This window comes from Glandiceps talaboti, chromosome 5 (assembly GCF_964340395.1).
Source record: "Glandiceps talaboti chromosome 5, keGlaTala1.1, whole genome shotgun sequence".
In the NCBI taxonomy this organism is placed as follows: Eukaryota; Metazoa; Hemichordata; class Enteropneusta; family Spengelidae; genus Glandiceps; species Glandiceps talaboti.
Genome location: NC_135553.1, coordinates 913,440 through 1,041,749, shown reverse-complemented (window position 1 = coordinate 1,041,749; position 128,310 = coordinate 913,440). Strand labels below are relative to the sequence as shown.

Sequence of the window (128,310 nt, the reverse complement as noted above, 5' to 3'; positions counted from 1 at the left end):
AGTACAGTACAGTACAGTACAGTACAGTACAGTATAGTTACTTTGGAATGATGAATTAGAAACGTTTCATTCGTTTCTAACTTACCGTTCCACAGTATTAACTATACTATTTTTACTATCCCAGAATTCAACTGAACTGATTTAAAACATCGCCTTAGTCCCATATACTAAAGTGAAGGCGAAGGTAAAACTGCCAGCTTTAGAAAACTATTCCCGAGGCTAATGCTTACCCATGTAATGTAGTAAACTCAACTATAACGTCTATTTACCAAACTTTACACTTTTGTATTGACATAATCAATACATCGGTGCAGTGCAGGGCGTTGTCCTCTGACCTCTACTATTAGTCACCATTTCCTGATTTGACCAGTGTGGTCACCAAAATGACTTGGTACCATCTTCTGAAATATCAATATTAGTTTATTCCAAACCGAATTCATACAAAGCACTCAGATCTATCGCCTTTTAGAGATAACATTCTAGGGAAGTCTTAGATAAATTACGTACGGTTATTTTTTACACCCCAGCATTCTAACACCAATCAGATAAAATTCTTGAATCGGCAAGCACAGGTACATTTTTGTCAAACAAGATATGTTTAATATTTGACTTATGTTTGTTACCATGGTAATATCGATATGTTAACCAGAGTTCGAGTGAGGAAAACTGGCATGTAGTCACTCCCCGGAAATTAGTGTCTGCCTTTTTGAGTACGGTTGTTATAGTAACAAGACACGATTTATAAAATATCAAAGTTTTGTGGTTTCTTTTGACCTTCAGATTGCAATTACTAAAGATGATTATATAGACAAACGAGTTTACATATCATCTTTAAGAAAACTGTCTTATAACTAAAACCTCAGTTTGGTACTTTGAAGCGACAAAGACCAAACACGTGCTCCAAGACATGATTAATGATAGTCAATAACGTGATCAGATGTAAAAATCACTATGTTCTCATGTTCCTCACTTCCATTGGGTCAAAAGTTTCATTTTAGTCTCATGTTGTGGTAGTGTTGTGGATGTATTCTTTCATTTTAATGATGTCCACTGACGGGTATCAGCTTAGAAGTACTGCACGGTTTATGGACACATTTGAATTGTTAAGTCCATGGTTCAAGCTTAGAAGTACTGCTCGGTTTATGGACACATTTGAATTGTTAAGTCCATGATTCAAGCTTAGAAGTACTGCTCGGTTTATGGACACATTTGAATTGTTAAGTCCATGGTTCAAGCTTAGAAGTACTGCACGGTTTATGGACACATTTGAATTGTTAAGTCCATGATTCAAGCTTAGAAGTACTGCACGGTTTATGGACACATTTGAATTGTTAAGTCCATGATTCAAGCTTAGAAGTACTGCACGGTTTATGGACACATTTGAATTGTTAAGTCCATGATTCAAGCTTAGAAGTACTGCACGGTTTATGGACACATTTGAATTGTTAAGTCCATGATTCAAGCTTAGAAGTACTGCACGGTTTATGGACACATTTGAATTGTTAAGTCCATGGTTCAAGCTTAGAAGTACTGCAAGGTTTATGAACACATTTGAATTGTTAAGTCCATGATTCAAGCTTAGAAGTACTGCACGGTTTATGGACACATTTGAATTGTTAAGTCCATGGTTCAAGCTTAGAAGTACTGCTCGGTTTATGGACACATTTGAATTGTTAAGTCCATGGTTCAAGCTTAGAAGTACTGCACGGTTTATGGACACATTTGAATTGTTAAGTCCATGACTCAAGCTTAGAAGTACTGCACGGTTTATGGACACATTTGAATTGTTAAGTCCATGATTCAAGCTTAGAAGTACTGCTCGGTTTATGGACACATTTGAATTGTTAAGTCCATGGTTCAAGCTTAGAAGTACTGCACGGTTTATGGACACATTTGAATTGTTAAGTCCATGACTCAAGCTTAGAAGTACTGCACGGTTTATGGACACATTTGAATTGTTAAGTCCATGACTCAAGCTTAGAAGTACTGCTCGGTTTATGGACACATTTGAATTGTTAAGTCCATGGTTCAAGCTTAGAAGTACTGCTCGGTTTATGGACACATTTGAATTGTTAAGTCCATGATTCAAGCTTAGAAGTACTGCACGGTTTATGGACACATTTGAATTGTTAAGTCCATGATTCAAGCTTAGAAGTACTGCACGGTTTATGGACACATTTGAATTGTTAAGTCCATGGTTCAAGCTTAGAAGTACTGCTCGGTTTATGGACACATTTGAATTGTTAAGTCCATGGTTCAAGCTTAGAAGTACTGCACGGTTTATGGACACATTTGAATTGTTAAGTCCATGATTCAAGCTTAGAAGTACTGCACGGTTTATGGACACATTTGAATTGTTAAGTCCATGATTCAAGCTAAGAAGTACTGCACGGTTTATGGACACATTTGAATTGTTAAGTCCATGATTCAAGCTTAGAAGTACTGCACGGTTTATGGACACATTTGAATTGTTAAGTCCATGACTCAAGCTTAGAAGTACTGCACGGTTTATGGACACATTTGAATTGTTAAGTCCATGACTCAAGCTTAGAAGTACTGCAAGGTTTATGAACACATTTGAATTGTTAAGTCCATGATTCAAGCTTAGAAGTACTGCACGGTTTATGGACACATTTGAATTGTTAAGTCCATGACTCAAGCTTAGAAGTACTGCACGGTTTATGGACACATTTGAATTGTTAAGTCCATGACTCAAGCTTAGAAGTACTGCTCGGTTTATGGACACATTTGAATTGTTAAGTCCATGATTCAAGCTTAGAAGTACTGCTCGGTTTATGGACACATTTGAATTGTTAAGTCCATGGTTCAAGCTTAGAAGTACTGCACGGTTTATGGACACATTTGAATTGTTAAGTCCATGGTTCAAGCTTAGAAGTACTGCACGGTTTATGGACACATTTGAATTGTTAAGTCCATGATTCAAGCTTAGAAGTACTGCACGGTTTATGGACACATTTGAATTGTTAAGTCCATGGTTCAAGCTTAGAAGTACTGCACGGTTTATGGACACATTTGAATTGTTAAGTCCATGATTCAAGCTTAGAAGTACTGCACGGTTTATGGACACATTTGAATTGTTAAGTCCATGGTTCAAGCTTAGAAGTACTGCTCGGTTTATGGACACATTTGAATTGTTAAGTCCATGGTTCAAGCTTAGAAGTACTGCACGGTTTATGGACACATTTGAATTGTTAAGTCCATGATTCAAGCTTAGAAGTACTGCACGGTTTATGGACACATTTGAATTGTTAAGTCCATGGTTCAAGCTTAGAAGTACTGCACGGTTTATGGACACATTTGAATTGTTAAGTCCATGATTCAAGCTTAGAAGTACTGCACGGTTTATGGACACATTTGAATTGTTAAGTCCATGGTTCAAGCTTAGAAGTACTGCTCGGTTTATGGACACATTTGAATTGTTAAGTCCATGGTTCAAGCTTAGAAGTACTGCACGGTTTATGGACACATTTGAATTGTTAAGTCCATGGTTCAAGCTTAGAAGTACTGCACGGTTTATGGACACATTTGAATTGTTAAGTCCATGATTCAAGCTTAGAAGTACTGCACGGTTTATGGACACATTTGAATTGTTAAGTCCATGGTTCAAGCTTAGAAGTACTGCTCGGTTTATGGACACATTTGAATTGTTAAGTCCATGGTTCAAGCTTAGAAGTACTGCTCGGTTTATGGACACATTTGAATTGTTAAGTCCATGGTTCAAGCTTAGAAGTACTGCTCGGTTTATGGACACATTTGAATTGTTAAGTCCATGGTTCAAGCTTAGAAGTACTGCACGGTTTATGGACACATTTGAATTGTTAAGTCCATGATTCAAGCTTTGGAATTTTGGAACATTCATACATCTCTGTCCTACTTGCAAAGAAGTTCTCCTCCCCGTGACAGCGACATTGTTCTTCCCATGACAGTGAGTGACAGTGGAGTATTATGTGAATGTAACTACAATCATTTCGTGCAAGAATATATGAATTGCTTCTTAGATCATAAGTACAGTGAGCTCTACCAATACCATCGCCTCTCTTCTTTTTTCATTTATTTCACCTTAAATTGGATGATTTCCATTACCTACACTCAGTATTATTTTTATCACTGTCAGTGGTATTTTGTGGATTCAATGGTTGTGTTCTTCTCTGCACGGAGAGTCCGTAATAACATAGTCTAGTGCTATCGAATTTCAAGACCTCGCTACCACTGGTAGATCAAGCCACTAGTGGGACGCCCTCTACAGTTTAGAACTGGTAGCAGTGAAAGTAATATTGGGATATTAAACCGATCGATGTACTATATGTAGCGAGACACAATGCAAAGAATTGGTAGCCTTAATTGCTTTGTGACAACGATTGCACTGACATTCACACATTCAGAGTCCACGTAGAAACTAGTCGCAGCGATACTAGAAATTGACTAGAAATGATCGACTATCGTTTGTTTCATTTGCAAGTTTATTTTTCACACGAAGATAACAACAAGCTCTACACACAGCAAACACGGGAGGTACAATAGTAAGGTAAGAGCTTTCGATTCGACACACATTGTGACGTTTGTAGAGTTCTTTTCGTGTGTGGTGATTGGAAAATTGCATATATTGTATCATGCCTGTCTTGGTTTTACTCCAAAATTTGAGACCCAAGAATAAACTTTGTATGTGTGTTTAACCTTTTAGGAGATTATTGTGGCTTCGATAGTATCCAAATAAAAACCCTCACGCTTGGCATATTGACGTTGCACTGTACCAACTGAATACCACCACTATTATGCTTTGTTCGTATTTTTAATCGTATTTTTACCCACACACTACAAACTCACTTGTACATGAATTAGTTTCTGCTTGTGGGACCGAGGGATTTACTAGTGTGCTAGTTCCCCCACAAAAGATAGCAATTTAAAAATGATGACCGGAGTAATTCTAGACGACAAAGGACACTCCTCGCCAGCAGCGATATTTTTGGTATTGAGATGGTGTACAATGTAAGTAATCAAGTGTACAATGAACATAGGTTTTTACCCAGTGGCCACTGCGATAACTGGTATCTTTTATAATGCAGATTTGTAACAACCGAGTGACCTCGCTTAGCTGGTGGTAATCAATGTGGACTGTAAGAAACTACGAGGCTGTTACTCCATGTTTGCGAATGACCTGATTTTGACACTCCAAACATGGATTATAAATGGTGGATTCGTTTGCTTTATCTGCCCCTGTTGCTGTGTGAATTAGTCAAGAGTTGGAACGAGAAGAATTTTTTAGCTGTTCCACCGTCAGAGTGGAATATGAAAGACTATCCCAACCCACAGGACTCGACAAGTATTTGCAACCATCCCAATAGAGAGTCGTGGATATGTGATCCAAATGGAATACTTACGAACGAAGAAGGTAAAGTTAACGTATTCTAAGTATGACTGCATTTCTATTGAAATTCCAGACATGTCTGACGCTGGGTCGTGTAACAATGTTTGTGTGCTTACACTGGGACAGTGTTGTGCCCAGGGCCAGTGGGTCTGTTTTTGTTCGCAATGACTTCTTTTCCTCGGACTGAGATTTCCTTTAAGTTTGTTAAACAGACCGTAAAACTCTTGCTTCACATTTTGAAATTTTAGTCGTGTTATTACTCTTCAAAACATAGGCGAGATAAGAGTATGTCTTTTCACAATTCCCACCTGAAATGTTAGGTTTCTGTAGTCTTTACATTGGGGCAAAGAGTGCAGTTAGCCAGTTTAAACTATTTTATGACTAAACTTAAAATAACCACACAGACGCGTTGGAAGTTTGAGTGTTGCTTATCAGACAGCATTATGACGAAGATTGGCATAACGGAGTAGGAATGCTAAGACACCAAACATTCATACATCTATGATGGCCTCTAGGGTCAGGTCGCTTTTCCAATTCGCACTTTGAAACTCGCCTCTGGGTCGATGTATTAATTCGAACACTAGCGTGGCGATGTTGTATAGAGCTGTTTGCTTAAACACTCGAGACTTCAAGACCAACTCGTCTATTTTAACAAAGTCATTTGAGGCAACAAATAATGGGGTGGCGATGGTAACGGGTCCGATAGCTTTTCTCCGTCATAGTAAAACATTGACTAGTTGTGCTCGTCAAGTGTGTGTATAGACTGCAATCATTGAAATTAACAGTGTACCGATGCATAGGTCAATCTCGTAAGTCAAATAGAATCCAGTAACAGCACAAACTTTAAATAAATACCAAGGTCTGATCACAGAAAACTGAGGCATATGTGTCAGTGTGAAAGCCCGGTAGCGTACATGACTGATAAACCATGGTCGTATCACTGATATGAACACAATAACATCACATGAAAACACAGTATAGCACCATACCAGATGAAATAAACACAGTGTAGCACAATTCCACATAAAAACCGGTAAAGAACAACGCCACATGAAACAAACACAGTAATGCACAATGCAAATATGCCACCACCAGCGCACTGTATAGTTTGTTTCCGTCATCGGATAAACTTGACCCTAGTACAGTTAGGAAATATTTGTACACGGAGTAGAATAAGGGGTGTTTTATTACTCTTTATAGATTGTGAATGTCAAGTTAAACTATTTATTATAGTAGGAGTGAGACATCTGGGTTGCAATGTTCATTGATCCTCACAAATTAGTGAAAATTAATTGGATCGCAATAATCCTATCAGAATTGGTAATTAATTTATCTGGAACGGTTTCATGTCATGAAATATTTGAGGAATTTTACAATTATTTTCATGTCACCTTGGTATATTCCCAGTAGAATGTCGTTAGTTTTCTGTCTATAATAATCAGCTTCTTCTCCTTAGCGTGGCATTATAAATCTGACATTGTTTCTGTACAGATGGAAATTGTTGTTTGTGACTTTCGTTTCTGAAATGCCTAATTAATGGACAACAAAAGTGTTAATTTGTTTGTTTTTAGTATTAACACTGGATGATCTGTTGTTTGTTTTTAGTATTAACACTGGATGATCTACTGGAAGACATGAGACAAACAACTAAATGTACGTGTGATAGATGTACCAATGGTCGTGGTGAAAAACAAGGTTACGTCATATCTGTGGCGTTGCTAAATCGAATGAGTACAGAAAATTACAACAATCCGTAAGTTCCTTGAATAACTGTAATCACGTTAATTTGTTTCAGCTGGAATAACATTACATTTTAATTACAGTAATTGGATTTCACTCTTTTACTGAAATTTTAAGTGGCTATCTTGTGTTTGGTTAAGAAATCGAACTTGAAATTCGGACGGGAATAGAAACGCTGTACAAATTAACACGACACTGTGTGTATACACGATTGAAAGAAAGAGTGAGTGAGTGAGTGAGTGAGTGAGTGAGTGAGTATGGTGTATGTGTGTGTGCAAAGGAGAGAGAGTCTTTGTGTATGTATGTATGTGGTGTGTGTGTATAAACATTATACCTCTGAACAATCAATGAAATGCAAGTATACATAGCTTAATGTTCATAAGGCAGATAAGCCAGCTACTTCTATTTTAACGATATATTCAAATACAAGCTTTAAGGATAACGAGTCGTCAAATGTACGCAATATGACATATGTACATAAGCACTATGTATAATGAATATATGCATAAATCTACAATACATTCTCAATAACATATTGATTTTTAAAAGAAGCTTTTGAAAAATATGATAACAAAGTAAACATGAAATGTTAATCAATAATCATTGTTTATTTAATATAATGGTAAAATAAAGAGGAACAATTGGAACATGAAATCGACAACATGAAATCGACAAAATGAAATCGCCAACATGTACATATTCATGAGTTATACATCATACATCTCAGTGACAAGTAGATCATGTACAAAGAATGAAACAAAACGATGGCATTTCGAGTGGCTTTTTACCCGGGGCAAATACTGAAATCCGAAATTCTTGAATTGGTCGAAACAAAGCAACTATAATAATAGTTGTTAGTGTTACTTTGTAAAACCAATAAATAAAAGGAAATTGAATTTAAATTGACTTGATTTTTAAAATCAATTTTTTAACATACCCGAATTTAGTTTATTGTTTGTTTTCAGTGATTTTTTGTCGCCATACGATGTTATTTTCATGTTGGTACAATTGATGGTTGCAATAAGTACTATTGTGTCGTTGAAGTGTGTACGTATGTAGACCCCGTATGTAGACACCGTACGCCTACATAAGGCATAATAACAGTATGAGTAATAGTTCTACGTACAAGCAAGGTTACCTTTCACTGTGTGAAAAAGAGCGCAGTAAAACACTTTTCTTGTGTACTACATTTTAAATACAGGATTTACGGGACTGCTATTTGCATTTTCAATCGTAGGTGTCCCCGAGTTACTGTAATTATGTGATTTCAATCACCCAGTGTGTCGGAAAACCATTGAACTTTCCAACAGTAAAAGACAATGTTTAAAGATAGAGCTCGATGGAGTGAAAAGAGTGATTGATTGCATTGGTTGAAGTACTGAGACCAGGTCACAAAATGTCAGAGATTGATCACATTGTGATGGTACGGCCACCTTTTACGATCTTGACAAGTGTGCACAATGTAAGTCGAATAATCAAGGGCGATGTTTCAACAGACAAAATTGCTCGTCTGCAAAATCAGGACACACAGAAAGTGGTCGTGTCTGTTTTTGACAGGACATTGTGTCTCCAAATAGGTTGCTGTCAGACGTTTGGGTCAACACTCGAGTCAAGTCCATGTAAAGATCTAGAGATGATTTGAGGAGATATATGTACTCGCTTCTAAACGGACACTTTGGGATAAACAAGGCTACTGCTTTATGAGGATTGCACTTTACAAAAAACGGTAGTGTCACTGCGTTGTAAAAAATGTAGACGTTGACCGACAAACAAGAGACATTGTTGCTGCATGTTATATGGGACACGGTTTGAATTCGGGAGTTATCGTAAAATAGAATTACTGGTGTACAAATAATGTAAGTAATGAAGTCGATTGGCGTGCGTTTGTGCCAAAATCACCGCATCAAATAACTCTAACCAGGAATAAAATGTAATGTTTCCATAGAAACAGTAATAAATAAAATGTTTATTCTTCGCTGGACACGTGCACATATTTTTTTTTAAAGACAGAGAAAGGGAAAAATAGAAGAAGTAAAACAGTACCCACCGACAGTAGCCCAATTGAACGCCAATTGAGAGAAATAGTAGAGTACTTATAGGATAAACACAATGCACGTAGCTGTCATACACAGTCCCAGTGAGTCACTGGAGTTAACTCAAGTGTCTGCTAGACATAGCCGTTTCCATAGAAACGGTCCACTCTGTTCGGAATGATCATACTGTAAGATTGTATTTTTTAAGTTAGCATTTTCTGAACAATGACTTTTAGATGCCAGTTAAACTCTCCAAATAAAGACTGATTATGGCGAGTTCACATCTGACAGTTATGAAATTTTGTGACAGCGTTCATGAATAAGAGGTATGGCTGCTATTGCAAAGTTACAGTATTAAAATGTATACTGTACAAACATATACTGATATTGCACTGAATGTGAATTATAACCATAATATAATGGTTATTACCGTGAGTGTACAAAAGTATACCTGAAATCCAATGATAAGTCTACATGTATGTTATGACAGAATAGACATTAAGACAAATAGCCCCCTTTAAATGCCTATAGCACTGACGCCCGATGTTAAGTATTACATTTGTGACACAAATAGACAACAACAAACCCAAACCGTACAGCGACCATAGCACTTAATAGCGTAAAGGACTGTCCTGCCGTAAAGGGCTGTCCTGTCATAAATGTATCATATTTATAGAGATTGCCATCTGTTATTACAATTAAATGCAGCCATATCTAAGTTTAGATATTCGTGTAGCTAGTTATAGTGACTGGTAAAATAACAATGAAATCACCGGATCGCGTTCTTACTGGTTGGGTTACTTTATCGATTCTCATATGTCTGCCCACGGCGACTATTTCATTAATTTCGGATTTAAACCGAAAACAAACGGTACATTAGATTCACTGGTTTCATGTTTTGCAAGCCTTTCTTTTACCGGATTCCTTTATTTTAGTCACGTGAATGACTTTTCTAACCACGGTCGATTTATTGACGCATGGTAATGATGGTGGCCGTTCATGTAATGAAATAGTGAGTCTCGTTATGCTATGATAAATGTATTAACGTGTAATAGTGAAGTAGGGAAGACCAGGTCAGAACATATACACTGACATGCATTCATACGTTAAAGAAAAACACGTACGTGAACATTAGGAATTATTTGTCATCGGCCACCTAAACCACCAACTAAGAACTATTGAATCTTTACAAAAAGAACACAAAAGAGGGTTATCTAATGTCTAATTGTTAGTGGGCAGTTATATGTGCACCCAAGCGTCGAACGCAAAGAGGCTTAGCCCTAATTGGCGACGAGAAGTACTATCCAAAACAATCTGTAGTCTCGATGACTTTGTAAAAACTACCTCCGAAGTAGGGGAGGGCACTGACTCTATGGACTTAGATCCATCATAAAAGTTTGTACTGCCTGGTTTATTACTATGCTAGGTATGCCGATTACCCGTTGTCATCAAAATGTGACGGAATGTGTCGAGGCCAAATGTAATACTACAGTAATGTAAGGTAATATGTAGGGTATAATACATTGCCAAAGACTTTAGTCACACACTCGAGACGTAAACAGTAAGTACAATATATCTAAAAAGATTACATCCTTCCCTTGGGCAAAGAAAAGGTATTACGAGACACTCGCACATTTCGAATTAACTAATTTTACGGCTCAAGTCTAAAATATAGAGGTGACCAGTCTTAACTTCGTGACTAATGGGATACCTGCCTTTTTTGGTTGTCTACCGTAATGTTTTATTCAGAAACATCCACTATTTCCTGATGTGAAAATTAGGAACTTGATACAAAAGGGAATGTTTTGGTCGTGAAAATCGTAAACTTATAACAATTTTTGAAGCGGACAGTTTTGTTATACGCGGTGCTGATTCAGACCCGCTATTATACTGTTCCACGTCGAGTTTAATACAACACTTCATATTGAAATTGGTATATTTAATTTTAAAAATTGTATATTTAATTAAACACAAGTATACCGACAGGAAAACAGTGTCCATTTACTTTGTCACGTTCAGATATGTGACGTGAACTTTGACCCAGACTTAGGTAGGTTTCTGGGATTTTAGACGTTTATGATATTATGTGGTAATGTTTGACACGTCGTATGGATCATTCTAAAACACATGTCAGCACTTATTCATATTAAGGGTAAATGTCACAACACGTCATATTATGAAGAGACCTTATGGCGTCCACTTTTTACTCAGTGATATTTCAATACGAGATTACAAAATAGCTTAAATTGCACGAATTCTTAACTTAACAAATTGGTGTAAAATACTGTGTTAATGTATGAATTAAATAGCGTAATTTATATCAGACATTTTATCCCCTGAACACTGTGACAATGAATAAATGAAAAAATAGGAAAACCTTGTTATTTAATGAGTTTTTACCTTAATGTAATTATTGTCTTAATTTTAGACTAAAAAACCAAATTATTTCGTTTACATTATTTAGGCGGGAACGTGCTATTATGTGCAGACGACGATATTAGTAGTATGTAGGTTCGATTGAACCCTGCTGGTATCAGTCTGGATGTAAATTCTAAATTTCAAAATTTTGATTTATGTTCAAGGATACTAAACGAATTGTCATGCCCAAGGACACTAATAAGTTGTCATAGCAACGATATGATATACCCTTGTGTCACATGATGTGATGATTAAGGTCAAAAGAAGTTCATAAAGTTTGGTACAGGTCAGACACTGAATACAAACACTGTCAGATACCAGTATTAACCTTTGAATGGTTAGAATGGCAGAAATCCCACTGAGGTGCGAAACTAGTCTTGTTATGGTTCAAACCTTTCATACATACATATACTGAAGATGAAATTACAGGAAGTATATGTATACTGTATCATAGTAGTATATTAGACCAATAAACTATGCATTGAATATAAAGTGATAGACTGGGTTAGAACATTGCAGACCATTTAAATTGGACCATAAATCATTTTCATAATTGTCACACGTTTGGTTTTGGGAAAAGGTGAGCCATATTTTACCCAATACCGTGACGTAGACAAAACAATCCCATAATATTCACATAGCACCAATCTACTCGCATACACTATCCCATAATATTTATATAGCATCAATCTACTTGCATACACTATCGCAATAAATATTTAAATTGAGAAAATTTGTAATCTCCATAATTTAAATTGACCCATCAATTAGTGTGATATGACTGACAGGTAGATGGAATTTTGGCTTATTTTAGAGTAATGTTTTGAAATAGTGTCGTGCATTTATAGATTATTATAATGATAAGTTTAATGTACTTTCCAGTAACAGCAATCGAGGTTCAAATGTCGAAAACGTGCTAATGGTCCAAACTTGCTGTTGTCATGATCATAAATAATGTACCATGTGCGCAGGCGTTACTTTAGTCACAGCCAACTAATTATCAGATACAATGTATTTTTTGTAAGTAATTGGCAATTTTTGTAAGTATCTTGTCTGTGCTGTAGTGCATGACCTGTACAAATGAAGATAAACTATCCTATCTTAATACATATATACATTTTTCACATTGTGAAGCAACCATATTGGCAGCAAACTGAAATTGAATCTAAAAAGGTAAAAATTACCTAATATAAGCTTACGGGATTGTGTTGTGTATAATTTGAAATGGTATAAACATGTCATTTGTGAACTTCAAAAACATAGCGTGAACATATTTAGGAGCACACAGAGTTTGCAAATATTACGTTAAAACATGTAATTTTCTAGTAGATTACAATACTGCCCTTTCATACATAGACTTACTATTGTGATAACGACTCATAAGTTACAGCTAATATAGTTAGACTGCACCAAAATGCTGGAATAAATAAACTTACTGTGTTTGGTGGAGAGGTGCGACGTATATCTACATTATTAATGGCTTTTTAATTTACTCAGAACAGTTGCATGCACCAGACAAAGAGGGGAACTTACGTTCCGTTATTACATAAAATAGCACGTCATTATTTCAGCTAGAGTTACGAGATCGACGACCTTAACCCTCGACTCTCTCGGGTCCACATATCTGTACCACGGGTAGTAATGCGACAGATGTGTCTGTTTCGTTCCTGCGATATCCCGGCACGATATACAAGTCCGACAGTAACCTCAAGTTAATGGATTTATCCTTGTAACTATATAAGACAACCCATTAAGGAGAATGTGTAAGAATAACAAATTGAGAATGGAATTGACCTTTATGGTTCTAATTGAGTGAGGTAATGAGATAGTGATTCCAACTATGGGCAGATTTGCTTTTTTTCGTATTTTATGTTTATGAGCATGTTGCTTCACAACCGTATATATCATATGCTTACACTAGTCATGCTAGAGGTATCAAATTACAGGAAAGCGTTTTCACAACAATATCTAGAGGCTATAGTATGACTTCTTATTTTCACTATACCTGGTATTAAATCACGATCTACACTTTACTTGACTTTTAGACACTTAAAGTCGAATAGCTGACGACTGTTTTCTGCTTCATCATGCATCAATTGTAATGCCGATAAGGTACTATGACTTGAAATAAAACACATATGTAAACAAAAACAACGATAACACATTCAGAGCTAGTGTGGTTAACAGGTGTATAGACCGATTACTTACTATGGCGGCGTCTTTGAGACTGACTTGTACGTACAATAAGAAACCAATGATGGCTGTCATGATCAAGTCCATCAGATGTTTTGTATTCACTCCGAAAAATAATGAAAAAGGGACAGTAAATATAACAAAAGAAACACAGAAAAAGAAATCGCTTGATTAGATGAAACATACAAACGTATTAAATGGTGACACGTTCTCCACTTAATAGTATCACTCTTCATTTTAGGTACAGGTTATCATATTAGTATACTGTATATTGTCTATGCTTCATGATTATCATAATTTACAGTAAACTTATATTGATAAATTCATTATATAAATCTAGCACGATTTGAGGAGGATCAATGTTGTTGTTGTTGTTGTTGTTGTTGTTGTTGGTGGTGGTGGTGATGGTGTGGTGGTGGTGGCTGCGGCGCAGGCGGCTGCTGTGACGATGACGACGACCACGATTATGACAAACACATCTCTGAATAAGAATGGTTCAAGGTCATTGCATTCCCAATTACCTGTACATTGAACTTTAAAAGTATCAATTTATTGTGTAATATGCAGAAAAAAAGCTAAGCTTAAATTTGAAATAGGGCATAAAATACAATAAATTAAAACTTTGTTTGTAAATTATTGCATGATTTTGTCAGTAATTAAACCTCTGGTCAACTTATATTTGGATTTTTTTGAAGGGAACAGATTTTCATTATTTATTTGGAAAATCAAAGAATGCAACTGTATATTCACACACACACACACACACACGCACACACACACACACACACACACACACACACACACACACACACACATCGTCACTATTTATGATGCTGTGTTTTGATTGGTTTGCAGAGAATCTCCAGAAAAATACGAAATTTTAAAAGAAGCCAGTCTTTGGTCAAAATATTTGAGAAGAAGGGCATGGCAGCTTGGAGCTTGTGGCAACGATGCTGTTCTCTTGCTATCTGCGAAAGACAAAGTGGTAGGTTTCTTACATGTAACTCTTCTTGTATATACATTTATAGCCAAACGTGTCATCAGATGTTTACACTTGATTTATTCATACCAGTTAAAACCTATGAATTTGAATATAAAAATACCGGAAACATTACTATTGTGCATACAAGCGTCAATCCATCCACATTGTAACTGCGCAGATACAAATACTGTCTGAACCATTGTCTGTGTGAACTACCTGTGAGGGCGCTATTGCAAGAACTTGTATCAACAACAGCGACGTCGTTGCGTATACGATGGCTTACATGTCAGTAGCTGCAACTGAGACATTTCCCCCCTCAAATATCCAAATATACATTTAGTAAAAAATTGCCAATTACTTACAAAAATACATGGTATCACTTGATAAAGGAGAACAGTGTGGAGTAGTCTATGAGTGTGGCTTTGAGGACTGGGGGTTGAAATATGTAGGAGAACTATTTGTTTGCGATTGAAACAGTTTATTATCGCGAGAACTACGCGTCGGATCCAAAACGGAAAACGGTTTTGTTATTATCAAAGCCAAAAAAGGCCTAACGTTTCATCTGTGGATGCACTATAATTTTACCGATCCCTTGTATTACATAGTTTCGTTCACACTGTAAGAATCACTGTTACTCGCCATCGTCTCAATCATCAATATATCACTCAAGGATAATATATTTACTTTCTATTTCATACGTACCTACCTCTACACATATACATTGAGGTTTTCGATTTATGTATGTTTTATAAGGTGACTAAAAAATCTGCATAAAAAAACTAATCAGATTGTAATAATTTCTTTTGCAGATTTACATCAGCACTGGCGAAGAAATCTGTGAAATTTTGAGTGACAAAAAAGCAAAAGTGGAATTATGGAATTCAAGAGGATACTTGTCTGATCGAGATTATTTTCTTGCTTTGAAGCATATTATAAACAATTGGAATGAAATATTACAAAGTGGTCCTCAAACTTCATATACCTTTTTGACCCTTGGGCTAACATATGACGAAGCTGTGGACCTTGGGTTGATGTTGATCGGACCTCTGTCTATTTTGGATTTTATCGCGTTGGCGTTTTTCATTCAAATCCTTTGTAACGTTTACGTACGAGGTTGTAAATCACATGACGTGTGCTACAAGCTGGACTACAAAAATAGGAGACTGCTAGAAGGATTTAAACTTTTTCTGTTCCAGCCGTTGGGGGCGCTGGTATTACTAGCCCTTGTTGCGGCGATAAATTTTGTGGCAATCGTTGGAACGTTGTGGTTGCTCAGAAAACAGAATGCGGTATGTGGCATTAGCAGTGGGTCGGGCATTGTATGGACATGATCAAGCACAAATGATCAGGGAATACAAGTATTTTATCAAAAACTATGAATACCTCTGCTTGAGTACGCCTTCAGGCTGGGCTTCAGGCCCAACATGATGTCTGGTGACTGTACTGCTAACTCGGGATTAAGTCCAGGTTTCTGTGTTGCCTCAAACGCTAAGAGAAATATTCAACACTAACGACAATCGTTTTATATCAAAACATCCGCTAATTGAAAGGAAAACTCCATATTTCTCTCATTTGCAAACAAGAGTGCATCGTGACTTGGATGTCATTGTTTCTGGGTTAATAAACTGACATGTACTATAATGACTTCTTTCGATTCAAACAAGGAGGGTATGACATTGCATTCAATAATAAAGCATTATGGCACCTCTGTGTTGTGCCACCTATACTGCCTTCACGAGAAATATGACGACAACGGTAGTCGTTCTTTCTGACTGGGACTATATTTTTCGTACTTCTCTGTTTTTACAGTATCCCAACTTTTATAGTATGCGGGATCGATATATGTGTATGGAGGGGTGATCCAATGTGAGCTTACACACACACATTCTTTGATAACTGCTACCTTTCCACGGCCGCTACTTACTGTGACGTTATAGTATTCGCAGATGACTCGCAATGTCTTCACTGGACTCGATACATACTGCAAATCGATACATATGCTATGTAGCCTACGCCAATTTGCCTCGCTTGGTGAAAGTGTAAATTTATACTTATGTCTGTAAATATTTTTGATAAATATCTAGTGACTTTTTAACCTTCTTGTAAGTTATATTTTTAGCCATTTTAATAAAGAAATTACAACATAAAAGTGATATATGATTGTCTATTGGTATGCTTGAGATAAGTTTTTGTGATTTATTCGTTACTGTCCAAGACGAATGCCGAGATGAAAATGTGCTGTGGTGCTACTGTAACAATAGCATTGACCTACAATTAATTATTGAATACATTTACAGTGTCTTTTTTTATTCGTTGTATTCCTAAGTGGCCCATAATCATGACTTCTTTAATCAGTTTCATAAGTTAACAAAACAAATCACCAATATTTATAATCAACCCATGAGTTGATACATATTTCCTTGTCCATGGTCACAAAAGATCGAGGGGACGTAACGGGTGATTAGGGGGTGTGACTCAGTGATTTGTAAAAGAGGTTCAAAAGTAAGTGTAAAGGCATACACGGGTTAATGGAGAATTACTTACAAAGTAGCCGGTAAGATGTTGAGAAGTGCAGAAAGTAAATTTAGGTGTTGTTGGCTGTTGCTAGTGTCTCCATTCCTGTTAGTATGTCTATTCATAAAAAAGAATACATGCAAATTCTATTGTTATCGCCGTGGTGATAAGTGAGATAATGAACTTGTTTGGTTGATTATGCGTCAAACACTCGGGGCTACGCCCCCTCGTGTTATAACGCATAATCAATCAAACTCGTTCATTATCTATCACGTAAAGAAAGCTGAACAAACAATATGACAAAGTAAATAACTAAACAAACAATATGACAAGAAACACTAAAACAATGACAAGTAAAGAAACACCGAACAATGTGAGTAAAGAAATAACAAACAAACAATATGATACAAAAAGAAATACCAAACAAACAGTATGACAAGTAAAGAAACAGCTATTTATCAATGTGGGGGGTCATTGATTATTAAGATATAAACAGTTAATATAACATAGGTAATCACAAGATCCAAGAGGTGTAGTGGTTAAAAATCTGGATTTCAAGGCTGAAGCCTAAATGGGTGCAGGTTCAATTCCCAGGGAAGGTATTAATGTTAAAATCTGGTTCAATTCCCAGAGAAGGTATTAATGTTAAAATCAAGCTTAGATACATAGTGTGGTATAATATATTCAGACACTCCCTGAGTAGAGTAGAGTAGAGTAGAGTAGAGTTTGATGTGTCTAGTTTCTGCTGCATTACTTCCATTCTTGAGTTCATATCCACCAGGGCCTAGACAAGATCAAATGAAACAAAGGGTACAAATGTGGAGATATCATGTATATTGATAAGGATCTGCATGTCTTCAATGGTAAAATACTTACAGTTAGACTGGATTATATTGCAATTTAATACAGCCCATTACAAGTCACCGTTCACTGATACAACCACTCAGACACCAATAAGAAACTGCATATTCTAAACTAAGATACCAAGATTGCAAATTCTTTTTACATTTTGTCTAAATGAAATACACCATTTAAATGTACTGCAACAAGACACAGATAGACACACAGACAATAATAATAAATACTAAAAGATAATAATTTGTGTATCACACAGGCTGTACTGTATACTTGTGTGATATTATAATTAGTTCACTTGAAGTTGACATACAATTAGTTTACTTGAAGTTGACATACAATTAGTTTACTTGAAGTTGACATACAATTAGTTTACTTGAAGTTGACATGCAATTAGTTTACTTGAAGTTGACATACAATTAGTTTACTTGAAGTTGACATGCAATTAGTTTACTTGAAGTTGACATACAATTAGTTCACTTGAAGTTGACATACAATTAGTTCAGAAGTTGATATACAATTAGTTTACTTGAAGTTGACATGCAGTTAGTTCACTTGAAGTTGACATGCAATTAGTTTACTTGAAGTTGACATACAATTAGTTCACTTGAAGTTGACATACAATTAGTTTACTTGAAGTTGACATGCAATTAGTTCACTTGAAGTTGACATGCAATTAGTTTACTTGAAGTTGACATGCAATTAGTTTACTTGAAGTTGACATGCAATTAGTTTACTTGAAGTTGACATACAATTAGTTTACTTGAAGTTGACATACAATTAGTTCACTTGAAGTTGACATGCAATTAGTTTACTTGAAGTTGACATGCAATTAGTTCACTTGAAGTTGACATGCAATTAGTTTACTTGAAGTTGACATACAATTAGTTTACTTGAAGTTGACATACAATTAGTTCACTTGAAGTTGACATACAATTAGTTCACTTGAAGTTGACATACAATTAGTTCACTTGAAGTTGACATGCAATTAGTTCACTTGAAGTTGACATGCAATTAGTTCACTTGAAGTTGACATATAATTAGTTCACTTGAAGTTGACATACAATTAGTTCACTTGAAGTTGACATATAATTAGTTCACTTGAAGTTGACATACAATTAGTTCACTTGAAGTTGACATGCAATTAGTTTACTTGAAGTTGACATGCAATTAGTTCACTTGAAGTTGACATATAATTAGTTCACTTGAAGTTGACATGCAATTAGTTCACTTGAAGTTGACATACAATTAGTTCACTTGAAGTTGACATACAATTAGTTCACTTATGGATGTCGGAGAATCGTGATTTTATCTCAATTTAGTATGTTATGATAATTAATACTTTTCATTGTTGCTGACTTCACCCTTGTTGACTTCACCCCTGTCATATAATTGATCAACTTACAAACATGATTTTTAAGTAGATTGCTGACTTCACCTTTGTTATATAATTGATCAACTAACAAACAAGATTTATAAGTACATTGCAGAAACTGTTATTAACATTATTCTGGGACTCAAATATTTCTACATACCTCAAGTCCAGTACTGAATCTCTACCAATAACTGTTTCATTCAATTTAGTTTGTAATTCCTCTATTGCATGTCTGAAATGCCTTCTCTGTTGTTCACAGATTTCAGTACTCTAAATACATACCAAACATAAAAACTGTCAACAAATGAAAAAAAAATATTAGTAAAGTAAAAAGAAAAAAGAAAGACAAATGGTAATGTGAAAAAAATGTTAAATAAAATAAACTGAAGCAAAGGTGTACATCTATTGTGTGAGTGGCTATTTGATCAAAAATGGAACAGAAAAAACACATAATATTCTTCCCTTACTCCATCTAGTACAAAAACAAAAACATAACACCACTATTTCAAGTTGGCAAGTATCTGAATGACTGTCAGGCACAAATCTTTCTCCATGGTCTTTATTAGCTCACAGTCGATATCATTATGAACCATGATACTGTCCATATTATTATTTGACTAAATTCAATAGAGAATTGTAAGCTACACCATTACCTGTTCTTTCATATCACTTTTCATAGAATCAAGATCATTGTGCACTTTAGATGTAAGATTCAAATTGACAGAACTACTGGCTTTCATCTGTTTACCAATGGCGTTATCACCACCACCTAGTGAAAAACAAGAAAGACTACACATGTAAATAAGATTTACACTCTGATTCAAAATATAATATATAAATTCAAATGTGTCAGGATTACAATTCTAAAGTTTCAGTCTTTTTGAATTGTTTTCATTCATGCAACAACAACAACAACAACAACAACAACACATGCTGCTTATAAATTATTCTTTACTTTGATACTGTTTTTGAAATACTACAACATATCTCTCAGTGAAACAAGTACTACATTGATAATAAGTTATAATTATATTAAATATAATACCATGATTAGCATAACAGTTATATGGCATTTTCATACTAAGCTTCCACCACCTGGCACACTGCCAAGAAATGACAACTGAAACTGCCTGGGGCTGTATTTCACTGACCCTATCTGTTACCGTGAAACCCTTACACCCTCCCATTACATGGTGATTTTATTATCATGCCTGTGTAACTTTTATGTTATGGTTTATGGCTGATACTCCTCGACATGGCTGCTTGCCAAATTCCAGAAATGTCGTAAACCTAGCATGTCAAAATAATGATACTTGATAAATTTCAATGTGTGTAAAAATATAAAGCTAAAGTCGGTGCTCAGATATTAATGTCGTATCAATATATCTGTCTGTAATTGTAGGAATGAGTTCTGTTACTTATTATGCTTAAAGTGATGATCATTCGGTGATCACTTTAGCTAGCAAAACACTTGCCCCTTACTGAAGACTTGAAATATCATTCAACTATTTTACAGCACATACATTTCTAGTTGTCGAATCTGCTCTCCATAGTCAACACTTGTTGAGATTTTCTTCGCTTTAGACGACGACCTCGACTCGTTACCCTTCATTGATGTCCCTGTGTTCAACGCAGCCGACGAACTTGTCGCCATTTTGTGACTGACCTCGGGTCACCGATTGACAACAACCATGGGAAAAAAACTTTAGAAAAGTCATATAATAGGCACGATCCTGACACACAAACTGAGGTGTAGAGTAGAGTAGAGTAGAGTAGAGTAGAGTAGAGTAGAGTAGAGTAGAGTAGAGTAGAGTAGAGTAGAGTAGAGTAGAGTAGAGTAGAGTAGAGTAGAGTAGAGTAGAGTAGAGTAGAGTAGAGTAGAGTAGAGTAGAGTAGAGTAGAGTAGAGTAGAGTAGAGTAGAGTAGAGTAGAGTAGAGTAGAGTAGAGTAGAGTAGAGTAGAGTAGAGTAGAGTAGAGTAGAGTAGAGTAGAGTAGAGTAGAGTAGAGTAGAGTAGAGTAGAGTAGAGTAGAGTAGAGTAGAGTAGAGTAGAGTAGAGTAGAGTAGAGTAGAGTAGAGTAGAGTAGAGTAGAGTAGAGTAGAGTAGAGTAGAGTAGAGTAGAGTAGAGTAGAGTAGAGTAGAGTAGAGTAGAGTAGAGTAGAGTAGAGTAGAGTAGAGTAGAGTAGAGTAGAGTAGAGTAGAGTAGAGTAGAGTAGAGTAGAGTAGAGTAGAGTAGAGTAGAGTAGAGTAGAGTAGAGTAGAGTAGAGTAGAGTAGAGTAGAGTAGAGTAGAGTAGAGTAGAGTAGAGTAGAGTAGAGTAGAGTAGAGTAGAGTAGAGTAGAGTAGAGTAGAGTAGAGTAGAGTAGAGTAGAGTAGAGTAGAGTAGAGTAGAGTAGAGTAGAGTAGAGTAGAGTAGAGTAGAGTAGAGTAGAGTAGAGTAGAGTAGAGTAGAGTAGAGTAGAGTAGAGTAGAGTAGAGTAGAGTAGAGTAGAGTAGAGTAGAGTAGAGTAGAGTAGAGTAGAGTAGAGTAGAGTAGAGTAGAGTAGAGTAGAGTAGAGTAGAGTAGAGTAGAGTAGAGTAGAGTAGAGTAGAGTAGAGTAGAGTAGAGTAGAGTAGAGTAGAGTAGAGTAGAGTAGAGTAGAGTAGAGTAGAGTAGAGTAGAGTAGAGTAGAGTAGAGTAGAGTAGAGTAGAGTAGAGTAGAGTAGAGTAGAGTAGAGTAGAGTAGAGTAGAGTAGAGTAGAGTAGAGTAGAGTAGAGTAGAGTAGAGTAGAGTAGAGTAGAGTAGAGTAGAGTAGAGTAGAGTAGAGTAGAGTAGAGTAGAGTAGAGTAGAGTAGAGTAGAGTAGAGTAGAGTAGAGTAGAGTAGAGTAGAGTAGAGTAGAGTAGAGTAGAGTAGAGTAGAGTAGAGTAGAGTAGAGTAGAGTAGAGTAGAGTAGAGTAGAGTAGAGTAGAGTAGAGTAGAGTAGAGTAGAGTAGAGTAGAGTAGAGTAGAGTAGAGTAGAGTAGAGTAGAGTAGAGTAGAGTAGAGTAGAGTAGAGTAGAGTAGAGTAGAGTAGAGTAGAGTAGAGTAGAGTAGAGTAGAGTAGAGTAGAGTAGAGTAGAGTAGAGTAGAGTAGAGTAGAGTAGAGTAGAGTAGAGTAGAGTAGAGTAGAGTAGAGTAGAGTAGAGTAGAGTAGAGTAGAGTAGAGTAGAGTAGAGTAGAGTAGAGTAGAGTAGAGTAGAGTAGAGTAGAGTAGAGTAGAGTAGAGTAGAGTAGAGTAGAGTAGAGTAGAGTAGAGTAGAGTAGAGTAGAGTAGAGTAGAGTAGAGTAGAGTAGAGTAGAGTAGAGTAGAGTAGAGTAGAGTAGAGTAGAGTAGAGTAGAGTAGAGTAGAGTAGAGTAGAGTAGAGTAGAGTAGAGTAGAGTAGAGTAGAGTAGAGTAGAGTAGAGTAGAGTAGAGTAGAGTAGAGTAGAGTAGAGTAGAGTAGAGTAGAGTAGAGTAGAGTAGAGTAGAGTAGAGTAGAGTAGAGTAGAGTAGAGTAGAGTAGAGTAGAGTAGAGTAGAGTAGAGTAGAGTAGAGTAGAGTAGAGTAGAGTAGAGTAGAGTAGAGTAGAGTAGAGTAGAGTAGAGTAGAGTAGAGATTTTTCACCCATAACAATATCGACACTGACAATTCCAGACTGTGTTGTGACGTCAGTTTCCTCTTCTGTGTTAATTCCAAAACAAGGATAGAGTTAGTAAGAAAGTTGCTTTAAAGGTAAGATTAAGACTCTGTCAAGGTCATACATTCATCTTTTACTTGCCAAGGTGAAAGTAAGTGTTTATGCCTGAGAAACTGTTAACAAAGGTATAAATATAACACCCACGTAAAAGCTAGTAGAAGTCAGCCCGATTTAGCAACAACTCGGACGTCAAACTACGTAAACAGCAGTTTTGTCGTGATTTCAAGAAAACGTCTGAATTGTTCACTAACAATTGAATTACGTACGTTCACCTGTTCATCGTATCCCTTGCACCTGTCGCTAGTCACGTCACTTCTAAACTAAAAGGTAATGATGCGACACGAACGTGTATACACACGCCATTTGGTACAATGATTTAACAGACTCTAACATAGCCTGCAGACAAAAGAAGGGAAGTTTTGACAAGGCAAGGTATTGACTATACACACCCCTCAGTATTCATCAACGTGTTATCTAGCATTCTTTCCAGTCTGGGATTTAAGTGAAGCTGTTCACAAGTCTTGCGTCGCATAATATAAGCAACTGTTTGTTTGTTTCCTTTTTTAGCTGAACAGTGACTTCGTGTACTTAATATCTCATCATTATGTTCTCATTTGAGAGGTATAAATTTATGATATATACTGCTTGGATATGGATTATTGTGTTTGTTCATTTGACTGCCACCAAATCTATTAACCCTGGAGCATCAACGTCGTTACCAAACCCTGTTCTTATTTCGGAATGTAACAATGACAACCAAAGCCAATCCTGTGTTTGTATAGAGAAAGTTGGTACTATGTGCCATTTACCAGGTGTAAATGAACTGTCAATCCTTCAAGGTAATAGTTTATTTATTGTTTAGATAATGAATTAACTCATTTTCACTTACTTTTTTTACAATTATTAAGTGTTTTTGAAGTGTTGAAGCTGATACGAACGCGTACTTCAGTATGCGTCTGTTTGTGATGTTGGATTATTCTATTGGTTGTGAAATAGTATGAAGTTGAGAATTCGACTTAGATAAACTTTCAATACGAAATACAACATTTTATGAATGGAAATAGATTAAGCATTCACTAAGGCAGCAGAAATGTTATATATAGACACATATATGAACTATGAGTATGTCTTTGTTTACTTAGTGTAGTCATTGCAATATTTAATGTGGTCTTCATACACGAACTCTCAAACGCCATCTTATTTCTTATCCATAATACAGTGTCAAAATATATAAAAATCAGAAATGTTTTGAAGTGACGTAGACATAGTCGATCCAGAAGTACATTTTAGTAGTGATCACGTGACTTTTACATGAGAGTATAACGTTCAAACATTTGATGTCATTAAAATGTCAATAAAAGTGCAAATACAAATCATAGACATTGGTGGCATTATCGATTATATCGATTATTAATGTACTGTGGTTTCACTTTGAAATTTATTACATCATTCATTTTTTGTTCCTAATGACGTCAGCGTAGATTCATGTCAATATTATGGGATATTTACTACTTTTGAGTGGCCGTTAAACTACCATAACGTAACAAAACATATAGAAATGTATTCCTGTCTTACTCTAAAATAATCCAAATCGGTCGTGTTTGTACAAACGAAGTGATGTATTCCAAGCAAGTTCGGATATCAACAATTTCTGTTTACATTTGACCGTTCTAGTGCACATTATGCTAGCATTTCGTAAGGGAACATGTTCAGTTGTAACTCAAAACATGTTACATTTCTCTACCTAAACAGTTGCTGTAATCGAAGCTTCTTCGGATGATAGCAGTGATCACATTTTTACTTCGTCATGTTCATGTAATTCAGCCTCGCCCAAGAACTGTAAAGGGTTCTCCGTGAACTTGGTATTGGTTAGCAAGCTTTCTTGGAACGAGACAGAAATGTGAGTACACACTGACATGAAGCTATTACAGTATTTGAGATGGCGTTCAATCTGTCTTTCCCTAATAATAAGAAACAAGTTTCTTGTTTAGGAAGCGATATATAGGAAAACTCTGGCAAACCGGAGCTGATATTTCTGCCACGACACTTCGAAATATCAAGACGATGCCGTAAAAGACGCTGTTGTTTATACGACAATGTATTGGAAGCGTTCGTTACATATTTGGTAATGTTTGACACTTTCTTTGAATGGTGTTGTCTTCGTTGATCGATATCCTTATTTCATGCCATTTATTATCTCGTTACAAAATAATGTTAGAACCGTACCAGAATTCTGGGTTATAGACAATAGACTTTAGAGATGAAATAGGTAAAATAGAACTAGTGTGTATAGATATTGCTGTAGGCATTCCTTTGTCTTTACGAACTATCAGTGCGTCACGCTGAAGAATTGAATCGTTCTGCCAATACTTGAAACTTTCGGAGAGTGTTCGCTTGCAAATAATCAAAAATACAGTGTCTATATATTTGTAAGGATAGGTGTCGATGTTTTTAAAAAAAAAATCTAACACGTTGTGAGGACGAGTAGCGTGAATAGCTCGTAAAGTTGACATGTTTGGTGACGTCAATAATGGAGACAGGTTGAGATGTGCCTAGAGGCAACACTAACTATAAGACGTCAGATTGGGACAACGAGACGTCACTGGTTTACGATGGTCGTGAAATGGGTGCCCTTCATAAAATTTAAATACGTCACAAATTTCACAAATTGACTCAATGAATTTCGACAATGTTTTTAGTTTGTCGTAATAGACGAGGTCACGAGGTCACGAGGATACAGGGTTATACAAATATAAACCACAATAAACCGGTGTTTATGAATACATTTAGAAAGTATTGAAACACGTGATTGACTCCTTCTACATAAGCACTAAGTTGTCAGGTCAGAGGCCTTTTGTGTTCATTTCTTTTGAGAAGTCATTACACCTTAAATGTGTTTGTTAGGTTATTTCAACAAAACTTGTCGATTGAAAGATCATGGATCAACAGGTTGTCGACCTACTCCCCAACGCACTCCCATATTCATATATAATGACTGGCAGAAACCATGTGATCATGTTGCTAACGGCAACAATGAAACATTGTATAGAAACAACTGGACTATTTATGATTTCTCTGAAACTTGTATTTCATTAGACAGTTTTTAGACTTTTTTACTGACTTTGATAACAATGTATTGTCTGTCAAGTCAACACTCTGATCCAGTTGTTGATTAACAAGTCCACCATGAAATTCATTTCTTTCGTTTTCTCCTTTCTTGCATCTAGATTATTCAATTGGGATGCCATCAAACTTTCCTTGATAAGTGCCAAAACATCACTGGCTGAGCAAGCACCAAGTTCTAATTATACATTGGTTTTCATTTTGATAGACGAGCAAAGGGTAAGTTGTTTCCAGTATATTAAGTTGAATGATGCTACGTCAGACTAACTTCCAATTTGAAATTTAAATTGGAAAAAGCCTATCCTAGACTGGTAATTTTTCATGTGACCATATTCTTTTTAGGGATATCAAATACATTACACAATATAAGAACTAAGCAGTCTCATTTGAATTTCGGTTTCAATTTCAATGATACAGTCGACAGGACTAGTAAAGAGACAGACAACAAATTATTGTTTCTTATAGGAGTACTTTTCACAATGGATTTTATGAAACATGTATTACCTCAGTACAATGTAAGGTACACAAAAATGTTCGTCTTCATCACAGTAATCCTAATAGAAGAGTAGAATGCAAAGTATAAACGGACTAAAAATGAAAAACAAAATTTGACAGCTGTATTCTTTTTTTTTTAAATCTCGACAAGAGGCTAGCGCCCCCAGCGTCGACTGATTCTTCTGCTTTTATTTTTATTTTCACGACATGATGTGAACTACACAAACACCGGTAATCTTGAATTGTCATTCTTTCTTTTTTTCCGGTTTAGGTTTATATTTCAACTAAACCTAGAATTTGCAGCTCATTAGAAGATGACCATTTGATCAATATTTATTCGAAAAATAGAACGGATTTCAAACCAGCAGAACAATATCCTGGACTTGAAAATTTAATTCAGACAGTTAATGAAACGTTAACCGAGAACGATATAGAAGTAGTAGCAGACTTCATGTACTGGGTGATTACAGCTCTGGTCTTAATCTTTGTTTTATGCTGGGTAACTTACGCTCAGATGGCATTCTGGTGTATCTATCACAGATATTCCAGTAAAGGTATAGAAGTTCCTTCCAACCAATGTTGGACAGCAACCTATGCATGTGTATCAACTGTGATCGGCTGTATGGTATTCTTCACTGTTGCCTACCTCTTGTTGATATCACCACTAACTGAAAGCGAAAGCTGCCCAAGAAAAGGAATCGTAACTCATTCCGAATTTGCTTGAAGTGTATGGCGGATAGTCACTGAATGAGTAGACTAACCAATGGACTACTAATTCAAAAATGTCCAGGACATGGTATGGCACGATACGGCGTCATTTTGATGGAAAGATTAAAAGGAGAAACATTTGATATATTAAACTTTAAAAAGAAGTGGTATACGACAAGGATGACTCTGATATGTATAAACATAGACATAGTAATCGGCGACAAAGAAAAACTTATTTCAATGTGAAATAATTGGGATTCACCTGTGCTGTTGTGTTAACGTGAAGTGGTTATGAAAAGTCCTAGACCGACATCTGATGGATATTTTCTTTGGAGTCATATCGCAATAATATATACTAGTATATATATATATAGTTTTGGTAGTTCTGGAACTCTTTCTTGGTTGTAACTCGGAGTTTCACGCATAGTGCGATCATCAGACAAACTATTGCGCTCTGCCTCTGTGGTATAGAGAACTGACTTAGCAGATTGATACTCACCGAGTTATATATATATATATATATATATATAAATATATATATATATATATATATATATATATATAAAAATATATATATATTTATTTATTTATATATATAGTTTATATATATATATATATATATATATATATATATATATATATTATATATACTTTTTTTTCTAGTTGTCTTTCTACAGCAAAATGCAACAGTTCACCCTTCTTCATGAACTGCTAAAATGTTGATCAGAACGTGAACTTCCATACACTTCATTACTTTCTAAATCACTATTAACATTGTAATTTACTTTGGAATCAAGTAGCTCCAGTTTTATTCAGTTAGTTAGTTAATCGAAACTTTAATACTCAGTGCCATGCCGCCCTCATCGGCCTTCTTCGGGACATTACTGTAGGCGATTTGTATGACGGAAATCCCTGCCAGGGAACAACGCACATGTCTGATTGTATTTCTTGTTTGTCAAATCTAACTTTTACAAAATTGGTTTGAAAGTGACTGAGAGTAGGCGGTGTGGGGAGGGGGTTAAAAATGTTAAGCATTTTTTTAAAAACATCAGACCAAGCATACAGCATAGAAACTAATAATTAGTAATTAAGGAAAAGTATATGAAATAAAGTGATCTGTAGTTTTTGTTACATGCATTTTGTCGTATAAGTCGTATATCTTTCTTGTGTGTTTTAATACCAAGGAATGACTTACCACTCACTCTCATTTAGCCTGTCGATCAATCAACAAAATTATCAACCAACAAACCGCCAGTGAAACTGCCATTCAACAAATAAATAACTCTACCAATCACTTCATTAGTCAGCCAGTCAGACAGTTAGTCAGTCAGTCAGTCAGTCAGTCAGTCAGTCAGTCAGTCAGTCAGTCAGTCAGTCAGTCAGTCAAACTATTGATGGACCATTGATCAAATATCTATGTCCAAAACGGAGTCTTATCCAAAACGGAGACACATGAAATAGCACTGTTGCTTTCGTATCTCCAGCTGCTTTGATGTGTTTGACAGTAGGTCTTCAAACCAGATTGAATAACGTCACTGGTAATGTTGTGTTTTTCTTGATAAACATCAGTCTGCCTTCATTCCCATTGATGACTCAATGTCTGCCTCCAGGTATTTTAATTACTACTCACACACTTGTTTTATCAATGTAGCCTTGGATACGTGGAGTACATCACTTAAGCCGGTTTGTTTGATATTTCGATCAGATTCCGCCGAGGTGAACACAAAAGTAATAATAGTAGTAGTAGTAGTAGTAGTAGTAGTAGTAGTAGTAGTAGTAGTAGTAGTAGTAGTAGTAGTAGCAGCAGTAGCAGTAGCAGTAGCAGTAGCATCAACAGCAGCAACAGTAGTAATAGTGTAATAGTGTGGCAGAAGTAGAGTCACTACATATCGTATCGTCCTTAGGAGAAATAGGCTTATGCATAGTATATACAACACAACAAAATATCATGCAACGAAAATGTAAACAACACAACACAAAATGAAAGAATAGTCGAAAAAAATAACTATGATGTCACCATATTTTTTAAAGCTTTTCTGATCTTTGCTCCACTTCAATAGCGCCCTATTATCATCAGTAAACAACACTGGTTGCAGTCGAAAGCTCTCAGCTTATCAAATGTATGTTGTGTATTGGATAACATTTTAGTATTCTTGTTTCACTTATCTTTATCATATCACTAATAATTTCGCTTCTATCGTTCGTTATTCTGTCTGTCTGTCTGCCTGTCTGTCTGTCTGTCTGTCTGTCTGTCTGTCTGTCTGTCTGTCTGTCTGTCTGTCTGTCTGTCTGTCTGTCTTTGTTGTTGTTGTTGTTGTTGTTGTTGTTGTTGTTGCGGCGGCGGCGGCGGCGGCGGCGGCGGCGGTGGTGGTGGTGGTGGTGGTGGTGGTGGTGGTGGTAGTCATAGTCGACAGCTACATTGCACCTTAGTTTCGTTAAAACAACAACGTCGTATTAATGAATGAATAACGAAAAACCTGGATGTACATGCTAAATAACCCGTCATATCAAAACTGTTCCCCTGACTATACGTCACCCACCGGTCACCACAGACAAGAGCTGCACAGTTTTAAAACCTAACTGCCGGCCTAACTCGACGGTGAAAACATAAAATTTAATAGATGACGCGCAATGTATCGATTTCAACAAAAAGGACAACCAATTAAAGTAACGTGTCAAAATCTTGTATTTTCATGACACGTGATCGACAATTGTTATTTTTCATGATTTGGCAATGAGTTTTTTTCATTCCTGGGATTCGCGATGAGTTACGAATTACGCTCGTCTTGTTTGATTCTACCGGCTGTGACCGTACATTGTGGAGAAGTAACGGGGCAAACAAACAAATACTTATACACGGTCAAACAAACAAACAAACAAACAAGCAAGCGAACAAACAAACAAACAAATAAGCAATTGTAAAAAGTTTTATCAAATTCAATTAGTTCTAGTCTCTTGCAAGACATTGTAAGACGGACAACGACATACATGTAAAAAGTATAGGTTGACTAAGTATATCTTGACAAGTAGATCTTGGTACCGTATGAGAAAAACAAGTCTTCATACAAGACATACTACCCAAATGGTTTGTTGTGTGCAGATTGAATTCAGTTTTGGTATTATACAGGACTGGAACACGGTCACATATTATCAAATAGCAATTTACTACTTGAATATATCAACTGATACCAGTGCTTTGTATTGCTAAATTCAATCTCTTTCGAAATCAACACATGGATAGTATATTATGTACCAATTTGCTTATCTTAGAGAAACCATCATGATCAGACAACACGCAGAGACTGAATTGTGTAATCTCAACTTTTGTAGTTTTTATTCTCGTTAGCCAAGTCTTGATATCCTCGTGTAATAAACTGATATTTATAATGACACTATCATACGTCTTTGCATTGAACCAAACGTTGTCATGGATATATCTGTACACAAATGGACATTGTTAAATATCATTGCAAAGTTTCTGAAAATAATATTACAAATACTTAATCGGATTTTATTGTTCCCAAGGTAACACTTATTTCAGACATCAAAGTATTCTGAAACGGAAATGGGTGTAAAGGATCTTACTTGATAGCAATTATGTAGGACTTGCATTGGATTTGAATAACAGTCAATTCCCAACGTTATTGTTCTCAAAAGGTCGATATAAAGTTTTAAAAAACAACTTGTAAATATATATGTATGGTATATGTGAAATAACAACAACACACCACTCGCACGCGGTTGTCATCAGAAACGTCAATTTCAATAATGAACACAGTCAGAGGAACTTCCCAAAGAATCTGTTGAATCTATACCTTGTTGCGGTGTTGACTCAACGGAAGACGGAATTACTGCAGAAAGTTCAATAGCGTTCCTCAATGCATCTTCGTACGACGGTGGGGGCGCCATATCTTGAACGTCTGTCTCATCAGCTACATATGCATTGTTGATAGAACCAACGACATTTCCATCGACACTGAAAAACACAATGTTTATATTTCGTTTTGAAAAGGAGACATATGCCAGCAAATTTTCATTAACGCAAAAATACTGGCTGGTCAAATTTATGCTGTACGTGTAATAGAAAAAGCATTCAGAAAGATGTTCAGTTCTGGAAAACAATCATTGAAGTGCTAAAAGGAAATGATGAGACATCGACGTACAAAGAGATGAAGTATGAAGTAGGATATTCACGGTCCAAATATATTTAGAAACATTTCCCCTTTTGGACTTTGTTCATTTGAAAGGATTTATCACTGTAACGTTTGCTTTTCTAAATATAACTTTATTTTGATAGTCACCGTGTCTGGAAAGACGTAATATTCAAAGTGTAAGGGAAGTAAGATGAATTGTCGAGGGTGATAGGGTAGAGTGGGGAGATGAATTGCCGAGGGCGATAGGGTAGATTGAGGAGATGAATTGCCGAGAAAAGTAGGATGGGGGATTTATTGTTGATGGCGATGGAATGGGGACATGACTTGTCGCGGGCGATGGGGGTGGGGGCATGACTTGTCGAGGGCGATGGGGTGGGGACATGAATTGCCGAGGGCGATAGAGGTGGAGTGAGGAGATGATTTAACTAGGGCACGGGGAGTGCCGAGGGCGATGGAGATTGGCTGGGGAGATGAATTATCCAGGGCGATAGGGATGGGGTGGGGAGTAAGTTATCGAGATGGATGGGGAGATGCATTGTCGATGGGGTTGGGAAGATGAGTTAACAAGGGGAGGATGAATTATCGAGGGCGATAGGGGTAGGGTGGGGAGTAAGTTATCGAGATGGATGGGGAGATGCATTGTCGACGAGAGATGAATTAACAAGTGGGTGGGGTGGGGAGATGAATTATCGAAAGGGGTGGGGGATGGCGTTGGAATAGGATGGATAATTGTATTAAGCTTCTGTACTCAAATTACTGCAGACTTACAGTATTAATGTATTTGTATAGTGCAACCTATAGATGGTATGATATATTGTATTCCTTTTAAAACTCACCAGTCAGCATAGTCCGGTGGATCGTCACCCTCAACATGAGTGTGACACGACTCAGTATCCCAATCTGACCTGTTGTCGTAATATGTTCTTCGGTTTGTATTTCTTCTAAGGAAATCTAATCCAATGTCATTGGTAGATGCATTTCTTCTCATGTTATACGTTTTAGGCATAACACAGGGAAGAACAACACAGGCCACAAATATTAACATATAGGTACTTGATAGTATAGCAACGACAACAAGCATAGCTTGATCCAACCATAGTATAAATATAGAGTACCAGACGAAAGGGCTGGCCACGGCGATTATAACTAGTATTATACGAGGTATAAGACCAACAGGCACAGTTAATCTTTTTGCTTGTTCGGATTCGTTATTTCTCGAGGCTCGATTAGGTGCTGGTGCTGTGTTAACGCTATCAATAGGAAAATCTATCGGTAGTATTGGTAGATCGATTTGCGCATGTGCAGCTGCCCTATACACAGGGCGTACGAACTGGATATGATCACCGGTGTATCTGCCTCGTCTGTCAGTGGCATTTCCACGACTTGTTCTTTGATCAGTTGGCGCCATAATGTATCAGCAATGTATTAGGACTCTGTAATGGATGTATACAATTTCAGTGTTTTTGTTTAATAAATTCTATCAATCAAAAACTTAGTAGTATTCAAGTAAAATGAAAGATTAGCTATTTCACCTTCATAATCATTGAATATAGATCAAATATACAGTTTTGTCAAAGTTAACTTATTTCACCTTTATACTCATATCAAAGAAAATATATCAAATATACAGTTTTGTCAAAGTTAACTTTGTTTTAAGTTAATACGTGCATTTTAATTGCATATATAATTCATAAACACACTATCTTCACTTCCTTCAATCATATTTACGTACCTGGCATGACTTGGACTTTGCACCCAAAAGACGTCGGCAATTGTAAGTTGAAGCAAAATGTTTGGAAGAAAACAATAACTTGTTGACTGACGATCGCTGGATACTTTACCTAAGTTTGCTAAGTCACGATGCGATTTAACAGAATGGTTAGTGTTTTAGAATCCTGATAAACCACTCCATTTGCTAGACGTCATTGTAATGTGGCGATGGTGTAAGTATGTCCAATCAATTTATCTAGTAATGTATTAAAACGATCCAGATAGAAGACGAGGGTCAGCTGTTACGTAGATACAGACAGATAACAATACAAATTGACTTTATCCAATCTCATACTCTATACTGATACCACATAGCGCCCGACAAAGAACATACACTGTGTTACCATGGCGGTCCGACAAAGAACATGTTATCATGGGTGGAATATTCACTGTCATAAAATACCAGACTGTTTGAGAGCCGAGCTGACAACAATCAACTATAAAATATAAATTTTTCATCTGATGTAGACCTAAAAGACATCATTGTTTTGGTGTTATTTATTACATGTACATGTAATACTTATCGGTCTAATGATTAAAAAAGGGGGTTTACATTAAATACATATCACCTACGGTATGTCTGTACTAAACTATGCTGTTGATTCTGACATACACAGGAAAGCTTTGGAACCCCCCCCAAAAAAAAAAAAATAAAAAAAAAAAAATAAAGAATAAAAAATAAATAAATAAATAAATAAATAAATAACAGCCCTTAACAAATGTCTTCGTTTCTTGAAAAGTCACTAAATTAAATGAATAAATATACCAATGATATGATTTTTTACGGCAATCAACAATTTCACTTCACATTAACGATTTAATCCTTAAAACATACAAAGTTTTCCTTCACTTTCCTTTCAATGTCACGGGTCAAGGATTAGCGGCAATGGAATGGTCCTTGGTATCAAAGTAAACGTTGAATAGAGACCAAAATAAGATTACTTTGTAGACTTTGTTCAAAAGTTGTTAACTCAATTTTAAGTACAATGAAAAACGTTACCTTCGCTTCCTTTAAGAGTCGAGGCTAATTAACTTGAAGGAAACTGAACCGATGAGTAATCTATTTCAACATCGAGGACAATACCACCAGGTACCAGGGTTATTCAAACAAAACTATATATACGGTTTGTATTTCAAGTTATTTAGTGACAAATTAAAGTATTCGTTTTCAGTAACTTTTTGGCAGCTAAGTGCTCGATTTTATTTGATACTGGAATTATTGATATGGTCACAATTCATGAATTATTGTTCATGTTTTCGTCGAAATTTACGACCGTTACAAAAATGACAACTTCATAAAATACGGTGTTTCAGATGTTATGGATGGAGTAGAGTTGCAAACTTTTCCCGGACCGTATAAGAAAAGAACGAACTTTCAAGTAACTAAATCATACTTATTTTGCTGTACTTACATTTATATATAATGCACACGAAAACAAAACTTATTAGTACTGATGAAAGCAAAGCACTGGCCAAAAGTATGAAGAACAAACATATTCGTCTGTATACTCCAGATGGCGCTACTCACTATTCGCGGGTTTGCGCACCAGGACCTTTTATTAACCGAACAAACTTGACAAACTTTAATATAAAAAAATGTGCTCTAGAGGGCGCCATTGTATCCGCCATCCGTAGTACCAGCAGATTTATGCAGAATGTCACAATTTGGATGTAAACACTTGAGTTTCATTTAAAGTCTTGTCCTTTCTGTCCATATTTATATACCATGATACCTCTATAAAACGTACTTCCGACGTATTCTATAGCAATTTATCTTTGACAGTTAGTTTATCAGGGCTACCATAATACTACATGTATAAACCTAGCTATAAATCATTACGGCATTGTTATCAAAGAGCAATTGAAATGTACACTCGGTGCAATACCATTGTAATATTTGATGACAAAATGAGGAATATGTTTTCAACTGGAGCTCTGTCAAGATGTCGTATCAATTTAACGACATAGTCAAACCATCTGCCGACTGTTATGATAGTCATGTATAATATCTGGAAAGATCAAATATAATGAAGTGGCAAACCTGTTTGAGAACGCTCCAGTAAACACGGATATCATTGAATTCACCACACACAGTACTGTACCAGATCGTTCATAAATCTATATGGTTGATGACGTAGTCGAAATAGGAGAAGGCGCATATGGAGTACGCAAGAGCAACTTGACCTGCTGTACATTATGGTATTTATTGCAGTTGTACTCGTTCAAAGCCTTCGAAGACTTGAAGTTTTGTGGGTCAGTGTACAATGGGGAGGCTGGCAGCAAAGCTGATGAGAGTGTACACCTGTGTATTGACCATCACAGTTTTTACTATGTTTTGGTATCAAAAACAATTGGATGGGTATATCGGGTCACCTTCCATCGATCATCAGGAAAAAGAACCATTAATACACCGTCGTGTCCATACAGATGATGTCGGAGATAGTCCGGTTGAAAAGAGAAATGAAGTCGTCAGTAATGTTGACGGAGTTCCGATTGTTGAAGATGGCATCTATTGGTCGAAAGAAATTGAAAATGTATTGCCGATAGGTATGTCTGAGTCAGTTGTTCTTCCTGTCAATCAAGCGAAAAGTAAATGAATTAATTTGAATGAGCCATTCCAGCAACCTAGTATTAGTATGTAAATATGGACAGTAACCTTACTAATTTCAAACCAAGCATTTCGTCATAACTTGTTTGTCGATATTTCAAAATTAAAGTTGATAAGTTTGTGTGCGAGAAATTAACAGAAAATTTACGTATAATTTTGTTTGGGAAAGTACTCGCTGCTAAGGCCTAAAAAAATGTTTGGTTCCGGTTACTCGACCCCACCTATTTTTTTTCACTTTCGAGAAAAAAAAATAAAATCGCGAAAATTGTGAAGTCTAGCCAGAAATAGTGGATGTGGAAACTGACATTAACTTTTAAAAAAAACACAATATAAAACTGTTCTTCCAATCTATCTGTAATGTCCTTACATCTGATGTAAGTACATGGGATTGAAATCCTGGCCTTTAAGTCTCCACTGATAAGATAACACTAATGTGAGAACCTGGGATTGAAACCCTGGCCTTTAAGTCTCCACTGATAAGATAACACTAATGTGAGAACCTGGGATTGAAACCCTGGCCTTTAAGTCTCCACTGATAAGATAACACAAATGTGAGAACCTGGGATTGAAACCCTGGCCTTTAAGTCTCCACTGATAAGATAACACTAATGTGAGAACCTGGTATTGAAATACTGGCCTTAAGTCTCCACTGATAAGATAACACAAATGTGAGAACCTGGGATTAAAACCCTGGCCTTTAAGTCTCCACTGATAAGATAACACTAATGTGAGAACCTGGGATTAAAACCCTGGCCTTTAAAATGCTATACAAATCATCATAACAAGTTAAGGTTTAAAGTTATATGAAAATGTCAACGTTGCCGTGCACCTATCAACTCTCTACCCACAAAATTTGTTGTCAATTAACCAACATACTAGTAGCTACTTATCTAAGTTTTGAAGTATATAGTTAAATATAATTGGTTTCGTGTACATATATGTTTTTACCCTATCGTAAATGTTTACTTTGTAGCGTCCTTGTCTTTGTAGGCTTGACTGATACAGAAGTAAACAAGAAATTGTCCTCAATAAGGAATTCTACCGTTCTTGGTATTTCTGGGTCAGTACGTTGCGGTGGTATGCTGTCTCAGCAGAATGGATTGATTTACCTATCAGATGGCACAATGATGTGTGTTCGATACAAGAGTTCTTGTTGGACCTATGGTAAATTAGACATATAAACCTTCTTTGACGAATAACGTTGAATTTAAGCTTAATCTTTTTTATTTTTTGTTTTATTTTTTTATTTTTTTATTTTTTTAAACTTTTTTTTAAAACTTTTTTTTTTTATTTCCAATACATTTTAATTTTTAAATTTGAAAGAGAAAGCGGGTAGGAAATTTTAATTCAGTGAAGGGTCAATCGTGACAAACTAACATAGAAAGGGAACAAAGAAAACTAGAGTGCATTCCTTTAAAACCATCGAACCATGGACTTTCATATAGGAAGTATTGCAATTATAAACTCTATTTATTATCAACTAGGATTTTCAAATCAAGAATGTAACGAAAAGAGATTCGATGAAAAAAATCACTACACATGAAACTGGTTTATTTTTTGTTCTGGAAAATTACGTGTTGATATATACAATTGAATGACAGATAACTGCATCAATAGCTAGCGACCAGCTTTGTATAAATACACAAAATATGTGTTTTTCCAGACGATCTGTATAAATTCGTATTTACACCCCTGACTGACTTTGTCAAACCAGACGGGTAAGCTTACACTATTCAAATTCAATGGAAATCAACAGGGTTTCTACGTAGATAGACATTGATAGATGTATGGTGTGTATGTATTACATTTCCAAGCATACCTGCTATAATGCTAAAATACATACATGACTGACATCTGGCAATGTTGGTAAACACAGACGTGTTTCACGAAAAACAACAACGTGCAAAACTCTGTACATAATAGCAGGGTTGCGGGTATGTCATGACACCGTAGGGCAACTTTGTTTGTATGACCATCTTGCCATTGTTTTATGGCGGCCTTGCACGTTACTGTAAGATATGCATCAAGTCATTCAACCCTGGTCACAATTCTCCTGCTGAAGTATTTTCTGATATAGATTGGCATAACACTTCGTATCTTTACATACTAATTTCTGTACTTCCCTCAGTTTTTTCCGTTTATCGATTTTTGATGGTTTTTTTTATTTACAGATACCGTGCACCTGTTAATTGTTTTCTTTCCCTGTGTCATGTTAATTAATATTTGGTTCAGTACAATAGTTACATACGTAATAATTTTGCCATTCTGTATGTTATTTTTTTTTTAATTGTAGGCGATGTTGAAACCACGTTAAAGTAATTTATTTTACAAGAAAGGTTTTAGTAGTAAAAAGACTGGTTTTAGGAACATTATTTGTCTATTGCCAATTTTTGTGTCAAACTCTCAAGTTTTAAATCTAGTGACAAGGTACGACAGTAAATAATGTTGATTCATGTATAAGCTGTTGAACGGACGTTGGTATCTCGAGGGGGAATTATCCGCACAGCAAAGGCACAGCTATCACCCACTTGTGTAATCTACCACATCGAACAACAATTAATATTACAGTTTTAGTTTGTATGTGTATTTAATAAGCCGAAAACTCGATGTCCACTGTGGTATGCGGATAGAAAATGACGATCAGGCGATCAGGTACTAAATCAGAAGAATTCTGAGATCTCCCACGCTATTTATTATCGAGGGTTGTAGTATTTTTGGTTAAATTTATGATGTGATATCTATTTACATTGACAGGTGAGGTATTATCTTTCTACGTGAGTCGCCTACTTGGTTTAGACAATGTACCATTGGTAGTATTAAGTCAACTAGATGAAACTCAGCCAAGTTGGCAGAACCCAGATATACAGAACGCTATTAAACGTAAAGGCTGGGAAAAAGATGGATTGGTTTCTCTAATGGAATGGATAGACGAGGCTCATGAAGAGTAAGTTGTCATTAATTTGTTCCATCTACATGTAAATCAAACAAGTTACAAACTTCATACAGTGAATCCTCCTCCTCCTCCTCCTCCTCCTCTTCCTCCTCCTCCTCCTCCTCCTCCTCATCATCATCATCATCATCATCATCATCATCATCATCATCATCATCATCATCATCATCATCATCATCATCATCATCATCATCATCATCGTCATCGTCGTCGTCATCGTTGTCGTCGTGTTTCGCCGCCACCACTGCCACTGTGACCAGCACAACCACCACTTCATCACCATATCACCGTGCCACCATACCACCACCACCACATAACCACCACATCACTACCTTTCTTCTCAACACTTTACTAAATTGAATTACTTATTTCATCTACAGCGTCCCTATACCAACATTCTTATTCAACGATCAAAAATTTCTTCAGCCTTCGGATCCATTTGTACGAAACAAATCAAAGGCAGATATGAATATATTAATGCAATACACGGATATGATAATATTTGATCATTTGATTGGCCATTATGACAGGTATGTAATGTACATGTATTCAAGGCATGACAGGTATGTAATGTACATGTATTCAAGGCATGACAGGTATGTAATGTACATGTATTCAAGGCATGACAGGTATGTAATGTACATGTATTCAAGGCATGACAGATAAGTAATGTACATGTATTCAAGGCATGGCAGGTATGTAATGTACATGTATTCAAGGCATGACAGGTATGTAATGTACATGTATTCAAGGCATGACAGGTATGTAATGTACATATATTCAAGGCATGACAGGTATGTAATGTACATGTATTCAAGGCATGACAGATAAGTAATGTACATGTATTCAAGGCATGGCAGGTATGTAATGTACATGTATTCAAGGCATGACAGATAAGTAATGTACATGTATTCAAGGCATGACAGGTATGTAATGTACATGTATTCAAGGCATGACAGATAAGTAATGTACATGTATTCAAGGCATGGCAGGTATGTAATGTACATGTATTCAAGGCATGACAGGTATGTAATGTACATATATTCAAGGCATGACAGGTATGTAATGTACATGTATTCAAGGCATGACAGATAAGTAATGTACATGTATTCAAGGCATGGCAGGTATGCAATGTACATGTATTCAAGTCATGACAGGTATGCAATGTACATGTATTCAAGGCATGACAGGTATGTAATGTACATGTATTCAAGGCATGACAGGTATGTAATGTACATGTATTCAAGTCATGACAGGTATGTAATGTACATGTATTCAAGGCATGACAGGTATGTAATGTACATGTATTCAAGGCATGACAGGTATGTAATGTACATGTATTCAAGGCATGCCTTAAATCGACTATTCATTGACTTATATATCGCTGGTACATGGTAATCTATAGGATGAGATTTGAACACGTGGTGAACCATTGTATACAGCTGTGATCAATATTATCTTGATTTTAAAAGACTTTTTATGTTTTGCTTTTAAATTTGCACTACATATGCAATAATGACTTTTTTCTCTTACAATTATATTGTTGGTGTATATTGCGTAATTTTGTTCTTTTTTAGGCTTGTAAATTTGTATAGTTGATTCCTCTGAGCAAATTCTCAGAAATAAACTATTTTATTTTCGTAATTACTGAATCTGTTTTCTGTTCAAAGTTTCAAACTCCACCTATTCAAGAAGCACTGGCCACCTTCGCCGCCTTGGCCGTCTTCTGATAAAACTAACGTAATACTAGTAAAACAAAGTTCAAGAGCATAGGTTGGGTGTAGGCCTAGGCTAGGCGTGAACCGATATAGGTTGTACATTTGGAATAGATTTCGTCGTCAAAATTCAAAAGAAAAGATGAACAAATATGCAATTTTTCGAAAATAAACGTTTTATGTTTATAGATACACTTCTCATATCAGGATTGTTATTTCATTATAATTGTTGATCGATTCGTTTTTAACTTGCAGATTGATGTTTCGAGAGTTTCATCTTGACCCGAAGTTCCCCGAAGACCCGACTCGCAATCTTTTGAGACGACGTGACAAACTGTGGATGATTGATAACGAAACTGGATTTTTCTTTGCTCTTAAATTAGCCCCACCACAACGTTTATCCACCATCAATAAATTTCTAGGATCAATTTGTATATTTCGGAGACAAACTGCAGAACGAGTGCGGGCGCTACATTCTAACTTCGAAGAGGCTCTGGCGACTTTCATCGACGTTGTATTGGAACATGAACCCCATATTTCCATGAACAATGGCAATTTGTACTGCAGAATATTCAAAAAGTGGCCTTTAATGGATATCGAATATAAAAAGGCGTTGCGCCAAAGAATAAGTGAAGTGTATAATCAAATTGAAAAATGTATAGCGTTGAACAACTGATGAAGGTTAATTTTTTAGTTCCATGATGTTATCAACATCGTTCGTTTGTTTGTTTCCGTACTGAGTGTTCAAATGTATCTCGTTGTGACGATATTACACCATGTAACCAACAAAGTTCGGATTGAAAATGAAATACGGGTCCTCTTTCTTCTTCTTTTCTTTATGGCATACAACGACTAATAAAGCCAATAAGTTAATCTGTGACTTTTATATAGACTGTCAACACTATGTGTTTTTGGAAAGTGTTTTTTTTTATTTACTGAATAAAGGACTTCATTCAAACCTATTGGGAAGTCTCAACTTGAAACGAAAGACTGCAAATAGCAATGTCTTTATGTGTGTATGTAGAGATTCCAACGACATTTTTCTGCAATGTAATATTTCGTTCTAATAACCATGAAGTCTATGCATTAGTAGATAATGAACCTCGGACCAAGATAACAATTTTAAAACATCACTACGACTTATATATTAGTAGTCTAAGTTCTTTTCCACCCCTAACTCAACTCTGACTCAACTCGAGTGTCTTTTTTTGTTCTTACAATAGGATTTACAGAGGATTTACAAGTGTTTATGTTAACTTTTAATGATACACTGTGCAAGAAGTGCAATGTACATGTATAACTAGACTAGTTTGGCACCTTAGCGGGCTTTTTTTCGGGGGAATTAGCCCCGTACAGAAAAAAAACTACCTTCGAGTCGGTAAAACTTTAAATTTCCAGTCTGTCCATCTCATTTGCTGGTCCTATAACATCCCTGCTGTATGTACTCATTCACTATAGTTGAGTCATCACCAAGCTATTACTAGTCACGTGACATGTGAAACTTTTAGCAGCTATCTATAGCTGTACATGTATCATCGTTCATGATATCTCAAGATAAAACTAAATTATTTTATCAATGTTTGATCTATCGCAGTCATAATGACTATACCAAGTGGCAGTCATCTGAACCAAGACGTGAATAGGTAAGTTTATGCTCAGACCACCAGAACTCCAACCCTTGGCCATAATAGTATTGATAATATAGACCGGGGTGATTGGTGTTGGAACCCTATAAGCTTACCCACCAACTTAGGTCTAAGTCATCAAATTAATAATCAAATCAATAATAAATAATAATGATAATTATTATTATTACTACTACATTATAAGCTTAAGTAACATTATGATACTTTACAGACTGGGAAAAAATAAAACCCTGAAAGATATCCACTGGATCTTTCAACCACCAAGGTAAACCCTCTAGGTTGAATACGAGTGATGAAATTTTCACGCAATACAAATGTTATGCCCGCGGTTTTTCTGAAATTGCTCAGGTTTGTACATTGTATTCGACTCTGCTGAGTGAGTCGAGCCGGCCCTAGCCCTCAGCGACATGCTCAGCGATGAGTGTCAATAACCGAGAGTAGGGCGACCTCTATAGAGCATAACAAATTGCAAATGGCGACGTGCATATGAGACCTCACTGTGCACGTTTTTTCTGATTTTTGGTGCAAACGCAAAGCCAACGTACGGATGAGGACATGGCTAAGAAGATAACCAATATTCACCATTTGGTCAGCAATTTTTCACCGTTTACACGAAAGGAAATCTTTGAGAAATTCTTCTACACCGGCAAGAGTTTATTTAACATTTGCACTTCTTGTCCACGACTTGGTGTTGGTCGTATGGTTACTAGAAAACGATGGAATTTATTGTATCCAGAACCAAGTTATTATACCATAACACGTGTTAGAATAGACTGCAGTCGACCGGTAAGTCTCAAACACCGTAATGGGCAGTGTCATGGCCAGTAATTGTTGAGAAGGGCCCGGCCATTGTAACTGGGGGAGGGGGTGGGATGGTGTCATTTTGGAATCACTCGATCGGGGGTGGGTGGGGGGGGGGGTTATTGGAAAACATCTCCACCAGTAGTACCATCATGCACCCCTCATGGCATGGTTTCTATTGCACGTTTAGTTTTACCATAAGTTTGTGTTGGAACCCAAAATTATTTGGGGCCTGCCGCCTTAGATCATGGATGTATTAGGGGAGAATTCCCCCTAATGCATCCATGGTTAGATTTTACCTGCCCACCCTCTAACTAAAACTGTGTTAATATTATAATGTAACTTTCTACATTTGGGTATTTTATTTTAAAAATAGTCTATTTCATTTGAGGCATGGCTACAATAACAGGAGCTATCAAATAGCATAACAAGTGTTTGTAACAGAATGATGGGAGATCACTCTCACTTGAAACTTAATTCATCATACTTTCAACTTTGAATGCTCATTGTTATCCCATTGTAAATGATCAACCTATTTTGTGGAATTATTCTCTTTTACTACAGAATCTTGATAGTGGAAGGATCTGGGGAGTATTAACATGGAGAGGTAAGTATACATAATCAAATTGATTCTTGTGGTATCTCCCACTTATTTTGAATGAGATGTGATATATTTACACGGTTAGCCAGTAATACATCTAAATTTGACCAAGCATCCAAGTTAGCCTATCACAAGCTGTACAGTGCTAAAACTACCTACCAGAAATGAGTTTCTCTACATATCACAGTGTAATCTTTCACTCACTCACTCACTGATGGTTAATTGTCCAAGGCTCACTAGCCTACATACTAGACAACACATACACCCATGCAGTAAACTAATAACTTGACTTGACTGAAAACTGAACTCAGTGCATGGCTAGTGTTCTGAGTACTGTAACAATTCATGTGGGTGTGTAGCGATAGCAGATTTATGTGAGTAACTGTTTGTCTTTATAGTAGTTAAATTTTATTATTAGAGGAGCTCATCACAAATGTGTAGTTTTAGCATAGCCAAATCTGGCTGGTTGAAAGAACTGTGTTGAAGTATATCTCTGATGATGCTGGTGAGACATGTCTTTACACAAAAGTGCATTCTATTATCTGTTTTCTATACTGGTCTAAATGAATTGACATGTGTGATAAGCGATATGTATCTAGTAGTTTTCTTTCGTCATATGTTACAGGCTATAAAGATGACAAAGAAGTATACCTAGGCGCTGCAGTCAAGAGAGAATGGATACTAGTAAGAAAAAGTGATGAAGAAGAGTTTAGTCGTTATACACCAGATCCAATCAAAGACTTTACAGTTGCCCCAAGTTATGGCAAACTACCTCCACTTCTGAAAGCTATGGTCTTACATCAACAAGGAAAACTAGGAATGATAACTGAGGAAGAACCTAAGTTGAAACTTAATGTCGTAACAGGATCTAAGTCACGAGTCTTACAAGAATCAGATGTTGAACGTATCAAGCAAGCATCAGCTGAGTCTTGAAGTGATGTCACTTTTACTTAGAGTGTGATGTTGGTTTCAGTAGACATTGACCAGTGATGGAATTAATTACTATGTACAGTATATGTCTCAAGGCAATTTGTCTGTTCGGATGTACTTGGATTTTGTAGGGAAAAAGTTCTATGGAAGATGATCAGATCATTATATACAAACTATGGTTTAATAATTTAGTTTTTTTTGTAAAAATAAACCTCCTTTGATGTCTTGTAAACTGTTGTGTGTTTTTGGATTTGTCCAGGGATGTCTAAACCTATATTAGTATATTAAAGGATGCAAACATGTCAAATCAGAATTTACAACAGTGACCTCATCCATAGCAACAGTGACCACCCATAGCAACAGGGTTTGGGTCAAAACAAGTATGATTCCAAGGAAATTCCAATTTCTGAAATCCCTAGTGATCATGATTAATGGCCATTGCAAAACGAGTAAATTGCATTACTATTAGTAACTATTATTTTCAGTCAAGTCAGTTGTCAGATTTTGGTATTACAAAATAAAGGAAGGAAACTAACAATTCAAAATTCATGTTTCCAAGGCCTTATTTACTGTCTTTGTGCATGTAGTACATATAATCCATATTAATGTACAAGTACAGAGTGTACATACATGTACTTGGTAAAAGAAAACTATGCCTTACCTTGGAAATAACAACCAAACACAGTAGTCTTGGCTTTCTACAGATGTGCAGCGTCGACTATGTTTACCAGTTCATTTTGGACAATTCATAGGAAGTCATGATGGCAGTGTAGCACTTGCACAACGCTCAGAATGGCCTCCTCTAAAGCATTTGACTGTTTTGGAGGCTAGGCAGAATTGCTTCCTTACAGTTTCTTTATCACTATAAAGATTTTTGTCAAGTTAATTGCATAATATGTAGTCTGCAAGATATGCTGTGACAGGGCGCCCTCACACATCAGTCAACCCCAGGCTGGTGATAACTTACTCTACATGCTAGTAGTAAGGAGATAAAAGAGACTATGTCTGTGATTCGACAACCCAGTGCCCATATTACATATCAGTCAGAATTGTCATCAAATATTGCTCTTTCTCCTATTTCTTTATAATGAAACAAGTCAAGAGTCATCATTTTGTAATATACCATTCAATAAAACAATGATTTCATGAGAAAGCACTGGTGTTTTGAATTTTCAATTTATGTCAAGGTTGGGAGCATAAAAATAGTGTAATTGACAGTTGAGTTGGAATATTTTCATTACCAGTAATCTATAATTCTAAAATTGCTTTCTATTGTATGGGATGTTTGAATCATCTTGCAAAATATGAATTTAACATGGTAACATTAATAATGGACATATGTTCAAATGCCAATACAACAATCAGTCAATGAATGGTGATTTCTAAAGTAATTAAGATTTGGGGATTGGGGGTTGGAGATACTTAGTGTTTTCTTAGCAATGAACAATCCAACACTTTTGCACAGATACAGTATGTTGTTTTGGGATCTGGTGTCAAACAAATCTGAATTTGATTACCGGGACTACTTTATTTTCAACAAGAGAGGTCAGGACGTAAAGGTAGGGTGACAAAGACCAGACACAAACAGAAAGGCATGAATACCCCAACACCACATTTTATTTTAGATTGTGTATTAAACATAACCCTAAATACTAGGAGTCTTTCTGAAAATATTATCTCACATTTCTTATAATATTCAACAATTCAAATTTGACCCCAACATAATTCACACGCCGATGGATAACAATACAAATTGTTGAATAAAACCAGACAGAAAAAAAATTGATGTTCAATAGAGGAATAGATGACTAATTGATGAAAATGTATTTCATATATCTACTTTTCAGGTAGTATTCTTACATCCATTTCACTTTTATCTGTCATTTCCATAATTAATAACTTGAAATATCACTTCAAGACAATGCAGGTCCTGCCAATGTCTTTGTTATGTGTACATGTGTTACACAGCTTTGGCTTAACACAGGTACATAAACTCTAGGCTACTTCACATTATGTGAGTTTATGTACCTGTGTGACACATTACTACAATCTCAGACCACAGTGCTCCGAGACACAATTGAGTTGTGTTCATGGTCTGGCATAACTACAGTGTGTATACATCAGTAGCTAATTAGTTTTATAATCATCAAGCTATCGTTTGCCTCAATGCCATCACATTTCTCTCTTCATTGTTATGTGAGAGAAACACGCTCTGCTCTTATATTTAAAGTATGAATGTAGTTTTTTATCTGCATTCATCCAAGCTATATTATGAAGCAGGATCATGTGGCTACCAGTGTATGCAAATATCTGGCAAACATCTGGACTACTGTAAGTGGTCAATTTGTGGTACACATTTGGACTACTGTAAGTGGTCAATTTGTTTGTGGTACACATCTGGACTACTGTAAGTGGTCAATTTGTTTGTGGTACACATCTGGACTACTGTAAGTGGTCAATTTGTTTGTGGTACACATCTGGACTACTGTAAGTGGTCAATTTGTTTGTGGTACACATCTGGACTACTGTAAGTGGTCAATTTGTTTGTGGTACACATCTGGACTACTGTAAGTGGTCAATCTGTTTCAAGCAATATTCTGTTTAGTAAATGGCTGTGGTAAATCCAATCCTTCCTTGGCTTCAAAGAAAGTGTACGACAATGTCATTTGGTCTAAATTCTGCATTTTGGGGTCCTCGGCAAAATCAGGATCAATGTAAAAAAACACTGGCATATCAACCTGTGAAAGAAAATAGAAGACAATAAAGTAATCCATGTCAGTGATAAACAATCTATTCAGCCTTAGCATGATTTGTATACATCATTCAAAGACTAGTAGACGTGAATGAAATCATCATATATTCCAATTGGCTTTCAATCCAAACTACATACACAAGACAACATATACCTTTGTAGTTTTTCAGTAGTGCTATACTCTAGGGATAATGAAGTGTGTCCGTGTGTTTTCAAAATATCAACACACACCATACACACAGATCTTCATTCTGTGCCATACAGACATTTCATAGTTTTTTTTTACTACTGATTATACTTATCTTATTCCCAATATTTTACTTTGTTCAGTATTAAAGACAAATGTGAGTGATGTAAGAGGCCTTGTGGCTTCATGTGGAAGACAAATGTGAGTGATGTAAGAGGCCTTGTGGCTTCATGTGGAAGACAAATGTGAGTGATGTAAGAGGCCTTGTGGCTTCATGTGGAAGACAAATGTAAGTGATGTAAGAGGCCTTGTGGCTTCATGTGGAAGACAAATGTAAGTGATGTAAGAGGCCTTGTGGCTTCATGTTGAAGACAAAGTGGTGTCAACAACCTTATGCTTTTAAATCAAGAAAAATATTGAAGAATATTATAAACCCGTGCAAGTTTCATGTATCAAAAAAATTTGGTAGAAAATAATGATTTTGAACCAATGCCATAAATGTATACTATTGTGGTAAAATCTTTCATTGAATGAATACACCTTGACTTACACATGATATAGAATTTAATATTATCTTATTTGTTCTTCTGTGTTCTGAATATCAATGACCCTCTCTGTGTTCTATTAGACTAAACTTAATAACAGGAAAGATCTGACATCATCAATTTATTGAAAGTTCTTTATTCCATCATGCTTCAAGCCCTGGTCTGTCATGTTCTTAAATTTAGGAATCTACCAAGACTCCATCTTGACAAGTCAGCATACCCTGGTGTCTATACCTGCTTCTTGTTTCTATTAGACTTACACTGACTGATTTTAATTGATTATCAATCACATTATTTTAGTACCAACCTCTTCATGGGGATTGAGGATTTGTTCTTCAAAGCAGAAACACTGTATTTTATTAAAATACTGTCCAGCTTCAAATGGTACCACGTTATATGTAGCGATGCCGATGATTGGTTTATCTGTAGGGTTCTTGGCTTTGTAGAAAGCTAGAGCTGTCTCACCTACAGCCACCTGTAAAACAGAAATTACAATGTACTTAATTATGTGGGATTAGTAACCATTACAGAAATGCTACAATATTTAACAAATTATATACTGGGGTGTAAATGCATACATATATGCACTACTGTGGGGACTACTTAAGATTGTAACATAAGCAATACATACTGGGCCTATGCATAACCCCCCCCCCCCCCCCAAACCCCCCCAAAAAAAGAAAAAAAAAGAAAGAAAGAATAATTTAAAAAAATATTCATGGTGATTATACATGTATGAAGAAGATGATATTTTATTGTATGAATAATATGGTGGCATTTTACTGTTACATATAAACAAAATCTTGTGAACTTACCTCCACATCTGTCATTTGAGGTTTAAAGTTCCACCTCATACTGGAAGCAGTGTCAGCATTGAACCTGACTTTGATCAGTCTGTCTACTTTCTGCATGGTTTCTACCTTATCAATGTCATGTCCAAGTGTAGCTTGACCACCTAAACCTGTTGCCTGAAAGAATTAATAGACAACATTTCATTTTTGATAGATTAGTCATGTAACCAACTTGTCCAACTTATAAATCATACCTTCTCAGACACAAAAACTCCTAGTTAAGCAATTTTTTATCATTTTTTAAGGTTCATTTTGGAATGCTTGCCTCTCATAGCATACTTATCTCCACCTAGACACCGACAGCCATTACTGAATACCACTGCACAGCTACCAGCAGTTTTTTAACAGTTAAACCATCTGCTCATACAGATGGCATAATTGTGTTGTGTATAAGAAACTCTGAATGCTGCAAATCTTGTTATCTGATCACATGGCATCAATAACACTAAGTAAGCTAAAACACAGTTATCAAAACTAAACTCTACATCATCATACTTTGGAGACCGTCACCATGGATACTGTTATTTGACTCACCTGACAGAAAAGTGTGTACAATGGTACTGCTGCATAAGACAATCCTCCAACCAGAATTGTAAGTGACAAAATGTAAATCATGACTGTTTTATTCCGCTGCTGAAAACGTTGAGCTGAAGTCCTTGGATGAACTTTGACAAATCTGATTTGCATATTATTACCAGCAACACTGTGATTGGCTAACAGCGACTGTTTGCAGAACTTCTGATGTGTGAACAAAGTATGTAGTCTTCTGTATGAATTAAGTCCACTCAATGAAATAAGTTTTGGTGTCCATCCAGTCTTTAAATGAGATTGCATAGACATAGAAAGGACAAACTTAGAGCACCCAGTATTTATCCTGTTTGAAATGTTACTAGCTACTGGTAACACTGATTTTGAAAGTCTTATATTTTTCATTTTTGTGATGTCTGGCTGCACAAGTCTGTGTATAGTTCTGATATTCATACTAAAGCACCAGTTTCTATGATATGTAAATATCCTATATGACACACAGGAAGTCTGGAATAAAGAAAAACACATTTACGATTTGTTAGTGGAAAATGAATATTTAATTAGTGCAAAGCTCTGGTAGTAAATGACCCATAAAAAAGTTAGAACAGTAGACTAACTATCAAATAAATACACACTTGTATTCAAGCTGGGGAGTTTGGGCAAGAGTTGGGTTATGGATAGGAATATGGTTAAACTCCCTAACTAACCCTGATTTGCGTCTTCTAAAATGAGCGGACATTGTTGTTGTTCATATATCCCATAATGTCCTACAATCAAACTCAACATGCATTGGCATTTGTGGTCACTTTTGTATAATTCTGATGTACATGTGTAAATTTCAGGAGTGCAAATGAAAGTCGATTAACAAAGTATTATTCATGTCTATCTGTCTAGATAGACATGGCATACTTAACAAGTGTATCACATAACATAACATGACATCACAGCATGAAAAGCACAGCATAACATATTAAATGCATTACACAATACATATATATCAAACACAGCATGCAACAAACTTGGCTCTTACTGGTAAGAATTATTTTATGACCCTAGCCAAAAATGTGTTATTTTTTATAATTATAACTTATTACAACTTTTAGTTAAAATCATGCACTTTTCGACATATTGATGTACAAATTTTGTTATATTATAATATTATATGCATTATCTGTACAGTGTCATGAATTTGTATAACATTGTGATAAACCAAAACTGATATATTGCTTGTTTGTTATTTCTGAAATTCTGGCAACAATTTGATAAAATCATACACAGTCTGCCAATCATCATCATTTAATTATAGATGTGCATATTAATGAAGGCTTTCTACACGATCTTTACTGGTCAACGTTGCCCCCAATTGCCACTTTATGGCCTTTTCAGTCAATTATATATATTTCTCCAAACTTCTTATTTATGAAGCAGTCCATGTCAGGAAAGGAAATCCCACAACCTCGATTTCGTGGTGGGGTCACACGATCAAGCACTTAACACCGTCATACTTGTTTTTCAAGGGATATACCACGGGTAGTTTTACAGTTTTTTTTGTTATCAATAAAAATTATCAACATGTAACCCTACAAATACTATCACGACGAATTTTCATTTCAAAAAGCCATAATAACAAGTAGACATACCTTTCGTAAGTTTCCAATGAAGGCCGCCATCTTGAAGTTTAATTGTTCGTTCACACATTTCTCCAGTTGTTCCACCACCCGGCCTCGCTTTCATGTGGAAAATGAAACATGTCTGCTTCCTTTGAAACGTGAGTGTGTATGTCTGATGTCTGTGATATTTCGATAAGTCAAAGATAACCACAGCACTATCAAAATGGGGATATTGGATAAAATATCAGAGATTGAGCGAGAGATTGCTCGGACGCAGAAAAACAAAGGTAAGATTAAAATAACTGTAATTTAATAATATAAGGGGCTTCCACAGTGCAGCACAGTCTGGTTGCTCATAAGAATACTAGAATAGCTAAATACATCCATGCTCAGACTCAGAGTGACTAACTTTTTGTACTAGAAAACACAGATGTTACAAAAAGTGAATATGATGGAAAGTATCTCCAGTGCTGACTTCAGTGTATTATGAAATCAATATATTTATTAGTGCTGGGGATGTGGAATACGTCTATGGGTGGACATACACATGTACATTATATATTGTATACATGACATACTATACATATACATATACATATGTATATACATATACACACATATATATATATATATATATATATATATATATATATATATATATATATATATATATATATATATATATATATATATATATATATATATATATATATGATATCTCTAACATGCATGTATATATATAAATAAGATCTCTATACATGTATCATGTATTAAGAACATTTGTGTTGCCAATGTTTAATGTTGTAATATTCAATTTTCCCCCATGCTTTAGCATGTCTGATAGTTGTAGAATTTTTTTTCCCTGTCAGCTACCGAGTACCATCTTGGCTTACTGAAGGCTAAACTTGCCAGGTATAGGCAACAACTATTAGAACCTCAAGGCAAGAGTTCGGCTAAGGTGAGGAACATATAGTGTTAGGAACATGTAGTGTTAGGGACTGGGCATTTTTAAGTGATGGGGGAGGGGGGGGGGATTTGGAGTTGAACATACAATTTATCAAACTGACCCCCCCCCCCCAGCTCCAATGAACTTAATTCTGATCACCAACTGTCATTAGCCACTTATTCTTACATTTAAAAGGACTTTGTTGATCTTTCTTGTTGTAGAAGACACATATTTGTAAAGTGAAAATGGTAGACTGGTAGGGGATGTTGTTGTAACATTTTCCTTCAAAATCTTTTATTCATTGCTTCAAAAATAGATTATAGAGTGTCTTTCATTATTATTATTTATGTTGTACATAGCAGCCTACTGACTGAATTGAGACATTATGACAATTGCAGATTATAGAAAGGAGATCACAAATTCATGAATTAAAATATTAATAAAATTTACAAATGGCAACACCAACATAAAAAGGTGTACAAAAATAAAATGACTTGTGTAACACAAGATGACAGCCTTACAAAATAGTGTGGTAAAGTTGAACACAATTAAAACCAATTTGTACATTGCTTTAAGTAGGAAACTTGTCATTGTGTAACTTATATGAAACATAACTTCCCTTTTCATGGGTAAATAACATGGATATATTGATTCAAATCAAGTTTTTTATTGTGTTTTTTTTCAGGGTGAAGGCTTTGATGTTATGAAATCAGGAGATGCCAGAGTTGCCCTCATAGGATTCCCTTCAGTTGGCAAGGTGATACAATATTATAATTAAAGTAGTATTAAATGCATACTCACGACTATTAATCTGAAGGAATTAAGTGCTTAGGTGTCATGGATATGTATTAGATGAACAATAAATACTCATGAATATTTATCTAAAGGTACTACACACTTAGGAGTCATGAATATGTATTAGATGAACAATGCATATTCATGACTATTTATCTGAAGGAAATAAGCACTTAGGAATGATGAATACATCATTGTTCATCTAATCCATATGCATATGTACTAAGACTCAAGTAACACTAAAATAACAATAGGGGTGGAAGATTTTCAAGTTTATGTTTCTTGGCAATGAAGTGGAAGATTTTCAAGTTTATGTTTCTTGGCAATGAAGTGGCATTTATGTGATTTCAAATCATGAAATGATTCTCCAGAACTCATTGTTTATGAAAATACCTTTATTTCCTATAATAGTAGTTAACATTGCATTCCTTCTATTGTATTTGTAAACTTTGCAACACTTATATAATAGATAATTCAGTTTCTTGGAATCCATAATATTTCCCTTTATTAGTGTAATACAGTCACTCAGTCTCAGATTTTGAAAAATCACATGTAGTTGGGCAAAGAACTCTCATGTATTTTTAGTACCCTCTCAGTTTCAATATCATTTAGTTGAAGTGATTATATTACATGTAAGAATTTCCCATCATGATGTAGCTGTGTATGTAACTGTGTGATTCTTTTATTTTACAGTCCACTTTGTTGAATACAATTACAAAAACACACAGTGAATCAGCTTCATACGAGTTTACAACATTAACTTGTATACCAGGAGTTATAGAGGTAAGTACTGTGTACAAGTCAATGTAAATTTTGATAATGCCCTCGCTGTCGGCTTGGGCATTATCAAACTTTTGGTAAAGAGTGCCAACCCTATGATATTGCCCTCACTGGCATGTCTTATTATTTAAATAGTGTATTTGTGACCAAATAATACAAATTTATCATCATTCATTACATCTTGCAATGTATAATACATACAAACATTTAATTATAGAATTTTTCATGTTTTAATTTGATCTAGTATCAAGGTGCAAACATTCAACTGTTGGATCTTCCTGGTATTATTGAAGGTGCTTCTCAAGGTCAGTACATACATTCTATTAGTGTATTTCTAATGTAATGCAGATATGTTAATGAAATATTTCATCAAGTTGTGCACAGTCTGTATGTTAGTGTTATTAAAACAGATCAACTATAATTGTCCATAATTGTCCATTGTATGCATATGCTTTTTGTACGGACTCATGCACACATGCATGCATGTGTACACATATGCATACAAACACATGTGCGCACACACCCACGTCACACACACAAATATGTATCCATTGTTTTTGTATATCATATTTCCTTGTCCATTCTGACTTATATTTGATCATAATGCCAGTTTGCATTCACATTCACATTCACATGAAATTTACCGAAAGCCATTGTGGCAAGACAAGAAAACTGATTGACTTGTTACCCCTACCTTACTTGCACAGCATGCGAATAGGGGTTTGGAAATGTATATGCACCACAGACAAGTAAGAAAGTTGTCTGTATATGCATATACTTAAGAGTAATATTTCTGGAAGATGTAAAGTTGGCTTTCTGTTTCAGTTACATCTATTTTTTATGTCAGATTGGTAACATATGAATTAATTAATTGCAGGTAAAGGTAGAGGTCGGCAAGTAATAGCTGTAGCTAGAACAGCTGATGTAGTTGTCATGATGCTGGATGCCATCAAAGGTGATGTACAAAGGTAAATACGCACTGTGATAGATCAAAAGTCAGTGTATTTTAAAGACAGCAAAGTGTCTAGCCATCCGATTGCCATTTACGTGTGTGTGTGTGTGTGTGAGTGTGTGTGTGTGTGTGTGTGTGTGTGTACATGTGCATGAATACATGCACGCTCAAACGTGTATACTAGTATATAGACAATTTAGTCTGAAACATAGTCTATAAGTTGATAAATTCATTCAACATTTACCATGTACCTTTGATGTGTCATCATACCACTATGTCTGTTTACACTTCCAATGAGTTGGTTTACCGTACATCTATCTAAATTGCACTTACTTCCTGAGAGATGATATACATGTATGAAGCACAAAGTGTAGTGTGTTGATTTCATATATGAGTTTTTTATTTGACAATTCATCAGTAAAATCAAAGAATTTGAGCATTTACAGTGTTAGAGGACAATAATACTGAAAGATATAAATGACATTTCTTTTTAGGGGACTTTTAGAAAAAGAATTGGAATCTGTCGGATTAAGACTAAATAAAATGAAACCAAATATATATTTTAAGGTAAGTATCAACTTCTGAGATTATCCTGAGATATTGTGGTTTGGTACTAGATCAGTCAATTACAGTTAAAGGAAATGCACTGTCTACTATATGGATTTGAAATAAGATGTACAGATTGCTGTAAAAATTTGTCTCCAGTCATAATTAGGAAAAGTTAAAAACAACTTTGTAGTTGTGTGATTCAAACGTGATCAATTTTATTAAAAGTTAGGAGGATATAAAAGTGATTGATTTTGTGTTTTGTAAGATTACATTTCAATATGGTGGTTGTTCTTTGTTTTGTTTTCTCAGCAAAAAAAAGGAGGTGGAATCTCTTTTAATTCAACCTGTCCACTCACTAAATGTAATGAGAAGATGGTTCAGCTGATTCTTCATGAATACAGTATCCTTTACTAGTGTGATAACAAACAAACAAATAAACAAACAAACAAACAAACAAACAAACAATCAATCAAACAAACAAACCTCATGTATGCATTGTATGAATAGTGAAAGAACAACATTATATCCTATCATGCATCTTGTACTGTTACCACTTATTGTAAATATTAACCTTAATGATAGTTAGAAATCTTCCATGCTGAGGTGCTATTTCGAGAAGACTGTACTGCTGATGAGTTTATAGATGTGGTTGTAGGAAAACAAGTATATTTGCCCTGTCTGTATGTAAGTATTCTAGCTACAGCACCTGGTATTGTATGATTTCCTTGCCCTGTCTGTATGTAAGTATTCCAGCTTTTAATAGATTCCATATACAGCACCTGGTGTTGTATGATTTCCTTGCCTGCACAAATTACCAAAGTGCCTGCCAGAATGCTGTTACAGTTTGAATTGCTGCTTGGCAATATCTGAGGTATTTTCAACTCATCGACTATAATGTACACCAAACCAAGCAAGTTAGGTCAAAGCCTAGCCAAATAAGGTGAAATCAAACTAAATCAGCCAAATTAGGTCAAAGCCTAACCAAATTAGGTGGAACCAAATCAAATCAGGCAAATTAGGTCAAAGCCTAACCAAGTTAGGTGGAACCAAATCAAATCAGGCAAATTAGGTCAAAGCCTAACCAAATTAGGTGAAACCAAACCAAATCAGGCCAACTTAGGCCAAAGCCTAGCCATATTAGGCCAAAGCCTATAGCTAAAAAAAGATAAACCTATCCACATCAAGTCAAACCAAGCAAAAACCAAAGCTGTGTATTTATACAATAAAACATTGATGAATACATAACTATCTATGAACATAAACTTATACATTTCTGTGATCAACTTTAGATTGGGTACATTTATACAATCAAAATTTACTACATGTACACAATGTGTATATTTGTTAATGATCAAGACATGCATATATTCAATGTTTGAATTTGTTACAGGTGTACAATAAAATTGATCAGATTTCAATAGAGGAAGTGGACAGAATAGCACACCAACCACACTGTGTGGTAATCAGCTGTGAAATGAAACTCAACTTAGACTATCTCAAAGACATGATATGGGAATATTTAGGTCTGATAAGAGTGTATACCAAGAAAAGATCAGGTAAGATATTGTCTGGGAATTATTTTGTGCACATTACATTTTCTGATTGATTCGACCATTATCATGATTGGTCACTGCATTATTTGAAATGATGGAGCCATAAATTATAAATTCTTAAGTTCAGTATATTGCTGAGAAGAAATGTACGTAGACAGGTAAAGTAGGTTTTAAGGTTATCCAACAACTATGAAGCCAACTGTTAAACTGAGACTAAATATATGTAAAGGAAATACAACTAGGTGTGTTAGTATCGAGTTGTATACCTACCTTTGAGGTGATGATTTGATGATATTCACTCATCTCTTATTTTCATACATACATGTACACTCTCATTCACATTCAAACTGGGTCACATTGGTTGGTTGTCACAGGCAACATGGTTATGAACCTTATACATCTACAGAAGGAAGAGACTGTTTACACCAAGGCATACCACATAGCACATATATTGTGTACCAAGGCATACCACATAACACATATACTGTTTACACCAAGGCATACCACATAGCACATATATTGTGTACCAAGGAATACCTACATAGCACATATATTGTGTACCAGAGCATACTCCATAGCACATATGCTGTGTTTATCAAGGCACATATACTGTGTATTGTTGGAAAGATTATATTTCATTCACAGAATACTCAGCTCTATACACTTACATTAATTTGTGTCCTTGTTACAGAACACCCTGATTTAGAGACTGGTTTGATTTTAAGAAGAAATTGTAATGTTGAACATGTGGTAGGTTTATTTTTGATACTTGGATCATGTCTATAAATCAGCTGATGCAAAATCATTCATACATGTTTAAAACTTGGTTACAGTCAGGGCTCTTTGTTAATTATCGAGTATGTATGAGAAACTGTATTAAGAGTAATCCTGAGTGAAAAAAATCAGTAAATTTTAACATTGAACTTTTTTTTTGCAGTGCCATGCCATTCATAGAAGTATTGTATCAGTGTTCAAGTATGCTCTTGTTTGGGTATGTATATTTTCATGTTTTCTTTTTGCATATTTTCACTTTTATCTTTTAAAAAAACTGGACAGGTTGCCAAGGTAGTGTGTTGTCACTGCTGAGATTATTTATGATATTGTAATGAGATGGATAATGGGTAAATAGGATTCAAAATATGATATTTGTACTTGGAGGGTGACAGTATTGCATGGATATGAAGGTTGTACTCAATAGACATTGAGGGATGGAATTAATTCAGTTTTCTTTTTTCAAAACGTCTCCTGTATTTATCTACATATAAACTAGGAATATGTTTGTGGACTTTAAAATATTGCAGTCACTATAATAGTCTCCATAACACACACCAAGTATGCAGTGTAGACTATCAGAGTGCCAACAGATATATTACACACTTTAATATGTTTACTGGGATATTCATTTGTTATTTTTGACAGGGAACCAGTGTGAAGTACAGTCCACAGAGAGTTGGTTTCCAGCATATTATGAGCCATGAAGATGTCATACAAGTAGTCAAAAAATAGATAAATAGAAATTAATCAACATCGTATTTACACTTCAAAAAGCCAATATTCATTTGTACTATTGTAGTTACATTTCTTATCTAAACAGTTCTATTGGAAGTATTGTTATCAATAGTACAGTCAAGAGATAGACACTGTTATTATCAATATGAATCAAACACAGAGAATGAATGAAATAAATGAACTATGAAGTTTATGTCTTCCTTGAAAATTTGTGTTTTATTCAAAGAGTTAATATTTATGGTGCTCAGACTAACATTACAACACTTAGTTGAAATGGTACTCTAGAAAACTATATGCTACATAGTGGTACTGTTATCATAAAGATAAGCAAGAGATTGTATAGTTTTTGTCACTAGGAGTGCTATTTCAAAGTAGCTTTTTGACCTGAGATATGGACTACTGATGCCTCCCTTTGTAAAATCATTTCTAATTGGTTGACAGCTTGTCAGTGATATAGTCAATCAGTCCAAATTGTTCTATGTATTTCATTTTCAATTATGTATTTTGTATTAAATTTTAAGAACTCAAGTTGTTTTGGACACAATTGCCATAGAATACTATAGGCATCCAGTACCACAGTTAGCCCCCATTTCTCATTTCCTCATTTCATTGTCATGTGATATGTCATGTAAAGTGACTTCAAAGTTGAAGTATGATATATTGCAGGGTCAAAGGATAACTGAACAAATTTGTAAAGGAGGTTGGAAATAAAACAAACATATTTTCTGGAACACAAATATCACAATCACTCTATGGACTCATTCGTGTTTAGGTGAAGAATCCACACAGGAGTTGAGAAAGTCTGAAGTGTAAACATAAATGTTTAGAATGGATAGTATGTTATTTATCTTGTGATCAGTATTTGGGTTATTTCTGATTGTTACGTCTGGCAAATGACCTTGGTACAAGCCATAATCAGTCTGTTATTCATATTTCCTATTTGACTTGCTGTACATTGATTGACAACAACACTCATGTAGAACAAATACTTGCCTGTGATGGTTAACACTGACCTTGTATCATCAAATCAATTCATATTCAAATGGACAGTATGAAAAACATTGTAAATTTCCCTTCTTTCTTGTCAGGACTTGTACTCAAAATTAATTTTGACAGTAAAGACACAATTCATCTCACCCTCTTATACGATCCATTGTGTCAGCGATATGGAAATGAAGACCTCTCTACATGTACACCTCTTTTCTAATCTGACTATACATGTGAAATCCACACTTCCAGTGAACATGGCCTCATGTATAGTTCAAGACTGAAGTACACACACACACACACACACACACACACATACACACACACACACACATACACACACACACACACACACACACACACATGTACCTAAATACAGTGTATAATGCTCTAGATTGCAATAGATATATATAGACATGCACCTAAATAAAATGTACACTCTAGCAAGAATGTTAAAAATACAAATAGAGACTAGCAATAATGCATGGTTGGCTGATTTCAGACATGAGTCTATATATGTGTTTCCCTTTGAAAAGAATTCCATTGATTTGATATGTGTTAGGGAAGTTGCTAAAAATACACAGTAGTATATGGGTGCCATACAAACGTAGCTGGTTGCTGATAGATACTAGCTACTGTGGTTAGTGGTATTGCCAATACATGCAATGGTATGACAATTGATTAAGATCTTAGACCTACATCTGATTGTGTTCAAATCTCCCCTAATACATCCATGGTTCAACAACCTACCAACACCTTTCAATGAATCTACAGTTCATGGACCTGTCAAGACTTCATCAAAGGAACTCCAGGCAGTTATTAGTGTAAAGTGCTTGCTTTATGTACAATTGAACTCTTCCTTTGTTGTTTGTCATGACAATGTTCAATTGTAGACTTTGACAACTGTATTGTCTTTAGCATGAACGCAGTTCCTTTGTCAATTGTCATATAGACTCTACACTCTGGGATCCATCTACAATGATGACAGACTTTGATCTTCATTGACTCACTTTATTGCACAAAGATAAAAGGTTTGAGTACCTCACACCCAGGTCATAAGTAAAGTATTTATTAAATGGCCTTTGAACTCTTCGGTGTCTTAATTATTCATCTCTACACATTAATTGTTGCTTCATATATTATGTGTCTGTCTGTCTGTCTCTTCATGTATGTAACTATCTGTCTGTGTGTCAGCAAGAATACTTTAATGTGTACTTTAGTGTTGAGACTGGTGTAAACAATTTGTAATGTTAAGTGCAAGTGGTGTGTCCTTTCAATGGTTTTGCTCATTTGATGGTTTGGGTGTGGTGTAAACATACAGAAAGAAAGCCTTGGGTGGAGAATATACTGTTTTCTATACACCATTCAATAGTAGTTGTAAATATGGCATTAGCAACCGTAGATAACAGGTCTGTGACTATTAGGTGAACCATAGACCCTACACTTAATGTGTCTAGGGTCTATGGGTGAACAGCTGTCAATAGATGATTTTCCTGTTCCAAGATGCATTACATGAGACGATGTTTACTTTATGTTGTTAATATGTTTAATTTTTATTAGATTTGAAAGAACATTTTCATTGTGAAATATATCATTTCTTATACTAAAATGGCTATATACTTGGACCTTGGTACACATACATTGATTTCACACTTCAAATCTATTCATTTGACTGACTATATATATATATGTGTATTTGGGCTAAAACTGCCATTTTTGGTCATAAATTCTAAAAAATAAAATAAAATAAAGAATTGCCCAGCAGATTAGTCTGGTGTTGATGGTGATATTAGTTGGCTCAAAAATAAAATTGACAATATTTCAAAAATAGTTAAACTCTGCAAAACTTCTAGTGTACTATTTGGTAGCAATATACCGAGGGTTGTCTTGATGTAAATATATGCAATACAACTTTACAAGATGATCTGGTCCTGATATGCAAATTAGATAATTTGTGGTGGGAAAAAATGTTGATAACTGACAAAATAGTCTGACGTGATCTTGAGATCGTTTTGGTATATGGTTTGATGATTGATTAGTCAGTTATATGCATTTTAGTTCTAAAAATGTGATTTTCCATATAAAAATGTGATTCTGTTAGGTGGATTAGTATAATATTTGGTTAATGTTCAATTTGAAGGGTTGATAAAATGTTGTTCAATTGATGCGAAATGATCGCCCCCCCTGGTATGCAAATATTTGATTTTAGATATTATTTTTACTCAAATCTCCGAACTTAGAAAATGTCTAGCAGATTGATATATATCATCGGATGTTCCCATGTTCTAAGAGTATAAAAATGACATTAGTGTCAATGGTCATAACTAAAGTTTACATGTAACTAGTCAATTTTCTACCAAAATAAATTAATTACGCGTAGATTTCAATTCTTCCCTAGCAACCAGCAAATGGCCCTTACAAACCGGGTTACGTGTTTCAATGCTTACACCAAACTGTATAGTCTGTTGTTATCGGCGCTATTCCTGTTTATTCTGAATTAATATAATCAATAATGATATTAACAATAAAAATAATAATAAAAGTTAAAATTATAATCATTAATATCGGGTTTTCATTTTGATACACTACTATATTTAAAATATATATTTAATATTGAATAGCACGCCCAGGGCGGGTCTTTCAATACGTAAGCAACATTAATACTTGACGAGGTTTTTGATTTTATCGGTTTGTGATATTGATGTATGCCCTCTACGCATACCGTTTGCTCCGGAAGATCAGACTGGGCGATTCAACCGTACGTTGTATTCTTCAGCCTGAAATAAACTCCACCCTTCACTGAAATACCTGTATCGGTGACTAAACAATAACCAGGCGTCCCACACCCATAAGGTAAGACAACAAATATGACCTCTCGTCACGAGAGATAACCACTATAATACGGGAGGTCCGGCAGTGTAGCTTGGCTAATGTGTATACTTTGAATCAAATTTGAACATCATATCGAGTTTAATTTTTAAGCATTGTTTACAGAGGAAACAACAATATCAAATTTAAATGTGTATATTTCTCATGAGGCACAGATAATGGCACAGACAGTCCCTTTACACACAGAAGCACCCCCGTGAAAAGAATGAGTTGCCCCAAGGTGTTAATTTCTGAACAGTAAGTACATTGGACAGTGAAATATCCCGAACTTTCAGCCCCTTCGTTTCGGTTTATCCAAGGTTCTAACACAATTTTCGTTGAAGTTTCATAAACGTTTTACCGTCATTTCGCAAGGTAAGTTTGCATGACAGTTACGAATAATTTTGTATCAGATTCTCGTTTCTATATACCGCCGCAGATCAACAGTTTTCCGTTCAAACAGGTTGCATTCGAGTTTGTATGACGGCTCAACTATGCCCGCACATTACTAGCGGACCCGGACTTGAAATCTCTGTGTAGAATAAACTGTATCGAGCAAGTCACGGAGATTGAAATGTCAGTGTTTTGACAATCCATGCCCACGTAGTCCAAGGTACACTTGGTAGCAGTCGGCTAGTCGTCAAGCAAGACCGAATTTGGACGTCTCATGACCTGTATTAAACGTTACTCGTCCACCAGCTATTAAAATGTGGTAGCACGTACTCGCTCGCTCGCTCGATCATAATATCGGTCATGAAAACGAAACCACATCATTTTGTGCCCGATTTTGTGAAATAACACAGCCATTATTGATTCTGTTTATGGGATATTACAAACACAACAAATATTGAAGGGCAAAACCGTTATCGGGATGCAGCCATCGTAAAAATGATTCAAGTCTTACTGCGGGACGTAAACTGTACCACGTACGCCATCTTGGTGCAAATACCGGTGCACATCACCATAACATATAAATTGTGGTAAGCACAGTGATGGTTAATAATATCTAGTAAGTGAAAAGGTAAAATAATCAACCAGTGTATAAATGGTAATGCTATTCTGAAACAGCATGTATGTACCATACTATCATGTATAACAAGGTTCAAAGTTCTGTGTGGTACCATGCCAGGGTACATTCTACGTCCAAGTTTGATTGATAGATACGAAATTTTATACTCGGACATACAGTTCAACTTCAATAGGTGATTGCACTGGGTATGTGGTATGTGGTATACACTTTGAACCTCCGCACTGGTAGTATGCATGGTTTTATTGTCAAAAAATATAATTAAGGAATTGCCCTGATGGGATGATAATTACTAGTTACATTTGTAGTTGTGAGAGCCTGGTCAAGATATATAAAAAAAAGTGGGCAGGAATGTACTATATGTAAATCAAATTGAGAATTACTAAAACGTAGCCATGAAAAAAAGAAATAGGGATGTGATTGTTGTTTTCTCAGAAGCTTATACAGATGTACATCCTGGTATTAGTTTTGTCACATCCAAGTGATAATCTCAAATGCAAAGATAGACTATGTTGTTTACTTTAGGAGCCTATATCTATCAAAATAGCTAACTTAAAAATTCATCTGATGGTAATAACAATTCAGAAAAACATAAAATAGATTTTTAAAATATTTATTAGGTTACAGGTTCATATATTGATGCATAATAATAACTGAACAAATTTTAAGCATGTAAAATAAATGTAGCTTCCTGAGTTTACAATGTATCAGGGCTTCCCAAAGAACAGGTGTAAATATAAACATGGAGTTAAGGGGAGACATGTCCAGCTGTATTCATCATACAGTCATGAAATAAGCTGTCAATCATATTTAATCAAGCTGTGCATGGTTGCCATGCCAACAGTACAGCGATAAATTGTATATGATATACCTGTCGGGTAGCACAGTGATTGTAGTAAGTCATAATGTTTATTAAACCTTTGCATTGTGTATACTTTCCATCATTCTATTATATTACACAGCTGGCAGAGGAGAACATTACATATGAAATAGTCTTTTTTTGTCAGAGTTTGAGATATCAAATTGTTCTGGTAAAATTTGCCATTGTTACATCACAGGGAGAGGCAATGTAATGATCAACGTGTATGTCTGTCTGTCTGTAACCACAATATCCCCCAAAACAACTGGGCTGATCACAATGAAATTCAGAATACACATGTATTTATATGCAAGAAAATATTAAATTTTGGTCAAATCTTTGCATATAGCATTGTAAGCTTTTATTTGCCAAAATTTGATTATGCTGTTTTTATCAAGAACATTTAGCTCAACAAATGTTAAATTGATACAGGCATAATACTGAAGTTGGTGCATACTTAATGTGACTAATTTCAATAATTTCCAAAAATTTCAATGTACATCATAATGTGTATGTATGTATTTTTACGTACATAAAACAAGACTTTACATAGGCTGGTCTCTTTGTCACAAAATATGTTATCACTTTAGAAGAAAAAATGTTTCAGGAAATCTTTGTCCTAATTTTGAATTATTTTGTTGTGTATCCCATTTCTTGTTTGTGTAAATGAAAATTATAAATAATGAAGTGAAATGAAATGGAACTTGTTTCATGTATTTATCTTGATATGACAATTACCCATATATTACTAATTTATTAGACAACTTGATTGTCATATCCACTAAATATAAGGCAAGGAATAGTTGCCAATCATTCCTGAAAAACAGCATTTTGTCTCAGAACTCCTCTTGAAGTTGAAGTTTACTGATTTTAGAACCTCACCTTTGGCCTTTACCTGCATCATCAAGGTCAAACGGCCCAACTTGGTCAATTAGTCAGAAGAATGCAAGAATGCTGTTTATTGAATTTGTCAACAATATTCAAAACTTTTAGAGACGCCTTCCATTTGTATGTGGTTTGTAAAGGGCTTAGGCCTGGATTAAAGGCTTGGGTTGTGCCTCTGTCATAGATAAGAGAGACTGTGGCTTGAAGTTGGTAAATACTGATGCTGTGAAATACTAAATGTTCATTTGGAATTTAATTTCACTATTTCTGCTAGTGCATTTCCTTTACAACAAAATCCCTATAAAAAATAGTCATCTTCCATTAATCTTGAGATCATTAATATAGGATCAGGTAAAAATGTCCAATTTTTCTTTTTTGAAAAAATGATATTTCTTGAAAATATATAGTATTTGATAGCTTGTAAAAGCTTCATGATGACATGTATGTGTTATGAATGAATGAGTACAAGTACAAGGAACAAATAGAGCAATTTATCAACACTGACATGTATGTATAAAGGACATATAACACATTAGTATCTATTGTGTTTGCATCCTATGCTATCCTTCATGGGAAAAGGGTGTACACCGTAAGTTATGAAAAATGACCAAATATACTATTGCACCAGAAGATATAGACTAATGATGGAGAACACAGAAGATGTACAATCCTTGGAGAGGATGTATTCAGTATTTAACTATTATATAACACAGTGAATGGATTGGGGGAAAAGAGACAATTCAAATGACATTATACTTCTAGAATGAGACTTATTGTAAGCTGACTAAATTCAATGAGACTAAGCAGAATTAGTATTTTTTCATTGTTTGCCAGACTGAATTTACTGAAACTAAGCACAGTTTGTATGTTTTCATTGTTTACCAGTGCACAATTGTATTTGTAGATTACATAGATCTATCTTGACAGTATGTAGCTGTATACACAGTAGATTGATTGGTAGTAAAACAAGTGTATGCATGTTATTGTATGTATGTATGTATGTATGTATGTATGTATCATGTATGTATGTATGTATGAATTCCTGATTTTATGTGTACCAATGGTAGTGTTGGCGAGTTAAAGAAAACAAACTGTCAAAAATAGGAAGTCAAAAGAAGCATGTAGAATGTTTCTTTTAACAGATGATGAAACATACCCCAGACATAGACCAAGCCCAAAATGTTTAAAGTTCTTATATATTACCATACTTTTTCCTTACCTAGGCTATTTCATGTAGTTTGAGAAAAATGTATGGTGTGAAAATCAAAAATTGTGAAAATGACACAAAACTGGGGATGTTATAATCACAAAACTAAAGTTATGGTCAACACTATTATTGTGTGGAGTATTGACTGTAAAAGTTGACTTTTGAGGTCAAATATGCAAAAAGAGCTTTTTACAGAAACTACATGTATATAACTCATACATAGACAAATAAATAGTACCAAATATCAATCTATGTTGTATTACATACCCATCATGGTGTTTTGTCTTCCAAGGTTAACTGACAAAATCAAACAATTGTGAACATAAGCCAGGCAATAGGGAAATATAATAGTCTAGACTTATTGTAATTATGTTACCAATAAAACCAATTTGGTATAATGTGTATTGCTTTCAGTAAATGACTTGAGGAATGCCATTGTCCCTTAGGGCATACAGGTTCGGAAATAAGAAAAAATGTACCAGCAATAAAAAAGTATAATTTGTGTTTAAAACATTTATTACCAAAAAAACCACACCCTCAAGTGATGCTAGACTATGTGAGATATGTTTGTAATGTATAAATACTGTATTGTCCAAAGAGCCATTTAATACTTAAAATTTTCAACTAAATGAAATTTGATGTGTGCATTTAGCAATATTTGGTAATATCCTCTGAGAACTATTAAGGTACATAGATATGATATTAATCAGCAAATATTTCTTTTTTTATTGTATTTATTTTATTTAAATGTTATGATCTGAATCTGACAATAAGTATATCAATTAAGAATCAGAGAATTGTTTCCACCGTGAAAGTGAAATCCTAAACTGCTGGCCACTTGCCCAAATAGTCACCCATGACCTTTTAGATTGGCGTATTTTGTTGAATTAAAAAAAAAATTATATTTTTCTTTTTTGTATGCAGTTATTGAAGGTGAGACTGTGAGCTAAAACTGTTCATTTGTCATCTCAGAATTGTTATCTTGGCTCCATTTTTTATTCCACTTGTCATACTTCTGTAAACCTTGAAATAAATATTAACTTAGTCTGTTGATAAATTGGATAACATACTAGTACCTAGCATGATTGATATTATCAAAGAATTATTGCATACCATCAAGACATGATTTCAAAATTAAAACTGGACATTGGATTTGAATAAAGAATTATTGCATACCGTCAAGACATGATTTCAAAATTAAAAACTCAGTAAAAAAATATTTGTAAGATTGGTATCTCACAACAGGTGGTGATGGTATGACAGCAATGTAACAGTTACATACATTGTACTCTAGCTAACAACATTAATCATTATATACACTAAGTGTTCTCCCCAGCTATTACCACTACATGGTGGACAATTTACATAATATGTTGTTATGCAAATTAGTTTAGGTTGTTTGCAGAAAATGATAGCATGTCTTCCAGGGTACAAATCGCCGTGGGGAAAATATATACATTTTGAAATTTATTGTGTCCTTAGTAGTCAGAAGTATGATGTGCTTTCTATGTTGTTCATTACAGGTTTGTTGATTAGTCCATCAGATACATGCCTATGCCAGTCATTAGGTGACAGCCAATAAAAATTGAGAAAACAAGAATTGAGTTAGTTTGATTGGTTGATTGAGAAATGGATAACAGAGAAGAAAGGAATGCTGTGGGTTGAAAACCAAGTTCATGGGCCAAACAATTTATAAGTGTATAAATCTACACAACTGTTATTGAGATTGTGAAATACAGTAACAAGACCAAATATGGAGTTGGTAAGTAAATATACATTCATTATATGTTCAAAGTAATTTGAAGTTATTATTGTCATGTTGAAGATTTCTTATATACTCATATAATCAGATATTTATTGTGTGTAAGTATATTCTATTTACATCATCACATTACACTTTAATACTGTGTAAGTTGCAATGTGTTATTCTGCTTTATGGAATTCCATCAGGAATTTTACTATGCTTTGATGTTGACTGAAAATTGCAATATTTGGACACGCTGACACACATTAATTTGACTGAATATTGCAATATTTGGACATACTGCCACCACCAGTGTGTCCTCTAATGATAGCCAAATTTTCTTGTTGTGAGTCAAAATGAGAAAATTGGGATTTTTCTTGTGAGTCGATCACCATATAGTAAGAGGTAGGGGAACATCAAATTTTGGTGCATCACTAGAAATTGTGTGTGTCAGTGGTATGTCACATTGGCTTAGAGGGCACACTGGTCACCACATTAATTTGACTTGACAAGCTGTTGAATTCATAAAATCATGTCATTTGTCATGTTATTCAATTGTGGCAGAATTTTATAAATAAAACTGATGTCAGCTTTTTATGTAAATTTGAACCCAGTTGTGCAGTTATTAGATAACAATTAAGACACAGTTGTGACATAGCCAGGATATTGTATTCAGTAATTCTATCTGGTATAAATGTCTGTTGTCAAAAAGTTGACAATGGGAATGAGACGTTTTACGACACTCCCTTTGCCATTTCCAAGGTGTTTTATCACATGTGAATGAAAGGACTGATGCTGATTAATCAATAATTATTTTTATACCATGCACAATCCCAAAAAAATATGGAATTTATATCCTGGTCATTCTACGTCATGACAACAAATGTCTTGTGTCATGACAACTCATGTCTACATCACTGGTTCTGCTGTGTTTAAAAGGAGTCAAAACATTCATAATTCCCATTACTTTCCTTGATTTTACTTTGATATTACTGGCACTGGTATAATTGTATATTATTATAATCACATAGGTGACTATATAAAACAAAACATACATGTTATATTTTGAAATAGTGTCATAATGAATGATGTACATGTATGCACATTAAGATTTGTGTGTGGCTGTGTTTTTGTGTGTGTGTATCTGCATAGGTAACACTATATATGCAGTGTCTACTTGTAATTTATGTATAATGTGGCTACATTTTTGTATGCGTGCATGTGTAGGTGACACATACTGTATGTATGTGTTTTTGTATACATGTACATGTGTATATGTATAGATGACTGTGTGTCTGTGTTTTAGTATCATGTGTGTGTGCCTGAATAGGTACTACTAGTAGCTTAGAGACTTGGCTATCTGACACAACATACTTGCTTGACACTCAGACCTATATAGTGGTCTGAGCTTGACAGTATAGCCTAGAGACTTCTGTCTGACATGCTTGCTTGACAGTGTATGTTCAGCCCCACAGCATTTTTTTAGACAAAAGCAAAGTCGCTGGGCTACTGCATACATGTAGGTGGCACATATACCCTAATATATGCATTGTGCTTGTTACTGTGTCTGTGCTCAGACCACTAAAAAGTCTGTGTCTGTGTCTGTGTCTGTGTCTGTGTCTGTGTCTGTGTCTGTGTATTGTATAGAATTTGTAACAATTTACAAATTTTGCTGTAGGTAGACCTGTATATCCAGATGGTGAAAGCTGAGGGTCACTATACCTGTCTCCAAATTCAACTGATGTTATTTAGTTTCTTTCTCATTCAGTATTTACTCAAGCTTGTTTCATTCTATTGCATTATGATACAGCACAGTAGGTGATTATATCAGACCATGATTATCAGCATTATTTTGTCACTAAAACAAGACAATAGGACATTAAAACAAGTCTATTGTTGCCACACCATGTATTCATTGTTCAGTTCTATCTAAACAGAAACTATAATTTACAGACATATTTTATTGTCTAACATTCAATATTTACATTACATGTAGGCATTTGACCTCAAGTTGAACTCTGTCAAATAAAATATAGTTTGATATATGCATTATAGCCTGCTATTAAATTGGACTTGCAGCAAGACATTTGTGTAATTAGCAGTCCATTGTCAGTGACTAAAGTGCAGCACATTTCAATTTGCTCTTTAGGATAGTTTACAATCCAATCATTTTAAGTTGTTTGGCATTGTGTTAAACATTACAGTTTCTGTATTATTTGGGGAAAAGGTACAATCACTTATCTGTTGTTTAATTGACAGCAGGTCAAAGGTCGCATACCTTGCCTTACCAGGTGTGGTTGGTGTACACTTGCAATTTAGAAAGGGTCTATGATTAAACTATACATGTCTGTAGACTTACTAAATGTTGACAAGGTATTCCATTTATCTACAGTAGACAGACAACATTAACGTTTTGTCTTTGTTTTGAAAGCTATTGTTTATTCAGTGTTTTTATGGGGGCCATTTAAAGAAGGTAAACCCCCTAGTTCCCTAGGTGTTTTACCAAGCTTTCCCACCAAACATTACAGCACAAAGCATGGAACTATAACAGTACTGCTGTCTGGGTTCTACTTCCATGGCACAAAGTATGGAAAACAATGCAAGTTTCATCAGCTTTCCCCCTCTCTCTCAATACCAAAACCTTTAGTGAAAACACCGAATCTGTTATTTATGCATGTATAAATTCCAGCTCTGCTCTATTTACTCATACTACTGGGCTTTAGGAACACTGGAATGACAAGTATTCATAGCCATAACTAGAGGACAAAAAACTCATTGTGTGTGCTCACCTTTGACCCTGATAGTACTACCACTTGTGCCAAAACTTGATCAGTATTGACCTATACCATTGATTTATAAGATTATAGATCCATACCTATATATGATTGTACTCACTATAGCCTAGAATCCAGTTTGTATGGGCTATTTTGACTCTTGCCTTCCCCATTACACCTGACATTGCATTATTGACCTTAAATAGCTGTAATGGAGCTTCAGCAAGATAACAGGTGGAAATGGGTTTGAATTCATCATGCTGTGAGTTGACATCAATAGTGTCAACATGTGATTAGAACCAACTCAAAGGGTTTGACTGTATGGTATAAATATAATATTCAATGTCACTAGGGATCGTAAGCTAAAATATTATAGATTTGAGGATATGATCATTTAGTGAAATGCCCGGTGCAGACATAGGGGTAAGGTGAAAGCCATAAACCTCCTCATAACTGGATCCGAGCAGCATACCCACTCATACTGTTCAACATCATTTTCACTTTCACCTGCAAATATGTATAATAATAATAATTATGGAAATTGTTGATCCATTCAGACTAGCATGTGATGTGGAGTTGGTAGTCCGAAGTCCAGGAATGTTACAGAGTGCCTGTCATTTTCAAATTATAATCTTTCCGTGTTTAAATGTACATTTTTTGACAGAACATTGTGATGTGCATGTACTATATACTTAAATATGGTGACTGTGTTGAACACATGCCAGCAAACTATCACAATACATTGCCTGCCTTGAGGTTGGCATTGTGTACAATTATAGTATTGATAATACCCATATTCAAATCAAAGTCACAGTGGCAAGGCATGTAGATACTTTAATATTATTTGAGATTTGACAAAGGCATTGTGAGAATTAATGACTGCATTGTGGCAGTAGATTAGTAATTTATTAGATGAATTAGGACAAATGTTTAGCTAGGTGTAAATAGCAATTTGCCTAGTAAATCATAGTTACTACTACTAAATGATGTATTGGTACCCTAGTATACTTCAGTACTACAATTTGTATTTGTGAGGCATTTCCTCCTACATTTGTATTCAAATAAACCATTATTTTTCCATCTATTGAAATAAATCACTGTGTTATGTTGTTTCTTCCATGTTTTACTGAATCTTAATCGCCTGAGGTGTATAAAACCGTGGTAACAGAGAGTCAGGTGTGGTGTGATAAATCTTGCATAAATCTAAATACATATAGTACCATAATTGAGATAAATATTATTAAATTACTTTGTGAACTCACGTGTAGAGTTTATACCAGAGTCCCTAATTGTGAAGTATTTCATTTAAACACACAATTTGAATGTAACCTCAGCCCAGCAAGAGTCTACTATCATAGCTATATCTTGGCTAGATTGAAAAACTCCTTGTTGTTTGTACTCTTGTAACTGTAAGTTAATCAATGCGAGTTATAAAAGGCATGTAGACAATAATGAATCTTACAGTCTAGAGGTTGCCATGAATTGAGGAGAAAGGCATGCATGTCAGTTGATTTTCAGAATTTGTATAACAAAGAATTATCAGTAAAAACTCCAGGAAATAAATCAAGCAATGGAGCAACTGCTGATTTGGTTTGATGGGTCATTGATTCAGGTGTCAGTGTAGACAAATGTACATATAGTAGCAGTCATTGTAGACAAACATACAAGTAGCAGCAGTCATTGTTGATGTATTGTGCTGACAGGCTGTTAATCTGTCTGTCTACTTTGGATGTGATGTAAACAACTCAAAGTAAGAATATTGTAAGGGGAGTGTACACCATTGTGAATTGATGGTGGTATTACGTTATAGCTTGGCTGGTGTGGGAAATTTTGCACCATAGTTATGCAAATGTCATCGTAACAATTGATTTATTATCAAAAGACATACACAGAGACTGATAATGTTAGACTGGGATGTTAAAGATAAACTAAAACTATTTCAGAATCATTACTAACATTAGTAACCATGACTGTAGCCATAGCAACAAGTTGAAGTAATTACTTCACTCGACTTGCACGGTCCCTTGGGAGATTCTCTCTCTCTCATAATCTTCAAATGGCTTGAATTTGTTTTTGTTACACTTTTTGTAATCATTTCAAATTTTGTGAAGAACAATGTAAACTTTTAAAAATTTGTCCCATTATTAGCAGTCTTCCATTGTAAGGGTTTAGTAGTTCACTCGACTGTCCACAATCATTCACTCAGGTTGCTATTTCACACAAATGAACACAATTGTGTATAGAAAAAATTGTATTCAAATGAAGAGTGAAAGAAGTCCACAGAGACTACATGTACTTCACCAATAAACAGGAACTGAAATAATTTCAGTTGGTCAGTTGTGCTACAGTTCCATGTTATACTATATTATAATATTTAATTGTGGATATTTTCATGTTTTATTTACAGGGACAGATGGTTTGGTTTGATGGGGGGATGGGATATCCCATCCCTGGTGAAATTATCCAGTCTTCTGGTAATTTTCTACAAGTGAGAAGTGCACTCGATGGGAGGGTAAGAGTTATTGACTAATTATGACTTGTTTTCAAACTTCAAATATTTGAAGAATTGTCATAAAAACGAATGAATTCAAGTGTCAACAATAATATTGTCTTTTAGGTGAAGTTTGTGTTTGGATTTCTTCTGCTCATATTCAATTTTACCTGTGTTCCGACCTCCACAGTCAATTGTCAAATCAAGCTTTATCCTGCTACAGGTACTAGATACTACATGTGACTTTGTCTACAACATAAAACTGTGGATATCTTACAAAAATAACAGTTTACTTGGAACTTGAAACATAGTCAAGTTGCCGAAACATAGGCATGAAAAAAGTAACTTGGTTGTTTAATCAAAGCACATTCTAAAAATAGAGACACAGAGTTTGTGATTGGTACTGAACTCCACCAATTTACTTGGGTATGCCTTTCACAAAATGTAAGTCATCAGAAATTGTTTGAAAACAAAGTGAAATGAATGAACATACCGGTACACTAAAGTGACCATGCATAGATTTATAGATAATAAAGACTTGACTAGCAGTACTGTCAATGCATAGACTTATAGATACCCTACATGACCAGCAGTACTGTCAATGCATAGACTTATAGATGTCCTACATGACCAGCAGTACTGTCAATGCATAGACTTATAGATACCCTACATGACCAGCAGTACTGTCAATGCATAGACTTATAGATGCCCTACTTGACTTATAGATGCCCTACATGACCAGCAGTACTGTCAATGCATAGACTTATAGATGTCCTACATGACCAGCAGTACTGTCAATGCATAGACTTATAGATACCCTACATGACCAGCAGTACTGTCAATGCATAGACTTATAGATGCCCTACTTGACTTATAGATGCCCTACATAACCAGCAGTAGTGTCAATGCATAGACTTATAGATGCCCTACTTGACTTATAGATGCCCTACATGACCAGCAGTACTGTCAATGCATAGACTTATAGATGCCCTACATAACCAGCAGTACTGTCAATGCATAGATAGGACAGTAAACTACATGACTGTATTAATCAAACTACTGATGTGGAATTAAATGTAATGTTGTAATTGATAGCAATTACTGGGGTAATATATTAATGGGAATTAAGTAATCTATCCTGTGTACATATAGTAATGGGGCAATTATTGTATAAATACTGTATTGTATTCCATTTTTCAACTGGAACGTACTTTGTTATGCATTAATATTTATTATTGGAAAATAGTAAAGGTCACCGGAACTGTGAGTTTTGTATTGTTGAAAGAGAACTGAATATTAAAACTTGATCCACTAATTATAATATGATCTAGGAAATGGCTTGATTTATTTCACAGTCTATTTTATATCTGTTATGCTTCAATTTTGTGCTCTATTTTGCATATACATCTCAATTTGGATTCATTAAAGTTCATATTTTTTGTAGATATATGGTTTTATGAGTACTCAAATTTTAACCAAAAAACATTATTTGATAAGCAGAGAGCTTTTGACTGCAAACTGTCTGTTTTGTTCACTCTATGATAGATGGCGCTGTTTATTATGATCACATCACAAAGTGACATACATGTAGGGCGTGTTGAGAAGAAGAACCTTTTGCAATCCATTAGCTAGTCTGTTCACAGCATTGTTCTGTGACTACGTCAACTGTCAGTATCGACGAGAGCTAGTGCAAGTCATGCACAGATCCAGCACTGTAGACAGTCTTAGCTCTACCTAACTGATCACAAATGTTTTTTATCCAAAACACATCCATGATCAACAAGAATGCTCCCATAATTCTTAGGCAGAAAGTACATTGTATCATTCGTCATCGCTGTTTAGGTTATTTGGGCCATTTTTAATAAAGATGACCACCTTAAAACCAAGTTTCTGCCAGTTGGACTGACTCTATTAAGGCATTGCTCCAACAGATTTTATAACCCTCTGTCTCTGATGTGTTGGGCTACTGCCAATATGTTATGTTTTATTTGTGTTTATGTTTGTCACTGACAGGTATACAAAATGAGAGATACTAAAAGTATACGTGTTCGCCATGATGCTGTACAAGATGGTATAGATGATATGATACAGTTAAGGTAAGGATAGATTTTTATCTCTAGTAGTAGACACCATTTACGAAAGAAACATTGACATTGTAGATTTGAAGAAACCACTCATAGAAAACAACAATCATTGTAACATGCTAAAATTTAGATGAAATATTAAGTCATCATTCTAAAGGTGACGATAATTTAGTATACATACTTTCCAGCCAATTCTTAGAGAAGCATCACCTGAACGTACCTCAGGGCTATTTTTTTTGCCATGAATGCCACAGAATGCATGTGAAATACCTTGAAGTTCATGATTTTCTAAATATTAGTCACCTTCAAAATTAAAAATCCCAAAGCAAGTCATCAATACTCATTTTCGTGAATATTGAAAAAAAATCATTTATTTTAAAAAGTATACATCACTACTATAGAATCACTCTAGTCCACACTTCCAGTCAAAAATCTGATTTCAAATAATGTCCCTGTTTGCCAAACTTTACATTATCTGTCCAGTAACCATAGTTACTTGAATATGGTGTATTGCCATGTTTATTCTGTGCACTGTCAGAACTACTAGACTGCAACTATTGCATTCATTTGTTTTGATACTTAATGACACTTGTTCATTGTTTTTACAGAGACCTGCATGAAGGTTCACTCTTAATCAATTTAAAACAAAGATATGACAAACGACAGATATACGTAAGTATGCAAAACAAAACTTGAAAGTATTAATTTCAAGTCTTTTCTAATTATATCATAAAAATAATGTTCATTATTTATTGTCTATTGTTTGTTATGTATACTAAGTATGTTACTTCACTTTTGATGTATATATTGATTTCTGTTATCATGTTTGCAGACATATACTGGCAGTATTTTAGTAGCTGTCAATCCGTATAAAATGTTTGATATCTATGGCATTGAGATGGTCAAGAAATATGAAGGTCAACTTATAGGACACTTACCACCGTAAGTCTGCTGTAAATTTTAACTCATCATAAACTCAAGTTGTCAGGTGTTTGACCTGCTACAAGTTAACCATAGAAAACAGTTACACAACATTTACTAGACATACACTATGATTGCCTGATAATAAGTCAGGGTGAGCACTTAGTTACCCTTGCTTGTAGAATACACCACAAAATTCACATGTAGTCCAGAAAAAACTTGTCCAATTACCACAAGACCAGTCAAGTAAGAGTCTATATGATTCTTATTGTCAGACTGAAAGTGTGGAAAAATATCTTTTAAAGTTGCACTAGCTGCAGCTGGAATGTTTTTTAAAACTGTTTTGTTATCAATACCGTATAATGACTTACTCATGATATTGTACACTCTGAATAGTATAGAATCACTTGTGAGTAAATGTATTTATGTAGCTATACCGTGTAGTGACTTACTCATAATATTGTACACCCTGAACAGTATAGAATCACTTGTGAGTAAATGTATTTATGTAGCTATACCGTATAGTGACTAACTCATAATATTGTACACCCTGAACGGTTAGTATAGAATCACTTGTGAATAAATGTATTGATGTAGGTGTAGACATAATATGGTAAAAATCCAATCAAATTGAATTTTCGATCCACATCCTAAAATCAGCAAACAACACATTCATGATTTCAACCTGTTACTTTACTTGTTATGGATAAAATCAACCCCAAATTAATGTGTACAATGTCCTTTGACAGGCATTTGTTCGCCATTGGAAGTGCAGCCTATGCAAGGATGTCAAAAAATAATGAAAACCAGGTTGTTGTTATCAGTGGAGAGAGTGGTGCTGGAAAGACAGAGAGTACCAAACTAATTATGCAGTACTTAGCTGCTGTCAACAAGTCATCCAATAATATCATTACAGAACAGGTGGGCAACCAATCACAGTTCAACAGAACAGGAGTAACCAATCACAGTTCAACAGATCAGTAGACAACCAATCATATTTTACTGGAACAGGTGCATGATGGATACTTCAAAAGACCATGTCATATACACAACCGATTGTGTCCCAACAAACGCAGTCAGTCACTCAGGTGTATGAATACAACAGTAGTATATCAGTGTATCTAATATCATGTGTATCTATAAAGCTGTCTATGAATGTTCTCAATATCTATAAAGCTGTTATTGTTTTCAATTTAGATACTGGAAGCTAACCCACTTCTGGAGTCATTTGGCAATGCCAAGACAGTGAGAAATGACAACTCAAGTCGTTTTGGAAAATATATTGAAGTCTTCTTTAGTGGGTAAGTGAGAAATACAAACCATTGACATAAAGTATCTGATTTTGATAAGTACACACACACACACACACACACACACACACACACACACACACACACACACACACACACACACACACACACACACACACACACACACACACACAGACAGACACACTGTCAGACACTCACACACACACAGACAGACACACTGTCAGACACTCACACACACACACACACACACACACACACACACACACACACACACACACACACACACACAACTAGAACTGTACATGGTTTTAATGATTCTGTACAGTAAGTGAAAGAAGTGGATTTCAAACCATTCCTTAAAGCCACAGTAACTTCATGAAACTCAAATATACTGCTAAAAACTCTTTGAAAATGAAAGATATGAAGTGATCCACTCTAAATGTCTGAAATTCCCACTACCTGTAAGCCGAATAATAATACAGTTATAGTAAGACATGCAAAGTCCCATGGACTACATTTAATTTCATAAATATCGTTTTTAGCTGACAAACATATTTCAGTAATGTATCTGTAATGTATATCCATTTACAAGTAAACACTTCATCAATCTGCCTAGTAACCTGCCATTTCAGGTTAATAACTTGTACAAATTTTTACAATTTCATCAACAGTGGTATTATAACTGGTGCTGTAACAACTGATTATTTGCTTGAAAAGTCCAGAATAGTGACACAGACACCCGATGAAAGAAACTACCACGTTTTCTATGAAATGTTAGCTGGTCTATCACCTGCAGAAAGGGCTAAATATGGACTTAACAATGCTGACAAATATACTTACCTCAACCAGGTACATGTATATCAAATCTTCTCTAGTCGTAATTTATCAATACTAATTATTTTGAAAGTGGATAATTTCAATGAAATTCCTAGTTGAAATTTTGATGCCTTTTTAAAAAAAAGAAAAAAGAATATAATCTTCCATATTTTCAGATTTTCATTTATAATAGCTTCAATAATACATCTCACTTCAAATTCAAAACATTTTTGAAGCAATACAAACTGCAATTCCAACCAGGAATGTCACTTACAATGAATGACCTGTGATAATTCCCATCAATCTACTCATTTACCAGAGAGACTATAATATTCTGTTTTCTGTCATTGTAATTGTCCATGGTTTGTACTCCTTGTTAATGTTGACTACCATACATGATTAGAGCTGACAATTCAGTATTCTTGTTTTGTACTTAGGGTGGCAGTAACAGGATTGCAAATATGATTAGAGCTGACAATTCAGTATTTTTGTTTTGTACTTAGGGTGGCAGTAACAGGATTGCAAATAAAAATGATTCAGAAGATTTTATACGTCTTGTATCGGCCATGGAAGTTTTAGGATTTCATCCACAGGAACAGGAAACTATATTTGGTATACTTGCATCAGTACTTCACTTAGGCAATGTACAGATGGTTTATCCAAAGGTATGTCCTCTTTTTTGAGTTCATTATTAAACTCCCAGTAGGTAATTATTATTATTATTTAAACTTTATTACAGACCCATGGTCCAGAGAAGAACAAAAACATACTACAAGACAGTTTAATTGTTACCTAACAGACAAATACAAACAGAAAATATTACAACAGGTATTATTTTAAAAGAAAAAAAAAATCAATGTAAAATCTTCAACCAGTGGGCCTGAAGCCCACAGAACCGTACATCACAAGTAATAACACGATTAATCAGAACATTTTGGCTGTCAAAAAGACGTAGCATAAACCTAAATGCCGCCTTTCTTCTCAAAACAGAGAGAGAATTAACTGAATTGGAGACAAACGTATTAGATGCACTGGCAGAACTTGGAAGTCCTATCAGTCTCCGGAACGCATTGTTGTGACAGACAATTATATTTTGCATACTACTTACATTGAAGTCACACCATACAGTTGTATACATATAGATCATAGAATATTGATGTGTTGTAGGTTTGTTTTGTTGGTAGCACCCTCATTCAGTTGCTGAATAGACTGACGTGATTTAGCATAGTGTAGGGTTGCGTAGTGCAGTATAGTGTAGAAGTTGAGCACTTGATGGCAGTATGATCAGTTGAGTTATAATGTTCAGTAATTCTTGGTACCTAGAATAGCATCTTACCTTATGGTAGACAGGCAACATAGAACAAGATTGGCTTACTCTCACAAATGCCTATAGTAATGTATGTTTAGTCATGGTTGACACCACAAAATCAAACGGTTGTTATTTTCATGATTTGCGTAAATGGTAACATACTATTTCATGTAATGATAATTTTATACCCTCATAACTATTTAATAGTGTTTTGTATAAAATACACCAACTTCGTACATTTTATTGACAGAGTGGTCATGATACCCTAGTTATTGAGAACCAATCAGAAATCAAATTGGCAGCAAAGTTTCTGCAACTTCCTCAAGAATCCCTGGAAAGAGCAGTAACATACAGACTAACAGTAAGTACATTTTATAGTCCCTAAATATTCAAGATAGTGGTCAATATATCTGTATGCTAAATCCTGTATCTGCTTCTATAATAGCTATGTTGGTAGTTGAGGTGTCTATAAACTATGTTTATGTATGTTGGGATAGTAGATAAATATCAGACATTGCTTTTACTTGTCAAGTATCCACAAATCTAGATGAGCAGCAAGAAGGTCACTAAAAGGACTGTTACATGATAATGGTACATTATATTATACCAGTATATTGATGGCACAAATCGAGAGATCTGATTGGTCTAGACATCGAACTGGCACGTCTAAAATGAGCGATAATGCACAGTTGGCACGCGTCCAAATTTTGATGTTGACTGTTTGTCTACGAACGCTGTAGTCCGTGCAGGGATGGGGGTGCAAATGAAACCAGAAAATGTTGCGTCTTATCTTGTTTCCGACATTTTCAATATACTGGTATAATATAATAGCGATAAACCACCCCTGGGAATGGTATACCACTCGGTTTTGACCAGTGAACTCAATATATGCACTCGCTATCGCTCGGGCGTATATTTCGTTTACTGGTCAAAACCTCTTGGTATACCATCCCCAGGGGATGGTTTATTGCTTAAGTACTACATGAATTCCTGCTTCTATAGCCATGGGTAGTGAGTCGTTACATAATCAAACCAATGACTAGACTACAGACTACATTAATAAGCAATAGTTGAACAATAATAAATTAAAAGTACATGGGGATTGTATATTGAGATTTTTGGCCTTATAGCTCAGATCACAATAGCCAACTGTTGTACAGAATGATTTACTATCATCTCTATTGTTATTTTTGTTCCCTAGGAAACCCGAGATGAACGGATTCTGACTCCACTTTCATATGAACAAGCATGTGATGCAAGGTATGTGTTGTGAATCATGTGATATTTGTCTTTTACAATTAAACAAATACACATACATGTACTAGTGACATTGACATTTGCAAATGTTTGTTTGATGCACATGACCAATGTTTTGATCACAGAGAGCATCATGTAAGGTTGATGAAGAGCAGCCAACTCTCTCTGAGAAAGCCTCCTGTTGTTCAAAACTGGGATTTTTGTCCTCATTTGATGCAGATTTGACACTTGTCGAGTTTAAAATGTCTCGAGAGTCACTGTAGAGAAACTTTTTCCATTTTGTGGTAAATAGAAATGTGAATACAGACATGATGTCATTTGATTTGTGATGAAATAGCAGAAGTTGACATTGAGGTGAAAAGATAGCCAGCATAAAATACTAAGTCCTCTTTCTTATCTAACTGTGGATAATTATTGTTTGATCTAAACAACAGAGATGCAATATCCAAGGCTTTATATGCCCGTTTGTTTGCCTGGCTGGTTGAAAGAGTCAACTCTATAGTATCGCAAGGACAGAGGATCACTTCCATTGCAATATTGGATATCTTTGGGTTTGAGGTAAGATTAATTGTGTTTGCCACGGTATTGGAGCTGCTCACCACCATATAGTATTAGTTAGCATGTTGATCACTACAAAATACCTTGATTCATGGTAGTCAAAGTAAGTGTAGAAAAGTGATTTTGGTAAATAGTCTTAAACTCAAAAAGGTACTCTTTTGATCATTTGATGGGAATATTCCTTAGGGTGTATAGTTTGAATGTTGTTCAGTAAACCATATAGAAGCCAACTTTGATCTGAAATGTTATTTTAGTCCAGATTTGCCATGAGTGCAATAGTCAGTTCACAGGTGTCCTGAGTTCATTGGAAGTCCACATATTTTTTACTTCCACTTTTGACAAAATTCAGTATTATTGTGAGTTGTGGTAGTCATTATTCCAATATTTAATGGTCAGTTAATTCTAAACTTTAATTGTATTATTTAATGTATTATCTACAGGTATTCCAGTGGAACACTTTTGAACAATTATGTATCAACTATGCTAATGAAACCCTACAGTACTATTTCAATAAACATATTTTTAAACTGGAACAGGTAAGCATTGCTATTTTGATCAGCTGTGTCTATAATTTATTGGCTACATGCCATTTTATAAATAGTCAACAATTCACCAGTTGTTATAACAAATCATCAGATGTTGACTAGTTTTATTTAACATTAACAACTATTAAAACAAGGTTATTATTTTATTTATTTATTGTTGGCCATTTTACATGTAGTCATAAACTTGTGTTTAGTTGGCCATTCCAGTCATAATCAACCCAGTGTGAATCTCACTGTATTCATGTGAAACTCATAGGAATAACATTAACCGAAAGTATGGAATCAAACTCCTGGCTATAGTAGTAGTATTTCTAAGGGGTTCACACAATAAGTGTATGCACTGGTTAGGCATGGCTGTTTTATGTATGGTCAAATATTGCTGCATTACCATTGATTTGGTTAAATCTTTCATCTGAAATAGCATGTTGAAAGTTGAATAGTGTACATAATACAATTTATTGTTTGTATTACATTACAGCAAGAGTATTCCCGTGAAAAGATCCAGTGGACTCACATTGGTTACACTGATAACCAACCATGTCTAGACCTGATAAGTAAACGTCCTATTGGAATAATCCAGTTACTGGATGATGAAAGTACATTTCCCAAGGCAAGTTACTCTTCATTTTTAACAGTGCAACATAACATGACTAAAATCTGACCGATCATGAGACTAAACTGTGTATTATACAGCCATGGGTAGAAGACTGATAGTGTCTGCTATTGTGGGATGTGGAGACTGTTATAGTTGTACCCACTGTCATGACTGTATTTGACAGTCTAGGAGAAGGTTCTGTTCATTTTGTGATTCATAGAATTTGTGATTTACATGTGTATTGATATTGAAATTCACAAATCAAAATTATTCAGAATTGGTCACAAGGTTTCCATTCGACTCAACATTGTATAGCCCCTACAAATAAGAAACTCTACTATTGAAGATACAAAAGTTGAAATACTCAATTTGATGTTACAACAGTCATAATTATACTACGAATTATGAAATATTGGTTCTTGAGCTGATTATTATTTTTCAATCTTTTTATCATGCAGGCATCAGACCAATCCTTCCTTGACAAGATAAACCAACAGCACATGAAGAATCCCTACTACATCAAACCCAAAATGCCAGCCCCACAGTTTGGAATACGCCACTATGCTGGAGCAGTCATGTATCAAGTGGCTAAATTCCTGGACAAGAATCGAGATTTACTCAGATCTGATGTTGTTGATATGTTGATAGAAAGCAAATCACTGGTTAGTACTTTAGTAGTTTTCCAACAATCAATGTTCACGGACTCGGCGTTAATGACAACTAATGAAATTTCTAATCACAAAATCAAAACTTTTTAAAGGCATGTCAGAATCTCAAATTTTCACCAACAACTTGTCAGAAGTTTACTACAAAGAGGTGTCATATTTAGAAATTACTTTTTAAAACCGGCACAGTCAATATTAATTGTTTTTGGTGGTTACTCTTGTCTCATATTGAAATTTCCTTATGTTATTCCAACTACTATAGACTATGTTGAATGCCTAGCAAATGGTAGAGCTGTAACTAAGAATTTGTTTATGATACAAAAGTGATATTGTTGTATAATTTTTAGGTGTTCAATTAGTCAGAAAAACACACCTCATTTTCTAGTTTTTATGACATAAACTGTCTGTGTATTTTTACAGATGGTAACTCAAATGTTCAAGAGTCATCGTGAAATAGAGATGGCAAGAACATATAGTAGAGCTACAGCTGGTTCTAGTAATACATTGAAGAGAATGAAAGCATCTACAGTGGCTGCCAAGTTTCAAGATTCTCTTCATGAACTGATGGAAGCCATGTCACAGTAAGTCTAAGCCAACCATTGAATTTTGTGCCTGTTTTACTTCTCACTCTGATAAGAGCTGATGCTGTACAAATACAATCGTTGGTGGCACTCATGAAGCATAGATTATTGGAGCGCCACCAACGACTATTACTTTAAATTCTTATGAGCTGGGGGGGGGGGGGGCAAGTATTTTCATTGTTTAGCATTATTTTGCTTGTACATCACTAAAAAATTCACTTGCTTGGACGTACACTTAGATGACTCTATCCCAATTACCATTGTGTATGTTCAGGTCCATGTTTGATTATGGCATGGAATACTATCATCTGTACTTAGTATATGGCTATATGTGTCACTCAAGTCCAGCTGGTTTTTGCCCTTAGACTACACAAATATACATACCATAAAACAATCCACAACAACTTGAACTTTTGAAGGGAATAAGTTACAACGTATATTTTGTTTGCACTTCCACTCATTATGTTCAATGTTTAACTTTTGGAAACCGTGAGATTTGGGCTGAAACAAGTTCACATTTGCAGTGTGTTGCAATAGCAAACAAACTTACATTGCCCAGAGCCCTCCAGTGCCATGATATTGAATACTCTAGTTGTAGTCTGGCTTTCTTAGTGCCAGAAGTATCAAGATAATAAAGCCATGTTTGCACATCAAAGAACTAATTAGAGACAGAAGTTGAAGCAAATTAAAAGTCATAAGGAAAACCGTATTTTGATGTTTTCCAAGATATTTATTGTATACACATACACATTGAAATGAAAGGATTATTGGTTGCGTATAGTAACACTTAAAACTGTTATTTGATTCTATAGGTGCAATCCTTTCTTTGTACGATGTATCAAACCCAATAATGAGAAGGCTGCCATGAGGTTTGAACCACCATTGGTATTAGAACAATTGAGATATTCTGGTATGCTGGAAACAATCCGCATACGAAAACAAGGCTATCCAATCAGATTACACTTCATAGCCTTTGCAAACAGGTAGGTCAGAGGTCATGATAAAATGTTTAGGTTGCCATTATAATTGAAGTAATTGACTTGGTATAGTAACACAGTGATAGGATTTGTTATTAGTTATAAATTGATGTCAGTGGACAAAGTAAGACTAGCTGGCTCACTGTAATGACAGGTTAGTTTTTATACACATAATTATTAGATGACATGTATGCTATATTTGATGTCATTTCTACTTCTTCACAATCATGACAATTTCCTGTTAATGAGGTTATAACTGAGGTACTATTATCACTGTGTTGTAAGTCACAGATATTAACAACTGTTAAAGGACAAACCCGATACAAATATAGTTGGAATGCTGTCAATATTGAAACATGGACTTGTTGAGTTTGAAGAAACCAGGTGTTAAATTATGTATCAAACTTTACAAAATGAGTCATTTCCTCTCTTGGTATACTCTAAGAGTAGAATTGGTAAAAAAAATCTACCTGTGTTCACAACGCCTAATGTTTATCAGATTCTGTGGAAAACATAAATTTATCTGCATATCATCCACATCATTACCAGGGTCCCTAATTGCCACTGTAAACTTCATCCTATAACATTCCACCTACTATAAAATATTTCCACATACTTGGTATGTTATAAACTAAAAAGCCAAATATGACCCAAGTAGTGATTTGAAGTAGCCCTTGAGATATGAAGTCAATAAACCATTGTGTATAAGTATTTTACTATTAACTCTACTGGTATTTTAAGTGAATAACTGTACTTGTACTAACTTTGATAATTTGGTTTGAAATGAAAACACAGGTATCGATGTCTTATTGGACCAACATCTTTTCATGCACGATCACACCCCAAGGAAATCAGTCTGACCATTCTACGTAAGATGGGTTCAGAGTTTGATCAACAGTACCAGCTTGGGACTTCTAAGGTAAATTTAGGCATCACGTTTTTATAACAGACACTCCCTATGTTTACAGCAACATCATTATGTTGGTAGAGTAGTATGTATGCCAAGAGTGTTGTGTACATGTTAACCTACACTTTGTCATTGTGTTGGTAAAGTAGTATGTATGCCATGAGTGTTGTGTGCATGTTAACTAACACATTGGCAAATATTAATATTCTAGCTGTTCATCTGGATTGACCATGGTTAAATTGTTGAAACTTTACCTCCTTTCTACACATCACGATAAAAAAACTGTAAATTTAAAGTAGTCAATGACTGATTGACATTGTAAATATCAAGATTTTCAGGACAAGTATATGCTTCCTAACAACTACTTTACAATGAAGTTGCAGAATATGGATTTCAGTTGACCATTTGTATTTTCTTAGGTATTCATGAGAGAGGCCCTGGAAGCTGAATTGGAGTATAATAGATCCATACTTCTCAAACAGGCCACCATTATCATCCAAAAATATGTCAGATCATACCTTGCCAGAAAACATTATTTACAAATGCAGAGATCAGCTGTTACTATTCAAAGCCACACAAGAAAGATGATTGACAGGAGACAATACCAGAAAATGAGAAATGGATTCATTAAATTACAAGCTTTGTATAAAGCTAGGAGGCAAAGACGGTGGTATATTAGGGTAAGTCACTTATGGTGATTTGATTCCAAATCACACTTTTACATTATAACATCTTACAGTTGGGGGCTATAGGAAGGGGTTTTGTTCACTTAAAAATTAAATTTTGTATAAAAACATAATTAATAAATTATCTGTCCGATTTGTTTTACTATTGATAGTATTTTTGTTATCAGAAAATGTCAGCATATTTGAATAAATTAAATTGTTAATTTTACCAGATATAAAAGAACTGTCAAAGACAAAAAGTGTAATTATGAAAAATATGATATATCTAGTGAGAACTGTCAAATACTTTGGTCTGACCTAGTCTTGTCTGTGACACTGACAAAGTAAATATGCACAATAAAAAAATACAAGTGAGTAACTGCATAAGAATAGAGGATTTAAATTATTAGTCCCCTAGGCTATAGTTTTTTGTTCAATCAAGATAATTATAGATGACCTAAGGAGCCTTAACGCTGTTAGTCGATAGACCAGTAGCAAGAAAACCCTTTGGTGACAAGTATTTTCCAACTGAATGAAGAAAAATATGGGGAATAATACAATTATACCTCCTTTAACCATAGATAAGAAAAATTGGGAAAAATAATGGCAATTTAGAATAGTTTGACATATATGACGTAGATACAAGTTGTCATGATTTTATAGGGTGATGTTCAGATGCATTCAACTTGGCTTGTGTATGATGTAATGTCTAATATAGAACTATCATAATAATCTACCAGATACGTGATAATAATAGACGGAAACAAGAAGATGAGAAGAGAAGACGAGATGCTGCTGCAGCACAACAGATAGAAGAACATAAGAGATCTCCTGCCAGAAAACACTCTGGGGTAGCCCACCTGGAAGTTCCATATGAACTAGCCTTTATATTCAGTAAAATTGATGGTAAGTTGTTATTATATATCCAAATAGATTTATTCACATTTTACATCATTTTCTTCACATTTCCTTTTTGATTATGAAAAAAACCAGATTCAGTATTTATGTGAAAGTCAATGGCGTTGAGTAAATTGACCTTGTAGGTCATGTATGAAATCAGACCTTTTACATGTAAAACAAATACCATTCAATGATTTCAGAATATGTGTAACACATTGGCACTAAGTAAATGAATTTTACCAGGAATGTATTTGTTTTAGCCATTCATGATCACAATTCTGGCTTTCATAGTTTTTGCAAGAATCAAGCTTTTTTTTTTGCATATAACTGAATTTTCTTATCTAAAAAGTATTATAAGAGTGTAATTTACTGGATATTTTGATTTATTGCCTGAAATGATAAAGCCCAAAAGTGCCTTCATTTATAGTTGGGTACGGTATCATGTCGTCCACAAACATTTTTGGAAATAATTGACAAGTAACCAATACAGAAATGTACTATGTTACTGTTTTCAGTTCATGTACATGTACCGGGGTAACCAGTATTTTAGAAGAGTGCTTTCATGTACCTAGAGTGAAGAGCCATTAAAAGTAAATTGTAATATAGTTGTGTATTATGTTGATTTGTATTGATAGGCTGGACTCCAATTCACACAGAACGAAATATTGTGAAGGTGATTGGTAAAGTAGTGAGGCAAGAATATAACTATTCACTTCCACCAGATATCAATGCTCATCCATTCTCCAAATATGCAAATATCTACTTCAAGGTGAGACAGTTAAAGTTATTACCAGGGGTATCTGAATATCTGTATTTCAAGTAAACTGAATTGAAAGCTTTATGACATCAAATTTATATGAAATTAGAGACAAAAAGATATCTAGTTAAATGAATTGATTATCACAATTGACACATGGAAAAAATAAATACCTGGTACTTAGTTTTCATTCAGAAAACTCCCTAGATTGTAAGATACATTGCATCACTCCTGTCATGGCGTACCTTACAAGTTACAGACTAAAAACTACCAAGGTTTACAAACCTATAAAATATACCATCAAAGGCAGTGAGACTGCAGTCATGTTTTTCTTCATTCCATCCACTGACATTTCTAAGGCATACCTAGGCAAATACTGCATTTTGAAACTTGGTACAAAGGTGAGACAGTATAGGAGACATACCTAGGCAAATACTGCATTTTAAAGACACACATAGCCATAATAGTACATATTATGATACACATAGTTAGGTTACCATACCAATTGCTGTCAGAGATTAGCGTAATGTTGAAAATGTTTCAATGTGTTTATCATGTCTTCAGAGGAAAGAATTTGGGATGACATATCAACCCATAGACACTGGATTTCTCAAACTCAATGATGTCGATGACAAGGAAGCTGTGGCACTCTTCAAGATGACCCAACGATTTATGGCCGACCTGACCATCAATAAGGAGAAAGAAGTAGCTCTTGGAAACTTTATTGTTCAGAAGGTTAGATGATAGTGTGTAACTTGTTAAAACATAGACCCTCCTGGTGGGGGTGGGGGGGAGGGGTGTCTATGGTTAAAGGGAATTATTTGGAGGTGTGATAAGTATGTTGCTGGTTAAAAAGACTAGAATAATCTTGATGTCTTCTGAAAGTCAACTCAATCCCACAGTTTCTGAATTATCACTTTAAAATCTCTCTGTCTTAATCCCGTTTTGCCATCTTGTAGTTTTTGGTGTGTGTATAAACAAATACCAACATTGTACAAAAGTAGTTATCTAACTTTGCTGATAAAGGTTTATGTATGTACATATACAGTGCATATGTATATCTTGTCACCAAACAATATGACAAATTAATATTCGGTGCTTCAACTTCTCCAAACGGCAGATTTAAAATGAAATTTCTGCTTTCTCGGGATAATGGCAATTTATAGCTTTTAGGCATGCTAAATAAATTATGTCAGTGGAAATAATGTAATTGAAAACTGTTCATTCAAGATGCCAAATTTATATTAGTATAACCAAGACTTGATTATAATGTGATTTGATTAGACTTTGTCATATCAATGCCCTTTATATATATATTGCTGCCTCTTTAGTGTCTACAAAATGGTGCTTTACGAGATGAAATGTTTAGTCAGCTGTGCAACCAAACTTGGCAAAATGAAAGTAAAGAAGAAAATGAACGTGGTTGGATTCTGATGTCAAATTGTCTTGGTGCTTTTCCACCCTCTCCTAAGATGTACAAATATCTTCTCAAGTAAGTCCTCTCACTTCTAGTTGACTTTAAGTATAATGACGTTGTAGATGTTTAGAGAGAAGCCCAATATGGCTTGTGCAGTTAACACTGAAGAGAATCACAGTTGGGCTTATGAGGTTCAAATTGAAGAGAAGTCCAGTCTGCTTGAGAAGTATACATTGGTTAATACTATAATTTACTATTGCCTGTCTTGGCAGTGGGTTCTTATTTTAGTGTTGTGTACCATTCTTAGATCTTGTGAACATTTGGGTACACAATGCTCTGATGAATTTTACTTGACCTTAAAGTTGTATACAACAATGACAACTATCAGTGGTTAGGTTTCATTCTATAAGCAGATGCTTACAACTAGAATATAGAACTTTTTCATCCATAAAATCTCAATTGGCAGATTAGCCCTTTAAAGCCTAACAACCTATATTTAGGGTGTAATTACATAGAGTTACAGAAATCATTAGAGGGGTAACATTTTTGTGATTGACCTATGTTAGTAGACTGTTCTTCAGATGTCTTCATCTTAAAATTTATGTTTTCACAATACTGTTGACAATTACAAGATACATTGTCTAAATAAATGTGATTGATTGATTGATTGATTGATTGATTGATTGATTGATTGATTGATCGATTGATTGATCTGTACATATAGGTATGTGTCGGACCATGCCTATGATGGTTACAAGATACATTGTCAACACAAACTACTGTGTTGTGACAGTGTGAATAGTGGTTTAACCAGGACATACCCACCTTGTCTGTTAGAATGGAAAGCTAACAGACATAGAAACAATATGGCATTGACTGCCACTTATCCTGATGGTGAAGAAGTGATTGGTGAAGTAGATTCATGGACAACAGGAGAAGCATTTGCTAAAGCACTGCTACAACACAGGTAAGTGAATTGAAACCCTAATCCTGCCACACCCATTATCTTTTAAATGAAGAGGGCTACAGATTGTTGTAACACAAACCCAGTGTGCTCTCTAAACCAATATGACATGTCACTAATACACAACAATTTCTTAGGATGCCAAATTTAATGTACAGCTATCTTTTAATGTGGCAATTCACAACCTTTGTATCTGCTATTAAATGTACCATGGACAGTTTTATGATCGACCAATATGTTGTGTCCCAATATGTTGCGTCCCAATATGTTGCATTCTCTTGTCCCTTACTATGTGAAGACTCATAAGAAAGCAGTTCTCCTCATTTTGACCCACAACAAAAAATGTTGTATTTTATTAGAGGACACAGTGACACTGATTATCAGTTAATCATTTTATCAATCTTGAATTAACCAATGTCTTGTACACTTTTAAAACTTTTTTCAAGGGATTTTAAGTGAAAGCGGAAAAGGTATGTTCACTGTTTACACTCCAGGTCTCACCAATACTTTGTACTGGATATTGATACAACTATTAACTATAGATCAATGTAATACACACTCTCAGCCAAATATGGTTTAAAAAATGATCTATTTATATTTGTTAGGGGTGTTACTCAAGACAACAATGGTTGGTCTGTGTGGTTGAAAGATGATAATGACAGATATGAACTAGCTGGCTATGACTATGTAATGGACCTAGTCGCTGAAATGGAAATACCACCTGAATTTCCAGTCCTGGAGTCACAATTTTTGGTGTCATCTGAAACTGCCAAAGAAGGACCACCACAGCGGAGAATGACATTGGCACCTAAGTGAGTCTACAATATCTGTTTCTATGGATACAGTCACTGTTATCAGCAATACTGTGTAGTATCCATCTAGTCTATTTCATTGACTGAATGTAGATGATGAGGAAGAATATTTGTATTTGAAATCAAAGTCTTTGTTCAATACTTTCCAATAATCGCTCTTAATTCATATATGAAACTTTTTACAAGATATTCAATCATTTTTTTAAAAAGATGGTTTCAAAATATACTCATGATTTGTGTAGGAATACTGTAATCATTGTACATCAACTTGTTGGTCTTTTTTCATGTTTGAAATCTAAAATGAATCTCTTTGTATCTTTGACAGTCAACTTCCAGACATTGAGAAGTTATTAGAAAATGAAGAGATAGCAGCCCGTCATAATATGCACATACAACCAGGGCATACAGTCATACATAGTGCCATGGTTCATAACAGTGCAAGTCCTAGCTATATGGATTCACCAGATGGAGGAGCACCTTATATGATTCCGGAACCAGATTATGATCCCGTGGATTGGAATACTGGTATGAATGGAATGACAGATCCAGGTGGAAATCAGCTGCCAGAGAGAGACTATCAGAATGGGAGACTGGAAACAATTGTGGAAGCATCTCCGAAATCTAAGCGACGAATGAGATCGGATTCTGTAGTGAGTGACAGGAGTGATCGTAGTGATCAATCTGATGCTAAATCAGCCGTATCTAAAGCATCTGTTGTTACTGTGGGTACACGTATTCGCATGGTTCCACTGCCCAAGTCTGCTTCAGATATGGATGATTACTTGGATAAGTTATTTGATCCAGTCCTTTCAGCCAATATGGAGCCACTCACTAATGCTAATGTTTTGGATAGGCGATTGAAAGGTGGTGGGCGTGGTCCTCCTGGCTCCAGCTCATCAACTTCTACTACAGTTGGTAAGATATTAAATCAAACTTTGTTTATGATATGTGAATGTTGTTTAAGTTACTGCACTCAAAACGAGATCTGTCTTCATGAATCTATAGCAGGGGGACAGTGGATGTAAGGATTATAAAACTCCAAATTTAGAGTGAGTTTGGTTGTGTTTTGTTTGGCAAAATAATTGTGTCAAACTCATCACAAATTCATTCATACACGCCTGATATTTACAATACAGATTGTTGTAACTAGATCCATTCAAAATACATTAAATGTGAACACCATTCCAGACATTTTCATAAACTACGGGTTCTGAAGAGTCGTTTCATGATTTTACATCACCTACAATTACTTTTGATTTCAAGGTATATAATTGTGTGTGTGTGTGTGTGTGTGTGTGTGTGTGTGTGTGTGTGTGTGTGTGTGTGTGTGTGTGTGTGTGTGTGCGTGTGTGCATGTGTGCGTGCATGTGTGCGTGCGTGCATGTATGTATGTGTGGATCGTCAGTTAGAATAACACTAAGATTTCAACAAATGCCTAACACTAACAGGTGCCCCTTTAGTGAACCCTTCCTGTATATTAATCAATCATAATGTATCTACTCAGAATACTGAAATTTCACATTTCACTATAACAACATAAATGACAGTGTACATATAATCATTACTCCATCTTCTAGGTGCCGGAATTCCTACTACAACTGTACCAATGATGCCAGTCCAGGCTCCAGGTAAGTTCATCCCCAAATTATCCCTTCCTTTTTATTTAATATTAATTAACATTAGGCATATCAGGGTGCTGCACAGTGGCAGCCATATATAATTTCTGAATTTGCTTTTGATAAATAAAGTATCCATAACCCTTTAGCTATACTCTTTCAGTCAAGTCAGCAAACTTGTAATTGTAGAAATGTGTGAATGCCTAATTTTAGACAAACAAAATTCAATAAACCTTGAATGGTATGCCTAAATAAATAAATTACTAACATTATATTTTGCACAGCAACGACTGCTTTAGAAAAGTAAAAACTTATGCAGGAGAAAAAACCTCAGCACACATGTTGTGCAGTGTCTTATCTCTATTTGTTGTGAACTCAAAATTACCAACTTGGGATAAATAATAGTTACATATTTATATTAATATACATTTATCAGTAGAGTTGTACATGACATACACATCTCAGATTACCACTACAAACATTCAACTAATTGAGATATCTTTGTTTTCTGATCATAACCAGCCATATTGCCCAGTGCATTATGACCATAAAATACATATACTTAATCTATATCACATTTTGTTGTTGGACGTACTTTATCTAAAATTATTTTGATCATATTAAATACTAATTACTCTGCTAACAGTACATGGAATGCAAAATTATAGGATGATATGATATGATATATGATACGAGACAATATGATATATGATATGATTCAATACAATATGATACAATATTATGATACGATATGGGATATGATATGATATGATATGATATGATATGAGATACGAGACAATATGATGTGATACAATACGATATATGATACGATACGATACAATATTATGATACGATATGATATATGATATACAATACGATACAATACAATGCGATAAAGAGATTTATATAGTGCCTAGTATCCATCAGGTGATGACGATGTTATGCTATACAATATGACATGATACGATACGATATGATACGATATGACATGATATGATGTGATGAAGAGATTCATATAGCACCTAGTACAAATGTAATAGTATCCATCAAGTGATGCTCACTGGCATTTTATGAAAGGACTGTATTGTAACACTAAATAAAGTCAATTGAATTCTCATTTCTGGAAAAATGACCACTTGAAATTTTAGAAGGTGTACACTCCAAATGAACCACTCATATTCCTATAGACTATGCATGGTTAGTTGAATATTAATAGTACACTATAGTAGACATATACACACAAGATAAAGAGACATCATAGACTATATAACCATCCTTTTTAAAATCAATGGAAATATTAATGGTAGTAAATAATTTTATTTCATTTTCTCTCTTTGTAGATATTATTTCTTTGGCATTACATGATTTTTTAAAATAAATTAATATAATGTATTTATTATTCATCTAATAATGTTTTCCTTTCGTTGCCATAGTTATGTCACCAACGATAATGCCCCCGATGGCAGCCACTCTGCCTAGTATGCCACTAACTAACATGGCAGGTGTGTTATACTATAAAACTTACATGTAATGTCATCACTATGTAATGTGCTGTGTTTTGCTGTGTGCTGCTGTGCTCACTGCCAATGAACACTATTATAACACTTGGTTTCTGCTAAAATGCTCATTGCATCTTTCTGCACAATTTATGTATCATGCATGCATCATTGCAAAATGTACAACTGTGTTAATATTAGTCATGTGTTATGCATGTGGCTTATATCATGTGTTAAATCATATGTCTATCACGTGTATGGTCTGAGGCTTTATAAACATAGGTCAAGATTGCAACTGTGGCAGGACTTTTTCAGTCAACGTGTTGTAATTTTTGGAATGAAATACCTGATAATGTGGTGACTTCTAGAACAATCAACACTTTCAAGGCAAATTTGGATCAGTATTGGGCAGATATGGGGCAGATCAAGCTGAGCTTGTAAACAACTCACTAATTTCAAACTCAAACCATAGACAATAGAGAGGGATGCTCAAACTTAGACTGTAAGATATGTCATGTCATTCTGCTCTTACCAGCCTCCTTTCTCTTTGTGGGAGGGTGACTGATGTGTGAGGGTGCCCCATCACTGCACTCTGTACCTTACAGACTAACTCAAACTGTACCATGTATCACTCATGCGTTGTCTCTTGTACTGTCCCATTGCAGTATTTGACTATGTTCACCTTGTCTTGTTGTTGATAGTACACAGTGTAGTCTTAGTTCTGGGTATGTCATAGGATAGACACAGTGATGAGATAAGAGATTTTGTTTGTTGTTGAAGGTTTGTCTCTTCAAAATATTAAATAGTTCAAGTATTTATAGTCAAACACATGTATTTGTAAAATGTATACCGGGGGTGGGGGGATGGGGGTGGTACTTCATGCCTTCAATTGTATCAAAAAATGTGGACTTCTGTGTATCTCCATAATTGTGGTCATGAATGGATATGTTTGAAGTTTATTAAATAACGGTACTGCTGTTGCATGTCATATACTAGTATTTCATGTTTTTGCTATTTCCATGCCAACCCTACTGACCATGTTTTTTTCACATATTTCATTTTGTCCCCACCATGCTATCCATGCTTGATATGTTTGTTGGTGAGTGTCCCAATTGCAATGTTCACATTACTGTTTCTTTGTTTCTTTACAAGCATGCACGTGCATGTACATTCTTGTGTGCATGTGCATGTGCATGCTTGTGTGTGTGCATGTGGTGTGTGTGTGTATGTATATATGTATGTATGTGTGTGTATGTATGTATGTATGTATGTATGTATGTATGTATGTATGTATGTATGTATGTATGTATGTATGTATGTATGTATGTATGTATGTATGTATGTATGTATGTATTTATTTGTGTCTCTATGTTTGGAATAGGAACTTGGCAAAGCACTAATACAGATAATAGGGAGTAATGTGTTTATTTCAGTGTATTTATTAACTTGGGTTGGTTTCCTTAATATTCTTTTGACAAATACGTTTTATTACTATGACAAATACACCTGGAAAAATGACAAATTTTATCTCAGTAATAATTATCTGCAAGCAGTTATGTGATGCCACCATTCACAGTATATTTTGTAAATCTTGTACATAGATCACAAACATAGAACAGAACAGAAATATATTGATCAGTTTATATCTTTACCATATAATTTTGACCAAAACTGTGATATTTCTGTTATAACAATCTGCAAATTGTACATTAGCCTGTTTACTACGCTGTTGAGATACATCATTAGCTGGTTGTACCTCCTAGCCAGTGAATAGAAGGGCTAACAATGTATCTCAACAGCACTGTAAACAGGTTGTTTCTTACTCAATCAGATACTGCATGTATTTCATAATTGAAAAGTGTGATTTACTATGATACTAGTATTCCCTTACAATATGGTCTATGGATGGAATGTCATGTGGAATAAAAGTGCACAAAATGAGTGTCTGATATGGAAGTCTACCAAATACCTCATTTGGTGTAGGATTTCTTATGTCATATTGCTTTATATTCCAAGAGTGAATAAAACTTTGCAGTCACTCACTACAATTATTTAAAACCTTCCTTTATTGTCATACATTGTATAGCTATGTATGGAGCAGTACAACCATCAATGATACAGCCTGCTATGATACAGCCTACTATGGTACAACAACCAATGATGATGCCAGCGTATGATCCAAACCAAATGTATCAACAGCAACAACAAGCACTGTTAGCTCAACAAGCCTACATTAACCAACAGACTATACTGGTTAGTTGATATTTTCTAAGTATGGCATTTACTGTGTAGATGTTAACAACATTATATAAACAAAGAAACCATTGTTGCTTCAAGCATTATTGTGGAGTCTAGTGGGCACCTTATTAAGTTTTGTTATACCGTTGGTGTTAACTGCACAGCATTATGTTGGACAATAATAGGCTTCACCTTTTAAGTTTTAGACTATTGTAGCAGGCCCTCCTCTATGTTTATGGTTTTTCATTATTTTGGTAGACATTATTGAAATATGACCTGTTAAAATATGACAAATACTACCCCCCCCCCCCCCACCCCCACCCCCACCCCCCCGGACTAATGTGAAAAAAATAGGAAGAGTGGTGTCAATGATTGATGCTGTTCTTGATATTAGCAGACATATACTCTGCCTCTATATCTCATTTTTTGTCTTTATTTTTTATCAGGCTCAACAGATGCAAATGCAGCAACAGAAGGAGATGTTAGAGAAATTACAAAAAGCTCAGAGATCAGCTGCAAGTACAAGTACTTCTGATGTAACTGTATCAGCAAGTCCCATGCATAAACGTAGTGCAGTTACTAAGATGGCGAGTAAATTTGAACGAGGTGATATCCAACAACCATCCACCAGTGGTGCTTCACAGAATGGACCTGTTGTTACAAGTAGTGGTCCAACAGTCACATCTCAAGCTGTACCGAATGGGGTCCCTGAACCACCACAGGCACCACCACCACCACCACCACCACCACCACCACCACCATCAACTTCTGAGTCAGTGTCTTCAGCATCAATGTTAAAACCAACAGATAGTGGAGTTACAGTCGTCAAGATAAGTAGAACGGCATCTGGAGCTACTAAGAAGAGACAAGCACCCCCTCCACCAGTTCCCTCACCACCACCTCCTCCTCCTCCTCCTCCACCACCTCCAGCCACGGAAACAATCAATGGCAATGAGATTCCTGTACCACCACCACCACCTCCACCCCTTCCCCCTTCCATGTTGTACAAGGAATCTAAAGTTGTCATACCAACAGGAGAAAAGAAAAACTATGCAAGTCGAGCAAAAACTGTACGAGTAGGAAAAGTAGTGTGGCCTCCAAAGAAACAGGAAGTAGAACATCACCTTGCTGATGTCAATAAGTTACTGGTAGATTTTGAAGAGGGCACTGGAGAAGAAAGACCACAAAACCTACCAGGAAAATTGAATATTGAGGAAACTCCAACATCAGAAATAAGACATATTGTGAAAACTGTTGTTAAGACAGAACAAGACGTACATGGTGAAACAATGGAGTTGATAAAACAACGGGCTGGCAAACCTGTCAGTGCAGAAGAGAAGAAATCGGTACACAAACGCCCAACAACCTTAATGTACAAATCAGAAATACAGGTTACAACAGATGTTGGGCAAGTACAGAAAGAAAAAGAGAAAAGTAAGCAAAAGTTAATATTACCACCACCACCACCACCGCCTCCGCCAGTGGTCAAGAAACAAGTCACGTCAGTTACAAAACAGACATCATTCCGTAAACCTGAAGACTCTCATGCACAGGCTTTGGCTATTCTACAAGGAAAGGGAGTACCGTTAAAATCTCCAACCACTGAATTACCTCCACCTCCACCACCTCCTCCCCCGCCACCCCCTGCACCTCGGGAGAATGATGAACTTGATTACAACTTTGAGTATGAAGATGAGGAAGATAAAATTCACAGTGAAGCCTTAGAGAAACTACAGGAGTACCAGGATTCAGTGCATAGTGAAGCTCTGGAAAAGATACAGGAACAGCAAAAGAAGACTCATCAAGAGGCAATTACTATACTTAAATTAAAGGGAATATTGAAAGAAAGAAAATCAAATCAGGTAAGTCTTTGTTTCACAGAATTGTACTTGCCAAAAAAATATCTACCTGTTTGGTGAATCGCTTGAATCATAGAAGGTTAGGATATGAAGTTAAACTTTGATTCATAACTGTCACGATGTATCACACTAAGTCTGGCAGACTACGTTAACCACATTTTGACTGTTCCAAGAGAATGCTGGGGTCATGTCCTAATATATTAGAATAGATTGAATTATTTGTCTTGACCACAGACCTTACACATAGGGTCTATGTCTTGACGACTGACTGCCCTCAAAGTGATGTCACCTTTCATAACACATAGAACAAGAATATCTTGACAAATGATCCAACTACTCTATTGACCTTTGACATTAATCATGTGACTGTGCTCCTTTTAATTTGCATGTCATTATTTCAAAGCTGGTCTTTTATTTTTCATTCATCTAATATGCATGTTATTATTTCAAAACTGATCCTTTTGTTTTTTCATTTGATATGCATGTTATTATTATTTGAAAATTGATATTATTATTTTCATTCATTTAATATGCATGTTATTGTTTGAAACTGACCATATATTTTATTTTCATTTGAAATGCATGTTATTATTTTACCTTACCTTCGTGAATACTTCAATCTGTTGTTTCATCTTATCATTTCTGATAAGTCTTTCTGTATATCCTGCCTGCGTCACAGTTACTGAGACTGTTGTTAAGTGCCATTTTGCATTCTTTTTCTCAGTGTTTTGGTAAGACAATAGAATAAAACCTGTAAATCAGTCAAGTTTATGTACTGGTAGTTTTGCTCAGTTTTCTCTGCTTACTCCAGTATCAGAAAAAAACAACTGTTTTCTTCCATGGAAATTTCTTATCTAACTATTGGTCACAAAACTGAAGAACTTGCACCTTCATTAACGCTTGTCAAGGTGTGTAAGGGTGCTTACTGTAGATGCCGAGTGCCAGAGTACTAGATCTAGGAAGAGTGCTGGATGTATCAGAGATCTAGCACTCGGCCCACAATGGACCAAACATTTTAACACCCTTACATACTTGGCCTGGCTTTATAAAGTCTCCAAACTGGTAAACATTGCATTAGTCTTCTTTCACTTCTACTAAACAGCTTCTACAGGATAGCTCACAACAAATACAGCGTGGCAAGGTGTGGAAAGGTGACAGTGACAGATCTGATAAAAGTGGCAGTTCACAGATACATGTACGACGCAATAAGGATACGCATGTACAGCAACTAAAACAGGTACTACCAATTACTGATGATACACAAGAACAACCAAGGTTGAAAGTGCGTACATATCGCAGTGAACTCAAAATACAACTTCGGTACCCTCATACTAACTCAAACCAAGGGATACAGCCTGTTGATACCATTGTTCATAATGACAATCAACCTTTCCAATCACAAGCATTGAATCATTCCGTTAATGCTGAACAGAAAGACGACAAACAGGTCATTTACATACAACTACCAACAGACCCAAGTCATCAGAATGACAATGTAACACTTGACCGGCAACAGATACAAACCAGAACACCACAACTGGTTGATGCTAACATACAGACTAATACTCAACAGCAAGACAATGAACAAATCATTTACTTACAAATACCATCTGACATAAGCCATCAAACTACAAAACAACATCAGCACAGACCACAATATCTAAATGACAAACAACCTTCCCAATCACAAGGGCAGATTGACACTAACACCCAACACAAAGACAACAGACAAATTATATATTTACAAGGACAAAATGATGCAAACCGTCAGACCAATAAACTAAAGGACAGCCAATCACAGACACCTACCTTATCACACAGACTGGGTGATACTAACACACAGGCTAACACTCAACAGAGAGATAACAGACAAATCATATATTTGCAAGGACAAACTGAACCAAGCCATCAAACCAACAAACTAAAGAACAGCCAATCACAGACACCTGTGTTAACACAACAACTGGGTGACACACAGGCTAACACTCAACAGAGGGACAGACGAAATATTCATGTAGGAGGACAAACTGATGCAAACCGTCAGACCAACAAACTAAAGGACAGCCAATCACAGACACCTACCTTATCACACAGACTGGGTGACACTAACACACAGGCTAACACTCAACAGAGAGACAGACGAAATATTCATGTAGGAGGACAAACTGATGCAAACCGTCAGATCAACAAACTAAAGGACAGCCAATCACAGACACCTACCTTATCACACAGACTGGGTGATACTAGCACACAGGCTAACACTCAACAGAGAGATAACAGACAAATCATATATTTGCAAGGACAAACTGAACCAAGCCATCAAACCAACAAACTAAAGAACAGCCAATCACAGACACCTACTTTATCACACAGACTGGGTGACAATAACACACAGACTAACACTCAACAGAGAGATAACAGACAAATCATATATTTGCAAGGACAAACTGATGCAAACCGTCAGATCAACAAACTAAAGGACAGCCAATCACAGACACCTACCTTATCACACAGACTGGGTGATACTAACACACAGGCTAACACTCAACAGAGAGACAGACGAATTATTTATGTAGGAGGACAAACTGATGCAAACCATCAGACCAACAAACTAAAGGACAGCCAATCACAGACACCTACCTTATCACACACACTGGGTGACACTAACACACAGAATAAAACTCAACAGAGAGACAACAGACAAATCAAATATTTACAAGGACAAACTGATGCAAACCATCAGACCAACAAACTAAAGGACAGCCAATCACAGACACCTGCTTTATCACACAGACTGGGTGACACTAACACACAGGCTAACACTCAACAGAGAGATAACAGACAAATCATATATTTGCAAGGACAAACTGATGCAAACCATCAGCCCAACAAACTAAAGGACAGCCAATCACAGACACCTACCTTATCACACAGACTGGGTGACACTAACACACAGGCTAACACTCAACAGAGAGACAACAGACAAATCATATATTTACAAGGACAAACTGATGCAAACCGTCAGACCAACAAACTAAAGGACAGCCAATCACAGACACCTGCTTTATCACAGAGACTGGGTGATACTAACACACAGGCTAACACTCAACAGAGAGATAACAGACAAATCATATATTTGCAAGGACAAACTGAACCAAGCCATCAAACCAACAAACTAAAGAACAGCCAATCACAGACACCTGTGTTAACACAACAACTGGGTGACACACAGGCTAACACTCAACAGAGGGACAGACGAAATATTCATGTAGGAGGACAAACTGATGCAAACCGTCAGACCAACAAACTAAAGGACAGCCAATCACAGACACCTACCTTATCACACAGACTGGGTGATACTGACACACAGGCTAACACTCAACAGAGAGATAACAGACAAGTCATATATTTGCAAGGACAAACTGAACCAAACCGTCAGACCAATAAACTAAAGGACAGCCAATCACAGACACCTACCTTATCACACAGACTGGGTGATACTAACACACAGGCTAACACTCAACAGAGAGATAACAGACAAATCATATATTTGCAAGGACAAACTGATGCAGACCGTCAGATCAATAAACTAAAGGACAGCCAATCACAGACACCTACTTTATCACACAGACTGGGTGATACTAACACACAGGCTAACACTCAACAGAGAGATAACAGACAAATCATATATTTGCAAGGACAAACTGATGCAGACCGTCAGATCAATAAACTAAAGGACAGCCAATCACAGGCACCAGCTTTATCACACAGACTGGGTGACACTAACACACAGGCTAACACTCATCAGAGAGACAGACAAATTATTTATGTAGGAGGACAAACTGACCCAAGCCATCAAACTAACAAACAACTTCAACAGACATATGATGAACGGCAGCACAAGCCACAATACTTAAACAGCAAACAACTGATCTACAAGCAACATGACAGACATCAACCCACACCCCAACAAAACAAATTACAACAACCAACTGACATGCAGTATATTAAGCATAAGGTGAAGACTGACACACACAGCACTAATAATGACACCAAACCACAAGTACATCGTTCTGAATTAATACTACAAATAGGAGCTAGTACACCAAGCCATGTAATCCAAAAACCAAAGCAAAATAAATTGCTAACAGCCAATCAAACAAGTAGAAATATACAATATGTAAATGGCCCTCATAGTCTACAAGCCCAAGACGTAAAGAAAATCACTCGTTTACAACAACAAAAACCCCACCACTACCAACAACAACAGCAGCAGCAACAAAACCACCACCACCAACAACAACAACAACATACACAACAACAACAACACAAACAGCAGCAACAACAAAAACAGCAACAACACACACAACACGAAAAACAACACACACAACAGCAGCAGCAACAACAACAACAAAAACACCAGCAACAACAGAAGCAGCAACAACAGCAGCCTGCTAAGAGTCATAAGAATGACATGCAAATAAAAAATTTAAGACAACAGACCAAGACATATCAACAAATTGAACCCATACATCAACCAATCGGACAAAAAGATGATGTAAAACGACAATTAACACATGCACTAGAACAAGGTAAACTTAGAAATACAAAAATGCAGATTAAACCACAACAGATTCAAAAGCAAAAGTTCCAAACCAACAAACAAACTACAAATATCAAACAAGACAATGAGCCCATAAAACAGACATATCGCAGTGAATTGGTTCTACAACTTGGGGGCAAACAACCAAGTGCTCCTAGAAAACAGCAGCCTAAAGAAATAACACAGACACACATAGACACAAACAAAGTGATAGACAAACAACCTATAGAAATAAGTCAACAGACAGAGAGACGTGTAGATACAAACGTAGTGACAGGCAGGCAATTAAGGGAAATTAGGCCACAGATACAGACCCAGCAACAGATAAAGACAAATATGATAGAAAGGCACCCAAAGGAGGTCAAGCATAAAACACACACCCAACAACAGATAGAGACAAATACAGTGACAGACAGGCACCCAAAGGAACTGAAGCATCAATCACAAACCCACAGACATATAGACACAAACACAGGGACAGATGAGCAACCAACAGAAATAAAGCAGCAGATACAGACTCGGAGACAAATACACACAGATACAGAGACTGAAATACCACAACTAGAGACAGGACAAGTTAAGAAGACACATCAACAACATGAAGTAAGATTTCAGGTTGATAATCCACCTACCGAAACAAAAACACAGCAAAAATCCGAGACTCGCTTACAGACAGACGTAACAATTGACAATGGACAACAGAAACAGGCAAAATCATCAAGTATGACAGATATGTATAAACAAGACTATATCCCAAGTAACGGTTATGAACCAGAACGACAACATATCAATGAAGCCAAACAAATCTGTCAACAAAGGCATCTCGACTCCCATTTTCAGACCTTTGAAAAGCAGCTAAAAGATACTATCATCAAACAGCAAAGGAATGTACATCCACCATCTAACAAGAACATAAATAAACACACCTTGCAACAAGACAACGAAGAGATAGTAGTAGTGCAAAATCGTAAAAAAAGAGATGTTAGTGTTGAAGATGTTAGCAAATCAAGACAGAGAGAACACACTCATACAGTTCAAAATAATCCTCCTCAAGCAACAACATACCAAGTCCAATATCTTGAAGAGACAGTCTCTGAGAAACCAAGACAAAATGTTGAGATTGTCCAACCTCACTACGAAAATGTTAACACATATCATGAAGAGAGGGTATCAGAGAAGTCACAACCACATGTCCAGGCTCGCTATGAAAATGTTAACACATACCGTGAAGAGAGGGTATCAGAAAAATCACGACCACATATTCAGGCTCACTCTGAAAATGTTAACACATACCATGAAAAGAGGGTATCAGAAAAGTCACGACCACATGTTCAGGTTTACCAACCTCACTATGAAAATGTTGATGAGTTCTATGCACAGAGGGAATTGGTGGAACCAAGACAAAACATTGCAGTCAATATTGATCACCGACAAACCAAGGCAAGTACTTTATACAAAATTGAACCTCAGATAACAGTGGAAGAGCCTCCTGTCGCACAACAACCTTGGAAAGATGTACATGTAGCAATTCTTCATGATAGAGATGATGCCAATGATGAAGTGGGACAGCAGGAAGAGGATTTTTATACATATGAAGATGTCTCCCAAGAAACTGTGTTTTGGCCTCAGTTTGAGAAACAAAATACACCTGTAGTGCCGAAAGAACCAAAGTATGTTCAAAAAGAGGACAAAAGTGCTGCAAGAGCCAATGTGTATAAAGTACAAAGTGATGTCCTTACAACTCATATTAAACAAGCACAAAATAGAATTGGCAGAGAAACAAGCCACCCTCAGACTGAAGAACGTCGAGTTAGAAATGATACAAAAGCCACTATGTATGAAGTACAGAATGATGTCCATACAACTCAGACAAAACAAGTACAACATTCAGTTGACAGAGGAATACAGTCGACACCATACAGAGAAACAAGCCACCCTCAGACTGAAGAACGTCGAGTCAGAAACGATACAAAGACCACTATGTATGAAGTGCAGAATGATGTCCGTACAACTCAAACAAAACAAGTACAACATTCAGTTGACAGAGGAATACAGTCAACACCATACAGAGAAACAAGTCACCAGGAGGTTGAAGAACAACGCCGAGATTCTGTGTATGAAATGCAGGTTGTTAGAAGTATTAGTGTACAAACCAATGATAAACAGCCAGAGATTGATAAACATGGTCATCAACGTAATACAGAGATTGAAACAAATGAAGAATATCATGTGAGCCACAAAAGACGTGACAGTCAACCCTCTCTTCAAGTTATTCATCAACGGAGTATTAGTGTACAGACCAAACGTGATAGCCCAACCTATCATGATGAATCTAATCACAACGTTAGTGTGTATTCACAGATTGATCAACAGAATATCATCAGACACACACCAGTACACCAACACGGTAGCATACAGACACAGACTATTCAACATACTAGAGAGCCTGACCAGGTGGCGTATCAACATATTAGACAACCACAAAGATACCAGGTGGAGGAAGTGTATGTGAAGCCAGGAAGACACCCAAATATGAACACACAGTCTAATGAAGTTACTAACATTTATGTAGATACCGGTCAACTTAAACAAACTAAACAACAGAACTCTGTAAACTCTGATCATCTAGCTACTAATAAGACCAATATGACAACTACAACTACTACTACTACCACCAAAAGTCATGTCCATAGTAGACCGGTAAGCATGCAAGACATGTTGTCATAACAACGCACACAACAAACCACTGCACATAGACCTCCCCCATCCCTTTGCCACACAAAGACAACAGCTGCACAGGTTTCCTTATGGTGTCCGATGTAGATCCCAGACTATTGAAGTTATGTACTGCGTACTTTTTGTGGGGCTTTTGCTAGTGTTGATAGTTGAGTATTCTTTGTAATATCCAATGTAGACTGGTTATAAGGGACAGACACAATCCTGTCAAATCAACGATAGATGCTGTATGAAAGCTTGCAATTTGTATAATGCTATGTAATGTTTAAAATATAATGTAATGTAATTGTGCAGTAGATAATTTTTGTGATATTTTTAACCATTGTTAAATTGATGTGAATGAATGTCACTGCCATGTACACATAAATGTATCTGTAGGCACACTATAATTTACATTATAATATTATTAGTAATAAGTTGATACACTTCTTCTCAGCAATCAACTGTTTTGAATGGACAAAATAACACAATCTTGTGAACATATTTTGAAAATAGTCTGTAAGATACAACATTTGTGCCATCCAGAACAACATAATGTATCTTACACTTTTACAGTCTTAAGTTTAAAATTTGACATAATTTTATAGTCTCACTAGTGCATGTTACATTGTATAATGATTGTATGTAGAGAATTTATAGCTCTATGTCCTAGAAACCTAAAATGTGTATATAGTCATACACTTTGAAATATTGGTCATATAAATTTAAAGCAATGTGTTGCCATGGATCTAATAGTTCATTATTACATCTTTCAAATACAAAAGAAAATACATTGTGTAAATGAAAACAGTCTTGTTGAGAAGAATTGTCGTTATTCAGAAAGTGTGCTAAGATTTATATTTGGTTTGACAATAAATAGCTTTAAAGTTTAACTAAGATCTTATAAATATAGACTTATAGAAGTTAAGAATTAGTTTTATCTATCTTAACATTTCTTTAGTTTTGAATCATTTATTGTATTGGCTTTGTATATTTATTGACAATTGTTAAACCTTGTTATCCTAGTCTTGTAAGTTAATAAAGAATAATTTGTTTTAAAAAAAGCTATGTGATAATGTTACAGATCCTGCTGGCACTTGTTTTTAAATTGCTTTATTATTGTTATGATAACTGATAATAGAGACAGCAGTATTAGCCACAACTACTGAACTAATAGACAACGCATAGCTGTAACTATTCTAAATGTGTGACCTCGTATGACCTTGTATGTAGTTAACAAGAAGTATGCAATAAAAATGCTAGCACTTGTCAATATTATGTACACCTGTTACAGTAGTAAACTGCATTATGCTAAATCTTCAGGCTCACTGCAGGCTTGGTGTTTCACGTTTTCAGCACATCATAAGCTGCAGCTGCTGTGCATTTATTTGTCAATTGAGATGTGAATATTAAAAGTATATTTTGATAATTCTATCATAGAATGAGCAGCCACCACCAGTGCCAGTTCAAACAGCTTGGGCCTATGAAGATCAAATCACAAGAACACTCACCCAGACTGAATTGGAAAGTTTAGAGAGAGTTAAAACTGAACTTTTCCCATCAAGTCAAGCGCCATTCTTAACGTACACAAGAGTTGGTTGGCAATTACTACTTAGGAAAGAGGTAGGATTCTTAGAATTATTTACTATGAGTTATGAATTATTAGATTTATACATGTGTGTTTAGAAATTTAGAGCAATTACTGTCCTACAAAGTGTTCTGTACTTATAAATTGTTTTTAGCTTTTTAATTATTGTTGCTTTTTCAAAAATACACCATGTCTTCATTGGACAATTTCAATCTGTCTGATTAGCTGTCAATTCTCGGTACCTGCAGTAGAATTCTACCACCTAGGTTTTACATAAAATTTCAATCTGTCTGATTAGCTGTCAATTCTCGGTACCTACAGTAGAATTCGACCACCTAGGTTTGTCATAAAATTTCAATCTGTCTGGTTAGCTGTCAATTCTCGGTAGCTGCAGTAGAATTCTACCACCTAGGTTTTACATAAAATAAAGACTTTGAAGACACCATAACTTGTGGTCTACACGCTATATGTGTGCATGAGAATAAGACAACCGTTATGTTCTATGTTGACCCTCTGGCTTGAGGTAAAATGCTATTACAGGCACCAAGAATTGTCTCTTTATAGCTGTCAAGTGTCTCTTTACTAATTGTTAATGTTACGACAACAGTAGTCTGTAAGATAGGACATACGCCACACTATCAGTTGACTCTCAGTGTCGTACCACACAATCAGTTGGCTTGATTGAACTAGCTTTCACCCTGTAAACAGAGCATACTCTTTTCACCCTGTAAACAGAGCATACTCTTTTCACCCTGTAAACAGAGCATACTCTTTTCACCCTGTAAACAGAGCATACTCTGTACAGCAAATAACGTGTGTACTCATCATGAATAGATACAAGTTATATTACTGTTTGATTTGATGTGATTAGGTGTTTACAGTCAATGAATAGATACAAGTTATAGTACTGTTTGATTTGATGTGATTAGGTGTTTACAGTCAATGAATAGATACAAGTTATAGTACTGTTTGATTTGATGTGATTAGGTGTTTACAGTCAATGAATAGATACAAGTTATAGTACTGTTTGATTTGATGTTATTAGGTGTTTACAGTCAATGAATAGATACAAGTTATAGTACTGTTTGATTTGATGTTATTAGGTGTTTACAGTCAATGAATAGATACAAGTTATATTACTGTTTGATTTGATGTGATTAGGTGTTTACAGTCAATGAATAGATACAACTTATATTACTGTTTGATTTGATGTGATTAGGTGTTTACAGTCAATGAATAGATACAACTTATATTACTGTTTGATTTGATGTGATTAGGTGTTTACAGTCAATGAATAGATACAACTTATATTACTGTTTGATTTGATGTGATTAGGTGTTTACAGTCAATGAATAGATACAACTTATATTACTGTTTGATTTGATGTGATTAGGTGTTTACAGTCAATGAAAAACTGGACAACCCAACACTGCTGCATCTGATATTCTGTCAAGTTGTACAAGATACACTAGGAAATAGCTGTATTAGAACTAGTAAAGAAGAGAAGAGGAAAATGAGAGAAATACTAGGTAAGATACTGACACTTAATACATACATACATTAAGATTGTTTTTTGCTAAATACTAAGGTTTGGGAACCTGGTAAAACATGAAGGAAATCTCATAAAACTTGCAGAGATTTACATACTATGTACTTCAATTTAAAGTACAAGGGAACTCTGGTAGATTTTAATCATACTTACTACCATGAATAAAAACACTGTGAAATGACAGGCGAAGTCTGGTAGTTTTATCTACTCTACACTTTGTTACAAAACAAACAGCTTTATTTATGTCGGAAATTTTTATTTGGATTGCAATCCTACGGTATTCATATAAATTTTATGTCAATTTAACTAGACAGATAGACCATTGGGAAGGAGAAAAGGAACAAAAATGAGACCCCATGGCTGGACTCTGTATAGTAGTTTGAATTTCTCACAACTATTCAACACATTTAGCCATGGCACCCTTATACTCCTGTCACATGTTTACCGATAACAAAATATGAAATACTTGTGTCATACTTCCTCTTGGCAAGATTATGCTAATTTAATATATTCTAATGTCCATGTTTTCCAGATCATCACAACATCACACTCAACAATTTGAGTCATAAAAGCACGGTGAAAAAACAAGTTGTCCAGACAGCAAGGCAGTGGCCATGTTACTTCTGTCGACTCTTTCCAGTCTCTGTAAGTACAACCATCATCCCAACATATTGAATGCTAATGTACACAAGTAATACAGATTTTGTGTTTTACATTCACTGGAGATTTCAGGTAATCTCAGCTGCCAGTGAAGTAATTTACTCCTGAATGACAGAATGATGTGTGACTTATTTCACATAATATACTATATAGTGTAAACATCAGGGACATGTAATCTTGCTTGAATGAGAGGATTTACATGATTAAACACTATATATGCATGAGATGATGTTGCTACAAATGAACATACAGTATGTTTATTTCCCTGAGGGCATTCTCCATACACTGATATGGTAATAGCAATATCAGTATTATTCATATTAATAGTATTTTACATATCCACCCATATTGGAATATTGGAATTAATTGAATTTCATACTTGTAATACATCTTATAATATTTCATTTATCCACCCACAAAAAGATTAGTTGTGTCTCTGTGATGTAAGCTAAGCTGTTACTTTATATTCATAGTATAATATGGCTGACAGAATACATTATTGAGAATTATTTAATTGACTTATTTGTTGTACTTTAATCCCTCTCTTAGGGAGGCCGAAAGAACCCTCAAGTACAGTATCTTGGTGTGTCAGATAAGGGCATCAAATTGATTCGTCGTCACCAAGAACCTGGCCGAGACCATCTCATGTGTTTGGATGCATTCACTTTCAATGAAATTCAAGAACTTGTAGTTACTCATCGTGGTACACTGCGTATTACGCTAACAAATCAAACTGTTATTTCTCTATATACATTCAGGGTAAGTACACACCTGTATGATCTATGAATAATTACCACAACTGGAATGAACAAGTCAATATCAATCAATCAGGTTTATTGAATACAATAGGTTGTAAGCCTTACAAGTATATATATATACACAACTGAATGATACCAAATTGTGACAAAATGATATAAAAATATAATCACAAGTATATATTCCTTCATAAACAATACATTAGACAGATGATGACCCATGAACTCAAACACATCTGTTACATTTTGTAGCTGCTGTGTACATATCTTCAGCACACTAAAGAAGGTAACAAAAACTGAAGTGAAAACAATACTTTATGAACATAAGTACTTCTGATGGATGTGTGTGTGTGGGGGGGAGGAGGGGTGTAGGTGTGGGCTTGTGTGTGTGTGTGGTGGGGGGTGTAGGTATGTGTGTGTGTGTGGGGGGGTGTAGGTATGTGCGTGTGTGTGGGGGGGGGATGTAGGTATGTGCGTGTGCGTGGGGTGTAGGTGTGGGTGTGTGTGTGGGGGGGGTGTGGATGTGCGTGTGTGTAGGGGGGGGGGATTGGGAAATAATATTATATCTCCTCTCGCATAAATTAAGAAAAATCAGGGAAAATAATTGCAATTTGGAATGATTAGATCAACACAAAACCAGAGATTTAGACATGTGTTGTCGTGATGTAGAATGACCAGGCTATATAAATCCATATTTTTTGTTTTTAAGGCAATAACTTGTACTTGTACATGGTATAATATTTATTATGCATTATTTCAACAATAAATCAAGAAGTAGAAAGAAAATTTGATAGTTGCTATGGTAACTACATGATAGAAAACTGACATCTTCACTGAATTTGATAGTTGCTATGGTAACTACATGATAGAAAACTGGCATCTTCACTGAATTTGATAGTTGCTATGGTAACTACATGATAGAAAACTGACATCTTCACTTAATTTATGTAGTGTCCATTTCAAAACAAGATATCTGTAGAAAGGGTGGCTGTATTTAGTTTTGTATTTCTCATTTTAACATCTTTACAATGATGGGTCAGTCAGTTGGTCTCAAAAAGAAGAACAAATTAAATCTGTGTGTATATGTCATTGATGCGTTCAATGTATTTATAATTATACTGTTAACTGTCACAATGCCTCAGAAATGACAAAATCAGAACTAATTTATGAACCATTTGTTTTGGTTTAATGAAGGTTGTAAATTTCAGTGATAAGTTATAATTTACAGCCAGATACACACTTTTCATGTTGCCATCTCACCAACACCAACATTGCGATATTTTCTAATCTGGTCATAGAGGGCGCCAGTTTTTAAAATCTTAGGTTTCCCAGGTCATAAGAAACATGGAGATTAAATGGGTTGCCCTAATGTATGTCTTATGTAACTGGGCTTCACAATTGCTAAAGATTTAAAGTCAATAGATTAACCATTTCTGATATGTGTAATGTGCTGCTTATTTCACTCCTGTGACGTAATGTGCTGTTTATTTCACTCCTGTGATGTACTATAGAAACATCTCAATATCTGTAGTCTGTAATATCAAGTTTTATATTAGTTTTTTTATTTGATTATCATTATCAGGCACTACAGATAAAAGAGATGATAGATGCGTACATCATTGATCTAGAGAAAGACTCTCAGTATGTGAGGGCTATAGCTGACTATGTGACTAGAGAGTCAACACTACTTAGCTTCAGAAGAGGTGATGTTATCAAACTGACTGCAAAGCAAGATAACCTAGAGAATGGTAAGTTGGCCTAAACTTTCATTTAGAGATATGTGCTATACACATTACAGTCTGTGTGTCAAATTTGAGAATAATAGAAGACAAACTCTTTGTCATGTATATGTCATCAAGAATATGTCATCAACTCCAAAGTTTTACTCTGCTACAGAAGAGAAGTTACTGTAATGTTAATGTATACCTTGTTTTCATAACTGCCCATTTTATTCACAAGCCTACCAGTAATACTTGTAGACACAACATAAACATACAAATGTACCTGTGGATTGGGACATGTTGGTAATGGCTAAATCAACATTCTTTGTCCTAAAAATAAAAGTTAAAATCCTTTACTAACAATAACCTTGTTTAGCAAAGCTAAATGACTCAAAGTCAGCAGTAAATAGACCCTATTTAAAGCAAGCTAACATCTTGCACTCAAGTTAGTCAGTAACTTCATCAAATCTGGGAAGATCCTGAGAAAGTTTCAACAAATGTTCCAAAAGGGGAAAACTGTTCTACGTGATTTCATCAATTACTGCTAATGTTCTAAAACTTTTGGTATATTATGTGTTGTTTTGTAGGTTGGTTATATGGTATGCTGGATGGTAGAACTGGTAGTTTCCCAGCTGAGTATGTGACAACAGCCCCAGGGCCTGATGCCTACAGGCACACAAAGGTAACACTACTGCAATTTTTCACACTACATTAAAATACTTTACTAATAATAGCCTTGTTTAGCTAAGCTAAATGGCTAAAAGTCAGCAGTAAATAGACCCTATTTTAAAGCAAGCTAAGGTCTTGCACTCAAGTTGGTCAGTAATCACAAACAGTGATTTAATAATGTAACTTTGAATCTCGCAGTTACCACAATTTTATAACTGCAAATTGAAGTCACTGCAAGGATTTTATCAAACTGACCAATGATGGATTTTGTGATTTTAAGTGATTTGTCTTGAATTTGAAAGTTTCATTTGATTTAAAAGTGATTATATTTTGAAGTTGATTTAATGAGAACAGTTGACATCTAATTGTTTTCAATAAATATGTTTATAATACAGTTAGAATATATTTCATGTGACCTTTGACCCTTGACATTTATTTTCATCCATTCATTTAGGTGAGCAAAGGAATGCCAGATGATAAAGTTCTGGTTGTCAAGGGAAAAGGACAGGTAAGTTAGAATGACTGTATTTCACTTTGTGCTGATAGTTTGGAAATTTTGAAATTAGCTATATCCAAAGTAACTTGTAGTTAGGATTAAAACTTGGTGATAGATTTATGTCAGGGTCTAGATTTGAATTGTAACTTCAATGACAGGCCCCAGAACACAAACAGTGATTTGATAATGTTACAGTAGAGATGATGAGTGAAGAACAAAAATCTGTGTTGCTATGGTGTCAACGTGTGTTGATGTCATACTAGGATTGTAGTAGCGCTGTGTTTGTATATATGTGTGGGGGGTGTGGGTTATAAAATCAGGAATGGCTAGATTATGAAACATTGTGATGATCAGTTTCAAGATCCTACCAGTTACGCGACATGTTTTTGATAGTTTAGAAGAGTGTGAAATACTTAAATTGACAAAAATAACCCACGACCATGCATCTCCCCCTAGTAAGAGTATTGTCTGACATGTGTGCATAATGCTGAAGAAACAATGTCAAGTACATACACTGATTGTGACTGATGTTTCTTGGGAGCTATGTCATCTTCAAAGACTTGTTGTTTGTCTTCAGATTCCAGACTCTATGCAGAAAGAGAGGACTGTAGATGGACAGTTAGATGGAAAGTATTCTATGATGGAGTTTGCAATGAAGTACTTCAGAGAGTCGCTAGAGAAATATGAAATGCAACGTAAAGCTGATGGCTCTATTAGCGGTTCACTCAGGTTTATTGGTACTATTAAGAGCAGTCTCAGAGGTAAGTCGTTATCACACTGCTTGATGATAGATACTTCAATGATAGACTTGAATTTAATATCAGTGGAGGTACCGATAGTCATTGAATTTGAAAAAAAACACCTTTAATTGATGGTTGATTTATTCAATGACACACTGGCAGTATAATTGTTGTAAGAGATACTGTAAACTGAAATTCTCACAAAGACTTACTTTTGCTTTAATATTTCACTGGAAAAAATGCAAAAATAATTAATGACTAAAACACCTTTTGTATATGAACACAATATACCAGTCTGGTAATTAATAAAAATTAGTCTTTGAGAACTAGAAGACTGTTAATTTGCAACATTTTCCAGTGGCAAAAATATCTAGATCTACAGCATTCTATGTCATTTGAGTGCATAAATATATTTGGATTATTTCTCTGAGCTGAATGAAAACAAACAGTGAAACCATGGCAATTGTATTTTGTTTGTATATAAATAAATGAAAAAGTATTTCTCTTTTTATCTCATTTTGTGACCTATCATAGGTGGTAGTAAGAAGGTAAGAAAGGATGATAGTTGGACATGGCAAGAGTATGCTAATATGGTCAAATATACCAAGTCACCAGTTCCAGCATCATTACTTCGTCTTGAAAGTGGACATCATAATAAGTTGGCTTTAGAATGTTTCATTGGTAAGAAATTTCAAATAATATTCTACTTAACTGTGTCAAGCTGTCTTTTATTATCGATATGAAGTAGTAACATATACCACCTATCTCTTCCAATGAATTGTGGTGGGCATGTGCTTTGAACGTGTGCAATCATTTTCTGTATCATATGCCATGACTCACTTTGCTCAAATATGATAATGGCAAAGTCAGCGATATCCATGTGTGCTGTAACATGACTTTGGTCTTTTCTCACTCTCTTTACATTTTGTGAATAAAATGATGTTTCACTATCAATTTATGCAATTATTATGTGATTCACATGAAGTTTCCATGTCACTTTATTGTTACAAAGGGTATAAAATAAAACCTTTATGGCCCAGATATGGGTTTTGGAGACCTCTGTAGTACCAGGCCCTTCCTCTGTACAATCTCAGTCTCCAAAACCCATGTCTTGGCCATAAAGATTATTACAACCCATTTAGCAACAGTAACATGTAACATTATGTGATGATAGACAATAAGTAACAATAGATGTCAGCAGTGGTAACCATGGTTACAGTAACCATAGTTACAATGTACTGAATATTCCATCCCAAGATTAGCCTATTGAATGGTGTGCATTCATGTATGTGATCAGAGACTGTAAGATGGCTAAATCTTCATATTCATTTTCATATAATTCATACATCAACAGAACACAAGTGTTGACTTGATTCAAATGTTTGATTGCATTTCCAATATTGATCATTTAATATTTCAGCAATAATGAGACTGATGGGTGACTATCCAATGAAAGGCAAGACAGAGTTAGACAATGTCTATTACATTCTAAGGGTAAGTCCCTTTCTGTTCAAAGGAATCCTTTCCTGGTAGGATCAACTGTATGGAATATAGTACATATAACAGTAGTACCTAAATTATGTTGTAGCGCCCTCTCTGGCTGACCAAAACACCTAGCTACCTCCACAGTCAGATTACCAGTACCTCATGTCATTTATTGTGAATCTGAGCAAAACACCTAGCTACCGCCACAGTCAGATTACCAGTACCTCATGTCATTTATTGTGAATCTGAACAGCATAGAAGTAAACTATTTGTCTTTGAAATAAATGATTACCTACAGGTACTACCTTCGGGGAAAGACAGGATAATAACAAGTATGAAACCTGAGTCAATTCAGTTCCCTATCACAGTCTGGGTTCGTTTGTTTGTATCTGTAATATTTCAAGTCTACTTTGCATCCTCCGTGTACAAACACCACGTATTGCTCTCTTTGATCTGATCAACTGGATATCTTGGTCTGAATCTTTTGCACAGAAAGGAATCATAAAACAATTCAAATGGCATCTTTTGAAAATCGTATTTTTGTTACAAGTGATAAAAGTTAATATTCATAAGTAGGGAAACAGATTAATACATGCGGTATATCATTATTAATCTTGTTGTGTTTGTTTCATCTCCTGTTACAGGCTTGTCATGAAAATGAACAGTTGATAGATGAAGTCTACTGTCAGCTATGTAAACAAACCACCAGTAATAAGAGTCCTAAAGTGTAAGTTATCCTATCATTCACCTACTTTGTAAGTGTCATTTGACAGACTATCATGTGAAGTTGTGATGGCTGAATGGCTCATAATCTACATGTTGTCAGTTTAAATCTGACTACATCCATGTGTTTGTAAATACTATGATCCTGGGGATTGATTTGAACTATGTTGTCAACAAAGCTGTGTAAATTGGGGTCTGGGAGGACAAAGGTTGCTACATGAATAATCTGTTGCTATGTGCTTACAGAGTCTGCAGGGACTACATGCTTGCTAGGGAGTTGAGGAAGTATAAAGAGTCATTGTGATAGTCTAGGTTTATGCTCGGGGGGGGGGGGGGGTAGTAAACTTTAAGCTCAAATTGAAATTTATAAAAATGTGCATACTTTCAGTAGTACATGAGTAGTTCAGTATTATGTCATCACCAGAAACTTGTATAACACTTGAAAAGTAAGTGTGTGTGTGTGTGTGTGTGTGTGTGTGTGTGTGTGTGTGTGTGTGTGTGTGTGTGTGTGTGTGTGTGCAACGTGAATGTCAAGCTGTATATGAACTTTAAACTTGTAAGTATATCAAAATAGATCAGAAATTCCATTTACCATTGGTACTTCCTTCAATCTTTTTTTATTACATATTAATATTACAGAGACAGTTGTCTGCGTGGTTGGCGTTTCTTTGCCATATTCACTTCCTACTTCCAATGTAGTGCCTTAATGAAACCCTATCTAGTCAAGTACTTGCAAACAGCAGCCAATGACAACCAGCGACAGTTCCATGGTACTGCTGCTGTCTGTCTATACAATCTCAGGAAGACTTTCAAATACAACGGTCGTAAGAACATTCCTGGAGCGTTGGAAGTTAAGGCACTGCTGGCTGGTCGTAATCAGAAACGTCAACAGTACATACTGCCTGGTGGTATACGTACAATGTTGAAGACTAAAACTTGTACAGTTGCTAGTGATGTGGTTGAAGAATTGTGCTATGAAATGGGAGTACACAAACAAGTGGCTATAGAAGAGTATAGTATATTTGCTGTTGTAGAGAAAGGTAAGCTGCATGGTGGTCTTAATCTTGCACATTACCCTAGAATATGACTCACGCAGGTAGTTTGCGGGTCAGTAACCAATGATTATTTAGCATTTGCCTTTTGACAAAAGAGTGGTTAATATTCAAAAATATGGCAATTACCATATTACTTGTTACTTTTGCATTCCTTTTCAGAATATGACTCACTTCCACTACAACATAACTTTTGTTCAGGCAACCAAATAATTTGTACAGTGATACCATGTACTCAAAGTTATCTTACATTTATATATATATATCATACATCTACTTTTGTAAAGTTAGTTGAAATATAAATTGAAAATCTTCATGATATTTTTTCCCAAAAAATTATTGAAGCTTTATTGGGAGAAGATAACATTACTAGATCTTCTCTCCTTTCCATTGGACACATATCAGCCTTTGTTACATTCAAGCTACACTGATTCCGGTTGTTTTCTATTTTCCAGAAAATCTGGTTCTTCCATTGAATCCCAGTGACTATATCATTGATGTTACAACTCAGCTGGAAAGACAAAACTTTGATCACTATCTGATCTTTAAGAAAGTATTATGGCATCAACCATTACGACTAGAAAGCCAATTGAATGTCACCATTATCTACAACCAGGTAAGAATTACAAAATATCAAAATTCATTAAACCTCAAATCTTTTGTAGTCGGAAAGATTTGCTGTTCTGGTTACTCTATTTGTAGTCACACCTCTCACCACACACACACACACACACACACACACACACACACACACACACACGCACACACACACACACACACACAAGAGCGCCCTCTATCAAGTCTTTTAGTTTAAGTCCTTTATAGATTATGAAACCCCAGTTTTAATGAAATACTACAATTTACACAGCTTGGTAGATTAACAATGCAGACATAGCCGAAGATCTAGAGACAGAGTACAAAGTCTGTATACCTATTTTCATATACATGTGCTGAAAAAGTATATTTTAATACTGTGAAAATATGTGTAAAACACCTTGAGTATTAACAGAATTCATATTAGGAACCTCATAACTAGCTCTCTTAGCTGTTGTGAATTATTTTAATGACTAATATTCTAATTTGATATTATATTGATATTACTAATAAATATTTATATTCATAATACTATAAGGTATTGTTACTATTTGTCCATGCTGAATAGGGACAGGACCATTCATTCATATTCCAGCTGAATCAATATCCTGCTAAAAATTAAATCAATATATTAGAGTGTGATAAATGCCTTGTGTTATTACCTTTGAATGAAAGAATTTGTCACAGGTGTAATAATAATGAAATAGATAATGAAATTCACATGTAAGTTTCATGTAAGGAGCACAGATCTGACAGAATTATATTGATCCAGAGTTGTAATTTAAATATTTCTACTTTTTTCACTATCTCGCAAAAAAGAAAAAGTCTTAAAAATTATAATGGAATACAGTTATGTAGCCCTTGCAGTATTCACTGCAATGTGCTGTTCCCTCAAGTAGCTTGTATACTTAGTTATGCTCTGCAATTGTGAGCTTTGTAGTTTTCATATAGTTTCTTTCATGAATTGTACCCTACCACACTCTTTGCTATATTTCATGAATTGTACCCTACCACACTCTTTGCTTTATTTCATGAATTGTACCCTACCACACTCTTTGCTTTATTTCATGAATTGTACCCTACCACACTCTTTGCTATATTTCATGAATTGTACCATACCACACTCTTTGCTTTATTTCATGAATTGTACCATACCATACTCTGCTACTGTGTGTGTTGAGTATAAATAAAAGGTGAATTATTATAGATAAACAAAATACTCATGTACCTTTTAGTGATACTAAGGTACTACTACCAATAACTTGTAAGTATTGTTGAAATTTGTATTTATGATCAGTGACTACTACTGGAGGTCACAGTCAAGGAGTTCTGCTTGTCCAAACATCTTATAAGCTTGTTACTTGTATTTGTAGGTATTGCCTGACTATCTTAGTGGTCGTCTATTGGTAATGCAGAATGGAGTGTTGACAACTGAACAGCAGAATGAAGTAGCTCGCATGGCTGCACTTCAACGTAAAGCTAGTGATACGATACAGATGCCTACCACGTATGTCAAATGTTTTTACTATTATCTCGACTTGAAATATTGCTTGTAACTCTACTATTAACTTTACTGCTGACTATACAAATCATACTCTACACAGCTGTTTCACACATGTTAGAAATAAGGGCAAGCAGACTATTGTGCAATATTTGTTCTATGTTCAGAGTTAAATTAAATCAAAGCAAATACATCTGAAGCTATATAAATGCAATGCTTGTGTCTTAACTTATATGTGTGTCTATGTATTGGAGATCCATGTAAATCCTTTTTATATCCTTCATACTGTAATTTTCTTACAATTCCTATATTTCTGGCAATGTCAAAGTTAAACATTAACGTGTAATGTTTAATGTGTGTGAAGTGTGCAAATTAAATTAACACTAGCTTTAAAATTCCCAGTTTTCCTTTCAAGTTTTAATGGATTGGTAAGACCTAGGGCTTCATACGTCTATACAGTATATGGTTAAAATTAATTACATCTTGGTATAAATGATTTATTATCCCTGCCAACATACTGCATTCAACTTTCTTTGGTGATACTTTCCACAGTAGAGATCTGCGTGGTATACTGCCCACAGTGGTTATCAATCAATTGAAAGCACAACAATGGGTCAACATCATCCATCAATATCTACCAACTGTAGAGAGACTAGCACCTCATGAGTGTAAAGTAGAGTTCCTATCAACTCTACAAAGCTGGCCGTTATTTGGATCAAATTTCTTCCCTATTAGGGTAAGTGTCTGTAGTAACAGGGCTAGTGTCATAGATAATTAGAGATAAGCGTTATAGATAATGGGGTAAGTGTTAGGGATAAGTGTTATAGATAATGGAGTAAGTGTTATAGATAATGGGACAAGTGTTATAGATATGTGTTACAATGTATATATAATGTGGTAAAGCGTTATAGATAGAGGGATAAGTGTTATTGATAAGAGCATGTGTCAAAGTCATTAGTAATTAAGTAAATGACACTTAACTCAGAAAGTCACATTAGTATAACTTACTATGGTAACTGAGTAACTGTACTCATTTTAGTAATCATTTATTGATTTCACCAGGAAATTAAAAAAAAAACCCACACATAACAAAAAAATTAACAAAATATATAAATTAAATTAAGTCAAAGAATAATCTATCAAAATACATCAGTAATTCCATGGACCTGGTGGGGGTTGTAGAAATAGTTCTACTGAACTAGTCTAGCCCACAACCCTTACAGAAAGAGTAAGTCGAAAATACTGGGTGAAACTCGGGTAGCGGAAAAATAAAAAAAACAAATGTGATAAAAATAATTGTCAAAATATTGCTTTGCATAAACGAATGAATAAGATTTACAACAACAACTGTCATTGCTAAAAGAAGATAAGTGTCATCTAGTATTAATAGTCAATGTCAATTATATTTTTATAGCAATAAAGTATATATCTAATCATGTCAGTTATCATGTATTTAACAGTAACTTATGATCTAAAGTGAAATTAATCAAATATGATGTGTTTGTTGTCCAATTTATTATTAATGTGAATAAGAAAGAAATGTTGTACATAATGGTATTGGCTTTAGGACTGTGTTATTTGTGGTACAATGGTGTAACATTTCATTGGATTGTTTTGTTTTGGTTTGGTTTACAGAGTATATCGGATAGTAGAATTCAGGGTGAATGTATCATGGCTATCAACAAACAAGGTGTACATTTCCTGCACAGTGTGACCCATGTAAGTATCTCATCACTACCTGTCTAATAGAAGACACACACAACAATGCCAACTCTGATGAAGAACTCTTTGGCGGAGAACAATTGACATTTCTGACTGTTGAGCTTACGTCAGAAACTATCCACTATTTGTAACATTTATGATTTAGAAGCACATACTGACTGCATTGCTAAGCTAGTAAACACTTGTATGTATCTTGTTGTTGTTTTTCAGGAAATTCTTGTATCCAATCCATTTACTGAAATTGTCTCTACAAGACGATTGAAGTCAGGTCAGGGAAAATGGTTTATTGATTTGAAGTATGGTAATCTGATGGTACAGAAAGTCACAAGAATTGAAACTGATCAGGTGAGTACAAATCATTCCCTTATCACATGGATTCATTCCTGTTTGCTGCATCAAAAAAAACTTGTCATATAGATACATTTCAATATATAGTTACTGCACACACAACATACATGGATACATTTCCACACACTGTCACCACACAACTGATAGCATGGATACATTTCCACACACACTGTTACCACACAACTAATTATGTGGATACATTTCCATACACTTACCGCACAATTGATAACATGAACCATGTTCACACACTCACCACACAACTAATCACATGGACACATGTCCATACACTCTCACCACACAACTGATCACATTTCCATACACTGTCACCACACAATTGACGACATAGACCATCTCCACACACTCACCACATGATTGATCACATGGACACATGTCCATACACTCTCACCACACAACTGATCACACAGACACATTTCCACACACTCTCCACATGATTGCATGATCACATGGACAAATTGTCCACACACTGTCACCACACAACTGGCCATGTCCACACACTCTCCACATACACCATGTCCACACACTGTCACCACACAACTATAGTCACATGGATACATTCCCATACACCCACCACACTACTGATCACATGGTTACATTTCCACACAACTAATCACACTGATACATTTCCATACACTCACCACACAACTGATCACATGGACACATTTCCATACAACTAATCACACTGATACATTTCCATACACTGTCACTTCACAATTGGATATGTGGATACATTTCCTTTCATTGCACACACAACTGATCACGACAACGATGTGTAAAGTCATTGTATATGACCTATATGATACAAGTGCAGAGTCGTTGCATCTGACCCTTGATGTTGTAAGTCGTTTTCTGACCTATGACCTTAACTATGTACACATAATACATTATAAAGTCATTGTGTCTGACCTATGACCTTAACTATGTACACATAATACATTGTAAAGTCATTGTGTCTGACCTATGACCTTAACTATGTACACATAATACATTGTAAAGTCATTGTGTCTGACCTATCCACTTCCTGTATTTATTGTTCACAGAATGTAACATTACATGTAGCTGGTATCATCAATCTTTATCTTAAAACTCATCAAGAGAAAATGAGACATGCAATCAAGGCCAAGTAATTATGTTTCCATAGTGACTTAATCAAATACGTTGTTAGCATGCCAAATCCTAAGTTAGTCATTGATCCCAGTTTGTTTCAGGGACATGGCACTGCATGTGTTAAGTGTGAGCAAAAAGCATGATTATTGTGCAAAGACGATATGGTGTACAGTCTTTTTAAGTTGTGCAGCATGACTTGTAGAGAATGTGATTCCATGTGTATTATGGTATATTACGGTTTAGGAGGACATATTATGATTATTTACCAACCACAGGGATCCATGAGATAGGCTCCCCAGTTGAATATACATATAAGACATACAAAATTATATAGGAGTTTTTAACGGAAGGTTTGACCATTTTAGTGTGATAAGATAAAATCCATCATGTAAGTGGTTACCACAGGTTTTTATGTTTAGCTGTCATGCATAAATCATGTGTAAGGGTATCGTCATCACCTGGTATTGGTATATATCAATCACATACAACCTTTCTGAATGAACTGTTGCAACTTGAATCAAGGCTTTTAATAGCTGGGTTCAAATCATCAAGTTTTTCTTGCTCTACTGTAGGAACAAATTCCACCTGTTGTCCTGCAACCGTATCTTTGACATACGCAAACTTTTTTCATTCAAGTTCATTCTAAAAATGACATAATATTGGGCACATGCGTACCTTTTTCTTCTCAATTTTATCAAGTTGAGTGAATAGCTGTGAATATTGGATTTAAATGCCACCATATTTACTCCCAGAGATAGACTGAGAGAGTCATTGTTGTGTGCACTCCATTTAATCAATGATTAACAGGAAAACCAACAATGACAAGTCTGTACTGTTTCATTCTATCTCACTTACAGATCAATATTGTATTTTTTGAGGTCATGTAAGGTGAAGTTCTAAGAGACAGACAGCTAATAAATATTACTGTTTGCACAACAAACTATGTGATCAGTTTTTGAATGACTTGTATCACGGTTCAGTGAGAATGGTCCATATATAATTTCACTTGGTGTAATTGCACAAGATATCACACATATAAATCACGGATTGCTGACTTGACTATCTGTCTCTCCTTTGTTTTAAAGGGGAGGGCCACTCCAGGACATACAGGCATTTTCATAAACTCTTGGTTCTAGAGTCATTTCATGATTTTACATCACCTACAGTTATTTGCAAGTTCAGTACCTTTATAGGGTATCTTCACTATGGACTATTGAATCATGGGAGTCAACAGATATAATACATTGAGTGTCAAAAATCATGAAATGATTCTCCAGAACACATGGTTTATGAACATTTCTCTGTTTCCTGGAGTGGTGTGCCCCTTTAACAGTGAATAGGTTATTAGGATTTGAATAGGAATGATATGTTCTAACTTCTCACTTTCTATTCCATTGCAGGGCACGGAGATTTCGAACATCATTTCCCAATACATCCATGCCCAAGTTGCCGGCAAATATGAACAACCTCCTGTAGCAGAATTTCAGAATATGGCTCAGTTGAATGGGATCCAGCATGGTGCAAAACCTGTGTATTCTTAGAAATAATAAGAGTAATACATATATCATATAAGATATACCAATTTATCAAGAGTCAAAGTTAAATCACATTGTCATTGAACTGAAAATACACAACTATGATGACTCTGTGAAGAGAAATGCAATACAGAGATAACCTTAGGAAGTAACTGAATGGTCAAAGTTATATCACTTTGAAAACACTACAAATCTACGGTCAAAGTAAATAAACTTTATAAATCAAATTTTGACTTGTCAATAACTACAAGTATTGGCAGGTTACTGTATATAAGTTTTTTGTTGATGCAACAGATGATGGTAATAATAATGAAAAGTGTGACTCTTAATAAAGAGTTATCACACTGTAGTCTAACATGGTATATCTTTAATACAGTTTGTTTAGTATTCTTTATTTTTATCTATTTGTCTTTTGAACTTTTTGCAGAATTGTACGTCTGTTTTGGACTTTAAAAATAGAGTTGTCGAGATATTTGAAATGAAGTGTGAGATAAAGAAGTCATTGAGAAACTGTTTTAAGTTTATAGCAGGGATTTTTATGGGAGAGATTATTAACAAGTGATGTGGCATTGCAGTGAGTTGCCTTACAAGTTGTAACCAGGGACAAGTAGATTTGTGTAGAAAAATATGATTATGTCAACTTTGTGAAAATTTCATGTGATACATATATAAGCATAGCAAGTAGTAGTATGAATTGAATGTTGACAGTGTATATATGTCTGCTAAGCTATGCAATGTAGATTAGTCTATATATAGTCCACGTAATAAATCAGTTTTTAGTATCAGTGGAGTAAAAGTGTTGTAGCGCTAAAGGCATAGGTGTGTGTGTGTGTGTGTGTGTGTGTGTGTAGGTGTGCTTAGGTTTGGGTGTGACTTTAAGTCAGAAACCACTAAGCCAGTTGCCATAGTACTGGTATATTGTGAGAAATTTACTTTGGATGTCTAGTTGGGAGATCTTCAAATTGGTGATATGCAATTATAGGTAAACAAAATTGTGGTACCTCAATATTCTACCAAAAGACAAACCTCCAAAACTGCTAATAATTGGTGTGGATTTTCGAAAGGATGTCTTTAGGATAAATTGTTCAATGCAAAGTGATCTGATCTGATGTGATATGATCTGATAAACAAATTAAGTTAAAAATGTGATTTTTTGGTCAACAGCTAGGTAAAATTGATCCTTTGTTGGAATGCATTTTAGGATCATCCAGTTTCTGGAATCACAAGAAAACATGGTAACAGCCATCATCCAATTTCTGGATCTCAAGAAACCATGGTAACAGCCATCATCCAATTTCTGGAATCTCAAGAAACCATGGTAACAGCCATCATCCAATTTCTGGAATCCCCAGAAACCATGGTAATAGCCATTGCCATTGCACTGAATTTCTATTTTCAGAGTAAAAAAACTGACTTTATAATTCAGTAAAAAGTCACTTGTGCTACCATTCCATTGTCATTAATTTCAAGTTTTAGAGAACTATAAATCATGCCAAGTCTTCATACCATTTCTTGATTATGTATTTTACTGTATTTTCATTTCATTTTTCATTGTCGTGATATCACATCCGGAGATCACATTATCTTCATGAATGTTTTTTTCCATTTTTTTTGTTTTTTGTCTATGAATTATCATTTCATACCAGTGTTTGTGGTTGCATTTCGGTTTATGTATATATATATATTTGGAATTTTTCTGTGATATGAAATAATTGCTATAAAAATATTTAACAATTACACATTATGATACCATCACAAATATGGTGAGGTAGAAATATATTTATCTATTTTTATATTAGTCTATAGGGTGGGGGTTTGACATTTCACTAAATAAGGTTGAACTATATGGATTATATATTTACTCAGTTTCATATAACCAAAAGTGAGCTTGAAAAAACTACAAAATATGTGTTTTAGGATGCAATATTCAGAATTACATCTCATCTTGAGGGTGTGTAAAAAAATAAACTAATTTATGTAAGCCTACTTCATCTTTTATAATTTTTGTGTTCTGATACCTAACATATCATTCCTGTAGTATTGATAGCATATCATTAGTTGGGATATAATACCATTAGTGTGTGCACTTATACAAGTCATATTTACCCTACAAATACCTATAGTTTGTACCTTGCCTCAGACATATGTCTTTTCTGTGTGATTAATGTAGGCAATTCATTGATTTTTATCAGAGACCATTATCCACTGACATAGATATCTTTATCCATAGAAATTAGGTTATTTGTAATGTGGTTGTGACATTTTTACACAGTGGTGTATCGATCACAACCCTTAGTGCTGTAGATTAGCTTACCTATTGAATACATTCTAAAGTTACAAATATTTGTAGATCACATTTAGATCTATGGTGATGGTACTTACAGACGATTGACCTACTTATAAAGTCAACACATTTACACAATTATTCTTGTTTTCGTCATTGGCTGTAGCAGGATACTTTGTGATGTATCCACAGTCTTGTCATGGCTGTAGCAGGATACTTTGTGTGATGTATCCACAGTCTTGTCATGGCTGTTGCACGATACAGCTACTTTTTGAAGTGTCCACAGTCTTGATACTGTACTATGTTTAGTATCAAATATCATGCAATAATAGAAGACAAGAAATCATCTTTTGTATGGTTTGTAAAACTATGCAGTCAAATTGTAAAGCGCTTTGAGCACGGTGTGGGAAAGCGCTATATAAGAACCCAACATTAATACAGCTTTTATGGCATCTTTGGTAAAAAAAATACCAATGTTGTGTGAATTAATACAGAAAAATACCATCATTTGTTCTATTAGTGCTTGTGCGTGGAATCGGTGGTGAAAGGGTTAAATATACTTTAATATTACACATATATAGTTGTTATGATATGGTCAGATTTTTGCTGGAAGCAATACTATATATATTGGAGATAAGCTAATGGCAACTTTTTCTTCCTAATTTTAGTCATGATATTACACAGATTGTTCATTATTCCATGCATACTATGATTTTGATATGATATAAGAAACAAAGTTTACAGGATTGGACACTTGAACCATCAGATATTGTGGCCTAGTTTTGTGAATATACGGGTTGGTCCCTAAAAAATATCTACCAATATGACTGCTTTATTTCAAATCCTGTCATTGCTGCATTTATGAATTTTAAAATTTTCTACCAAATATTGTACTCCTTTCACCTTGATACAGTTGAAATTTTCAATGATGTATAAATTTTCCAATTGTATGATAACTTGTGGGTTTTATACCGTGAGTTTACATCTGATTCATAAGAAATGTGAGTGTTAACAGTAACTATCACTTCCAGTTTTGATACATGTATTTTGATAAAGTACAAAAATAATCAGAAATAAACAATATGATATCAAGCACAGTGTGTCAGTTTATGGTTTCCATTACTTTCCCTTTTATGTTTTGTAAAATTGGATGAATATATATGTATGTATGTATGTATGTATGTATGTATGTATGTATGTATGTATGTATGTATGTGTGTGTGTGTGTGTGTGTGTGTATGTATGTATGTATGTATGTATGTGTGTGTGTATTTGTATGTACGTATATATACATGGCTCACCTATCTGATGGCTCCATTTTTTCATACTGTCTGAAACCTACCTTTTTCAATCCATGACTTGCAACTGCTTATACTGTAAATAATAAAATTTATGCAACATTTGTCATGAAATATTGAAATCTCATGCTAAATATACGAAAAAAACTCATCTTATTGATACGTTTCAGAGATACCATTATGCATCCTCCTGTAAAGTTGTTTCTACTCATTTGTCGGTTTACTTGTTTACAAACAAAATAAACCGACATGAGTAGATACATACATGAGTAAACGACAACAAACCAACGAACAAACAAACAAACACCCCCCTCCGCAATAGTCACATCTGGAAATAACTCAAAAGGGTTGAGACTGATCAACATCCATACCCAAAAGCGAGTACTATTATAATTTTCATATCATGAAAAAAAATGCCACAACTTGACTTCAGATCAGTCAAAAATCCACCTCGTTAGAACAAATATGCCTTGAAGTCACATTTTTACCAGGCGAAATTGACAGCAAAATGAACAGAAAGGCTGAAATCCCGACGATTTCTGAGTTGTTGCTCTGTGGAATCTTGTCACCTTTAAAGCTGGTTGTAAACGTTTCAAACATGCGGGCTACCTATTTGAATATTTTGTATGTGCATACACTGTATTTTTTATGAATTTACACGTTTGTCAATACATGTAGTAGCATTTGGGAGAGGGATATTTTCCACAAACTTCCTTGTTTTGAAAATTTCACAGTAATAACCCCAACTTCAATGAATTATCCCATTATATTTTGTAGCAAATGATGAAATCCTACAATATGCGACTACCATGTTTGACGATTGTGGTCGTACCTTCAACTT

At 35.3% G+C, this 128,310-nt stretch overlaps 6 protein-coding genes across 6 annotated transcripts; 5 read left to right on the top strand and 1 right to left on the bottom strand.

The window, feature by feature from the left end:
* Positions 1-23,568: 23,568 nt before the first annotated feature.
* Positions 23,569-28,018, top strand: LOC144435751 (uncharacterized). The gene is made up of 5 exons (XM_078124364.1): positions 23,569-23,628; positions 23,764-24,035; positions 24,949-25,096; positions 26,424-26,538; positions 27,086-28,018. The coding sequence occupies exons 2-5, from the start codon at positions 23,801-23,803 to the stop codon at positions 27,536-27,538; spliced, it is 951 nt and encodes a 316-aa protein (XP_077980490.1). The 5' UTR covers positions 23,569-23,628; positions 23,764-23,800; the 3' UTR covers positions 27,539-28,018.
* Positions 28,019-35,710: 7,692 nt separating this feature from the next.
* Positions 35,711-41,395, top strand: LOC144434828 (four-jointed box protein 1-like). The gene is made up of 5 exons (XM_078123339.1): positions 35,711-35,993; positions 37,045-37,218; positions 38,809-38,998; positions 39,385-39,534; positions 40,975-41,395. The coding sequence occupies exons 1-5, from the start codon at positions 35,711-35,713 to the stop codon at positions 41,393-41,395; spliced, it is 1,218 nt and encodes a 405-aa protein (XP_077979465.1).
* A 1,457-nt stretch (positions 41,396-42,852) lies between these two features.
* LOC144435928 (small ribosomal subunit protein mS34-like) lies at positions 42,853-44,822 on the top strand. The gene is made up of 3 exons (XM_078124570.1): positions 42,853-43,151; positions 43,731-43,773; positions 44,393-44,822. The coding sequence occupies exons 1-3, from the start codon at positions 42,921-42,923 to the stop codon at positions 44,698-44,700; spliced, it is 582 nt and encodes a 193-aa protein (XP_077980696.1). The 5' UTR covers positions 42,853-42,920; the 3' UTR covers positions 44,701-44,822.
* A 1,598-nt stretch (positions 44,823-46,420) lies between these two features.
* Positions 46,421-51,230, bottom strand: LOC144434827 (cytochrome c oxidase assembly protein ctaG-like). Its single transcript, XM_078123338.1, has 5 exons — positions 51,201-51,230; positions 49,567-50,067; positions 48,997-49,149; positions 48,489-48,656; positions 46,421-47,435 (listed from the first exon to the last, which is right to left on the bottom strand). The coding sequence occupies exons 1-5, from the start codon at positions 51,228-51,230 to the stop codon at positions 47,283-47,285; spliced, it is 1,005 nt and encodes a 334-aa protein (XP_077979464.1). The 3' UTR covers positions 46,421-47,282.
* Positions 51,231-51,308: 78 nt separating this feature from the next.
* LOC144435146 (developmentally-regulated GTP-binding protein 2-like) lies at positions 51,309-58,978 on the top strand. Its single transcript, XM_078123713.1, has 13 exons — positions 51,309-51,457; positions 52,040-52,128; positions 52,802-52,873; positions 53,605-53,694; positions 53,936-53,996; positions 54,569-54,659; positions 55,138-55,210; positions 55,502-55,592; positions 55,779-55,876; positions 56,583-56,748; positions 57,437-57,495; positions 57,683-57,736; positions 58,165-58,978. The coding sequence occupies exons 1-13, from the start codon at positions 51,394-51,396 to the stop codon at positions 58,249-58,251; spliced, it is 1,095 nt and encodes a 364-aa protein (XP_077979839.1). The 5' UTR covers positions 51,309-51,393; the 3' UTR covers positions 58,252-58,978.
* Positions 58,979-67,725: 8,747 nt separating this feature from the next.
* LOC144435074 (unconventional myosin-XV-like) lies at positions 67,726-124,729 on the top strand. Its single transcript, XM_078123621.1, has 49 exons — positions 67,726-67,849; positions 73,013-73,117; positions 75,110-75,192; positions 75,789-75,852; positions 76,013-76,122; positions 76,851-77,022; positions 77,299-77,402; positions 78,044-78,221; positions 78,692-78,853; positions 79,748-79,858; positions 80,699-80,757; positions 81,189-81,312; positions 81,753-81,848; positions 82,336-82,467; positions 82,911-83,114; positions 83,538-83,698; positions 84,511-84,681; positions 85,471-85,594; positions 86,002-86,262; positions 86,988-87,153; positions 87,783-87,916; positions 88,469-88,639; positions 89,236-89,396; positions 90,046-90,288; positions 90,891-91,097; positions 91,423-92,012; positions 92,675-92,725; positions 96,296-96,462; positions 96,894-98,309; positions 99,409-99,543; positions 107,065-107,247; positions 108,606-108,741; positions 109,294-109,406; positions 109,971-110,180; positions 111,759-111,924; positions 112,485-112,579; positions 113,021-113,078; positions 113,647-113,823; positions 114,337-114,483; positions 115,223-115,296; positions 115,932-116,014; positions 116,650-117,050; positions 117,518-117,678; positions 119,030-119,163; positions 119,710-119,893; positions 120,793-120,876; positions 121,090-121,224; positions 122,286-122,368; positions 123,753-124,729. Exons 1-49 carry the CDS (start codon positions 67,841-67,843, stop codon positions 123,826-123,828), a joined length of 8,571 nt encoding a protein of 2,856 aa, XP_077979747.1. The 5' UTR covers positions 67,726-67,840; the 3' UTR covers positions 123,829-124,729.
* The last annotated feature ends 3,581 nt before the right edge of the window (positions 124,730-128,310 follow it).

Bases quoted from the DNA above. Each gene is read 5' to 3' on its own strand.
- LOC144435751 (XM_078124364.1), top strand. From the start codon at position 23,801: ATGTTCTCATTTGAGAGGTATAAATTTATGATATATACTGCTTGGATA. The intron at 24,036-24,948 runs GTAATAGTTTAT...CTACCTAAACAG, and splicing joins TGAACTGTCAATCCTTCAAG to TTGCTGTAATCGAAGCTTCT. The intron at 26,539-27,085 runs GTAAGTTGTTTC...TTTCCGGTTTAG, and splicing joins TTTTGATAGACGAGCAAAGG to GTTTATATTTCAACTAAACC.
- LOC144435928 (XM_078124570.1), top strand. From the start codon at position 42,921: ATGGCTAAGAAGATAACCAATATTCACCATTTGGTCAGCAATTTTTCA. The intron at 43,152-43,730 runs GTAAGTCTCAAA...CTTTTACTACAG, and splicing joins GAATAGACTGCAGTCGACCG to AATCTTGATAGTGGAAGGAT. The intron at 43,774-44,392 runs GTAAGTATACAT...CATATGTTACAG, and splicing joins GGGAGTATTAACATGGAGAG to GCTATAAAGATGACAAAGAA.
- LOC144435146 (XM_078123713.1), top strand. From the start codon at position 51,394: ATGGGGATATTGGATAAAATATCAGAGATTGAGCGAGAGATTGCTCGG. The intron at 52,874-53,604 runs GTGATACAATAT...TTTATTTTACAG, and splicing joins GATTCCCTTCAGTTGGCAAG to TCCACTTTGTTGAATACAAT. The intron at 53,695-53,935 runs GTAAGTACTGTG...AATTTGATCTAG, and splicing joins GTATACCAGGAGTTATAGAG to TATCAAGGTGCAAACATTCA.
- LOC144435074 (XM_078123621.1), top strand. The intron at 78,222-78,691 runs GTACATGTATAT...TTTTGTACTTAG, and splicing joins AATATACTTACCTCAACCAG to GGTGGCAGTAACAGGATTGC. The intron at 86,263-86,987 runs GTAAGTCACTTA...ATAATCTACCAG, and splicing joins AAAGACGGTGGTATATTAGG to ATACGTGATAATAATAGACG.
- LOC144434828 (XM_078123339.1), top strand. From the start codon at position 35,711: ATGGGGAGGCTGGCAGCAAAGCTGATGAGAGTGTACACCTGTGTATTG. The intron at 35,994-37,044 runs GTATGTCTGAGT...TTGTCTTTGTAG, and splicing joins TGAAAATGTATTGCCGATAG to GCTTGACTGATACAGAAGTA. The intron at 37,219-38,808 runs GTAAATTAGACA...TTACATTGACAG, and splicing joins GAGTTCTTGTTGGACCTATG to GTGAGGTATTATCTTTCTAC.
- LOC144434827 (XM_078123338.1), bottom strand. From the start codon at position 51,230: ATGGCGGCCTTCATTGGAAACTTACGAAAG. The intron at 50,068-51,200 runs GTATGTCTACTT...TCTTTATTCCAG, and splicing joins TCATTGGAAACTTACGAAAG to ACTTCCTGTGTGTCATATAG. The intron at 48,657-48,996 runs GTAAGTTCACAA...TCTGTTTTACAG, and splicing joins CTCAAATGACAGATGTGGAG to GTGGCTGTAGGTGAGACAGC.